We start from the raw sequence: 125,113 nt of genomic DNA, 5'->3' as shown, positions 1-125,113 counted from the left end.
CTCGGTTTATCCAAGTTTCAAATTCAATTCATCTCTCTCTCTCTCTCTCTCTCTCTCTCTCTCTCTCTCTCTCTCTCTCTCTCTCTCTCTCTCTCATTTCATTACCTACTCCTCGTTTATTTGTTTCCAAGTAGCGTTGTCCACTCTCTCTCTATATTGCCTCTCTCTCTCTCCTCCTCTCTCTCTCCTCTCTCTCTCTCTCTCCTCTCTCTCCTCTCTCTCTCTCCTCTCTCTCCTCTCTCTCTCTCTCTCTCACCACATGAATATCCAAGAGGGAAACTTTTGTTTCGTGCAATAAAAGGAAATGTCACCTCACCTTTCCGACCGAGTTCATTGTAGTTTTGACCGAACAGTTTAGCGAAGTTGATTTTAACGTATCTTCCTTTTTTCTCTTTTTATCAATGGATTAACTGATATTATTATTATTATTATTATTATTATTATTATTATTATTATTATTATATTGTTATTGTTATTGTTATTGTTTTTATTGTTATTGTTATTATCTATTATTAGTATTATTATTATTATTATTATTATTATTATTATTATTACTAATATTATTATTATTATTATTATTATTTGTCGTTGTTACTACTATTATTATCATTATCATTATTATCATTATTATTTTTGTTGTTACTACTAATATTATTATTATTGTTATTATTATTATTATTATTATTATTATTATTATTATATTATTATAATTATAATTATAATTATAGTTATTGTTGTCGTTGTCGTTGTTGTTGTTATTATTATTGTTATTACTATTGTTTTTATTATTTTTTTTTATCATTATTATTATTACCTTTATCATTAGCGCATTCGTTGTTGGCGTTGTCGTTGTTGTTGTGTTATTATTATATTATTATTATTATTATTATTATTATCATTATTATTATTATTACAAGCTAGGCCATAAGTGCCTATAACCCTAGTTGGAAAAGCAGGATGCTATAAACCCAAGGGCTCCAACAGGGAAAAATACATAGTACATTTCATCTTCACCGTAGAATTATATTGACGATTTGGAACTAATGATTTTCGTCTTCTTTCAGATTTTTCATTTCTAGTTTTTATGAGCAATAGATCAGACTGAGGATGATCTGTTTTCTTATATTTGATATCAAGGAATAAATTATTTCTTAATTGAAATATGATAATTATTGATTTATTTTAAAGTTCGTTCCTTTTCTGTTTCATATTTTGAATGCTACTACTACTACTACTACTACTACTACTACTACTACTACTACTACTACTACTACTACTGACAACAACAACAACGACAACAACAACAACACTAATAAAAATAATAACAATAATAATAATAATAAAAATAATAATAATGATAATAATAATAATTAATAAAAATAATAATAACAATAATAACAATAATAATTATAATTGTAATTATAATAATAATAATAATAATAATAATAATAATAATAATAATAATAATGTTCATGTAAACATTGTGTATGTTAACATTATGTTTATGTTGATGTTGAAAACCATTCAGCAATGAATTGTTTATCAATCAACATCAAAGAGTTAAAACCATAAAAGGAGACACTATTTGCCCTTTAACAAAATATTCTGGTACGTTTAAAGCAAGAAGTAAATATAATTAATTCATTTAGATTCAGCAAAAAGCACTTCTAACGTGTGAGAGTTCTAAAGTTAACTATCTGTTATGAATTATGAAATTCAGAATAATATCTTACTTTGACGGCCGCTTTTCCGGTCCCATACAGCAGGGGAACCCCCCACTCTCTACAGGACCTCCACTGTCGTTTTATCTTGTTCGTTCAGAGTATTTAACATTTCATATCACGTATTACTCATTTACTGGTAATCGTTAAGTTCAGTGTTTGCTATAAATTTTGAAATTCAGAATAATCTCTTACTTTGACGGCTGCTTTTTCGGTCCCATACAGCAGGGGAACCCCACTCTCTACAGGACCTCCACTGTCGTTTTACCTTGTTCATTCAGAGTATTTATCGTTTCAGATCACGTATTGTTCATTTACTGTCAATATGTCACTGTCAAACGACTTACGAAATAAGAAAGTCTTCAGTTTCCTCTTGAGAGCCTTAATGAATAAATTCATTCCAGAATATTTTTGTAAAGAAATCTTTCCATTTAACACTTTTCTTTTTTAAAATCTCCCTGTAATTTTTGCTTATGTATTCTTCTATCCACTGATACAGTTTCACAAGGAAGCTTTTAAATTCGCGAACTCAAGAAAACATTTGAAAGAGGTCAGATCGAGTTCAACAAGAGGTCAGCTAGCTAACAGGGGGTGACTTTGATCCCTAACCTTTCCGCCTTGCCCTTTGACATAAATCTCTCCATGAGGAGATAGTCTGTTTCCTATGTTTCAAGATTATTTACACAAAACTACGTATTTTTCTTTTGAGTTTATAACATATTCTGTGGAATTTAATAATGTAATGGTTTTATTAACCTTTTCTTCTTACACTAAAGGCAGAGAATAAAATCCTTTAGGTTTTTCCAAGTTTTGTTTTATATTTTTGAGCAAAGCCAATGAAACTAGCGTATTCAGATTGTATTTTATTACAAAAAAGGAAAGAAATAATAATAAAAGGAATCTTCATTCAGGAAAAGATTTTATTGATGTCAGATATAAGAAATACGGGAAGAAAAATCTTAAGTTTTATAGCAGATGGAAAGAAACGCCACTATGAAGAAAAACTTGTTCACAATATTATAATGTCATTATCATTAGTAAACTCATTTATTTTATGAATGTATTAATGGGGATTTTATATTTTTATGGCCAAATGGTTGGTTTAGATAAAGCGTTGACTTATCAAAATGTCAGGCCGCGAGTAGAGTCGTGGTATATCTGAAATGCAAATATTTTAACCATTCATTATCAGCTGTCCACTTTACCGTTACGTGAACAATGGAATGAAGCAATTAATTTTCCCCAGTTTTCCATGATAGCAAATTATTTTCCACTCTTAATATGGATTTTCTTTTACCATTTTAGTCAACGACTGGTAAAGTTACTTACTAGGGGCTATTTTCCTGCTCCTAACACATGGAAACCTTGTGTCCTACAGCACCTGCAAGATCTGTTTGCCGTACACATTCTTAGGTCTTTAGAGTATCACATAGCGTATTCCATCATTGTATCACTTTGAAAACAAGAAAGTCTTCAGTTTCTTCCTGAAAGGCTTAATATCTTCAGACTTTTGAATGTCTAGTGGGAGGTTGTTAAATATTTTTTTATTTACCATTCTAGGTTATATGGGTCATATTTAAAAGCTCTAGAACCTACAATAGAGATACATCTTGGCTTTAAGTATTCTTATGTTAACAAGTTTGACATCCTGTTAGCAAAATATTCTTGGAAAAATTGTGAATGACCTGAACTATGTATAAATTATTATTATTGATATTTTTATTATTATTATCATTATTATTATTATTATTATTATTATTATTATTATTATTATTATTATTATTATTATTATTACTTGCAAAGCGACAACCCCATCTGGAAAAGCAGGATGTTATAAGCCCAGGGGCTCCAACAGGGAAAAATAGCCCAATGAGGAAAGGAAGCAAGAAAAAAAAATAAAAATATTTTAAGACCAATAACATCAAAATAGATAGCTCCTATATGAACTATAAAAACTTTAACAAAACAAAAGGAAGAAAAATAAGATAGAATAGTACACCCGAGTGTACCCTCAAGCAAGAGAACTCTAACCCCAGACAGTGCGAGACCATGGCACAGAGGCTATAGCACTACCCAAGACTAGAGAACAATGGTTTGATTTTGGAGGGTCTTTCTCCTAGAAGAGCTGCTTGCCATAGCTTAAGAGTCTCTTCTACACTTACCTAGAGGAAAATGGCTACTGAACAATGACAGTGCAATGACCTTTCGGTTGAAGAAGAATGGTTGGGTAGTCTCATCCTTGTCAGGTGTATGATGACAGAGGAGAATATGTAAAGAATAGGCCAGACGATTCGGTGTATGTGTAGGCGAAGGGAAAATGAACCGTAACCAGAGAGAAGGCACCAATGGAGTACTGTCTGGCCAGTCAAAGGACCCCATAAAACTCTAGCGGTGGTATCAAAACGGGTGGCTGGTGTTTTGACCAACCTACTACCTGTAAGCAAACAAACCCGCAGAGGCGAGAGAGAGAGAGAGAGAGAGAGAGAGAGAGAGAGAGAGAGAGAGAGAGAGAGAGAGAGAGAGAGAGAGAGAGATGGTGGCAGGTGGCAGCGAGAGAGCCGTTACAGAGGCATTTAATTCACTCTCATGTCCATAGTACCAATTGCGGCCACTAGATGCCACTGGCGTCATGTAAACAAACTCCTCACCGCCATTAGTGTGTTGTTTGACAACTACCTCAGAACGTATTTTTCATATTTTTCAGTCTGAAATATGATTTTACTCTACATAAACCGTTGAATTTGTTTTTCGACACTGCGGTTTGTAAGGTGAGTGTTTTTTATGGTTTTTCTTCTATATTAAACGTACATTTTAGCCTGGGCGTATTAAGACAGGCCGGGTTAGTACAGTAGGTGTTTTGGCGTACCGAATACTCACGGTGGCAAAGTGTATTAGTATATATATGTATTTGACTCTTAAGATACTCAATTAAACCAGCCTGTTACGTGTGAGACTACCAAAGTTCTTGTTTGAAATATGCCTAGGCTGCTCAAGGTAAATGGAGAGTGAATATTATAAGTACTTCCGACGTTGGCCTATTTAGGCTACAAAATATACCAAGTACTACGAATGAATAATTACTGTAATACAATATTTCTAGTGGAAAAACTAAGGAGACTTTGTGTATCAGCGGCCAGTTCCTCACACGTTGATTAGAAATATACATCAAGTGACCTAAACTTTCCCCCCTAACCAAACCTACAAGCCGTGTCCTTACCTACTTACTTAACGGGGGGCTAATGCCCTCCTGTACCACCCGTTACATTACCGTATTCTAAGTTAGACATAATGATACATACAGGTGGTCGCTATCATACATACACCCCATAACTAATTAGTTTTTATGGTGTGTTTATAGGCACTTTGAACTTTTCTTATACAAATAGATTTGGGAAGCGAACATATTTAAAATTATAGCCCATTCCATGCTGCTTGCATAGAAAACGAGATCCCATCCCGTCCGTGTTCGTCGTCACCTATATTCAATTTGGGGTGTATGTACGATAGCGGCTACCGGTATGTAGGATGGCAGCTGACTTAGAATATGGCAGTGTAAGGGAGTTGCAGGGTTTCATTAGGCCCCCTCCCCCCGTTAGGTAAGTAGGTAAGGACATGGCTTGTAGGTTAGGTTATGGGGAAAGGTTAGGTTAGTTGATGCCCTTTTTCTCATACAAATAATTTGGGGAAGCCACCATTTTTTTTTAATTCTAGCCCATTCTATGCTGGTTGCATAGAAAACAAGATCCCATCCCGTCCGTGTTAATCGTCACATATTTTATTGTATCTACAAGTATGTTGGTTAATGAACTAAAGCTAACTATTCGCTGACTATTCATCGCTCTGCCGTGGCTCATTATGCTTGCAATAAAACTATTTGGGGTGTATGTATGATAGCGGCCACCTTTATATATGTTACAGCCGGCTAAGAATACGGCAGTACTGTACTGTATAAGGGGGGGGGGGGGGGGGTTGGCGGCTGTAATTTCCCGCGTTAAGTAAGTAGATAAGGTTTAGGCTAGTTTAGGTTAGTTGGTGTTTTTGTAAAGAACTCTGGCCGCCGATATACAAAGGCTCCCATTATTTTATTGCTCCTCTGTTTTGGCAAGTTGTACATGTTACACTACACGTTAGCCAAGTGGGCGAGTATTTTTGCAATAAAAAAAATCAGTGCCCCAACCACCTACATACTACCTAAAATTCTAATAGTTATGACTGAAAAACCACATTTTGAAAGTAGATTGTACACAAAAACTGTAAAATATCAGTAAGATTCCACTCAGCCATTTTGTTGAAATTATAGAGTATTTTATGGCGTTTTGAAGATTTTCATAATGTTTTCTGTCAGTAATCCATAGTTTTTAAGCTTTGGGTGTCAACTGCAATAACTGAAAAGCTATGGGTTTGCCCTAGGTATCTGTATCAATTACATTTGAAACACCTTATATACCATGTACCAGTCTAAATTTATGATATTTGAATTAACTTTTTTATACTTTTTGGTTTCTGCCAGTCATCATAAAAGAAAAAACAGTAATCGTTATTAGGAAAAGTTATCGTATTCAAAAGCTTTTATTTGCCAGGACTTCTGGACACATAGAAAACGTAATTTTTCAATTCCATTTTCCATGGAGTTGTTCATAGCCATGTTAAACATACTACGAATACTTCCTTAGGTAATTGACCATATTCAATAGTAATTATTTATTGGTTTTGGTTCCGCTGTAGCTTGTTCCACTCGCGGGTAAAAATTATCTAATTGTTCCCAAGCCTTGGTAAGTGGAACATGTTTCGCTGCGCACGTTAGGCCATGGGCTTGTGTTTTGGTGTTATTTTACTTCTCTAATTTATCACTCAATTGGTTTTTGCTCTGCCGAAGCTTGCTTCACTTGCGATTTAATGTTGTCTCTTTGTTCTTATATTCTGGCAAGAGGAACATGTTTTGCTATACATTTTATTCCTGTGGGCTAGTTTTTTTTTGCATTTTGTTCATCTAATTTGTCTCCTAGTTCAATTATGCAAATTTAATCAAAGAGCCAGTTGTAGCTTCCCGTTCTAGCCTCTTTTCAAATATGAATTTGGCTTTAATTTCCCATTATCTGACTAAATATATCACACACATATCTACCCTAACCTAACCTTTCATTATTGACATGATAAATAAAATATGAATAAAATAATTATAATATTGAAAGCAAATAAGCAAGTGGTTTAGAATATAAAACTTTGGGCCCTTTATTCTGTTCGAACAAGTGACTTACAACAGAAGCACCACCTTCTATTGTTTTCTGAACTACCGGATGGAGGAAGGCTCATGTGGTATGTGCTGAAATGACAAAAGGAGCAAAGCGTAAATTTTTTATTAAGATCTGCAACTTCGTTCATAGGGTTTTTGCCAGTAGTGTATGGTATTCAAAATAGTGTACTGTATTTGCAAAGATCTATTCAATTATGTGAGTTCTAATGTCCTAACTAATATTGCACTGTTCTATAATGAATCTGTTGTTTTTGCATATAAGCCCCATTTTTTTCTGTTAGTTTTCTTGTTTTATTGTTCTGATGTTAACCCTTTAACCCCCAGGCTATTTGGAAATTTCCAACCCTTAACTCCCAGGGGGTTATTTTTTTCCCAGCACATTTTGCAGTATATTTTTTTTTAAATTGCTCTAACAGCCTTAATTTTTGTCATAGAGAAGTCAGGTTGGTCTCATTCTCTTGGAAAATGCCCGAATTTTTAAAAAAGATTATCAAAAATATGGAAAAAAAAATTTTTTATAGCATTTTTTTTGCAAGGATGTACCGGTACGTCCATGGGGGTAAAGGGATGGCTTTTGTGAAACGTACCAGTACATCCTTTGGGGGTAAAAGGGTTATCCTCTACCAAAGTACCGTACTGTTTTCCAAATACCACCCCCCTATATAACCCCTAACAATAATGCGGGGAACCCCAGGTGAGAATCAGGGTTTTAGACTGCCATATCCTTACCTTACCCTAAGAATAAGTGTATAGTAAAGGACTCGGCTTTGTATAATTAGGAAAAATACAAATATCTTCAAGAATTTTTCATATTGATTTTGAAAATTGTTTAGTTTTGAGCATCAAATTTCTTCTATACTTACGGTTATGTTTGGGTGTTGCAGGTCTGAGTTTCTGTTAATGTTACAGATTAAAGTTGATGCTGTTACTTCATGGTATTACTTTTACTTTTATGTTTTCAGCATTAAGATATGGTTTATGAACTTTTAATATATAATAAAAATCTAACTTTTCCTCTTTCTTCCAGACTACATTATGGATAAATCACATCGCCTGAAGAATGTGCAGGAATGCGCAGATACAAGTGATTTCATTGAGCTTTCAAGAACTTCTGGTTTATATCTGAAACCAATTGCCAGGCTCAGCATTACTGTAACTCTACCTCAGTTAAAGTCTGGACAATCCATATCAAATTGGGAGGTAAAGTACTTTGTGCTTTGTGTTATCTTTAAAGTAATATAAGCACAGTATAGTGATATGTTATTGGGTATTAGAGGAAACTTAATTAAAATAGATTTCCTTTTCATATTACAGTACAAGAAAGTGTTTTTCATGAATTATTGATGTTATTTATATTTATGATTTGGTGTTTAGTTAGGTGTTAATAACCAAAATGCTATAGGTAAGGAACAGTAATTGACAATTAAAGTATCATCACGAGAATTCCACAGGATTGCCCATTCTCAAAAAACTGTGACCACTTTAGTCACTAGACTATCTTTTCCATGTTTTAACTTATGCTTTTACTATCTTATTAATCATACACTCTTAATTCTGAGTCTGTAACATATGTGCACCTTGCAAGATGGAATGGTGTCTTTTGTTGATACCTTTGATATCTCCTATGTCATTTGACATTTTGGCATAAGCGTCTTTTATTCCTACACGAATACAAAACCCAATTCTTTAAAAGGTGTATGGTTTTAGCAGAGCTGAAAACTTGGCTGTTAAACTTTATAACTTGGTGTCGGTAGTTTCTGGCCAGCCCACTGAGTACTCACTTTGACTTCAAATGCCGAGCAGTACGGACGTACTCTCAGTGTGACCAAACTTGGCTGTTTTCTTTCATTTTATTTCTTTTTCCAGTGTTGTTTGATTACATTATGGAGAACCTACATGCATGCATGCAGACCTGCCCTGGTGTATCGGTCCGCAAATGCGTCACTTTGAGCAGGATTAACGTGAATACCCCATTCTTTTTGCCCTTCTTGCAGAGGTCATGACTGCATGCAGTCATCCCCTTGTAAGGAGTGTGGGGATTAGCTGTCTTCACAGTTGCTGGAGTTAAGCAAAAGTTGGAAGAAGTCAAAGGGATATTCTTTGTCTTCGGGGTGTTCCTCAAAATTGAAGGAATCTGGTGAACCTCTCTTCTCTCCCTCTGGTACTTTAGCTTCTGAACCTTCTCAGTCTCCCTCCTCCTGCGGGATTACAAGAAGAAAGACGACTCCGACTACCTGTTTGGCATGCTATTGGTGAAGTGCCCCCAGAGAAGCAGGTAGTCCCCATCCCTCTCTTCATTGAGAACTTGATATTTTATTTTCAGGCGACAATGCTGCCAACAAAGTTTGGAGGAGGTTATATTTTTGCCCTGGTTTGTCTGTTTCTGTGTGAACAAGTTCCTGGCCACAATTTTGCTCATAGAGTATTGAAACTTTCAGGGATTAATTGATATCTTGAGACATGGAAGGGATTAACTTTTGAAAGTCTGAGGTAAACTGTCAAGGTTGAGAAATAAGCTGCTGTGACGGAAGTCACAATATTGCTTATAGAGTAGTGAAACTTTCATGGATTAATTGTTATGTTCAGACATGGAAGTGATTCAATTTTGAAACTCTGTGCTCTACTGACTTCCCTTCTATATAGCAATGTAATTTCATTTATATTATGATGAGAAACAGTGCAGTTGTTCCTTTAAGTGTCCTAAGAAATTAGTAGGTGTCAAATGTAACATCAGGTCAAGTTTGTTGTGTATACTTGTGTGATATTTCCCAAAATGTTTTCATTATAATGAATCACACCCATATTTTTTAAGGATATATTGAGATCAATGCCTTACTCCTGTCTTTTTAGATTAATCTGCCTACACATTCTGCAGTCTACTTTTAAACATTTAAAGTTAAGGCATGTTGATATTTTGATATTAAATCCCATTTATTATTAGAAGGAATTCTGTTTAGAAAGTCCACATAATGATTCTATTGAATATTGTGCATTTGAAGTGTTTTCAATAGTAAATACTGATATAATTTATTTTTAAATATTAAACTTAGCCGGTGAATATATAATAGCTGACGTCTCCAACGGCTCGACAGAATTAAAAAACTCGCGAGCGATCGCCATGAAGGTAGCGGGTGTGCCCACCAGCGCCGACTATCGGCCAGATACCGCATATACATGTAAACAGCTCCAGTTCTTCTCTGTCGGTTTCATCGACAAGTCGATTCCACACGCTATTATGACCTCGAGTTTTCTACCGAATTGGTGAAGTACTTGGTTTTGGTTTTATTGCTTTCGCCGTGTTGGATTATTCAATACTATCCTCAAAAGAAATGCTTTTGAAAGGAGAGTAAAAGTGTTTTGCCCTTGCTCTTTTATCTCTGGTTTTTTTCCATAGAGTAAAGATGGCCGACCCTTGCCTTAGTGTACGGAAGTGTGTTTTAGGCTTTTAGCAATTATCTTATCACGTTATAAATTGTTGTTGTTAATTATAGATTTTCCTCTATATATTTTATATCTCACCTGCCTTTATTAGGCCTCTTCGATTAGCTTTCCATTTATACTAAACATCAAGATAAATTTTATGTTTTGTTTATATGCGGCCTTACCTATTCCTCCCCTAGTCCGAGAGTAGGCGGTCCTAACTTGGAAACCGAAGTTAAACAACGTTGAGCCCATTCAACTTTTATTTTCGTTAAGTTTAAATCATTTGCTCTGTCAGAGTTATGAAATGAATATTTTTTAGTAGATATTTTATGAAAGATTTTCTTTGAATAGTCTTCGTGCTGTTTCAAAGATGAACTAACGTTTGGTTTATTTATGCTACGCAGTTTGCGCTCTATCGTTACAATAGAGGAAGAGAGAATCACGGTTTCACTTTGCAGAAAGAGTAAATCGATTTTGACGTTTTGTTCATTCTTCTTTCAAACTGAAGTGTTTTAAATACTAATTTAAAGGAACTTGTTAATTTTCAATTTCTTAGTCCTTTCAGTTTTTTCCTTTGGTCAAATAACCTGTTTATTGACGAAGGGTGAGTGGGTTTTTTCTCTTCTGTGTGAAATCAAGAGAGAGAGAGAGGAAGAGAGAACGTTCCGATCTTTATTCTCGTCCCAAGCGAGTAATGTTGTTCTCAATTCAGTTTTTTTTTTACTCTCGTCCCAAGTCTCTGTACGGGGAGAAAGGATAAAACGTTTTTAGTTTTTATTCTCGTCCCAAGGCACTGTACGGTGAGAGATTGAAAACGTAGTCTTTAATGAACTAGTGTTTAGTCTCCTCCCCAGTCACTGATCCTTTTAACTTTATATATTTCCGTTTTATTCGATATATATGTTTACTGATTTTTGCTTGTACTAATGTGCTTACATTATACGACTCATTTCGCAATTATAACCTTTTGATGTAAGGGAGAATTGCGTGCTTCAGGTAGAAATCAGTTTTATTCATGCCTAATGTGAAATTATTGAAAAATACGATATCAGTGAAGTAAGTGCAAAAACAGAAAATCGTAGTGATAAAGTGATAATTGCGCAAAGTGTTTTTTAGTGTTGCTACCGAGGGTTCGTCTGTTCGTGCTTGTCGTTCACCTAGTCCGAGACCTCTTTCAGGCTCCCATGCTACCAGGGAGAAGTAATGTCGTAGGACTTATGGGGACGAGAGGCTTTAACCAACGAACAAACGTTCCCTCTATGGTATCGGGCGTGTCTAGCAAGATCGCCCCTACCATAAGACGAGCGAGGCTGTTTTTCTCCTCGTCATCCGAAGGCTTCTCGCAAAAGAAACCTTGGAGCAAAGTTTCTAGACCCTTAAAGCGGAAGTCAGTCCCTTCAGGACAGGTCCAGCGTCCTGGCTGTAGCCATGGGGACAGCTCTGACCCTTTGCAGTCGTCGGAAGACGGTTCGCCTATTAAACGCAAGCGTAACACGGGGTCCGAGGGTCGCGGTAAAGGCAATGTTTTGCCAACACAGACGTTACCGTTGTCTCGGCCCGTTCCGACTCCCGTTGATCCTAAATGGGTTGTCCTGCAGGACATGCAGACTAAGCTTGCCTCCCTTATGGAGAAGTATGACGTTGAGCAGGTTCACGATGAACCTTCGCTTTCGAGTCGCCGTTACACTAAACGAGACTCTGGCCGTCAGCCGCCCAAATGAGCATTTACTCGTCCTTTTGACGTTATGAAACGTGATGTCGATAATTTGTCACGTCAGTCACGTGACTTGGATCCTCACTCGCTGCAGTCCCGTGTTGACTTTCAGCCGCTGCCGCAGCCTCGTGTTGACGTTCAGCTGCTGCCGCAGTCTCGTGTTGACGTTCAGGACGTTCGCCAACCAGCTCAGTTGCCTTGTTTTGACGTTGATCGTCAAGCACCGCAGTCAAGAGTTGTTTTAACTGCTCAATCTAGGCAGTCAAGGCAGTCTCGACTTGACGTCGAGCGTCCTCCCGCACCTGTTGTTGTTGCTGGTCAGTCCTTTAAGCAGTTACATGACGTAGCGTCCTTGACTGCTACTGATGCTCCTTTGCGTGTGGACTCTGCTTGTCAAGCATTGCCACCACGGCAGGTCTCTCCCTTGCTTGAGACTCGGCAATTGTCGGACTAGGTTCCTTCAGATGAGGAAGTTGCTAATCCCCCTCCTACTGATATTCCCTTGGGGACTTTGTCAGACGGAGAGGAGCCTAAAGCTGCTCAGCCCTCTATGGACTTTAAATAAATCATGCTGATTTTTAAGGATCTTTGTCCGGACCATTTTGTAACTGCTGCTCCTTGTTCGCCTAAACATCAGAGTTTACACTAGGCCTAGCTACTTCGAAGCCGTTGTTTTCTAAGCTAGTGCTCTCTCGTTCTTCTAAGAGAGCTTTACGTTTGCTAGGCGACTGGTTGATCACCAGGAGGAGTTTGGGGGAGACAGCCTTTGCTTTCCCTCCTTTTAAACTGGCTTATAGAGCGAGCGTCTGGTATGACACGGGAGAAGTTCTCGGCTTGGGAGTTCCTGCCTCTGCCCAGAGAGACTTCTCAAGCCTCATAGACTCTCCCCGGCGCCTGGCCATGAGACGCTCCAAGATTTTATGGTCGGCTTCAGAGCTAGACCATCTCCTGTTAGGAGTTTTTCGAGCGTTTGAAGTTTTGCTGTACAATTATGTCATGCATGAACAAGGCTATCAGGGATGGCTCCAATGATCTGACAACCACGTTCTCTGCAGGAACAAGACTATCAGGGATGGCTGCAATGATCTGGCAGCCACGTTCACTGCAGGAGTACTTAAGATGTAAGTGCGCTCAATGTGTTCATTGTCAAGACAAACTTCACGATGAAGACTACTAAGCTGTCTTGACAGCATTAAGGGAAGGCGACTGGATGGTCTCTCTCGACCTTCAGGATGCATACTTCCACATCCCGATTCATCCAAACTTTCAACTACATCTGAGGTTTGTGGACGGGAAAGTAATGTACCACTGTCGAGCACTGTACTCCGACCTCATTCCTGCTCCTCTTGTTTTTACAAGGCCCTTGCAAAATGTAGCAAGCTTTCTACATTTTTTGAGGATTCAGAGCCTCCCTTTATTTTGACGACTGGCTAATCAGGGCGTCGTCATTATATCGCTGTCTGGAGAGCCTCTAATGGACATTAGACCTAACCAAGGAGCTAGGTCTCATAGTGAACGTAGAGAAGTCGTAACTTGCAGTACCCCATCCCAGACTATTCTTTTTTTGGGAATGGAGATACAGTGTCTGATTTTTCGGCCCTTTTCGTCTCCCGCAAGAATGGAACAAGCTCTGTTAAAAGTCCTTCACTTGCAAGAGAAAAACAGTTGCTCTGTAAGAGTTTGAACTAGCCTCGTGGGAACTCTTTCATCGCTGGAGTAGTTTATCTCTCTGGGGAGACTCAACCTATGCCCTTTCCGATTTCACTTAAAACATTGGAACAAGGAGAAGGGCTTAGTGAGTATCTCTTTCCCAATCTCCAACTCAGTCTAGACATGTCTGACTTGGTGGGACAGCAACATCAGACTTCGAGAAGGTCTTTCTCTTGCAATCAAGAACCCAAACCATGTGTTGTTTTCAGATGCAGCGGATTTGGGTTAGGGAGCTCCACTGGACAGTCTGGAAGGCTCGGTTCTTTGATCCACGGATCAGAAGGAACTCCATTTAAGGCAGTAACATCTCTCCTTTGGCGAGATTTGTGCAGAAATGAATGTCTTGGCGGACGGCCTCAGCAGAAGAGGACAAGTCATCTCCATGGAGTGGACGTTGCATAAGACTGTGTGCGAGAAGCTATGGATGACATGGGGTCAACCCACCATAGATCTTTTTGCTACTCTCTCTGACAAAGAGGCTCTCGACTTACTGCTTTCCAGTTCCAGATCCAGAGGCAGCCCACATAGACGCTTTCCTGCTGGACTGGTCTCACCTGGACGTTTATGCCTTTCCACCTTTCAAGATCCTAGACAAGGTGCTGCAGAAGTTCACCTCTCACGAAGGGACCAGGTTGACATTGGTTGCTCCACGCTGGCCCGCGAGAGAGTGGTTCACAGAGGTACTTCAATGGCTGGTAGACGTTCCAAGGAGTCTACCTTTAAGGATGGATCTCTTACGGCAGCCCCACGTAAGGAGTCTTCATCAAAGCCTCCCCGCGCTTCGTCTGATTTCCTTCAGACTATCGAAAGACTCTCAAGAGCTCGAGGATTTTCGAAGGAGGCAGCCAGAGCGATTGCGAGAGCTAGGAGAGCATCTACCATCAAGGTCTATCAGTCGAAGTGGGAAGTCTTTAGAGACTGGTGCAAGTCATCATCCATTTCCTCTTCCAGTACCTCTGTAGCCCAAATTGCAGACTTTCTCCTACATCTGAGAAATGTTCGCTCCCTCTCAGCGCCCACTTTTAAGGGCTACAGGAGCATGTTGGCGTCTGTGTTCAGACATAGAGGCTTAGATCTGTCCAATAATAATGATCCCCAAGATCTCCTTAAGTCCTTCGAGACCTCTAAGGAGCGTCGTATGGCAACTCCTGGATGGAACTTAGACGTGGTCCTAAGGTTCCTAATGTCCGACAGGTTTGAGCCATTACATTCAGCCTCCCTGAAGGATCTCACCCTCAAGACGCTTTTCTTAGTGTGCTTGGCTTCGGCTAAAAGGGTCAGTAAGATCCATGCCTTCAGTAGGAACATCGGCTTTTCTACAGATAAAGCCACATGTTCACTTCAGCTTGGTTTTCTTGGCCAAAAATGAACTGCCTTCTCGTCCTTGGCCTAAGTCATTTGATATACCTTTCCTGTCAGAGATCGTAGGCAACGAGCTTGAAAGAGTGCTGTGTCCAGTTAGAGCTCTGAAGTTTTATTTAGCTCGGACTAAATCCTTACGAGGTGGATCTGAGGCCTTGTGGTGCTCAGTTAAGAAGCCTTCATTGCCTATGTCAAAGAATGCTTTGTCATATTTTATTAGATTTTTAATCCGAGAGGCTCATTCTCACTTGAGTGAAAAAGATCGTTGCTTGCTTAAGGTTAAGACGCACGAAGTAAGAGCTATAGCAACTTCCGTGGCCTTTAAGCAAAACAGATCTCTGCGAAGTATTATGGACGCGACCGTTTGGAGAAGCAAGTCGGTATTCGCGTCATTTTACTTAAAAGATGTCCAGACTCTTTATGAGGACTGCTACACACTGGGTCCATTCGTTGCAGCGAGTGCAGTAGTGGGTAAGGGTTCTACCACTACATTCCCTTAATTCCAATATCCTTTTAATCTTCTCTTGAAATGTTTTTAATTGGGTTGTACGGAAGGCTAAGAAGCCTTTCGCATCCTTTTTGATTTGGCGGGTGGTCAAATGTCATTTCTTGAGAGCGCCCAGATTAAGGGTTTTGATGAGGTCCTGTTGTATGGGTTGTCGCCCTGGATACTTCAGCTCCTGGGAGTCTTTCAGCATCCTAAGAGGATGGCTGGGCTTCGTGAGGAAAGCGGACTAACAAGGCAGAGTAATCGTTAGAGTCAGCTTCCTTACCAGGTAACTATATTTATTTGGGTTTTGTTATGATATAACTGTCAAAAACTCTATGCATATACGCCGTAAACTGTATTAATACTGGTCTCTACCCACCACCATGGGTGTGAATCAGCTATTATATATTCACTGGCTAAGTTTAATATTTAAAAATGATATTTTGATTATAAAATAAATTTTTGAATATACTTACCCGGTGAATATATAAATTAAAGGCTCCCCTTCCTCCCCGATAGAGACCCAGCGGGATGAGAAGAACTGAAGCTGTTTACATGTATATGCGGTATCTGGCCGATAGTCGGCGCTGGTGGGCACACCCGCTACCTTCATGGCGATCGCTCGCGAGTTTTTGAATTCTGTCGATCCGTCGGAGACGTCAGCTATTATATATTCACCGGGTAAGTATATTCAAAAATTTATTTTATAATCAAAATATCATGTTTGTTCCGTAACCGAAATACAAACCACGCTATTTACAAAGGGTTTACTTTTAGCGCAGCTGAAATGACGAGCCAATAGTTTTTAACGAGGGTTAATTACCCCCGCGCTAGTTAGCGGGGGGGTGGAGAAGGGTAGCTTGCTACCCCTCCCCCCTCCACACACCGGTGACTTGCTCCACTTCACTTTTGGCTCGGCGGTGATCAGACGTGTCTGCTCATCGCCTTCGTGACAGCCTTTAATTTTCTGCTTTTTCTTTTCAGCGTGTGTGTTGGTTGGAAGTTGACCTTCAGTTATTTTCTTTACTATGCGTACTTGCCCTGGAGTTGCCGGCCGTCCTTGTGGGACTTTCATGTCGGACGTTAATACGGATCCACACACCCTCTGCCCTCAATGTCGGGGCCGACGGTGTGACCAAGAGAACATGTGCCGTGAGTGCAGGGAGTGGTCTGCCTCCCAGTGGGAGAGGTTTGGCCGTCGGCGTAAGAAGAAGTCCAAGAGAGACCGTTCTCCTCCGGGGTTAGCCTTGAAGGAGGAAGGTTCTCGGGACTCTTCTTCCGCCGCCCAAACCTCCTCTGAAGCTCCCCCTCGTCCGCCTCCTAAGGAGAGTCGGCCGAGTGGGAGCGCAGGCCCTTGTTCTGTTTCCCGACCTTCGGTGGGGGGAGAGGGTGTCGCCTCCCATAGCGAGGCGGTTCCCCCTCCTCCTCCGGGGGAGGTTATTGATAATGCCTTATCCAGTGATGATCTTTTACAGATTTGGTCGTCCCTGGGGCTTAAGGGCTTGCCCTCCAGGGTCGCTCTTATTGACCTTGTCTCGTTGGGGGCCGCTGTTAAGCAGTCGCTGGTGGTAGCAGAGGTAGACCCTCTGTCTATTGTCGACGTCGTGGTGACAGAGGTCTCCGACGTGGCTGGGCCTTCCGCCGCAGGTGCTGTTGCTGGTGATGGTGCTAAAGGCTCTCCTCCTCCTTCCGTACATCCTTCGAAGGGGGAAGTGAGTCCTTCGGTCTCGACTGCTGCTCAGCTTCCTTCTGAGGGAAGTGTTTTGACGGAGACTCCCCTTCGGAGGACCGATGGTCCCGATGATCTCCCCCGAGGCCGCCTCCGCCGTAAGGCTCACCGTCCTCTACGCCACAAGGGCCTCCCTTCCCCTTACAGGGGGACTAAGAGGCGCCTTTTTGGGTCTTCGTCCTCCGGGGGGGACTTTCCTCGTCAGCCTCAACCTACTGCTCCGCCCTCCTTGAACCTCTCTGCAGACCGCTCACCATCTCCTGCCGGATCTTCGCCTTCTGGAGAACTCGTCACCCGACGGGCAACGGTCCCTTCGGGGCTAAGGGATTCTTCCCTTACGCGAGCAGTGCTAGCGCACAAGCGCTCTCCTGCTCGCCAGCGCTCTCCTGCTCGCCAGCGCTCTCCTGCTTGCCAGCGATCTCCTGCTCGCCAGCGCTCTCCTGCTCGTCGACGATCTCCTGCTCGCCGACGCTCACCTGCTCGTCGGCACTCTCCTGATGTTCGCCCCCCTCTCCAGCGCTCTCCTGCTCGTCAGCGCTCATTTGAGGACCCTCGCCCTGCGGTCTCTGACCACCCTTTAGTTCCTGCTGAACTCCCTGCTCACCATCTGCCTGGTCCTGTGGCTACGCAACATCGTGCTGCGCGTGTGTCAGAAACACATGTTCGCCAACGCGCCAGCGATCTTCCCGTTCCTGCTCGTGAACGCGCCGCGCCACCTGTCCTCTCACAGGACACGCGTCGACCTTCTGCTCGCCAGCGATCACCAGCTCGCCAGCGATCACCTACGCGCCAGCGATTACCTCCTCGCCAGCGTTCACTTGCTTGCCAGCGCGCACAGGCGATCTTAGTATCGCCTATTCAACAGCGACAACTAGCGCGCCGACGTTCGCCAACGCTCCTGAAGGAACATGGTTCGCCAGCTTCTAGCTCGCCATCGCGCGATCGCCCGCCTGCACATGCTGCTCGCCATCGCTCGCCATTGCACGATCGCCCTCCTGCGCATGCTGCTCGCCATCGCACGACCCTGCACGATCGCCCTCCTGCGGATGCTGATCACCATCGCACCCCATCACGCGATCGGCCACCTGCGCATGCTGCTCGCCATCGCTCGCCCCTGCACGATCGCCCGCTTACGCATGCTGCTCCTCATCGCACGACCCTGAACGATCGCCCTCCTGCGGATGCTGAGCACCATCGCACCCCATCACGCGATCATTCATCTGCGCACGCTGCTCGCCATCGCTTACCATTACGCGGTCATTCACCTGCGCATGCTGCTCAACATCGCACACCAGTGCGTCGACATACCACATCGCGCCATCGCCAACTTGAGCGACTGCACTCACCAGCTCGTCATCGATCGCCTGTGGATCTACATCGCCAGCGATCTTCCTCACCTACGCGGCAGCACGATCCCTCGCCGTCGCGCTAACGCTTGCGTTCGTCGCCTCGGACACGTGTTCATTTACCTGCCCACCCTCGCGCCCACTCGCCTGCGCGACCGCTCGCCTGTGCGCCCGCGCGATCATCCACCTGTGCGCCCGCGCGACCGTCGTTCGCGGCGAATTCCTTAGCCGTTGGTAGCAACAGGGACTCGTGCTCCTAGACGGCACTCGGGAACACCTCCATCTAAGCACAGGTTGGTAGTGCAGGACGAAGACAGGTCAGTACAGCATTCTTCCCCACCTTCTTTTCAGGCAGGTACCGTCGTGTCCACTCCAAAGGATCGCCCGATCCCTTTCCCTTTAGCGAGGATTTCGGACTCTGTGTCCTTGGAGCAGCAGACTTGGTTTGGTCCGCTGGCACGGGCGTTAGTGAGGGTTATGAAACCAGCACTCGCCGGCCAGGGTAACAAACCAGCGGCTGTCTCTCCTACGCTGAAGAGAAAGAGAGGAGTGGACTTCGTGGTGACTTCCCCCAGGGCGAAGTTGGTTCCCAAGAGGTCGGTCTCGAAGGTCCCTTCTCCTGCACGAGTACTCTCTCCTTCTCCCGTGGACGAGGCCTTTCCATCCTCAGGTGAGTCCAGTGGGGCGGTAGTCTTCCCCTCGGCACCAGGGGGGGAGACTTCGCTTCAGGCAGGAGAATCGTCTCGTGAGGAAGGGGCCCCTCGAACCTCGTTGTTGGGATCCTGTATCCCTCCCAGGAAGGAACCCAAGGATTCCAAGACCGTCCCTAAATCCTCTGCAAGGATTCATCAGGAACCCACGACTACCCAGGGGAATGTCCATGTATCACCCCAGGAAGAGATTCCTGGGGCAGGAGACTTAGCTGCCAGCCCGCAGGGAGGAGAACAGCAAGAGTCCGAACATGCCTTCTGGCAGGTCCTAAGCCTGATAAGGCAACTTAACAGACTTACGGATTCAGTCATCACCCCCCCGTGAAGGCAAAGACACGATTCTGGATGAAGTGTTTGACGTTCGGAAGGCCCCTAAGACCAGTGCAGCTCTGCCCTGGTCTCGGGGGCTGAAGAGTGCCAGGGCTAGGGCCAACGCTCAGCTCGCACTTCTTGCCTCCTCCAGTCGTTCCACTGCCGAGAAAAAGCTCATCCCTCCTCCTCGCCTTCAGCAGAGGAGGTATTTCGATATCCTGGGTGAGCACAACCTCGCTCTTCCTCTCCATCACTCTGTGGAGGAGCTGGCGAAGGGAGTTCCCCTTGAGAAACACTCTGCCCGGCAGGTGTCGTTCTCGGCGGCAGAGATCCTTAACCACGAGAAGGTCGCTAAGTGTGCCATGCAGGCCACTTCGTGGCTGGACTTCTGGCTAGGATCTCTGGGCATCCTATTGCGATCGGAGGACTTGTCCAAGGAGACCAATAGGAAGGCCCTAGAGACCTTCTTGCTCTCGGGCACCCGCTCCATCGAGTTTTTGGCGAACCAGGTTACCACCCTGTGGGCCAACTCGGTGTTGAAGCGTCGCGATGCTGTGTCCGAGAGATTCCATCCGAAGGTCCCAGTCGTAGATGTGTGTAGGCTCCGACATGCTTCCCTTCTGGGGGAGAGCCTGTTTGAGCCTCAAGACTTGGAGCGAACGGCTGAGAGGTGGAGGAAATCCAGCACGGACTCCCTCCTCCACAGGGCCCTTACAACTCGGCCCTATAAGCCTCCAGCCCTGCCACAACAGCAGCAACAGCCTCGTAAGGCTCCCAAACAGGCACCGGCAGCTAAGAAAGTGGTGTCTAAGCCCCAGCCCTTTCCAGCCAAGGTCAAGAGGGGCGGTAAGTCCTCCAGGGGAGGCAAGACTCCTAGGGGTGGCGGCCGCGGCCGCAAGCCCTAGGGGTGGCAGTCCCCCTGCGTGTCCACCTGTGGGGGGATGCCTTCAGCGTTGCGTCCGCAGGTGGCAGCAACACGGGGCCGATGCTTGGACGGTCTCAGTGATCGGCCAAGGTTATCGCGTCCAGTTCACGTCATCTCAACCTCCCCTGACAGCGAATCCAGTGTCGTTGAGCTCCTATGCCATGGGATCGGCAAAGGGGCTGGCCCTTCAGGCCGAAGTCGAGACCATGTTCGAGAAGGGTGCTCTCCAGGAGGTCGTGGACGGCTCCCCAGGCTTCTTCAGTCGACTCTTTCTTGTAAAGAAGGCTACTGGAGGCTGGAGACCCGTCATCGATCTCTCAGCTCTGAACAGGTTTGTCAAACAAACCCGGTTTAGCATGGAGACGGCAGACACGGTCAGACTTGCGGTGAGACCACAAGACCTCATGTGTACACTGGATCTAAAGGACGCGTACTTCCAGATCCCAATCCATCCGTCTTCCAGGAAGTACCTGAGATTCTGCCTAGACAACAAGATCTACCAGTTCAAGGTGCTGTGTTTCGGTCTCTCCACAGCTCCTCAGGTGTTCACCAGAGTGTTCACCCTGATTTCATCTTGGGCGCACAGGAACGGCATTCGTCTCCTTCCTTACCTGGACGATTGGCTGATCCTAGCAGACTCGGAGTCGACCCTTCTTCGGCACCGAGACAGGCTTCTGGATCTTTGCCAGGATCTGGGGATCGTGGTAAACCTCGAGAAGTCCTCTCTGCAGCCGTCCCAACGACTGGTTTATCTAGGCATGCTAATAGACACCAATCTCCACAAAGCCTTTCCATCAGACGACCGGATAGCAAGGCTGAGGAGGGTGGCGGAACCTTTCCTCAGGCGAAAAGAACTCCCCGCCCAATCGTGGTTGCGTCTCTTAGGCCACCTATCCTCCCTGGCCCGTCTGGTTCCAAACAGCCGCCTCAGGATGAGATCCCTTCAATGGCGGCTCAAGTCCCGGTGGAATCAAGGATCCGATTCCCCGGACATTCTGATCCCAATGGGGTCTCTGGAACAGACGGACTTGCGGTGGTGGCTGGCCGACGAGAACCTGCGGAAGGGAGTGAGTCTTCTCGTCCTCCCCCCGGAATTGACTCTGTTTTCAGACGCGTCAAAAGAAGGGTGGGGGGCGCACGTTCTGAACCAGAGGGCCTCAGGCCTTTGGTCAGAATCAGAAAAGTGCCTACACATCAACCTGCTAGAATTGAAGGCCGTCTTTCTGGCTCTTCAGCAGTTCTAACGGTCCCTGGCGGGTCACTCCGTGGTGGGGATGAGCGACAACACCACGGTAGTGGCTTATATCAACAAGCAGGGAGGCACTTTTTCGCAACAGCTATCCCATCTTGCAGTAGAGACTCTGAGGTGGACCGAAACCCACTCGATAACACTATCAGCTCGCTTCATTCCTGGCAAGAGGAATGTGCTCGCCGACAGTCTGAGCAGGGCTTCGCAGATAGTGAGTACCAAGTGGTCTTTGGATCCTCAGATAGCCAACAAAGTCCTGACTTTGTGGGGTTCCCCGACGGTGGACTTGTTCGCGACAGCCTTGAACTTCAAGCTGCCCCTGTACTGCTCACCAGTCCCGGACCCCAAGGCACTCTGGCAAGATGCTTTCCAGCAACGGTGGGACAACATCGACGTGTACGCCTTCCCACCATTCTGTCTGATGAGAAGGGTGCTCAACAGGACCAGACTATCGGTCAACTGTTCCATGACTCTAGTAGCTCCGCTATGGCATCACGCGGAATGTTTTCCGGACCTTCTGCAACTCCTGACGGAACTCCCAAGGGAGCTTCCTCCACGACACGAGCTTCTCAGACAACCCCACTCCGGTGTCCCTCACAGGGCCGTAGCCTCGCTTCGGCTTCACGCCTGGAGACTATACAGCGTCTCCTCGCGGAGAGAGGCTTTTCGCAACAGGTTGCGGAGAGAATGTCTCGGCACCTGCGAAGGTCCTCTGAGGGAGTCTACCAAGCGAAGTGGAGAGTCTTTTGTGGTTGGTGTCGTGGAAGGGGTATCTCTCCACTCGATGCCACTATTCCAGCAATAGCGGACTTCCTCGTGTATCTGCGAGAAGAAATGCGCCTTTCTGTCTCGGCAGTGAAAGGCTATCGCTCAGCCTTAAGCTTGGCCTTCAGATTGAAGGGCGTGGATATTTCTTCATCGCTAAAACTCTTTACTCATACGTAGCTATGAGCTTACCTGCCCCCAGTCGGAAGTGAGACCCCCTCCTTGGAACGTGGTTCGAGTCCTCAGGTCTCTCAAGAGACCTCCCTTCGAGCCATTACGCCAGGCCTCCGATCGCCACCTGTCTTGGAAGACGGCTTTCCTACTCGCCTTGGCCTCGGCCAAGCGTGTTAGTGAACTTCATGGTCTCTCGTACGACATCGCCCATTCAAGGGGATGGGGGGAGGTAACGTTCAGGTTCGTCCCTGAGTTTGTGGCCAAGACTCAAAATCCTGGAGTGCCGGATCCTCGGTTCGACTCTTTCAGGATCGCGAGTCTCCGTTCTGTAACAAACGACCCAGACCAGCTGCTACTATGCCCAGTGAGGTGTCTGAGGTACTACTTGAAGAGAACGGCTGCAGTCCGTCCTCATGTGCGAGCTTTGTTTGTGAGCACAGGCAGGACAAAGGAGGGTCACCAGGAACACCATCTCAGCTTGGATTCAAAGGGTTATCCACCATGCCCTGAATCCTGACCCTCCTCCGTCACGTCGCCCTCGGGCCCACGATGTCAGGGGTATTGCTACATCCCTGGCCTTCAAGAGAAACTTCTCTGTGACGCAGGTACTTCAAGCTGGGGTCTGGAAGCGTCAAACGACCTTCACAGCCCACTACCTGCAAGACGTGACCCACAGGAGCCTTGATACGTTTTCTATCGGCCCTGTGGTGGCTGCACAACAGCTGGTCTAACCTCAGGCTCCTTTTTGGACAAGTAGCAGTAGGTTGAGGGCGTTGTTACCCGGTCTTAGTCTGCGTGAATGAAAGAGTATGTCTGACCCTTACTTCTTTCTTCATTCTCCCCTCTCTTGGGGAAGCAGCATCCTGGTCCTCGCATAGCTGACCTCGGCCTCTGCAGGTAACCCATGCTTCTTTGTGCTCCTAGTATTAAGCTTAATACTGTTGCGTCTCCCATACCCTGACGAGGTGGTATGGGGAACGTCCTATCCTAGAATTCCTATCTGAAGGTCTCAAGGTCAACTTCATAGGACGAGTCACACTCTCCTCCTCTCACTGCTTATGTAGGCCACTCGTTCCTAGCGATGCTAGGAACCTGTGAGGTACAGGGGCTCCCTCTCTCTAGTGCTGCTCACTGAGGGATCGAGCCCCCGTTCAAGCCGAAGTCAGTAAGGCTGGGGACTTTCCACCCTTCCTAAGGGGTAAGTCACCCTTTGTAAATAGCGTGGTTTGTATTTTGGTTACGGAACAAATGACAAATTCGAAGATAATTTGTATTTTTCCTAACCATACAAACCTTAGCTATTTACACATATGTGCCCGCCATCCCTGACCCCCAAGTCAAGTCCTACCTCTAAGTGAAGTGAAGCAAGTCACCGGTGTGTGGAGGGGGGAGGGGTAGCAAGCTACCCTTCCCCACCCCCCGCTAACTAGCGCGGGGGTAATTAACCCTTGTTAAAAACTATTGGCTCGTCATTTCAGCTGCGCTAAAAGTAAACCCTTTGTAAATAGCTAAGGTTTGTATGGTTAGGAAAAATACAAATTATCTTCGAATTTGTCATTTTCAAGAGTGAATGTGATTGATACTAATTGCAGATAGTAAACAGTTTTCATATAACACAAGTTTCAACTCATTTAACTCCTTGCAGGTTATGGAGAAGTTACGAGCAGCAATACTTCCGGAGGTCTTCACGGTGATCCAGATAACAAAGAGCACGTTAGAGTTCCTGCGTTTCGATGCAGAAATTGAGAATAAGAAAAACATGGCGCAAGTCATTAGCAAAATTGATCAAAAGGTTTGAATGCTTGTTAGTTAATTTACTTTGTATTTACTGTATTTTGATATTGCTTAAAAATATGGTTAGTTCCATAACCGAAATACAAACCACGCTATTTACATAGGGTATTACTTTCGGCGTAGCTGAATGACGAGCCATTGGATTTTTAACGAGGGTTAACTACCCTCTCGCTAGTTAGCGAGGGGGTAGGGGAGGGGTAGCTAGCTACCCCTCCCCCCTCACACACCGGTGAACTCATTCACTTCACTTTTGGCTCGGGTGATGATCAGACCTGTCTGTCTCACCCTCGCATTTTTGACAGCCTTAATCTTTTTTTGCTTTTTCTTGCAGCTTGTGTGTTTGGAAGTTGGCCACTCTCTCTCTATCATGCGGAAGTGCCCTGGCTTTCCCGACCGCCCTTGTGGGACGTTCATGTCGGCGGTCGAGACGGACCCTCACACCTTGTGTCCGTACTGCAGGGGTCAACGGTGTGATAGGGATAAAACTTGTAGTGAGTGTAGGGAGTGGTCTACCTCCCAGTGGGAGAGGTTTTCCCGGCGACGTAAGAAGAAGTCTAGGCGTGACCTTTCTCCTTCAAGGGCTTCCTTGAAGAAGGAAGGTTCCAAAGACTCTTCTTCCATTGCCCGAACCTCCTCCGAAGCTCCCACTCGATCGGTCTCTCGTGAGAGGCCGGCAAGTGGTAGCGTAAGCCTTTCTTTTGTTGACCAATCTCGGGGTTCGGGAGAGGGAGTTGCCTCCCATAGCGAGGCAGCTCCTCCTCCGGGGAGGATATTGATAACTCTATTGCTAATGATCTTTTGCAGCTTTGGGCTTCCTTGGGGCTTAAGGGCTCACCCTCCAGGGAAGCCCTGTTTGACCTGATCCAGTTGGGTGCAGCTGTCAAGCAGTCGCCGGTAATAGCAGAGGTAGATCCTCTGTCTATTGTCGACGTTGTTGTGGCAGAGGCTTCCGACGGGTCGGGTCAAACCCCTGCTGTTGTTGCGGATGTTGCTGAAGGCAAGGAGCTGAGTCCAACGGTCTCTCCTGCTGGTAATTCTCCCCTTCGGAGGAGTTCACTGACAGAGACTCCTCTTCGGAGGACCGACAATGGTGTTGCTGCCCCTCGAGGTCGTCTTCGCCATAAGGCTCGCCCTCCTCTTCGCCGTAGAGGCCTTCCTTCTCCCTACAAGGGAGTTAGGAGGCGCCTCTTCGGTTCATCGCCTTCGACGACCCCCGCAGAGGATCCTCCTCGACGTGAGCAGACCGTTGCAGCTGCATCTCTAGACCTCTCAGCAGATCGTTCGTGATCTCCTACGCCTGCCAGACCTGGGAGTTTTCCTTCACCGTTCCTGGACGCAGATGCGCAGTGGGCGCCAACGCACCCTATTATCCAACGGGCACTGGTCCCTTTAGGGCAAAAGGGCTTATCTCACAATGTGAGTAAGTCCCTTAAGTGCCAGGTTTTACCTGCACGCCCGAGCGCGCAGTGGCGCGCAAGCGCTCTCCTGCTGTAGCTGTGGACCAGCCCTCTTCGGACTCAACGCGCCAGCAATCTCCTGTAGCTGAGTCATCTCGCCGTAGATCTCCTGCTCGCCAGTGCTCACCTGCGCGCCAGCGCTCGCCTGCGCGCCAGCGCTCTCCTGCTCGTCAGAGATCTCCTTTGCGCCAGCGCTCTCCTGCTCGCCAGCGCACGTCTGCGCGCCCTGTTCCTGCTGTGCGCCCACGATCACCTACTCGCCAGCGCACATCTGCGCGCCCTATTCCTGATGTGCGCCATGCGCCCCCACGATCTCCGGATCTGGGCGCAGGCAAGGAGATTCTTCCTTCGCTTCCTCGCCTACGATCACCTGCGCGCCATCACGCGCACTCACCTGTGCGCACTTCTAGATTGGAACTAGACACTGCGCGCCCACGAGCGTTCTCCCGCGCGCGCTACTACTCCTCCTGGTCCTGTGCCCCAGCTGTTTTCTCCTGACCGCGCACCTGCGCGCCCGTGCGATCCTTTCCCTGCGCGCAAGCGCTCTCCAACGTGCCCACGCGCCCACACTTCTGATCGCCGAAGGTCTCCTACGCGCCCACGCGCTATCTCTCCCGTGCGCAGTCGGTCTCCTTCTCGCCTGCCCGCTGCTGTTCTCCCGGCCGCCAGTGCTCGCCCTTAAAACCGCGCGCACCCTCACCTGCGCGCCCTCGCGCACTTTCGCCTTGCGCGCCAACGCGCACCCGCGCTTTCATCTCCGCGCGCAAACCTGCAATTTTACCATCGCGCGAGCGCCAGCGCGATCTCGACTGCGATTCCCGCCAAGTTTCGCAGCACGGGCAACCTTGCGAGTCTTCAGGAGCGCGTACATCCAGATCATCGTCTTCACGATCTCCCCCCCGTAAGCGCAGAACAGCGCACTTGCAGCAGGAGGAAAAATCTTCAGAGAGGTCTAGGCAACACTCTTCAGCTTCTTTTCAGGCAGGCCCTGTGGTGTCTACTCCAAAGGATCGCCCGATCCCCTTCCCTCCAGCGGGAGTCGCTGACACTGCGTCTGTCAGCTGTCAGCCTTGGTTTGGGTCCCTGATCAGAGCGGTCGTCCAGGCTTTTAAGCCGGCCCTTGCTGATCAGGCCTCAAACCAATGGCAGCCTCGTCTCCGCTGAAGAGGAAGAGAGGAGTAGACTTCGTGGTGACTTCTCCTAGGGTTAAATTGGCTCCTAAGAAGTCCGTCAGGAAGGCCCCTTCCCCCTCTCAGACGTTTTCTCCTTCTGTGGACGAAGCCTTTCCGTCCTCAGGAGAGTCTAGCGAGGTGAGACATTCTCCCACGGCACCAATGGGAGGAACCCCACCTCGGGAGAATTGTCCCGTGTGGGGGCAGAGAGGAGCCCTCAGACTTCTTTACTGGAGTCCTGTATCTCTCCTAGGAGGGAGCCCAAAGACTCGAAGACCGTCCCAAAGTCTTCTTCCCGGATTCGACCAGAGCCAGCAAGACCCCAGGAGAACGTCCACGTGTCCCCCCAAGTAGAGCAGTTGGGGAAAGGAGACTTTGCTGCCAGTCCACCAGGAGGAGAGCAGCATGAGTCGGAGCATGCCTTCTGACAGGTCCTGAATCTGATGAGGCAACTCAACAGGTTCAAGGACCCGGAGACCGCCCCTCGTGAAGGCAAGGATACGGTCCTGGACCAAGTCTACGGCACTCAAAAACCCTCGAAGGCCAGCGCGGCTCTGCCCTGGTCCCAGTGAGTAAAGAGCGCCAGAGACAAGGTTGAGGGCCAGCTCTCCGAACTCGCCTCCTCCAGCCGTTCCTCTGCCGGTAACAAACCCCTCCCACCTCCTCGTGTACAACAGAGGAGGTACTTCGAGATCAAGGGGGAGCCTTGTTTAGCTCTTCCTCTCCATCATTTTGTGGAAGAGCTTACCAGGGGAATTTCTCTTGAGAAACTCTCCACCCGGCAGGTGACATTCTCTGCTACAGAGATCTTGAGCCAGGAGAAAGTCGCAAAGTGTGCCATGCAGGCCACTTCGTGGCTGGATGTCTGGCTGGGGTCTCTGGGCATCCTGTTGTGATCCGAGGACTTGTCCAAGGAGAGCACCAGGAAGGCCATGGAGACTTTCCTCCTCTCGGGCACACGCACCATCGAGTTTCTGGCTCACCAAGTTTCGAACTTGTGGGCAAACTCGATCCTGAAGCGTCGTGATGTGGTGACCAAGAGGTTCCACTCGAAGGTCCCAGCCGTGGATGTCTGCAAGCTCAGACACTCTTCCATCCTTGTAAGGAGCCTGTTTGAGCCCAAGGATGTGGAACGGACAGCTGAGAGGTGGAGGAAATCGAATCACAATTCTCTCCTCCAAAGGGCTCTTACATCCAGACCCTACAAGCCTCCAGCACCTCAACAACAACAGCCTCATCAGTCTAGGACATCGAAACCGGCTCCAGCAGCAAAGGCAAAGGTGTCCAAACAGCAGCCCTTTCCTGTCAAAGACAAGAAGGGCGGAAAGTCCTCCAGGGGAGGCAGGAATCCTAGAGGGAGCGGCCGAGGCCGCAAACGCTAGGATTGGCAATCCCCCTGCATGTCCACCAGTGGGGGGATGCCTGCAAAGTTGCGCGTTCAGGTGGCAGCAACTCGGGGCCGATTCCTGGACGATCTCTGTGTTCAGCCAAGGATATCGCGTCCCGTTCATAACATCTCTCCCTCCCCTGACAGCGAATCCAGTGTCGTTGAGCTCCTATGCCATGGGACTGGCAAAGGGGCTAGCCCTTCGGGCAGAAGTCGAGACCATGCTCAAGAAGGATGCTCTCCAAGAGGTCCCCAGGCTTCTTCAGTCGATTCTTTCTTGTAAAGAAGGCGTCTGGAGGCTGGAGACCCGTCATTGACCTCTCAGCTTTGAACAAGTTTGTCAAACAAACTCCGTTCAGCATGGAGACAGCAGACACGGTCAGACTTGCCGTGAGACCGCAAGACTTCATGTGTACAGTGAACCCTCGCTACTTCGCGGTTCGACAATCGCGGATTCACCACTTCGCGGGGTTTTCCCATAACCCATATATATATACATATCGCGGATTTTCCGGAAAATTCGAAAATACCGCGAAATCTGAAGATAACCAAATACGATATTTTGTTACCTGTAATTCCATTAATACTGTAATTAGTAATATCTGCTCTTACTGATTGTTCATTGCATTACATATGATATATAATTCAGCACAGAAAGAAATAAAACACGAAAAGAGAATGTGATCATACGATAATTCAGTACGTAGTAAAATTAAATCGAACATGAAACGCAAATCAGATGCAGTCATACCATATTAGAATGGTGTGTACTGTAATGGATGTGCTTCTTTTCCATGAATCTTTTGTATGTATACGTACGTAGTACAGTACTGCATCCAATAATATTCTTTGTTGCAAAAATCACATTTCGAATAAGTACTGTAAGCGTACGAGAGAGAGAGAGAGAGAAAGAGAGAGAGAGAGAGAGAGAGAGAGAGAGGCGTAAAATAGCGTACGTACGTAAATTTTTATTATTATTGTTATTATTATTATTATTGTTGTTGTTGTTAATAAAATTATTATTGTTATTATTATTAATCATTATTATTATTATTATTACTGTACAGTATTATTATCATTATTTATTATTATTACGGTATTGTACTTAATCTACGTACGTTCAGTATGCGCGGGGCATCTTCTATGAGTAACCAACGCACCATGTACTGTAAGACGGGTTGTGATTGGTTCAAGCGCTGATAGATGACGAATCAAAACTCAAGTTTTGTTATCTAGCCTGTGATTGGTGTTTTGCCCGCATCTTCAACTTCCAGCATCACAGTTCTCGCGGGTCTGCATCGTTCACTTTCTCTTTCCGCGTATTGCTGAGTAGACGTTCTTAACTTTGTGAAGTTTAATCTGTGCTGTGTGCGACTGTTTTAAGTTGAACTTTCTGTTAAACCCTACTGTACAATGCCTCCCAAGCCTTCTGCTTCTACTAAGGCTGGTAGTGAGCCTAAACAGCACCGAAAGATGATGACGATTGCTGAGAAGGTGACGCTTCTCGATACTATGTTAAAAGACAGTAGAAGTTACGCGGCCGCAGACCTCGAAGACCTGACGAAATCGGGCAGTGAAGACAGTGAAACACAGGAAGAGTTCCAAGAAAATGTCGAAGAAACGGTCTTAAAATTAGAACGGCTTGCCAAGCTCTGCAAGCTTGCGAATGAGGTGAAAGAAATGTCGCAAGAGTGGGACGAGGATATGGTTCGTTCTGTACAATTCTGCACCAAGATCGATGAACACATGGCTCCCTACAGGATGCTCTTGCGAAAGAAGAAGCAGCGGCAGCAACTTCCGATCACAATGCCCTCAGAAGAAATTGAAGAAGTGTCTCAGGAAGAAGTTGAAGAGGTGTCCCAGGAAAAGACACCTCCGTCTGAAGAGACGTAAAATACTACAGTATTATTGGCTGCACAGTAGAAGACATCATCAGCTTCATCATCATCATTTCTACTGTGCAGCAAATTCATCGCCATCATCATTCAAGTTTTTCTTGAACTTCTTTCGTGGTGAGTACAGTAACAATCTTTATTTTTTACTTAAACATTTTAATATTTGTGTCTGTTTTATAGTTTAGTACTGTATGCATTAAGTTAAAGGGAAGGTTTTAAAAGCCTATCATATTTTTTTTGTTTAAAATTTACATTTACGTACGTAAAACAATCTCTCTCTCTCTCTCTCTCTCTCTCTCTCTCTCTCTCTCTCTCTCTCTCTCTCTCTCTCTCGTAAATTGTTTTCCTGCTTTGCTACGTACAGTATGTACTGTATGATTTTATATAGATACGGTAAATAATATTTGTAATAACATATTTTGTAAATGCTTTTACTGTAAATATCATTATTTATCACTTTCATCATGCGCGTTAAATGCCTTCTTTGTTCTGAGCGTGGTTGTTTACTGAGCGTACTTTATGACGCTGTCGTTTCAGGTGGCGTCATAAAGAAAAACATTTCATTTGGAAGTCCTAAGGAAAATTAAGTAAAACATTGGTAATAACAAAATCAACATACTGTATACATCAATACAGTATAATCGATGCAAAAACTAACCTATACATATATGTGTACAGTACACTAAATGAGTTTGTTTCTTCATTATGATCAGAGATAAACGTAAACAAAACATTGGTTGCCATTTTTTATCGTACTTTTTAGGTGTTTAGGAAACGCATGATATAAAATCGCCTTTAATATTTGTGCCTGTTTTAGTTTAGGGTACTGTAGTACATGCATTAAGTGTTCTGTACATTAAAGGGTAGTTTGTTAACAGTACTACGTACAAGGGAAGGTTTTAAAAGTCCAAATATACATGTTAAATAAATAGGTAAATATGGTGTCAATACTTCGCGGATTTTCACCTATCGCGCCCGCGTCTGGAACCTATCTACCGCGATAAACGAGGGTTCACTGTACACTGGATCTGAAGGACGCGTACTTCCAGATCCCAATCCATCCGTCTTCCAGGAAGTATTTGAGATTCAGCCTAGACAACAAGATCTACCAGTTCAAGGTGGTGTGTTTCGGTCTCTCCACAGCACCACTGGTGTTTACCAGAGTGTTCACCCTGATATCTTCGTGGGCACACAGGATCGGCATCCGTCTCCTTCGCTATCTGGACGACCGGCTGATCCTGGCAGACTCGAGTCGACCCTTCTTCGACACCGAGACAAGCTTCTGGGACTTTACCAAGATCTAGGGATCATGGTAAATCTCAAGAAGTCTTCTCTGCTTCCATCTCAACGACTGGTATATCTAGGCATGATATTGGACACCAATCTCCACAAAGCCTTTCCATCAGACGACAGGATAGCAAGGCTGAGGAGGGTTGCAGATCCTTTCCTCGGATGAGAAGAGCTTCCAGCCCAATCTTGGTTACGTCTCTTAGGTCACCTGTCTTCCTTGGCCCGTCTAGTTCCAAACGTCCGCCTCAGGATGAGATCCCTGCAATGGCAGCTCAAGTCCCGGTGGAATCAAGGCAACGATTCCCCGGACGTTCTGGTCCCTATGGGGCCTGCGGAACGGACGGACCTGCAGTGGTGGTTGACCGACGAAAACCTTTGAAAGGGAGTGGATCTTCTCGTCCTCCCACCGGATTTGATGCTGTTCTCGGACGCGTCAAAAGAAGGGTGGGGGGCCCACGTTCTGAACCAAAGGATCTCAGGCCTATGGTCAGAATCAGAAAAGTACCTCCACATCAATCTGCTGGAAATGAAGGCCGTATATCTGGCTCTTCAACAGTTCCAACAGATCCTGGCGGGTCACTCCGTGGTGGTGATGAGCGACAACACCACAGTAGTGGCTTATATCAACAAGCAGGGAGGTACCTTTTCACAACAGCTATCCCATCTTGCAGTAGAGATACTGAGATGGACCGAAGTCCACTCGATTCCACTATCAGCCCACTTCATTTCGGGCAAAAGGAATGTGCTCGCCGACAGTCTGAGCAGAGAATCGCAGACAGTGAGTACCGAGTGGTCTTTGGATTCTCTAGTAGCCAAAAAAGTCCTGACTTTGTGGGGTTCCCCGACAGTGGACCTGTTCGCGACAGCCTTGAACTTCAAGCTGCCGCTGTACTGCTCCCCAGTCCCGGACCCCAAGTCACTCTGGCAAGATGCCTTCCAACACCGGTGGGACAACATCGACATCTACGCCTTCCCACCATTCTGTCTGATGAGAAGGGTGCTCAACAAGACCAGACTATCGGTCAACCTGTCAATGACATTGATAGCTCCGCTATGGCATCATGCAGAGTGGTTCCCGGACCTTCTGCAGCTCCTGACGGAACTCCCGAGAGAACTTCCCCCACGACACGAGCTACTCAAGCAACCACACTGCAACATCTTCCACAAAGCCATAGCATCGCTTCGACTTCACGCCTGGAGACTATCCAGCATCTCCTCACAGAGAGAGGCTTTTCGCAACAAGTTGCGGAGAGTATGTCTCGACACCTGCGAAAGTCATCTGCAGGGGTCTACCAGGTGAAGTGGAGTCTTCTGTGGTTGGTTTCATGGGAGGGGTATCTCTCCCCTTGATGCCAATATTCCAGCAATAGCGGAGTTTCTTGTTTATTTGCGGGAGGAAATGCGCCTTTCGGTCTCGGCGGTAAAAGGCTATCGCTCACCCTTAAGCCTGGGCTTCAGGCTGAAATGAATAGACATTTCTTCCTCGCTGGAACTTTCTTTGCTCACACGAAGCTACGAACTTACCAGCCCTCAGTCGGAAGTGAGACCACCTCCACGGAACGTGGTTCGGGTTCTCGGGGCTCAGAGACCCCCGTTGTAACCATTACGCCAGGCTTCTGATCGTCACCTGACTTGGAAAACGGTGTTCCTGCTCGCCCTGGCTTCAGCCAAGCGTGTCAGTGAACTTCATGGTCTCTCGCACGACGTCGCCCATTCAAAGGGATGGGGGGAGGTAACGTTCAGGTTCTTCCCTGAGTTTGTAGCTAAGACTCAAAATCCTGGAGTTCCCGACCCACGGTTCGACTCCTTCAGGATTTCGAGTCTTCGTTCTGTAACAAATGACCCAGACCGTCTCCTACTATGCCCAGTAAAGAGTCTGAGGCGTTATCTTAAAAGAACAGCTGCAGTTCGTCCTCGCCTGCAAGCCCTGTTTGTGAGCACAGGAAGGACGAAGAGGAGGGTCACCAAGAATACCGTCTCAGCTTGGATTCGAAGGGTCATCCATCATGCCCTGAATCCAGACCCTCCTCCGTCACGTCGCCCTAGAGCACACGATGTCAGAGGCATCGCAACGTCCTTAGCATTCAAAAGGAACTTCTCTGTGACGCAGGTTCCACAAGCTTGGGTCTGGAAGCGTCAAACGACCTTCACAGCCCACTACCTGCAGGACTGACCCTCAGGAGTCTCGATACTTTCTCTATCGGCCCTGTGGTGGTTGCACAACAGCTGGTCTAACCTCAGGCTCCTTAATGGACAGGTAGCAGAAGGTTGAGGGCATTGTTACCCGGTTTTAGACTGCATGAATGAAAAAGTATGTCTGGCCCTTATTCTTTTCTTCATCCTCCCCTCTCTTGGGGAAAGCAGCATCCTGGGTTCTCTGCATAGCTGACCTCAAAACACTGCAGGTAAACCATGCTCCCCTGTGTTCCTAGTGTTAATATAATACTGTCGCGTCCCCCATACCCTGACAAGGTGGTATTGGGAACGTCCTAGCCTAGAATTCCATCTAAAGGATTTCAGGTCAACTTCCTAGGACGAGCCACACTTCATTCCTTCACACACAAGCTTATGTAGGCCGCACGTTCCTTGCGGAGCAAGGAATTTGCGAGGTGCAGGTACTCCTTTTCTCGAGTGCTACTCACTCGGATTCTGAGTCCCCGGGCAAAAGCCAAAGCCAGTAAGCCTGGGACTTTCCCCCCTACCTAAGGGTTAAGTCACCCTATGTAAATAGCGTGGTTTGTATTTCGGTTACGGAACAAATGAAAAATTCGGAGATAATTTATATTTCTCCTAACCATACAAACCTTAGCTATTTACACATATTTGCCCGCCAGCCCTGTCCCCCAAGTCAAGTCCTACCTCTAAGTGAAGTGAAGCAAATCACCGGTGTGTTGGCGGGGGGGTAGCAAGCTACCCCTTCCCCTACCCCCCGCTAACTAGCGTGGGGGTAGTTAACCCTCGTTAAAAACTATTGGCTCGTCATTTCAGCTACGCCGAAAGTAAACCCAACGGAAGCTAAGGTTTGTATGGTTAGGAAAAATACAAATTATCTCCGAATTTGTCATATTTTGATATTGCCTGAAAATAGGGTTAGAAACATTTGGAGATATAAATGCAAATCAAACTGATAATGACAAAGATAATATAAAGAAATACTGTAATAAAACAGTATTATATCATTTAATACAGTAATCAAATTGGTATTTGTAATAACCTGATATCTATTTCATATGAAACCCAACTATTTGTTGAGTTTTTTAGCTGGAAATCCTAGCCTTTGGGATTCAGGATAGGCTTACCCTAGGCCAAAATTTAAAAAAATTTGACTTGCAAAAATCTTTTTGGAACTTATTTAGTTTTTAAGTTTGGGATCTTCTGTACTTTGAGTATAGTGTATTTTGATATTACCTAATAATATTGTAAGATTTATGCAAGTATTTTCGTTTTCATGCATGGGATATTAGTATTCCAACATTATTACAACCATTATTCCCATAAGTTTATAAGTCTTGGTATCAGCTACTGCTTATGGCATGTACTTACTTGTAGCCTATTGGAAACGTCCTTTCCTGACAATCTGTTGGATGGGTATTCGAGACCCCGCTCAAGCTCGATAGTTTCTTGCAGTGTCTATAACCTCACCATCCTTCTGAGCTAGGAGTCCAGTTGTCTTCAACAATCGAGTACCGTGTTCACTTTTCTTGTCTTTGATATCAATTTCAGTTAATGATCTCATTTTGTTAGCGGTTACAGGAAGTTTCACTTATTGATTATTTATGGTTTGCTCATAAATTTTATTACTTTGATTCATCTTTTCATCATTTTTGGAAACAGAATCGCCTTTTTCCATAATTGAAATTTCTGTGTGTTGTATCAGCTTTAAGAACTAAAACCTATTTTAATAAGAAAATCTCCATTTGGCATTATCAAGACACAGAGTTTGGAGTGGTGAGCATGTTGCAGACTTTATTATCTGCTCTATATAGATCGTATTAATATTTCTTCATCCACATCACCTCAACTACGACTATCATCACCGCAGTCATGACCCACTGCTAATAATGATACCATTAATTTCAGGGAATTAAACTGAGCGGCTTTTCGGAGCTCTTGAAGATTAGGGCGACGGAAGCTAAGATTCCGTTTCCATCGAGGCACGATTGGGATTCGTTCTTCAGGGATGCCAAGCACATGAATGAAATGAAACCGGGTGAACGGCCAGATACCGTTCATTTTCAGGTACTGTATGATGACTTTCGTTGATGATGTGGTGGTCAGGTTAGTTTGTTTTAGATATATTTTGATATTATTATTACCCCTTTTACCCCCAAGGTAAGGTTAAATTTCGAGCACATTTTGCTATATATTATTTTTAAATTGCTCGAACAGCCTTACTTTTTGTCATAGAGAGGTCAGGTTGGTCTCATTCTTTTGGAAAATGCCTAAAGTTTCTCATAAAGTTATCAAAAATATGCAAAAACATGTAAATAACAGTGTTTTGTAAGAACGTACCGGTATGTCCTTTGGGAGTGAAAAGGTTACTAGGTAAGCTACAAAACTCTATTTGGAAAAGGAGGATACAATAAGCCCATGAGTTCCAACATGGAAAATCATTCCTGTGAAGAAAGGCAATAAAGAATTAAACTATAAGAGAAGTAATGAACAATTAAGATAAAATATTTCAAGAACAGTAACATCAGAATAGATCTTTCTTATATAAACTATAAAAAAGACTTATGTCAGCCTGTTGAACATGATAACATTCACTGCAAGTTTGAACTTTTATATTTGTTGTAACTCTGCCCCGCAGGATCTTCCCTGTCGATGGTTTACTCACGTAGGCGGTGACAATAGGAACGAACCAAGTAGCTACGTCCTGAGCAAAGTAATGGCATCGTTCGGGGAAGTACGCGTGGTCGACATACCAATATGCGATCCGTATCGCAAGAAGATGTCGTCTTCTATCAACGGAATCAAAACTTTCAGTTATGGCCAGGATTTAATTTTTGAAGCTTATGTACAATTCAAAGAGTACATAGGATTTGCAAAATGCATGCATGCATTACAAGGGAAAAAATTAGCATTTCTAGAAAATGATAAAGCTTATAGTGCTTCTATTAAGGTAAGTTTCTCAGGAATATTTAATTTTTCCATAATGTAACATCGGCTTGTGAGAAATTTTCAAATTTTTGTATTATTATTATTAGCTAAGCTACTGCTCTAGTTGGAAAAGCAGGAAGCCTAAGGGCTCCAACAGGGAAAATTTCCCTGTGAGGAAAGGAAATAGAGAATTAAATAAGCTATTAAAATCAGTAATAAAAACATTTAAAATATCCTATGGTCAGTAGCGAAGTTAAAATAAATCTGTCATGTAAAAACAATGATGAGAGAATCATTTCAACAGGAAGCCTAAGGGCTCCAACAGGGTTAAATTGGCATGTGAGGAAAGGAAATAGGGAATTAAATAAGCTATTAAAATCAGTAATAAAAACATTTAAAATATCTTATGGTCAGTAGCAAAGTTAAAATAAATCTGTCATGTAAAAACTATGAAGAGAGAATCATTTCAACATGTTCAACATACAGACATTCTCATAAAGAGAAGTTAGGAACCCATTAAAGATTTGTATAAAGAGGCAACAACTATTACCAAGTGATAGATAGTGTATCAGTTTTCGTCAGTGACTATTTGATATCTTTAAGATCATCATCTTCATAATGATTAACTAATGAACCATATAATCAAGGGTTGTTTTGATATGATTTACAAACTACATGTATGGCTATGGTAATGATTGTACTCACTGTCAGTGGTACGAGTTCCAGAGATAAAGTCTTTTTCGTAATAAAGTTTATTAGCATTTCAAGGTTTGTGGAGGCATTGTTGAGCAGGAATCGTGTTCAACCAGCTATCACACTTACTTGCTCATTTCGGCGCTTAGATTTTTTGCCATTTTTTTCTGGTGAATTATTCCCTAAGTTTTATTGGTGATAAATTATTTTGAAATTAATTCTTGTAGAGTTTGTTTTTAGTATACAGTGCAGCTGCTCATAAACTAGTTATTCTCTAATTAAGTAATAGTAATAACAAGAGACATGATCATATTTTTCCATAATTTTTCATACAGATATATGAATGAGTTTTTAATATTATTTTAAAAACAAGGGGCAAGCATTTTGGTCTTTCCTAATGTTGGCCAGCATAAGAAATTATTAAGAAAATTAAACCAAACTTTGAATGACCGTTTGTATAGCACCTGAAACTTGGAAGAGAAATTCTATACTCCCGGCTAAGCATTGGTAATGCTCGTTTAACTCGTGGATTCCTTGTGTTGCCGTGAAGAGCACTAATTTCTGTACTCGTGCTTTTCCTCTCACTGCAATATATCTTGGCAAAAGCTACAACTTTCTAACTAAAGTATTTGAGACCCAGTAGGTCCTTAAAGGAGTCCTACTGATGTCGTGGGTTACCTGCAAAGCATTCAGTTTTATGATATGATTTGAATGCATTGGCTATTTTAGTTTTCATTACTTATTACAGTATATTCTTACTATTTTCTAGTGAGTAATTTCACCTATATCTTCTATGGATTTGCTCTACTACTTAAGAATTATTAATCATTTTACTCTTTTTAATATTCTCCATTTTTCACACCAATTCATTACAAATTAACTTGAGTACTAAATGAGCCTTTGGGTTCCGGTACTTTGTGTAGAGACTTACTGGCCTCACCAGTCAAAGTGTCTGGATTTTGTCCTAAATTTTATAATCAAATCAAATCCCAAGTCCCATATTCCATTCCATGTCACCAAAGTTCAGCAGAACTAGTGGAAGTCATGGAAGTCGGCGTAAGCATGTTTCGAAGACGTCTACTCATAGAAAAATAGGACTCGTTTAATTCTGTTGAAGGGGTCTACTCACAAAGAATAGAACTCGCTTGATCCTTTCTGGCAAAAATTTTAAATTTTCCCAAATAGCTGAATGTTTTTATTGATGTGGATGAGAGTAAATTTTCACTGAGAAAAGGCTAGTCATAATTCCTTATTTTAAATGTGGTTAAAGGAGTAAATGATATAGAGGGATTGCTACTCTTTATTGATTCATCCAATAGCCTTTAATAGTAAAGGGAACTAAATTATTGAAATAACCTGTGATGTGAAACAGTTTCCTTATGGTATGATGTAAAATTTACGTAGAAAAGTAGCAGTAATCAGGATATTTGTAATTTCCAATTAACAATGCACTGTTTTGTATTTTGTTTTATATCCTAATATTCAACAGGTGGACTTTGACCGAACAAAACATCTGTCCGAGTATTCCATTAGAAAGCGTCAAGCAGAAAGGGAGAAATTGCAGGCAGCTGAGAGGGAACAGGAAGAGAAAATTCGTAAGAAATTGGAGCTTGAGGAAATGAAACGGGAGGCTGAAAGGTGAGTTTGAGAATGGTTCTTTGTTGCACAATTTTTTCTTAATTACTGATTTGGTGTAGAACATAAGCAATCTGAAAAACAGGCAGAGTTTGTTAGTTATACCTTGCAAAGTTCTTTGTAAGTTTTAGTAATGGTCTGTCTGTTGATGTTCTCTTTCTATACCTCTATGCTGCTCTATTTATGCAGTTAATATATAATGAACTGTCATATGCTTAACAATTAATTATGGGGAAAATCCCAGACTTTATTAGCAAAATTTGTCCAGCAAGACTTTGCTTACATACAAAAATGTCTGTGATGATTAACACGTAGATTGCTCGTGACATACTTGGATATGTTGTCTAATGGTCTATGTTTTGGCATTGTTTTTGGGAGTATACTTCAGGTAGTTGTGTATAACAGATTAATGGTATAGAACCCTCTTTCTGGGTCAGTTTCCTCAGCTCCCAAGTTTCCTAAATCTTGAAGGCAGAAAACATAAAGTGGCTAAGGACTGTCTATGCATGATAGACCCTCTCTCTTGTTTTGTGTGTTGCTTTACTATAAACCTCACCATAGCCATCATTATAAATGTTTCTACATCAGCTCATCACTTAATTGTTAAAATTTGATTGTTCTCTCCATTCTTTTCTGTCCTGTACTCAGTCTTTGTTAACTCATGTTAAATCTAAGCCCTTTATCTATGATTTCTTGGACTATCCCACAGATCTTTTTGCACCCAATTCCTTATTTTTTTCCTCCCTGATGAACTTTACCTCATATCTTTTCATCACACATTCAAACAACAAATCTTTTAACTTTCGGTCTTTTATCAAACTCTTAGTTAAGCACATTTCCATGAATTCATCACTTGTAATTTAGTCTTCCCACAGTACTCTAGTTAGAATCTAAGCATTCTAAAGTCACACCTCTTCAAAATCCCCTTCATATCCCTTGTCAGTGGCCATGTGTCTGATCCAGAGAGTAGTACAGGCCTTGTATCCTTCATACATCTTTACTCTATTATTGAAATATTTGTATATGAGTCATCTTGTTATATCTATCTGTTTTATCATTATTCCAGCAACACTCTTAGAGCCCTCTCAATTCCTGCTTCTTTGTCCAGTGTGTCTTTAAAGTAACCGAATTGCTTTGCATCTCTGAAGATCTCTTTTTGCATCATCTGTTACTTTTAGAGTGCAGTAGAGTTCACTTCAAACATTTCCCCACAACAACTACAAGATCATTTTCCTGATCGTACTGTACCATTTTGTTTGTAGTCTCCAAGAGCATTTTTTACCTCCACCAACAAAGTTGGAAGTAGGTTATATTTTACTCCCTGTTTGTTTGTGAACAGCTTCCTGACCACAATTTTAATCGCAGAGGAATGAAACTTGCAGGGATTAACTGTTATGTAAAAAGCTGGAAATGATTAAATTTTGAAAGGTCAAGGTCACGGTCAAGCAAAAGGTCGAGAAATAAGCTGCGCTCTATTGAGTGCCCCTCTAGCTTACTTGTGTTTTTTCAGTCCTCTGTTAACGTTTTTTCAATATTTAACTTAGCCGGTGATTATAATAGCTGCAACTCTGTTGCCCGACAGACAACTCTAAGGTAAAAACTCGCCAGCGATCGCTACACAGGTTGCGGGTGTGCCCAACAGCGCCATCTGTCGTCCAGATACCCAGTACTCAATGTAAACAAAGACTCAATTTTCTCTCTGTCGTGCTATCGACAAGACGTACTTACTCGCTGTTGCTAAACTGGAGTTTTTTCACAACTAATTGGTGAAGTACATTATTCTAGTTTTGAGCTTTCGCTGTGCAGGGTTTCTCTTCACACAAATCCTTGAACTCTTTTTGATAACGGATTCTTTGTTGATGACTTTTTGATAGTTTTTTGAATTCCCCTTTGACCAATTCAAAATGGCTGACCCTTCACAAGTCCCAAAATTTAGGAAGTGCAATGCTAGGGACTGTTCAAGGCGTCTTCCGAAGGCTTCTATCGACCCTCACACTGTTTGTTCCAATTGTCGGGATAAAACCTGTCAATTGGAAGATCGGTGTGAGGAGTGCGTTGGGCTTTCGGAATTCGATTTTATCAAATTCCAAAAGTATACACGTAGGCTAGAGAGAGATAGAGTTAGGAGAAGTTCCTCTCGTTCTATTGATATTTCCTCTCCTCATGCCCCACAACCTATTCCTTCCCCTGTAGTGGTTGCTCCTAATCCCCCTCCTGGCACTCAGGAACCTTCGATGGCTGATATGATGCGTGCCATCCAAGCTCTGGGTGAGAGAGTTGAGTCCCTTGCTAGTGACCGTAATCAGCTCATGGCGGATGTGAAGGAGCTGAAGTGCAAAAGTGCAGTGGGAAGTGATAAAGTGTCGAGTGATAGTGTTGTGGATAGTGTTGCGCTTGAGGGTTCGTCTGTTCGTGCCTGTCGTCCTCCTAGTCCGGGACCTCTTGCAAGCTCCCAAGTCCAAGGGAGAAGCAATGTCGTACGACAAATGGGTTCGAGAGGCTTTAATCAGCGAACAGACGTTCCCTCCGTGGTATCGGGCGTATCTACCCAAGATCGCCCCTGCCTAACTAAGACGAGAGAGCCCATTTATACCTCGTCTTCGGAAGGTGTTTCTCGCAAGAAACCCTGGACCAAGGTCTCACGACCGTTAAAGCGCAAGTCGGTCCCTTCCGCACAAGTCCAACGGCCCAGTTGTAGCCACTGGGTCAGTTCGGACTCTCTACCGTCATCCGATGACTGCTCACCGCCTAAAAGAGGCAAAGCGGTACCGCTTCAGACAGTTACACCGTCTGTCGCCGCACCTGCTCCTGTAGACCCTAAGTGGTCTCTACTGCAAGACATGCAGTCTAAACTAACGTCTCTTATGCAGGACTTTCGTGCGGAGAAGGTTGCTGCCGCACCAGCTAGTGCAGCTCCTTGCCTACAACCGCCCACACGATCGGTTGTGCGTCCTGTGGACGCTGAGGTAACCTTCTCACGCACACCAGTTGAGAGAGTTCCGCCACCCATGCGTTCCAGTGTGATCTGCCAGCCGCATGTTGACGTTCAGCGACGCACGGAGGTCTCCGTTGACGTTCGTGAGGTTCAACAACCGTCAGAGTTGTTTTGTTTTGACGCGGTGCTTCAACCTCCGCAACCCAGTGTGGTTGCCACTGCTCACCCACATCAGTCCAGACAGTCTGGAGTAGACGCTGTGCGTCCCCGCGCGGCTATGGTTGTTGCCAGCTCACAGACTGGGCAGCAGTTCCATGACGTTGCGTCCGGCTCAGTCACGCATGCACCCGTGCGACCGGACTCGGCTAACCAGCCGTTACCCACTCCGTTGCCGTTCCCTCATCAGTTATCGGATGAGGGACTTTCTGATGATGATGTTGCTGCACACGTAGATGAACCGCATTCAGAACTGGACGAGCCTAAGTCTACGCAACCCTCTTTGGACTTTAGGAAAGTTTTGGCCCTTTTCAAAGAGATGTTTCCGGACCAGTTTGTTTCTGTGGCTCCGCGTTCTCCTCCGTCAGAGTTTGTGTTCGGCATGCCGTCAACCACTCCTGCCTTTACTAGACTCGTCCTCGCACGCTCGTCCAAGAGAGCTTTGCGGGTGATAGGAGAATGGCTGCAGTCCAAGAAGAGTTTAGGGAAGACAGCTTTTACGTTTCCCCCTGCTAGACTCTCTTCTAGATCGAGCGTCTGGTATGCCACGGGAGAAGTTCTCGGCTTGGGAGTTCCTGCCTCTGCCCAGGGCGACTTCTCAAGTCTTGTAGACTCTCCCCGCCGCCTTGCCATGAGACGCTCAAAGATATGTTGGTCATCTTCGGACCTGGACCACCTTTTGAAAGGTATCTTTAGAGCCTTCGAAGTTTTTAACTTCTTAGACTGGTGTCTAGGAGCTCTAAGCAGAAAGATCTCTCTGACAGAGAAGGAGACTTCCTTGCTCATTATGTCCTGCATGGACAAGGCCGTACGTGATGGGTCTAATGAGCTTGCTGCATCATTTGTGTCCGGAGTCCTTAAGAAGCGTGAAAACCTATGCTCATTCCTTTCAGCTGGAGTTACACCATGCCAGAGATCCGAACTTCTGTTTGCTCCTCTTTCCAAGTGCCTTTTTCCAGAAGACCTGATTAAGGAAATTGCCGCTTCTTTGATACAGAAGGATACTCACGATCTTGTTGCGTCCTCAGCTCGCAAAGCCACCCCTTTGCCTACCTTGTCAGCTAGACCAAGGATGGACACTCCAGCGTCCCGTTTTATTCCGCCCTTTCGTGGCAGAGCCTCCAGCAGAGGAGGTGCTCGTGCCAAAGGGAAACGAGGAAAGAAGAAAGGAACCAAGTCCTTTAAGGGCAGAGTCTGACTGCCAGCTTCTTCAGACAGCAGTGGGAGCCAGACTCAAGAACTTCTGGCAGACCTGGGAAAAGAGAGGCGCAGATGCACAATCTGTGAAGTTGCTCAGAGAGGGGTACAAGATCCCGTTTGTACGGAAACCCCCTCTAGCAACGTCTCCCATCGATCTCTCTCCCAGGTACAGAGAGGAAGACAAGAGACAAGCCTTGAAACAGGAAGTGTCTCTTTTACTAGAGAAGGGAGCGGTGGTCAAAGTCTCGGACCATCAAACTCCGGGATTCTACAACCGCCTCTTCTTGGTGTCAAAGAAGACAGGAGGGTGGAGGCCGGTGCTAGACGTCAGTGCTCTGAATGTCTTTGTCACAAAGCAGACGTTCTCCATGGAGACCACAAAGTCGGTTCTAGCAGCGGTCAGAAGGGAAGACTGGATGGTCTCTTTAGACCTAAGGGACGCCTACTTCCACGTCCCCATCCACCCGGACTCCCAACCTTTTCTGAGATTCGTTTTCGAAAAGGTTGTCTACCAGTTTCAAGCCCTGTGCTTTGGCCTAAGCACAGCTCCTCTTGTGTTTACGAGGCTGATGAGGAATGTAGCCAAATTCCTTCATTTAGCGGACATCCGAGCCTCCCTCTATTTGGACGACTGGCTTCTCAGAGCTTCTTCCAGTCGTCGCTGTCTGAAGGATCTAAAGTGGACTCTAGATCTGACCAAGGAATTGGGTCTCCTTGTCAATATGGAAAAGTCACAAGTGGTCCCATCCCAAACTATTGTGTATTTAGGGATGGAGATTCACAGTCTAGCTTTTCAGGCTTTTCCGTCGGCCCCCAGAACAAGCCAAGCCCAGTTATGCATCCAGAACATGCTGAAGAAGGAACGATGTTCAGTCAGGAAGTGGATGAGTCTGATAGGGATGCTATCATCCCTGGAACAGTTTGTGTCATTAGGAAGACTACACCTCCGTCCTCTTCAATATCACCTAGCATTTCACTGGAAAAAGGACAAGACGCTAGAAGCGGTCTCGATCCCCATTTCCGAGAAGATGAAGTCTTGCCTGACGTGGTGGAAGGACAGTATCAGCCTCAGAGAGGGTCTGCCCCTGGCTGTTCAGACTCCCAACCACGTTCTCTTCTCGGACGCATCGGACGTAGGCTGGGGCGCGACATTAGACGGTCGGGAATGTTCGGGAATATGGAACTCGAGTCAAAGGACAATGCATATCAACTGCAAGGAGCTACTGGCAGTACATCTGGCCTTGAAAAGCTTCAGGTCTCTCCTTCAAGGCAAAGTGGTGGAGGTGAACTCGGACAACACCACTGCTTTGGCGTACATCTCCAACCAAGGAGGGACCCACTCACTCACGTTGTACGAGATTGCAAGGGACCTGCTCATCTGGTCAAAAGGTCAAAACATATCGCTTGTAACGAGGTTCATCCAAGGCAACTTGAATGTCATGGCAGATTGTCTCAGTCGGAAGGGGCAAGTAATTCCAACAGAATGGACCCTCCACAAGGATGTATGCAAGAGACTTTGGGCCACTTGGGGCCAACCAACCATAGATCTCTTTGCAACCTCGATGACCAAGAGGCTCCCAATATATTGCTCACCAATCCCGGACCCAGCAGCAATTCATATAGATGCCTTTCTCCTAGATTGGTCACATCTAGATCTATACGCATTCCCACCGTTCAAGATTGTCAACAAGGTACTGCAGAAGTTCGCCTCTCACGAAGGGACAAGGTTGACGCTAGTTGCTCCCCTCTGGCCCGCGAGAGAATGGTTCACCGAGGTACTTCGATGGCTAGTAGACGTTCCCAGAACTCTTCCTCTAAGGGTGGACCTTCTACGTCAGCCACACGTAAAGAAGGTGCACCAAAGCCTCCACGCTCTTCGTCTGACTGCCTTCAGACTATCGAAAGACTCTCGAGAGCTAGAGGCTTTTCGAAGGAGGCAGCCAGGGCGATTGCTAGAGCAAGGAGAACATCCACCCTTAGAGTCTACCAATCGAAGTGGGAAGTCTTCCGAAACTGGTGCAAGTCAGTATCTGTATCCTCGACCAGTACCTCTGTAACTCAAATAGCTGACTTCCTCTTATACCTGAGGAAAGAACGATCACTTTCAGCTCCCACTATCAAGGGTTACAGAAGCATGTTGGCATCAGTCTTCCGTCACAGAGGCTTAGATCTTTCCAACAATAAAGATCTACAGGACCTCCTTAAGTCTTTTGAGACCACGAAGGAGCGTCGTTTGGTTACGCCTGGTTGGAATTTAGACGTGGTACTAAGATTCCTCATGTCAGACAGGTTCGAGCCGCTACAATCAGCCTCCCTGAAAGATCTCACCTTAAAGACTCTTTTCCTGGTATGCTTAGCCACAGCTAAAAGAGTAAGTGAGATTCATGCCTTCAGCAAGAACATCGGATTTTCGTCAGAAAAGGCTACATGTTCACTACAACTTGGTTTTCTAGCCAAAAACGAGCTGCCTTCTCGACCTTGGCCGAAATCGTTCGATATTCCCAGCTTATCGAATATGGTAGGCAATGAACTAGAAAGAGTCTTATGCCCTGTGAGAGCTCTTAAGTTCTATTTAAAACGAACTAAACCTTTACGAGGCCTTTCTGAAGCTTTATGGTGTTCAGTTAAGAAACCATCTTTGCCTATGTCAAAGAATGCTTTATCCTATTTTATCAGACTGTTAATACGAGAAGCTCATTCCCATCTGAGTGAGGAAGACCAAGCATTGCTGAAGGTAAGGACACACGAAGTTAGAGCTGTCGCAACTTCCGTGGCCTTTAAACAAAATAGATCTCTGCGAAGTATAATGGACGCAACCTATTGGAGAAGCAAGTCAGTGTTCGCGTCTTTTTATCTTAAGGATGTCCAGTCTCTTTACGAGGACTGCTACACACTGGGACCATTCGTAGCAGCGAGTGCAGTAGTGGGTGAGGGCTCAACCACTACAATTCCCTAATTCCATAACCTTTTTAATCTTTCTCTTGAAATGTTTTTATTGTTGTTTTTTGGGTTGTCCGGAAGGCTAAGAAGCCTTTCGCATCCTGGTTGATTTGGCGGGTGGTCAAAGTCATTTCTTGAGAGCGCCTAGATTAGGGGTTTTGATGAGGTCCTGTTGTATGGGTTGCAACCCTTGATACTTCAGATCCTAGGGGTCGATCAGCATCCTAAGAGGATCGCGAGGCTCCGTAAGGAAGACGTACTTAAAAAGGCAGAGTAATTGTTCAAGTCGACTTCCTTACCAGGTACCTATTTATTTTGTTTTTGTTATTTTGATAACTTCTAAAATGAAATAAAAACTCTTAGCTCATAATAATGTAAACATATATTGCTGGTCTCTACCCACCCCCCTGGGTGTGAATCAGCTATTATAATCACCGGCTAAGTTAAATATTGAAAAATGTTATTTTGATAATAAAATAAATTTTTGAATATACTTACCCGGTGATTATAAATTAAAGGACCCTCCCTTCCTCCCCAATAGAGACGCAGTGGAACGAGGAGAAAATTGAGTCTTTGTTTACATTGAGTACTGGGTATCTGAACGACAGATGGCGCTGTTGGGCACACCCGCAACCTGTGTAGCGATCGCTGGCGAGTTTTTACCTTAGAGTTGTCTGTCGGGCAACAGAGTTGCAGCTATTATAATCACCGGGTAAGTATATTCAAAAATTTATTTTATTATCAAAATAACATTTTACTGAGTAACATCTCTTGTCCGTTAGCACCTGTAGTGTTTATATGTACTGTACATATTTTTAGCTTGATAAGCAGAATTTTCAATATCCAAGATAAGCTTAGAATTTTGGAATGCTTTTCAATATGCTATGTCCTCATAATAGTCTGTAAATCAGTCTGAAAATGAGGCAAATTACATACAAAATAAGATATGCAACCCTAGTTATACAACACCACTTCTAGAATGAAGCTTAAGCTTTCCACAATCCCATAAAGAACTGTTGAATGCATTAAACTTGTGTTTACACAACACTGAATATGTATTTGTAGTGAAGTTAGTATTTTTAAGTGTATTCTGTTGACGTCTCGCAGGATTATATACAGGAGAGGGGATTCCCAGCCCCCTCATCCCGTCCCTTTTAGTCGCCTCTTACAACACGCAGGGATAACGTTGGCGCTATTCTAATTGTTTTTATGGCCCCGCGGCCACAGGGGGGTGGGAGGAACGTAGAGAGTAGAGGTCCCCTTTTTGTTTTGTTTCATTTGTTGATGTCGGCTACCCCCCAAAATTGGGGAAAGTGCCTTGGTATATGTATGTATGTATGTATTCTGTAAATTTCTATGAATCTCACCTGGGGTTCATCTGGTTTCTTGTTGAAGCAAACCAGGTGTTAACGTTCATCCTAAATACTTAAAAATCTTTTTTTTTTTCACTGTGATAGCTGTTCCCCTCGTGTGTAGTATTTTGGTTTTATGGGGTGTATAGCAATATTAATGCTTGGGCAAGCCAGCTATCCTCTTTTTTTTTTTTTTTTTTTTTTCCTATTGTCTTAAATCTAAAATGAAAGAAATATCTCTTAGTAATAATGAAATTTATATCTTCAAGGTCAAGGCTATGAATGAAATCAGTTTTATCTAAAAAAATTAGGATAGATCTAAAATATTTTGTAAACACTGCACGCAACAGGTTAATCTTTTAACAAAAGTTCTAATGGCAACAGTATCAGTATTTATACTTACTTTAGTAATATTATCACAAAGTTACCATTTAAATTGGTACAAGTAGTGATAAATATTATGTTAACCACTGTACTGTAGATCAATTCCGTACTGCACTATCACATGATTTAGTATTATATTACATTAGTAAGGGCTAAATTGCTATATTACTTTAAACAGTTAGAAGCAATATAGCGAACATTCCCAGTTTGTCTAGTCGATCGAAAGAGCGACTTGTATTGGCATCCAGAAAACATCTCAAACAGATCAGAGTAATTATAAAAGTATAAAACAAAATTATTGATGTTTAGTTCAATAGCAGTCGCTCTCTCTCTCTCTCTCTCTCTCTCTCTCTCTCTCTCTCTCTCTCTCTCTCTCTCTCTCTCCTCTCTCTCTCTCTCTCTCTCTCTATTTTATTTTTTATTTTTGTATGCATACAAATGTTACCGCCGTCAATGACCTTAGATGTCAGGATACCTAAAAACTATAAATCAATCAATCAATCTCTCTCTCTCTCTCTCTCTCTCTATCTCTCTCTCTCTCTCTCTCTCTCTCTCTCTCTCTCTCTCTCTCTCTCTCTCTCTCTCTCTCTCTCTCTCTCTCTCTCTCTCTATTTTATTTTTTATTTTTGTATCCATACAAATGTTACTGCCGTCAATGACCTTAGATGTCAGGATGCCTGAAAACTATAAATCAATCAATCTCTCTCTCTCTCTCTCTCTCTCTCTCTCTCTCTCTCTCTCCTCTCTCTCTCTCTCTCTCTCTCTCTCTCTCTCTCTCTATTTTATTTTTGTATGCATACAAATGTTACCGCCGTCAATGACCTTAGATGTCAGGATGCCTGAAAACTATAAATCAATCAATCTCTCTCTCTCTCTCTCTCTCTCTCTCTCTCTCTCTCTCTCTCTCTCTCTCTCTCTCTCTCTCTCTCTCTCTCTCTCTCTCTCTCTCTCTCTCTATTTTATTTTTTATTTTTGTATCCATACAAATGTTACCGCCGTCAATGACCTTAGATGTCATGATGCCTGAAAACTATAAATCAATCAATCAATCTCTCTCTCTCTCTCTCTCTCTCTCTCTCTCTCTCTCTCTCTCTCTCTCTCTTTTATTTTTTATTTTTTATTTTTGTATCCATACAAATGTTACTGCCGTATAGGCTGAGGGGGTCTTCGTGGCGGGGTGATTTAGTACTCGTCGACATTTTTGGTTTTTATTTGTGACGTGTCACTGGAAAAATTACATACAATGAGAAATTCATATGGACAATTCTTCAATTAATAAAAACTAAACATATAAAAATAAGAAATTAAAAAAGAAATCAACAAAGGTAAAATCATAATGATTAATAAAAAACATATTTAAAGAAAACCCTATTTTCTACACATTTCAAACAACATTATTGGAAACCTCTATTGCTATATCTCGTTAATTCTGATTCCTTTGTATTCTATTTCTTGCATGTTACACATTTTTATTAATATTTCCAATAAAGGCCTCTAGTATAATGACTTGATCACAAAATTCGTAATACTAGGTGGGTGAATCCCTTGGTTCTGCTATATCAACTCTATAGAAATAAGCACTAAGCAATAATAGACATCATTAAGTCATGAGAGAATTTCACTAAATAATTATTCGATGTGTGGCATATTCTATCTAGCTTAATCCCTTACGAACTCTATTTTCCCTTCTTAAATTATAAAAGACCTCTTGATAACATCTCTTACTTACAATTTTGTTTGTGTCCACCGTAAAGACCGTCCACCTCTCTCCCCTAAATGGGCCCCGGGGTATGTTCCTGCCGAGGGTACGGGACCGTTAGGACAAACCCCTCACTTTGTCTCATGTTTCTATATTTCATTATTAACATCCCTTAAGCTATTGTTATTTAAACAGCAACCCTGACAACCCTTTTTTTTTTTTTTCTAACTCTAAGAACAATGTGCTTTCTTACCTTATATTATAATTCCATCTTAAAGTCGTCGATGTCAATTTTCACCAAAACACGTCTGCACTCTGTCACTACCCTGCGCTCAAGAACGACCTGTCGCTTTCCCAAGCGCTTGAGAATGGGCATGGCGGGAGATGGCTCAATGGTTCTTTTGTTTTTCTTTGTTACTAACATATAGAAGGTGTCCCCAAAATTATTGTTTCTGACTAAAACTTCCTCATTTTAATTTTCTTATTATTTTATAACGTGTTTGCCTCTATTTGTGACCGGAATTTAATTACAAATTTTGGATTTACCACGAATAGTCATTCAAAGTTGCGCGGGGAAAAGGTGAAATTTCCCTGAGTGAAATTTTCCCTGCATGAGACATCCCTGCGTTTACACCCGCCCCTTTGAAGCCTCTTGAGCACAAGGGGGTTCAACGCCTTATCGCTCTGTAACGCCCATTAGATCCGTCTCCTCCTCTAAAATCAAAATAAGTTTCGACAGCGGTCTGTCGTATTCCTTGCCCTCTCTCCTGACAGTCACCGTCCTCACCAAACCATCTTTCCCTACTTTGGTCTGCACTACTCTAGCCAATGGCCAATGGCAGCGTGCTTCATTCTCTTTGACCATAAGGACTACGTCTCCCACCCTGACGTTTCGTCGCTCTTTGAGCCATTTCTGTCTCTTCTGCAGACCCAGTAGGTACTCACGTTTCCAACGGGCCCAGAACTGTTCGGCCATATGCTGCACCTGCTTCCATCTTTGCTTAGAGTGACCACCTATTGCAACGTCGCAGCCTACAGGCGAATCTGCCATGTTTAAAAGCTTGTTCGGTGTGAGTGGAACCGGGTCTCTATTGTCTGAGGTGACGACAGTAAGGGGTCTGCTGTTAACCGTTGCCTCCACTTCACAAAAGAGCGTACACAGCCCTTCATAATCCAATTTCTGTGTCCCCAAGACTATATCTAAGACCCTCCTCACGGTACCTATCAACCGCTCCCATGCTCCTCCAAAATGTGAGGCGCCGGGCGGATTGAGAATAAATTCCACCCCACACCCGAGCAACTCATTGCGCACCTTGTTTCCTGCCAAGAACTCATAACTGGAGTCGAGAACTTTCCGCGATCCCACAATATTAGTGCCGCAGTCGCATCTAACTGTCTTGACCTGACCACGACGAGCCAAAAACCTCCTGAAGGCACTAATGAATGAATCTGATGTGAGATTCGAGGCCACCTCCAAGTGTATGGCCCTCATGTTCAAACAAGTGAATATAACTCCCCAATGCTTCATCTGTGCCCTTCCTCGTTTTACGAAGAATGGCCCAAAAAGGTCCACTCCGGTGCGATAAAATGGGGGTTTCCCCGACTGCACTCGATCGGGTGGTAGATCGGCCATTAGCTGCTCGATGGCTTTTCCGTGTGCCCTGCGACACCTGACACATCTACTCAGCACGCGTCGCACTGCTGCATGGCCCTTAATTACCCAAAATTTCTCCCTCACCTGGCTCAAAACATGCATTACACCCATATGGTTAGAATGCTCATGATAATACTGGATCACCATGTCTGTCAAGTGTCCCTTATACGGCAAAATAATTGGATGCCTTTCGCTTGGAGAGATATTTGCCAAAGATAACCTACCTCCAACGCACAGAAGCCCATTTCTCAGGATTGGTTTCAACCTTCTTAGGGAGCTAGAGGCCCTAATAGTTCCTCCCTTCTCGAGGCTCTCTATCTCTAACTCGTAATCAACACGCTGTGTTACCTGCACTACCACCGTTTCCGCCAAGCTAATAATTTCGGTGGACAGATGCACACCTAGCTCGCTGAGCAGCTGCCGATGTTTATAAATAATGTATCTAGCAAATAGCAACAACCAACCCAAAGCTCTAAGGAGCTTGATCCAACTAGAATAGTGGTGGATGATTTTATACATACCTGTTTGCCTTATGTCCATCCCAATCCTGAAACTAATTATTTTGTAGCCTCTAGTTCCTGTTGGTCGTATCTCACGCTTAACCTCCAATCCCTCCACACCATCTGACATTTGAGCTGGCTCAGTTGGCCAGAAACACTCCTCCTTCAACAGAAACTCCGGACCTTTTTTCCACCTTTCAGACTGCTTGGAACGTGTTGCATCGTCTGCTGGGTTCTCCCCAGAGTTAACGTACCTCCACTCTTTCTGATCACTGCCCTCCCTTATCATAGAGACACGGTTTGCCACAAATGTCTGGTATCTGGCCTGATCGTTCCTAATATAGCGCAAGACGGTCGTTGAGTCAGTCCAATAATAGACCCCATCTACCCTGAAATCTATCATGGTCAGAATGGTGTTTCCTAGTCTTACGGCCAGCACCGCTGCACTAAGTTCTAGGCGGGGCACCGAAACATGCTTCAGTGGTGCTACCCTTGCCTTTCCCATGATGAATCTGCAAGATACGTTTCCCCACAGATCCGAGACCCGCAAGTATGCCACTACTCCCAAAGCCATGACGCTTGCATCTGAGAACAAATGCAACTGTACTAGGGTAGCTGATTCCCATGGAATAACCTTCAGGCTTCTGGGCACACTGGTCCCGCTGGTCTGGCTCAGCCTCTTTGCCCACGCCTTGATACGGTCCGTAGTGTCAGGGTCCAACTCCATGTCCCAGGCTATCTTTAATCGGCAGAGGTCCTGCATGATGACCCTACCCTCGATTAAAACTGGCGCCAATATTCCGAGTGGATCGTAAATCGAGGCTATGGCTGACAACAGGTCCCGCTTAGTCCTTGGGACTGATATTAGCTCTGCGTGGACACCCAATTCATCAGTGGCCAAGTCCCACTGCACTCCCAAAGCCTTTGTCTTATGTGACTCTGATCCCTCTATAAGCTCTGAGGTGCTCCTACTGTACCACTCCCTCGGGATCGATGACATAACCTCCACGCAAGGGCTGCTGAACTTTGTCAATGTAAACCCCCCTTTCTTGCAGAGCTCTTTAACCTCCAACAAATTGGCTAACAGTGCATCTTTGCGATCCTCGGCTCTCAAGCAGTCATCTACATAAAAATTGTTGGCAACTGTGAACCGTGCTTCCTCTGAAAATTCATTCCCAAAGTCGCTTGCCGTCTGTTTCAGCACGAAGTTTGCAATGCTCGGAGAAGAGCAGGCCCCGAACAGGTGGACTGCCATTCTCCACTCTTTGGGTTCCTCGTCAAGACCATTTTCCCACCAAAAGAACCTAAGGTAATCCCGCTGATGCTCTGGTACCCGTACCTGATAGAACATAGTATTTATATCTCCTGTATAGGCAAATAGACCTCCCCTAAACTTTACCAACACACCCAACAGAGAGTTCATCATATCAGGTCCCTGCAAGAGTAGGTCATTTAAGGATATACCCTCCACCTTGCTTGCACAGTCAAATACAACACGGACCTTGTCTGGCTTGTCTGGATGTTGCACACCAAAATGAGGAATATACCACACATTTCCCTGGCTGGCTGCAGTCACTCGCTCAGCATAGCCTTTCTGTTGCATCTCTCTCATGAAGGCACTATACTGCTTAGCGTAGTTACCATCCTTCACTAGCTTCTTACGAAGGCTGTGCATACGGCGCAAGGCGATGTCCCTTGTTTCTGGCAATGGCCCATGATTGCCACGCAGAGGCAATGGTACCTCGTAAGTTCTTCCTTTCTTTCTAACCCCTTTCTCTATTATCTCTAGCCATTTCCTGTCCTCTGCAGACATTTCCCTTCTGTTAGATGCAACATCGTCATACTCGCGATTGTAACTCTCAACCAGTATGCGGTCTAACTCAAGGCGCTTGCTTGTCACTTGGATCTTATTGACATGCTCTTGTCTCCTTTTGTCCTTTGCTCCACATACCACCCAGCCCAATAATGTTCGTATGGCATGGGGTTCATGGAGGCGTGTTGAATTAATAACTTCCCTTGGCTCAAGTAGGTGAGGCACATTGTTCCCAATTAATAAACCTACCTCAGCTTCTACCTCTGGGATGTAAATCTCCCGCAAGTGTGGCCATCGTTCCAGATCTCTGGACCTGACTACATCACACTCGTCTATCGGTATGCGAGGGGCACTCAACACCGGGGGGAGTGTAATGCAAGTCTTGCCCTCATAGTCCAATACTGACAATCCCGAGACTAGACTGCATGCAACTTCCCCTACTCCGTTGATGGTTTCAACATTCACCTTAACGTCCTGCCTCTCAGTGCTGCCTAGGGTCTGCATTAAAGCTTCCGAGACAAAGCATGTGGAACTCCCATTGTCCAAGAAAGCCTTCGTGAAAACCTCCCTTCCTTCCCTTGACCTAATCCTTATCGGCACAACTGACATCCCTGTACCAATGCTACCTCCTCTAACCGCCCTGAACATAGCAATTTTGTCATGTGTTCCTTCCTCCTGAGCCACTAAGGCTCTATTTGAGTGCTCAGATCCTATCACTTCTACTTCTTGGACCACTTCTGCTCCTTGGACCACTTCTACTTCCTGGTGTCGATGCAACAGCGTTGGGTGATTCCCATTGCATATGTTGCAACTTTTCCTGTTTCTGCAATACTGAGACCTATGACCACTTCTCAGACACCCAAAACAGAGCCCCAACTCCCTTATGGCTCCCAGTTTTTCCTCAGGTCCCATTTGAGATATTTGGTGGCATTCATCCACTATATGGGGTCCTGTACAGTACCAACATGAAAGCGGGGCAGTTCTGTTACATGAAACTTTCCTAGCCTTAGTTGGACACTCAGCCTTGACTGGTGCTTTTCCTTCTCCTACCCGAGGGGTGTCTTCCCTTCTGCCCCTCTGGAATAGGTTCAAGACCCTAGCCTCTCCTTCAATGAAACTCACCAAATCATCAAACGACACAGGCCTCTTTTTTTTCTCATTAATCTTATCAGCAACTCTCCACCATCGAGCCTGCACCCCTAAGGAGAACTTGCCAATGATCAACCTCATTGTTTTTGGATTTTGTAATTCGGCAATGCCATAAGGGACGCACGAAATTGCATTCCTGCAAGTTTTGAGTGCCACCGAGTACTCGTCATACTCTTCCGCGTTGTTTTCCCTTATATCTTTCCATTTAATGATCTTTTCCACAAACGCGGTGGCTATCTGTTCTAGGTTTCCATATCGCTCCTCCAGCAACTTCCTTGCCTGCTTATAGCCCTCTGAAGCTTCTAAGTGGATGCAAGATGCCACAATATCGTTTGGCATGCCTGTCGTGTATAAATCCAGATACCTCAGCCTTTCCTTATCATTCGTCAACTGGCTACTAAAGACTTCATCGAAAGCGCGAATGAACTTAAAATACTTTGTACGATCCCCATCAAACTTAACTATATCCTGCTTGGGCATCAAGCTTTTAAGGTTGCAAGAGATTAGCGCCTGCATGACTTCCCTATTGCTCAAGTCCCTTTGGTCATTCTCGCCCGAGCAACGGCATCCACTTAACCCAATCTCGGGCGCTACCGTATTCAAATGCATGGGTCTCTCACTCCCGCTTACATCAGGGCTTGTGTGTTCTCTTACCCTAGGGAGGTGAGTTATTTCCTTTTCCCTTACTCTGGATTCTCTCAGGGCCTTCTCCTCTGCCTCCACTCCAGCTAACTCTGCCTCTAAACCGACCCTCTCCCTCCTAGCCTTTAGCGCTGCTTCCTCTCGCTCTATGGCGTCTATCTCCTTCATCGCCCGTAATTGTGCTGCCAACCTGGCTCTAGAAGCAGCTAATACTGCATGTCTGCTCCCAGTAGAACTCGCGCGCGACCGCTGAGATCTCCCGGAAGCAACAGATTGCATACCAATGACTGATGCGCTATCCCCCAAATTTAAATGTCCTTCCTCTTCCCTGGACTCTTCAGTGCACTCACCTACCTTATGGCCCTGATTAACCCCACTCTCCTGCCTAACCGCAAGTCCCCGCAAAAACTCCTGTACCTCTACGCCATCCTTCTCTAGGGCTTCACTTAGACGCTGACACAATTCAGACTTGTTCCCTCCTCTTGGGAGGCCTCTAACTTCCAACTCCTCTCTCAATTGCGCAACCTTTAGGGTCTCCATTTTTCTAGGCCCCGTTCCGGCACTCCCTATGAGCTAACAAAATTCCCTAGTTGAATCGTAGCTCTGTCCTAACCGATGAGTGGCCGAGAACCTGCACTACTCAATGAAGACCACCATCAGTACCTATGTTGCGACTGCCTAAATCCTCTAAGCCTAGAGACTGTCCGTAAATGTATCAATGTCTCGTGGCCCAGCCTCCTACCTGAAAGATCTTCTATTTGACATATCCCGGCCTTTACCTGAAAGAACTCCTACCTGAAATAACTTCTATTTGACATATCCCAGCCTTAACCTGAAATAACTTCTATTTGACATATCCCAGCCTTTACCTGAAAGAACTCCTACCTGAAATAACTTCTATTTGACATATCCCAGCCTTTACCTGAAAGAACTCCTACCTGAAATAACTTCTATTTGACATATCCCAACCTTTACCTGAAATAACTTCTACCTGAAATAACTTCTATTTGACATATCCCAGCCTTAACCTGAAATAACTTCTATTTGACATATCCCAGCCTTTACCTGAAAGAACTCCTACCTGAAATAACTTCTATTTGACATATCCCAGCCTTTACCTGAAAGAACTCCTACCTGAAATAACTTCTATTTGACATATCCCAGCCTTTACCTGAAATAACTTCTATCTGAAATAACTTCTATTTGACATATCCCAGCCTTAACCTGAAATAACTTCTATTAAATAACTAAACCCCTCCTTGTTATGCCTAAGTTCTACTACCATGCAGCATGCAGCAAACTAACAGCTGTCAAACTGAGAACTCTAGTGACCATTGGCTTAGGATTACAGCGCCCGTAACCGACGTTGGAAGTGGTTTCTTCATATGGATATTCCTCCAATTGGTAAAGTTAAATTGGGTAACCGTAACGTTACGTGCTAAGTTCTCATTTGAATGGGTTTTAAATTAGATCTTCCAAGAAATGTTTTCATGCCACACACAGAATAAACTTATGTATTAAATCAAACCCGTGATACCATTAACCTAAACCAGTTATGAGGAGGACCTATAGACGATTATACCTAAACCAATACAGAACCAAGGGACCACATTATAAAATTCCACAAGGTTTCCCTCGACGATCAGATATCACTCTTAACTCAAAATACATGAATAATGACCTGAGAACACAACATTCTGACCTTTTCCAAGTCTTAATGCACTACACATCTGTTCCTGCTCACCTTCGAGATATTTGCCTAACAAATAAACTACTCAAGTCCAAATGCAAAATTTCCATTTAATTAAACATCAACTCCTCTGTCGTAAAAAAAAACACAAAATAATTGTCACTCTAAATATTACACAACAGGACAGTTTCCTTAATGAACTTCGTCGATCATCTTGCTGAGGAATCAGCTAATCACGCCTTACAACTTAGGAACATTTAATACCCTCATAAATCTGGGTCCTGTGAATGAAATCTTTCACACGTGCTGACAGCAACACCTTAACGATGCAGACAATACCTAATTGCGCCCATTATAACTTCCTTCCACTTAGCTTGTTGCGCGATGTCGGCAGACGACTTGATCTTCTTCTCAGCTTTCCAGAGGGACCACGTGCTTCTTCAGAGTTCCACCCACGCTGTACCACAAAAGGGGGGACTAAAATTTGACTATAGGCTGAGGGGGTCTTCGTGGCGGGGTGATTTAGTACTCGTCGACATTTTTGGTTTTTATTTGTGACGTGTCACTGGAAAAATTACATACAATGAGAAATTCATATGGACAATTCTTCAATTAATAAAAACTAAACATATAAAAATAAGAAATTAAAAAAGAAATCAACAAAGGTAAAATCATAATGATTAATAAAAAACATATTTAAAGAAAACCCTATTTTCTACACATTTCAAACAACATTATTGGAAACCTCTATTGCTATATCTCGTTAATTCTGATTCCTTTGTATTCTATTTCTTGCATGTTACACATTTTTATTAATATTTCCAATAAAGGGCTCTAGTATAATGACTTGATCACAAAATTCGTAATACTAGGTGGGTGAATCCCTTGGTTCTGCTATATCAACTCTATAGAAATAAGCACTAAGCAATAATAGACATCATTAAGTCATGAGAGAATTTCACTAAATAATTATTCGATGTGTGGCATATTCTATCTAGCTTAATCCCTTACGAACTCTATTTTCCCTTCTTAAATTATAAAAGACCTCTTGATAACATCTCTTACTTACAATTTTGTTTGTGTCCACCGTAAAGACCGTCCACCTCTCTCCCCTAAATGGGCCCCGGGGTATGTTCCTGCCGAGGGTACGGGACCGTTAGGACAAACCCCTCACTTTGTCTCATGTTTCTATATTTCATTATTAACATCCCTTAAGCTATTGTTATTTAAACAGCAACCCTGACAACCCTTTTTTTTTTTTTTCTAACTCTAAGAACAATGTGCTTTCTTACCTTATATTATAATTCCATCTTAAAGTCGTCGATGTCAATTTTCACCAAAACACGTCTGCACTCTGTCACTACCCTGCGCTCAAGAACGACCTGTCGCTTTCCCAAGCGCTTGAGAATGGGCATGGCGGGAGATGGCTCAATGGTTCTTTTGTTTTTCTTTGTTACTAACATATAGAAGGTGTCCCCAAAATTATTGTTTCTGACTAAAACTTCCTCATTTTAATTTTCTTATTATTTTATAACGTGTTTGCCTCTATTTGTGACCGGAATTTAATTACAACTTTTGGATTTACCACGAATAGTCATTCAAAGTTGCGCGGGGAAAAGGTGAAATTTCCCTGAGTGAAATTTTCCCTGCATGAGACATCCCTGCGTTTACACCCGCCCCTTTGAAGCCTCTTGAGCACAAGGGGGTTCAACGCCTTATCGCTCTGTAACGCCCATTAGATCCGTCTCCTCCTCTAAAATCAAAATAAGTTTCGACAGCGGTCTGTCGTATTCCTTGCCCTCTCTCCTGACAGTCACCGTCCTCACCAAACCATCTTTCCCTACTTTGGTCTGCACTACTCTAGCCAATGGCCAATGGCAGCGTGCTTCATTCTCTTTGACCATAAGGACTACGTCTCCCACCCTGACGTTTCGTCGCTCTTTGAGCCATTTCTGTCTCTTCTGCAGACCCAGTAGGTACTCACGTTTCCAACGGGCCCAGAACTGTTCGGCCATATGCTGCACCTGCTTCCATCTTTGCTTAGAGTGACCACCTATTGCAACGTCGCAGCCTACAGGCGAATCTGCCATGTTTAAAAGCTTGTTCGGTGTGAGTGGAACCGGGTCTCTATTGTCTGAGGTGACGACAGTAAGGGGTCTGCTGTTAACCGTTGCCTCCACTTCACAAAAGAGCGTACACAGCCCTTCATAATCCAATTTCTGTGTCCCCAAGACTATATCTAAGACCCTCCTCACGGTACCTATCAACCGCTCCCATGCTCCTCCAAAATGTGAGGCGCCGGGCGGATTGAGAATAAATTCCACCCCACACCCGAGCAACTCATTGCGCACCTTGTTTCCTGCCAAGAACTCATAACTGGAGTCGAGAACTTTCCGCGATCCCACAATATTAGTGCCGCAGTCGCATCTAACTGTCTTGACCTGACCACGACGAGCCAAAAACCTCCTGAAGGCACTAATGAATGAATCTGATGTGAGATTCGAGGCCACCTCCAAGTGTATGGCCCTCATGTTCAAACAAGTGAATATAACTCCCCAATGCTTCATCTGTGCCCTTCCTCGTTTTACGAAGAATGGCCCAAAAAGGTCCACTCCGGTGCGATAAAATGGGGGTTTCCCCGACTGCACTCGATCGGGTGGTAGATCGGCCATTAGCTGCTCGATGGCTTTTCCGTGTGCCCTGCGACACCTGACACATCTACTCAGCACGCGTCGCACTGCTGCATGGCCCTTAATTACCCAAAATTTCTCCCTCACCTGGCTCAAAACATGCATTACACCCATATGGTTAGAATGCTCATGATAATACTGGATCACCATGTCTGTCAAGTGTCCCTTATACGGCAAAATAATTGGATGCCTTTCGCTTGGAGAGATATTTGCCAAAGATAACCTACCTCCAACGCACAGAAGCCCATTTCTCAGGATTGGTTTCAACCTTCTTAGGGAGCTAGAGGCCCTAATAGTTCCTCCCTTCTCGAGGCTCTCTATCTCTAACTCGTAATCAACACGCTGTGTTACCTGCACTACCACCGTTTCCGCCAAGCTAATAATTTCGGTGGACAGATGCACACCTAGCTCGCTGAGCAGCTGCCGATGTTTATAAATAATGTATCTAGCAAATAGCAACAACCAACCCAAAGCTCTAAGGAGCTTGATCCAACTAGAATAGTGGTGGATGATTTTATACATACCTGTTTGCCTTATGTCCATCCCAATCCTGAAACTAATTATTTTGTAGCCTTTAGTTCCTGTTGGTCGTATCTCACGCTTAACCTCCAATCCCTCCACACCATCTGACATTTGAGCTGGCTCAGTTGGCCAGAAACACTCCTCCTTCAACAGAAACTCCGGACCTTTTTTCCACCTTTCAGACTGCTTGGAACGTGTTGCATCGTCTGCTGGGTTCTCCCCAGAGTTAACGTACCTCCACTCTTTCTGATCACTGCCCTCCCTTATCATAGAGACACGGTTTGCCACAAATGTCTGGTATCTGGCCTGATCGTTCCTAATATAGCGCAAGACGGTCGTTGAGTCAGTCCAATAATAGACCCCATCTACCCTGAAATCTATCATGGTCAGAATGGTGTTTCCTAGTCTTACGGCCAGCACCGCTGCACTAAGTTCTAGGCGGGGCACCGAAACATGCTTCAGTGGTGCTACCCTTGCCTTTCCCATGATGAATCTGCAAGATACGTTTCCCCACAGATCCGAGACCCGCAAGTATGCCACTACTCCCAAAGCCATGACGCTTGCATCTGAGAACAAATGCAACTGTACTAGGGTAGCTGATTCCCATGGAATAACCTTCAGGCTTCTGGGCACACTGGTCCCGCTGGTCTGGCTCAGCCTCTTTGCCCACGCCTTGATACGGTCCGTAGTGTCAGGGTCCAACTCCATGTCCCAGGCTATCTTTAATCGGCAGAGGTCCTGCATGATGACCCTACCCTCGATTAAAACTGGCGCCAATATTCCGAGTGGATCGTAAATCGAGGCTATGGCTGACAACAGGTCCCGCTTAGTCCTTGGGACTGATATTAGCTCTGCGTGGACACCCAATTCATCAGTGGCCAAGTCCCACTGCACTCCCAAAGCCTTTGTCTTATGTGACTCTGATCCCTCTATAAGCTCTGAGGTGCTCCTACTGTACCACTCCCTCGGGATCGATGACATAACCTCCACGCAAGGGCTGCTGAACTTTGTCAATGTAAACCCCCCTTTCTTGCAGAGCTCTTTAACCTCCAACAAATTGGCTAACAGTGCATCTTTGCGATCCTCGGCTCTCAAGCAGTCATCTACATAAAAATTGTTGGCAACTGTGAACCGTGCTTCCTCTGAAAATTCATTCCCAAAGTCGCTTGCCGTCTGTTTCAGCACGAAGTTTGCAATGCTCGGAGAAGAGCAGGCCCCGAACAGGTGGACTGCCATTCTCCACTCTTTGGGTTCCTCGTCAAGACCATTTTCCCACCAAAAGAACCTAAGGTAATCCCGCTGATGCTCTGGTACCCGTACCTGATAGAACATAGTATTTATATCTCCTGTATAGGCAAATAGACCTCCCCTAAACTTTACCAACACACCCAACAGAGAGTTCATCATATCAGGTCCCTGCAAGAGTAGGTCATTTAAGGATATACCCTCCACCTTGCTTGCACAGTCAAATACAACACGGACCTTGTCTGGCTTGTCTGGATGTTGCACACCAAAATGAGGAATATACCACACATTTCCCTGGCTGGCTGCAGTCACTCGCTCAGCATAGCCTTTCTGTTGCATCTCTCTCATGAAGGCACTATACTGCTTAGCGTAGTTACCATCCTTCACTAGCTTCTTACGAAGGCTGTGCATACGGCGCAAGGCGATGTCCCTTGTTTCTGGCAATGGCCCATGATTGCCACGCAGAGGCAATGGTACCTCGTAAGTTCTTCCTTTCTTTCTAACCCCTTTCTCTATTATCTCTAGCCATTTCCTGTCCTCTGCAGACATTTCCCTTCTGTTAGATGCAACATCGTCATACTCGCGATTGTAACTCTCAACCAGTATGCGGTCTAACTCAAGGCGCTTGCTTGTCACTTGGATCTTATTGACATGCTCTTGTCTCCTTTTGTCCTTTGCTCCACATACCACCCAGCCCAATAATGTTCGTATGGCATGGGGTTCATGGAGGCGTGTTGAATTAATAACTTCCCTTGGCTCAAGTAGGTGAGGCACATTGTTCCCAATTAATAAACCTACCTCAGCTTCTACCTCTGGGATGTAAATCTCCCGCAAGTGTGGCCATCGTTCCAGATCTCTGGACCTGACTACATCACACTCGTCTATCGGTATGCGAGGGGCACTCAACACCGGGGGGAGTGTAATGCAAGTCTTGCCCTCATAGTCCAATACTGACAATCCCGAGACTAGACTGCATGCAACTTCCCCTACTCCGTTGATGGTTTCAACATTCACCTTAACGTCCTGCCTCTCAGTGCTGCCTAGGGTCTGCATTAAAGCTTCCGAGACAAAGCATGTGGAACTCCCATTGTCCAAGAAAGCCTTCGTGAAAACCTCCCTTCCTTCCCTTGACCTAATCCTTATCGGCACAACTGACATCCCTGTACCAATGCTACCTCCTCTAACCGCCCTGAACATAGCAATTTTGTCATGTGTTCCTTCCTCCTGAGCCACTAAGGCTCTATTTGAGTGCTCAGATCCTATCACTTCTACTTCTTGGACCACTTCTGCTCCTTGGACCACTTCTACTTCCTGGTGTCGATGCAACAGCGTTGGGTGATTCCCATTGCATATGTTGCAACTTTTCCTGTTTCTGCAATACTGAGACCTATGACCACTTCTCAGACACCCAAAACAGAGCCCCAACTCCCTTATGGCTCCCAGTTTTTCCTCAGGTCCCATTTGAGATATTTGGTGGCATTCATCCACTATATGGGGTCCTGTACAGTACCAACATGAAAGCGGGGCAGTTCTGTTACATGAAACTTTCCTAGCCTTAGTTGGACACTCAGCCTTGACTGGTGCTTTTCCTTCTCCTACCCGAGGGGTGTCTTCCCTTCTGCCCCTCTGGAATAGGTTCAAGACCCTAGCCTCTCCTTCAATGAAACTCACCAAATCATCAAACGACACAGGCCTCTTTTTTTTCTCATTAATCTTATCAGCAACTCTCCACCATCGAGCCTGCACCCCTAAGGAGAACTTGCCAATGATCAACCTCATTGTTTTTGGATTTTGTAATTCGGCAATGCCATAAGGGACGCACGAAATTGCATTCCTGCAAGTTTTGAGTGCCACCGAGTACTCGTCATACTCTTCCGCGTTGTTTTCCCTTATATCTTTCCATTTAATGATCTTTTCCACAAACGCGGTGGCTATCTGTTCTAGGTTTCCATATCGCTCCTCCAGCAACTTCCTTGCCTGCTTATAGCCCTCTGAAGCTTCTAAGTGGATGCAAGATGCCACAATATCGTTTGGCATGCCTGTCGTGTATAAATCCAGATACCTCAGCCTTTCCTTATCATTCGTCAACTGGCTACTAAAGACTTCATCGAAAGCGCGAATGAACTTAAAATACTTTGTACGATCCCCATCAAACTTAACTATATCCTGCTTGGGCATCAAGCTTTTAAGGTTGCAAGAGATTAGCGCCTGCATGACTTCCCTATTGCTCAAGTCCCTTTGGTCATTCTCGCCCGAGCAACGGCATCCACTTAACCCAATCTCGGGCGCTACCGTATTCAAATGCATGGGTCTCTCACTCCCGCTTACATCAGGGCTTGTGTGTTCTCTTACCCTAGGGAGGTGAGTTATTTCCTTTTCCCTTACTCTGGATTCTCTCAGGGCCTTCTCCTCTGCCTCCACTCCAGCTAACTCTGCCTCTAAACCGACCCTCTCCCTCCTAGCCTTTAGCGCTGCTTCCTCTCGCTCTATGGCGTCTATCTCCTTCATCGCCCGTAATTGTGCTGCCAACCTGGCTCTAGAAGCAGCTAATACTGCATGTCTGCTCCCAGTAGAACTCGCGCGCGACCGCTGAGATCTCCCGGAAGCAACAGATTGCATACCAATGACTGATGCGCTATCCCCCAAATTTAAATGTCCTTCCTCTTCCCTGGACTCTTCAGTGCACTCACCTACCTTATGGCCCTGATTAACCCCACTCTCCTGCCTAACCGCAAGTCCCCGCAAAAACTCCTGTACCTCTACGCCATCCTTCTCTAGGGCTTCACTTAGACGCTGACACAATTCAGACTTGTTCCCTCCTCTTGGGAGGCCTCTAACTTCCAACTCCTCTCTCAATTGCGCAACCTTTAGGGTCTCCATTTTTCTAGGCCCCGTTCCGGCACTCCCTATGAGCTAACAAAATTCCCTAGTTGAATCGTAGCTCTGTCCTAACCGATGAGTGGCCGAGAACCTGCACTACTCAATGAAGACCACCATCAGTACCTATGTTGCGACTGCCTAAATCCTCTAAGCCTAGAGACTGTCCGTAAATGTATCAATGTCTCGTGGCCCAGCCTCCTACCTGAAAGATCTTCTATTTGACATATCCCGGCCTTTACCTGAAAGAACTCCTACCTGAAATAACTTCTATTTGACATATCCCAGCCTTAACCTGAAATAACTTCTATTTGACATATCCCAGCCTTTACCTGAAAGAACTCCTACCTGAAATAACTTCTATTTGACATATCCCAGCCTTTACCTGAAAGAACTCCTACCTGAAATAACTTCTATTTGACATATCCCAACCTTTACCTGAAATAACTTCTACCTGAAATAACTTCTATTTGACATATCCCAGCCTTAACCTGAAATAACTTCTATTTGACATATCCCAGCCTTTACCTGAAAGAACTCCTACCTGAAATAACTTCTATTTGACATATCCCAGCCTTTACCTGAAAGAACTCCTACCTGAAATAACTTCTATTTGACATATCCCAGCCTTTACCTGAAATAACTTCTATCTGAAATAACTTCTATTTGACATATCCCAGCCTTAACCTGAAATAACTTCTATTAAATAACTAAACCCCTCCTTGTTATGCCTAAGTTCTACTACCATGCAGCATGCAGCAAACTAACAGCTGTCAAACTGAGAACTCTAGTGACCATTGGCTTAGGATTACAGCGCCCGTAACCGACGTTGGAAGTGGTTTCTTCATATGGATATTCCTCCAATTGGTAAAGTTAAATTGGGTAACCGTAACGTTACGTGCTAAGTTCTCATTTGAATGGGTTTTAAATTAGATCTTCCAAGAAATGTTTTCATGCCACACACAGAATAAACTTATGTATTAAATCAAACCCGTGATACCATTAACCTAAACCAGTTATGAGGAGGACCTATAGACGATTATACCTAAACCAATACAGAACCAAGGGACCACATTATAAAATTCCACAAGGTTTCCCTCGACGATCAGATATCACTCTTAACTCAAAATACATGAATAATGACCTGAGAACACAACATTCTGACCTTTTCCAAGTCTTAATGCACTACACATCTGTTCCTGCTCACCTTCGAGATATTTGCCTAACAAATAAACTACTCAAGTCCAAATGCAAAATTTCCATTTAATTAAACATCAACTCCTCTGTCGTAAAAAAAAACACAAAATAATTGTCACTCTAAATATTACACAACAGGACAGTTTCCTTAATGAACTTCGTCGATCATCTTGCTGAGGAATCAGCTAATCACGCCTTACAACTTAGGAACATTTAATACCCTCATAAATCTGGGTCCTGTGAATGAAATCTTTCACACGTGCTGACAGCAACACCTTAACGATGCAGACAATACCTAATTGCGCCCATTATAACTTCCTTCCACTTAGCTTGTTGCGCGATGTCGGCAGACGACTTGATCTTCTTCTCAGCTTTCCAGAGGGACCACGTGCTTCTTCAGAGTTCCACCCACGCTGTACCACAAAAGGGGGGACTAAAATTTGACTATAGGCTGAGGGGGTCTTCGTGGCGGGGTGATTTAGTACTCGTCGACATTTTTGGTTTTTATTTGTGACGTGTCACTGGAAAAATTACATACAATGAGAAATTCATATGGACAATTCTTCAATTAATAAAAACTAAACATATAAAAATAAGAAATTAAAAAAGAAATCAACAAAGGTAAAATCATAATGATTAATAAAAAACATATTTAAAGAAAACCCTATTTTCTACACATTTCAAACAACATTATTGGAAACCTCTATTGCTATATCTCGTTAATTCTGATTCCTTTGTATTCTATTTCTTGCATGTTACACATTTTTATTAATATTTCCAATAAAGGCCTCTAGTATAATGACTTGATCACAAAATTCGTAATACTAGGTGGGTGAATCCCTTGGTTCTGCTATATCAACTCTATAGAAATAAGCACTAAGCAATAATAGACATCATTAAGTCATGAGAGAATTTCACTAAATAATTATTCGATGTGTGGCATATTCTATCTAGCTTAATCCCTTACGAACTCTATTTTCCCTTCTTAAATTATAAAAGACCTCTTGATAACATCTCTTACTTACAATTTTGTTTGTGTCCACCGTAAAGACCGTCCACCTCTCTCCCCTAAATGGGCCCCGGGGTATGTTCCTGCCGAGGGTACGGGACCGTTAGGACAAACCCCTCACTTTGTCTCATGTTTCTATATTTCATTATTAACATCCCTTAAGCTATTGTTATTTAAACAGCAACCCTGACAACCCTTTTTTTTTTTTTTCTAACTCTAAGAACAATGTGCTTTCTTACCTTATATTATAATTCCATCTTAAAGTCGTCGATGTCAATTTTCACCAAAACACGTCTGCACTCTGTCACTACCCTGCGCTCAAGAACGACCTGTCGCTTTCCCAAGCGCTTGAGAATGGGCATGGCGGGAGATGGCTCAATGGTTCTTTTGTTTTTCTTTGTTACTAACATATAGAAGGTGTCCCCAAAATTATTGTTTCTGACTAAAACTTCCTCATTTTAATTTTCTTATTATTTTATAACGTGTTTGCCTCTATTTGTGACCGGAATTTAATTACAAATTTTGGATTTACCACGAATAGTCATTCAAAGTTGCGCGGGGAAAAGGTGAAATTTCCCTGAGTGAAATTTTCCCTGCATGAGACATCCCTGCGTTTACAGCCGTCAATGACCTTAGATGTCAGGATGCCTGAAAACTCTAAATCAATCAATCAATCTCTCTCTCTCTCTCTCTCTCTCTCTCTCTCTCTCTCTATTTTATTTTTGTATGCATACAAATGTTACCGCCGTCAATGACCTTAGATGTCAGGATGCCTGAAAACTATAAATCAATCAATCAATCTCTCTCTCTCTCTCTCTCTCTCTCTCTCTCTCTATTTTATTTTTTATTTTTGTATGCATACAAATGTTACCGCTGTCAATGACCTTAGATGTCAGGATGCCTGAAAACTATAAATCAATCAATCAATCTCTCTCTCTCTCTCTCTCTCTCTCTCTCTCTCTCTCTCTCTCTCTCTATTTTATTTTTTATTTTTGTATCCATACAAATGTTACTGCCGTCAATGACCTTAGATGTCAGGATGCCTGAAAACTATAAATCAATCAATCAATCTCTCTCTCTCTCTCTCCTCTCTCTCTCTCTCTATTTTATTTTTTATTTTTGTATGCATACAAATGTTACCCGCCGTCAATGACCTTAGATGTCAGGATGCCTGAAAACTATAAATCAATCAATCAATCTCTCTCTCTCTCTCTCTCTCTCTCTCTCTCTCTCTCTCTCTCTCTCTCTATTTTATTTTTTATTTTTGTATCCATACAAATGTTACTGCCGTCAATGACCTTAGATGTCAGGATGCCTGAAAACTATAAATCAATCAATCTCTCTCTCTCTCTCTCTCTCTCTCTCTCTCTCTCTATTTTATTTTTTATTTTTGTATCCATACAAATGTTACCCCCGTCAATGACCTTAGATGTCAGGATGCCTGAAAACTATAAATCAATCAATCAATCAATCTCTCTCTCTCTCTCTCTCTCTCTCTCTCTCTCTCTATTTTATTTTTTATTTTTGTATCCATACAAATGTTACTGCCGTCAATGACCTTAGATGTCAGGATGCCTGAAAACTATAAATCAATCAATCAATCTCTCTCTCTCTCTCTCTCTCTCTCTCTCTCTCTCTATTTTATTTTTATTTTTGTATCCATACAAATGTTACTGCCGTCAATGACCTTAGATGTCAGGATGCCTGAAAACTATAAATCAATCAATCTCTCTCTCCTCTCTCTCTCTCTCTCTCTCTCTCTCTCTCTCTCTATTTTATTTTTTATTTTTGTATCCATACAAATGTTACTGCCGTCAATGACCTTAGATGTCAGGATGCCTGAAAACTATAAATCAATCAATCAATCTCTCTCTCTCTCTCTCTCTCTCTCTCTCTCTCTCTCTCTCTCTCTATTTTATTTTTTATTTTTGTATCCATACAAATGTTACTGCCGTCAATGACCTTAGATGTCAGGATGCCTGAAAACTATAAATCAATCAATCTCTCTCTCTCTCTCTCTCTCTCTCTCTCTCTCTCTTTATTTTATTTTTTATTTTTGTATCCATACAAATGTTACCGCCATCAATGACCTTAGATGTCAGGATGCCTGAAAACTATAAATCAATCAATCTCTCTCTCTCTCTCTCTCTCTCTCTCTCTCTCTCTCTCTCTTTTATTTTTTATTTTTGTATCCATACAAATGTTACTGCCGTCAATGACCTTAGATGTCAGGATGCCTGAAAACTATAAATCAATCAATCTCTCTCTCTCTCTCTCTCTCTCTCTCTCTCTCTCTCTCTCTTTTATTTTTTATTTTTGTATCCATACAAATGTTACTGCCGTCAATGACCTTAGATGTCAGGATGCCTGAAAACTATAAATCAATCAATCAATCTCTCTCTCTCTCTCTCTCTCTCTCTCTCTCTCTCTCTCTCTCCCTAGCCTTATTTTATTGTACTTAAGTTAATAACTATTTGATTTAAACAAAATCATGTTATATTATTGTTATTATATCCTTCAATTGAGCAAAAAAATATATTTCTTCCGCTCTCCTCTACATCTTAAAGAATATGTATTGTCTAGGAAATGTTCTTTATTCAAATAGAACTTGTTCTAATGTATATTCTGTGTCAAATATGTCTTATTGGGGGAGGTATCCAGTGGGTTTGTATAGAAATATCATAACTGTTTTAATTGGTATATATGTAGCAAAGATATTTTTTACAAATTTATTTTGGTATTTATAATTTTTTCTGATTTCATTTATATTTTGTGCATATATGGCTTGTAACATGATCTTGTATATTAATTCTTATGATAAAATTATGGATACATCTGTGTTTTGTACAGGCTTCGCATAGAAGAAGAGCAACGTTTGAAGGAAGAGCGCAAAGAAGCAAAAAGAAGAGAAAAAGAAGCTAGAAGGAAAAGCAGGGAAGAGAAAAGACGTGCTCTTCGGATGGAGAAAGAGGAAGAGAAACTCAAAAGAGAGCAAGAGGAGGAGGAAGCGAGGATTGCAAAAAAGATTGCACTGGAAGAACGCAAACTCCTCATTGCTCAGCGTAAATTAGAAAGTATTCGGCTTCTAGATGAGCTTTTTGAGCGAATCAAGGTACTGTATATTTTCAGATATTTCTTTCATATTCTCCAGGTGTTGAACTTTAAGTAAAAGCTATTCTAGTTAAAAGGGCCATTTATTAACTCTGACCATATTTATAGTTGGTTTCGTTACATTCTTGTAGTGATAGGTGTAAATAACTTCATCAAAAAGTAAGATGTTTTTCTCGTGTTACTGTGTTCTGGAGATAATACAATTTAGTTGTTTTTATAAATATCTGCAGTCTATATTATTTACTTAGTCATGAACCTCTGTATAAGTAAAATGTTTAGATTGAGAAACCCAATATTTAAAGGATAATGCAGTTCTGGATAATTGATGATTTAAAAATTGTTTATACTGTTACAGTCGGTGAAGATTTTCATGATTTTATGCTGTGGAATGTAATATTTTTTTAAGGAGGCAGAATTACCATTTGTTTATACACATTTTTTAGGAATGCAAAATTGCCATTTGTTTAACACATTTTTTAGGGATGCATAATTGCCATTGAACACATTTTTTAGGGATGCAAAATTGCCATTTGTTTAACACGTTTTTTAGGGATGCATAGTTGCCATTGAACACATTTTTTAGGGATGCATAATTGCCATTTGTTTAACACATTTTTTAAAGGATGCAAAATTGCCATTTGTTTAATACATTATTTAAAGGATGCAGAATTGCCATGTGTTTGTATACATTTTTTAAAGGATGCAAAATTGCCATTTGTTTAACACATTTTTTAAGGGATGCAAAATTAGCATTTGTTTAACACATTTTTTAAAAGATGTATAATTACCATTTGTTTAACACATTTTGTAAAGGATGCAAAATTGCCCTTTGTTTAACACATTTTTTAAAGGATGCATAATTGCCATTTACCTAACACATTTTTTAAAGGATGTATTATTGCCATTTGTTTATATACATTTTTTAAAGGTTGCATAACTGGCATTTGTTTAACACGTTTTTTTAAAGGATGTATAATTGCCATTTGTTTATACACATTTTTTAAAGGATGCATAATTGCCATTTGTTTAGACACATTTTTAAAGGATGCATAATTGCCATTTGTTTAACACATTTTTTAAAGGATGCAAAATTGTCATGTGTTTAATACATTTTTTAGGGATGCAAAATTGCCATTTGTTTAACACATTTTTTAAAGGATGCAAAATTTCCATTTGTTCAACACATAGGATGCATAATTGCTAAAGGATGCAAAATTGCCATTTGTTTAACACATTTTTTGAAGGATGCAAAATTTCCATTTGTTCAACACACAGGATGCATAATTGCTAAAGGATGCAAAATTGCCATTTGTTTAACATGTTATTTTTATTAATAAAATAAATTTTTGAATATACTTACCCGATAATCATGTAGCTGTCAACTCCGTTGCCCGACAGAATTCTATGGAGGGATACGCCAGCTATCACAATACTAGAAGGGGGTGTATTTACCAGCGCCACCTGTGGCCAGGTACTCAAGTACTTCTTGTTGACACCTCCTCAATTATTCCTCGGTCCACTGGTTCTCTATGGGGAGGAAGGGAGGGTCGATTAAATCATGATTATCGGGTAAGTATATTCAAAAATTTATTTTATTAATAAAAATAACATTTTTCAATATTAAACTTACCCGATAATCATGTAGCTGATTCACACCCAGGGGGGTGGGTGAAAACCAGTGTACAAGATTAAAGGATAGCTAAGTATCCCATATTTCATATAATCAGTTATCCACAATAACAATGAAATAATAAGTACCTGGTAAGGAAGTCGACTTGAACCGTTACTCTGCCTTTAATAAGATCGTCTTCCTTACTGAGCGCAGCGTTCCTCTTGGGAGGCTGAATCAACTCAAAGGTGCTAAAGTATACAGGGCTGCAACCCATACTAAAGGACCTCATCACAACCTTTAACCTTGGCGCTTCTCAAGAAAGAATTGACCACCCGCCAAATCAACAAGGATGTGGAAGGCTTCTTAGCCGACCGTACAACCCATAAAAAGTATTCAAGAGAAAGGTTAAAAAGTTATGGGATTATGGGAATGTAGTGGCTGAGCCCTCGCCTACTACTGCATTCGTTGCTACGAATGGACCCAGGGTGTAGCAGTACTCGTAAAGAGACTGGACATCTTTGAGATAGAATGATGCGAACACTGACTTGTTTCTCCAATAGGTTGCATCCATAACACTCTGCAGAGAACGGTTCTGTTTGAAGGCCACTGAAGTAGCCACAGCTCTCACTTCATGTGTCCTTACCTTCAGCAAAGCAAGGTCTTCTTCCTTCAGATGAGAATTTGCTTCTCTAATCAGAAGCCTGATGTAGTAAGAAACTGAGTTCTTAGACATTGGTAGAGAAGGCTTCTTGATAGCACACCATAAGGCTTCTGATTGTCCTCGTAATGGTTTTGACCTTCTTAGATAGTACTTAAGAGCTCTAACTGGGCAAAGTACTCTCTCCAGTTCGTTCCCCACCATGTTGGACAGGCTTGGGATCTCGAACGACTTAGGCCAAGGACGGGAAGGAAGCTCGTTTTTAGCCAAAAAACCGAGCTGCAAGGAACATGTAGCCGTTTCAGATGTGAAACCTATGTTCCTGCTGAAGGCGTGGATCTCACTTACTCTTTTACCTGTTGCTAAGCACACGAGGAAAAGAGTTTTTAATGTGAGGTCCTTAAAAGAGGCTGATTGGAGCGGTTCAAATCCTGATGACATTAGGAACCTTAGGACCACGTCTAGATTCCAGCCTGGAGTGGACAACCGACGTTCCTTTGAGGTCTCAAAAGACCTAAGGAGGTCCTGTAGATCTTTGTTGGAGGAAAGATCCAAGCCTCTGTGGCGGAAAACCGCTGCCAACAAACTTCTGTAACCCTTGATCGTAGGAGCTGATAGGGATCTTACGTTCCTTAGATGTAACAGGAAGTCAGCAATCTGGGTTACATTGGTACTGGTTGAGGAAAACTGCATTGGCCTTGCACCAGCTTCGGAAGACTTCCCATTAAGACTGATAGACTCTGAGAGTGGATGTCGTCCTTGCTCTGGCAATCGCTCTGGCTGCCTCCTTCGAAAAGCCTCTAGCTCTTGAGAGTCTTTCGATAGTCTGAAGGCAGTCAGACGAAGAGCGTGGAGGTTGGGTGTACCTTCTTTACGTGAGGTTGACGCAGAAGGTCCACTCTAGGAGGAAGAGTCCTGGGAACGTCGACCAGCCATTGCAGTACCTCAGTGAACCATTCTCTCGCGGGCCAGAGGGGAGCAACCAACGTTAGCCGTGTCCCTTTGTGAGAGGCGAACTTCTGAAGTACTCTGTTGACAATCTTGAACGGCGGGAATGCATACAGGTTGAGATGGGACCAATCCAGCAGAAAGGCATCCACGCGAACTGCTGCTGGGTCTGGAATCGGAGAACAATACAAGAGGAGCCTCTTGGTCATCGAGGTAGCGAATAGATCTATGGTTGGCTGACCCCACAGGGCCCAAAGTCTGCTGCAAACATTCTTGTGAAGGGTCCACTCTGTGGGGAAGACCTGACCCTTCCGGCTGAGGCGATCTGCCATGACATTCATATTGCCCTGAATGAGCCTCGTTACCAGCGTGAGCTTTCGATCTTTTGACCAAATGAGGAGGTCCCTTGCGATCTCGAACAACTTCCTCGAATGAGTCCCTCCCTGCTTGGAGATGTAAGCCAAGGCTGTGGTGTAGTCGGAGTTCACCTCCACCACCTTGTTAAGCTGGAGGGACTTGAAGTTTATCAAGGCCAAATGAACTGCCAACAACTCCTTGCAATAGATGTGAAGTGTCCTTTGCTCCTGATTCCATGTTCCCGAGCATTCCTGTCCGTCCAGTGTCGCACCCCAGCCCGTGTCCGATGCGTCCGAGAAGAGACGGTGGTCGGAGGTCTGAACAGCCAAAGGTAGACCTTCCTTGAGAAGAATGCTGTTCTTCCACCACGTTAGAGTAGACCTCATCTCTTCGGAAACAGGAACTGAGCCCGTCTCTAGCGTCATGTCCTTTATCCAGTGAGCAGCTAGATGATACTGAAGGGGGCGGAGGTGGAGTCTCCCTAACTCGATGAACAGGGCCAGCGATGAAAGTGTCCCTGTTAGACTCATCCACTGCCTGACTAAGCATCGGTTCCTTCTCAGCATGCTCTGGATGCATTCTAGGGCTTGGAAGATCCTTGGGGCCGACGGACAAGTCCGAAAAGCTCGACTCTGAAGATCCATACCCAAGGAGACAATGGTCTGGGATGGAACGAGCTGAGACTCCTCAAAATTGACCAGGAGGCCCAGTTCCTTGGTCAGATCCATAGTCCATTTGAAAATCTCCAGACAGCGACGACTTGAGGGAGCTCTTAAAAGCCAGTCGTCTGACGGAGCCGGACACAAGATCATGATACTGCTGCACAGTCTGTAAACTGTCAATCATGGGCAAGCGAGGAAGTACAGTGACAACCCGAATCTGTCTAGACTGTCTGGGTCGTACAGACAACTCCTTAACGGGTTGCTGAGGTTGCCGCACTGCGTCACAACAAGTCCCTTCTGTTGGTTGTTGAACGTCTTCCCCGTGACACATTGACTCCGTAAACAAAAAATCCTCTAACAAGGACTAAGCTTGGACTGCATGTCATGCAACACAGCTCAAGGTCTATGGGAGCAGGTGTGGTAACAGACGGGATTAGCGGCTGAAGTGTAACCATTACCTTCCCTGTAAGCATGTTATGCTTAAATAAAAGTCCATAAGAGGTTATGCAGCTAAAGGCTCCCTCCAAATGACAGAGTCCTCAAGGGAATATCAGAAGGAGGGAGAAAAGAACTTTCTCATCTACAGGGACCTTATCCTAGAAAAGCTAAGTTCTCTGAGTGAGAGTTCACTGGTGCAAAGCAGCAGACTAGAAGGCAACGTTATGAAACTGCTTGACAGTCTAGTGAGTTGGCAACAACCCAAGATGTGTTGAGAAGCATGCGGTAAGGTATGCAGAGCATGATGTATGCAGAGTATGCTGTATGCAGAGCATGCTGTATGTAGAGCATGTTGTATGCAGAGCATGCTGAATGCAGAGCATGCTGTATGCAGAGCATGTTGTATGCAGAGCATGCTGAATGCAGAGCATGCTGAATGCTGAGCATGTAGTAAGCAGAGCCTGCTGTAAGCAGAGCCTGCTGAAAGGAAAGCAGAGCGTGTGCATGGCGTTTAACATTTCTCAGAAATTCCATGACCAGTGCTAGAGTGCTTTATGCATGCTTGCATGGGGTTTAAACCATGGTATGCTGAACAGCAGAGTCAGAACGAGCTGGAACAACAATAGTGTGGTTTCCTCTTCAAGACTCCGATGAGGGAACACCTGAGGCTCAGTCTGCAAAGGCTGAATAAAAGACAAGCAGAAGGAAGGCGCATGGGTGGAGGAGGCTGACTCCTAGCATGAGTGGTTGAACCCAAGGGTTGCGCTTGCTGAGCGGTTGGCGGAAGCGGAGTAGCAAGTTCCAGTTCCTGTGGTGTGAGCGGAGCGCGATGAGGAAGAGGCTGCGCAGAACAAGGTAAATGTCTCGCAAGCTGAGGCTCCTGAGGCGCAAGTCTAAGGTGTTGTGGTGCTTGCCTTATGGAGGGTTGAGCTCGCTGCAGCAAGAGCTGAGGAAACTGACTCATGGACGGGAGAGGTTGTTGTACCTCAACCGAGTGTTGCATCACTGGTGGAGCAGCAAGTGGAGGCGGAGGAAGAGAGGTATAATCCTCCTGATCCCAATGTAAAGGTTGCCTTAAGAAAGGCGGAGGCTGAACACCACAGGGAACAGCAAACTCAGCACGTGTCTCAACATCGTACGCCTGGCAGGTGGTACTGCGATCAGGCGGAGCGAGTGTAGGTGGAGGGAGTGTAGGCGGAGGCAGAGGAGCAACACTCTCAGCCCGACACTCACGCATCAAGTCCGAAAGCTGTGCTTGCATGGACTGTAGTAGAGTCCACAACATCATACGCCTGGCAGATGGTACTGTGATCAGGCGGAGCGAGTGTAGGAGGAGGGAGTGTAGGCGGAGGCGGAGGAGCAACACTCTCAGCCCGACACTCACTCATCAAGTCCGAAAGCTGTGCTTGCATGGACTGTAGTAGAGTCCACAACATCGTACGCCTGGCAGATGGTACTGTGATCAGGCGGAGCGAGTGTAGGAGGAGGGAGTGTAGGCGGAGGCGGAGGAGCAACACTCTCAGCCCGACACTCACTCATCAAGTCCGAAAGCTGTGCTTGCATGGACTGTAGTAGAGTTCACAACATCGTACGCCTGGCAGATGGTGCTGCGACCAGGCGGAGCAGGTGCAGGCTGGGCGAGCACAGGCGGAGCAGGTGCAGGCTGGGCGAGCACAGGCGGAGCGAGAACAGGTGGAGGGAGTGTAGGCGGAGGAGGAGGTGCAACACTCTCAGCCCGACACTCACGCATCAAGACCGAAAGTTGTGACTGTATGGACTGCAGTAGAGTTAACTTGGGGTCGGCAGACACTAAGTTCTGCTGAGGTAAAGCCTTAACAGCAGAGATCTGTTGTGGCAGAACCTTACTCCTCTTAGGCGGAGTGTAATCAACTGATGACTGAGGAGAGTCAGAGCTAACCCAATGACTGCATTCGGGTTGTGAACTTTAACTTCGTACGTCTGGCATAGGTCTGGACTTAACGTTTAAGAAGTCTTGAGACCTGAGACCAGCGTTACTCTGCCTTTATTTTCTCCCCTAATCTCTTCTGCAGACGAGCAAAATAAGGGCTCAATCGTCTGCGGGTGGGAGTGACGGTCTCGGAAAGACACGCCCACAACCACCGAGAATACTTCTGTGCGCCGATCAAGGCCTGCTGAACCCTTATGCCCTTCGACATTGCTTCTCCCCTGGGCTTGGGAGCTTGCAAGAGGTCCCGGACTGGGAGGACGACTGGCGCGCACAAAAGTACCCTCACGCACTAATCACTTATCACTTTGATTTCTGTTTGCACTTATTTCACTGAACTCGAAACTTTAAGTGGTTTGTACCTGAAATACGCAATTCTATCCTTTCTCAAAGTTAGTAATTGCGAAAACAGAATTACAATGTAACAGAAAAATCTAATGAAAGATAATTCAGTGGTTGGAAAGAGACTAAACACTAGATCACTCTAGAAACGTTTAGTTTCTTCCCCTAAAGAGACTAGGGAGAAGAGCAAAAAACGATAACGACGTTACTCGTACGCCTGGCAGGCTTGAATGAAACGTTTATCCTCTTTCTCCCTCCGTCTCTATCTCTCTCTCTCTCTCTCTCTCTCTTGACTTAGAACCTGAGAGAAGAGCCCAATCATATATATCGTTAAAACATATTATTGTTAAAGGAAAAAAACTGAAAAGTTCCTTTATTAGGATCAAAACCATTAAGTTAAGAAAGAATGAACAAAACGCTAGACACGGTTACTCTTACTGCAACGTGAAACCGTGAACATTCTTTCTCTATCGTAACGATAGAGTGCAAGTTGAACGTTCTGAACGTCAACAACTGCAGAGACAAAACAAAACGTTAGTTCAGCTTTGAAAACAGTACGAGACTGTCAAAGAAAATCTTTCAAACTCTGTGGCGGAAATAGCATAATATGTTAACAGGTAAAACCGAAATGACGGGCTCAAAGTTTATTAACTTCGGTAAAAGACCGCCTACTATTAGGAAGGTCGAATATAAACAAATATAAAAATTAATTTTAATGAGTTTATAAAAAAAGGAAGTTAATCGAAGAGGCCTATAAGAGGCGGAGAGATATAAAATAAATCTATAACTTTTGTTAAGCAAAATTAAGAGAGTCTATACTCTCTTAGACACCAACACTTCCGTCTAAGGGAAGGGTCGGCCATTGAAAAGTGAACGAGAGTTCATACTCTCTCGTCACCAAAATTAATCAAATTAATTCCAAAAGCTAACTAAGCTAATATAGAAGTTTCCAGTAAAGCGACAGCCGAAATCAAAGAGAAATACTTCACCAAAGTCGTGAAAATACTCCAAGAACATAAGCGTATCCCAGAACGTCTTGCCGGAAGCACGACAGAGGAATAATTGAGGAGGTGTCAACAAGAAGTACTTGAGTACCTGGCCACAGGTGGCGCTGGTAAATACACCCCCTTCTAGTATTGTGATAGCTGGCGTATCCCTCCATAGAATTCTGTCGGGCAACGGAGTTGACAGCTACATGATTATCGGGTAAGTTTAATATTGAAAAACATTTTTTAAAGGATGCAAAATTTCCATTTGTTCAACACATAGGATGCATAATTGCTAAAGGATGCAAAATTGCCATTTGTTTAACACATTTTTTAAAGGATGCAAAATTTCCATTTGTTCAACACATAGGATGCATAATTGCTAAAGGATGCAAAATTGCCATTTGTTTATACATATTTTTTAAAGGATGCAAAATTGCCATTTGTTTAACAAATTTTTTAGGGATGCATAATTGCCCTTGAACACATTTTTTAAAGGATGCATGATTGCAATTTGTTTATACACATTTTTAAAGGATGCGAAATTGCCATTTGTTTATACACATTTTTTAAAGGATGCATAATTTCAATTTGTTTATACACATTTTTTAAAGGATGCATAATTGCAATTTGTTTAACACATTTTTTAAAGGATGCATAATTGCCATTTGTTTAACACATTTTTTAAAGGATGCAAAATTGTCATGTGTTTGACACATTTTTGAAAGGATGCTAAATTGCCATTTGTTTAACACAAATTTTAAAGGATGGGTAATTGCCATTTGTTTAACACATTTTTTAAAGGATGCATAATTGCCATTTGTTTAACACAAATTTTAAAGGATGCATAATTGCCATTTGTTTAACAAATTTTAAAGGATGCGTAATTGCCATTTGTTTAACACAATTTTTAAAGGATGCATAATTGCCATTTGTTTAACACATTTTTTAAAGGATGCATAATTGCCATTTGTTTAACACATTTTTTAAAGGATGGGTAATTGCCATTTGTTTAACACATTTTTTAAAGGATGCATAATTGCCATTTGTTTAACACATTTTTTAAAGGATGCATAATTGCCATTTGTTTAACACAAATTTTAAAGGATGGGTAATTGCCATTTGTTTAACACATTTTTTAAAGGATGCATAATTGCCATTTGTTTAACACAAATTTTAAAGGATGGGTAATTGCCATTTGTTTAACACATTTTTTAAAGGATGCATAATTGCCATTTGTTTAACACAAATTTTAAAGGATGCATAATTGCCATTTGTTTAACAAATTTTAAAGGATGCGTAATTGCCATTTGTTTAACACAATTTTTAAAGGATGCATAATTGCCACTTGTTTAACACATTTTTTAAAGGATGCATAATTGCCATTTGTTTAACACATTTTTTAAAGGATGCATAATTGCCACTTGTTTAACACAATTTTTAAAGGATGCATAATTGCCATTTGTTTAACACATTTTTTAAAGGATGCATAATTGCAATTTGTTTAACACATTTTTTAAAGGATGCATAATTGCCATTTGTTTAACACATTTTTGAAAGGATGCATAATTGCCATTTGTTTAACACATTTTTGAAAGGATGCATAATTGCCATTTGTTTAACACAATTTTTAAAGGATGCATAATTGCCATTTGTTTAACACATTTTTTAAAGGATGCTTAATTGCCATTTGTTTAACACAATTTTTAAAGGATGCATAATTGCCATTTGTTTAACACATTTTTTAAAGGATGCATAATTGCCATTTGTTTAACACATTTTTTAAAGGATGCATAATTGCCATTTGTTTAACACATTTTTTAAAGGATGCATAATTGCCATTTGTTTAACACATTTTTTAAAGGATGCATAATTGCCATTTGTTTAACACAAATTTTAAAGGATGCGTAATTGCCATTTGTTTAACACATTTTTTTAAGGATGCAAAATTGCCATATGTTTAACACAATTTTAAAGGATGCATAATTGCCATTTGTTTAACACATTTTTTAGGGATGCAAGATTGCCATTTGTTTAACACATTTTTTTAAGGATGCAAAATTGCCATATGTTTAATACAATTTTTAAAGGATGCATAATTGCCATTTGTTTATACATATTTTTTAAAGGATGCAAAATTGCCATTTGTTTAACACAATTTTTAAAGGATGCATAATTGCCATTTGTTTAACACAATTTTTAAAGGATGCATAATTGCCATTTGTTTATACATATTTTTTAAAGGATGCAAAATTGCCATTTGTTTAACACAATTTTTAAAGGATGCATAATTGCCATTTGTTTAACACAATTTTTAAAGGATGCATAATTGCCATTTGTTTAACACAATTTTTAAAGGATGCATAATTGCCATTTAACACATTTTTCAGGGATACATAATTGTTATTTGTTTAACAGTTTTTAATGGATGCATAATTGCAATTGGTTTATACACAGTTTTTAAAGGATGTATAATTGCCATTTGCTTATACATATTTTTCAAAGGATGCAAAATTGCCATTTGTTTAACACATTTTTTAAAGGATGTATAATTACTATTTGTTTATACACATTCATTGTATTGTATTTTCTCAGGTTGAAAGACAGAAAAAAGTTGCTCATCAACGGGAAGCTGAACTGTTTGAACATGTGGACAAAGAAAACACCAAAAAGATCAAAGAGTTAAAAAAGAAAGAGGTAAGATCGTCTTCTCTTGTAATCGAGGTTGTTATAAAAGGAACTGGAATAGAGATATGGTTGTCCTTTATCACTATTATTGTATTTTATAAATTCTTTTACAAATATAGCATGATACTACGCATCTTAAGACGTAAGTATTTCGATGCCAAAAAGATCCTATTAAATTTCACAGTAATTTCCATGTAATTGAGGTAGTTATAAAAGGAATTGAAATAGAGATATAGTTGTCTTTCATCACTATTATTTTATTTTATAAATTCTTTTAGAAATATAGCATAATACTACGCATATAAGACGTAAGTATTCCAAGGCTTAAAAGATCCTTTTTCAATATTAAACTTACCCGATAATCATGTAGCTGTCAACTCCGTTGCCCGACAGAATTCTATGGAGGGATACGCCAGCTATCACAATACTAGAAGGGGGTGTACTTACCAGCGCCACCTGTGGCCAGGTACTATAGTACTTCTTGTTGACACCTCCTCAATTTTTCCTCTGTCGTGCTTCCGGCAAGACGTTCTGGGATACGCTTATGATCTTGGAGTATTTTCACGGCTTTTGGTGAAGTATTTCTCTCAGATTTCGGCTGTCGCTTTACTGGAAAACTTCTATATTAGCTTAGATAGCTATTATTTAGTCCTGATTAACGGTTAACGATCTTTTGCTTGATTTTGAAACCCCACTTGGCTAACTCTTTTGATTCAAGATGTCTGACATTTCACAAGCCCCCACCCATAGACGATGTAGGTCTTGTAATAGGCGTATTCCGAAGGCCTCGGTAGATCCTCACACCGCTTGTTCTGACTGTAGGGAAAGGCCCTGTCAGTTAGAAGATCGATGTGAGGAATGCGCCGGACTTTCGGAACTTGATTTTGTCCGTCTTCTTAAGTATTCAACCAAGTTAGAGAGAGAGAGAGTTAGGAGGAGTTCTTCTCACTCTTCACTTTTTTCCTCACCTCATGATCCCCTACCTTTTCCTACCCCTGTAGTGGCTACCCCCGAACCTACTATTTGCCCTCAGCCTGATATGTCTGTTGTTTTGCGTGCCATTCAGGCCTTAGGTGACAAAGTAGAGTCAGTGGTTAGTGATCATAAGTCTCTTATGGCCGAAGTCAAGGAGCTTAAGGTCAAGAGTGCAGTGGGTGGTATTAGTGCCAGTGCTGTGACGAGTGCTAGTGTCAGTGCAGTGCCAAGTGCTAGTGTCAGTGTCAGTGTGGTGCGTGAGGATACTTCTGTGCGTGCCAGTCGTCCTCCCAGTCCGGGACCTCTTGCAAGCTCCCAAGCCCAGGGGAGAAGCAATGTCGAAGGGCAAAAGGGTTCGGCAGGCCTTGATCGGTGCACAGAAGTATCCTCGGTGGTTGCGGGCGTGTCTTCCAGAGACCGTCACTCCCACCTGCAGACGATTGAGCCCGTCTTTTACTCGTCTGCTGATCAATTGTCAGGGAAGAAACGCTGGACTCAGGTCTCAAGACCACTCAAACGCAGAGTCCAGACCTCAAGAACTCAACCGGGCTGCAGTCATTGGATCAGCTCTGACTCGCCGCAGTCATCAGTTGAATGCACTCCTCCTAAGAGGAGTAAGGTTCTGCCGCAACAGATCTCTGCTGTTAAGGCTTTACCTCAGCAGACCTTAGTGTCTGCCGACCCCAAGTTGACTCTACTGCAGTCCATGCAGTCACAACTTGCGGTCTTGATGCGTGAGTGTCAGGCTGAGAAGGTTACACCTCCTCCTGCGATCGCTCCGCCTGACCGCAGTACTGCCTGCCAGGCGTACGATGTTGAGGCTCCTCAGGATACCTTACCACGTTCTGAGTTTACTGTTTCCAGTGGTGTGCAGCTCCCTCCGCCTTCCTTAAGGCAACCTCAGCAATGGGAACAGGAAGCTTATACCTTACTTCCTCCGCTTCCACTTGCAGTTCCACCAGTGAGGCAACACTCTCTTGAGGTACAACAACCTCTCCCATCCATGAGTCAGTCTCCTCAGCTCTCGCTGCAGCGAGCTCAACCCTCCTCAAGGCAAGCACCTCAACACCTTAGCCTTGCGCCTCAGGAACCTCAACTCGCGAGACAATTACTGCGTTCTGCGCAGCCACTACCTCATCGCTCACAGCTCACACCTCAGGAACCTCAACTCGTTCCTCAGGAACTTGCTACTGCGCATCCGCCAACCACTCAGCAAGCGCAACCCTTGAGTTCAGACACTCATGCCAGGAGTCAGCCTCCTCCACCCATGCGCCTACCTTCTGCTACTTCTTTTGATCAGCCTTTGCAGACTGAGCCTCAGGTGTTCCCTCAACAGAGTCTTGAGGAGGAAACCACAAATATTGTTGTTCCAGCTCGTGCTGACTCTGCTGTTCAGCATACCTTACCGATCTCTTCGCTACACTCTGGTGATGAGGTGTCTGATGATGAGGCTGCACACCTGGATCCCTCATCAGACGTGGATGAATCCAAGTCTTCTCCACCTTCTATTGACTTTCGTAAGGTCTTGGCTCTTTTTAGGGAGGTATACCCAGACCACTTTGTCTCTGCTATCCCCCGCTCTCCGCCATCTGAGTTTTCGCTGGGCATGCAGCCAGCTAAGTCTACTTATACTAAGCTCGTCTTAGCAAGGTCCTCTAAGAGAGCGTTAAGGATTTTAGGGGAGTGGTTGCAGTCTAAGCAACAACCTGCCTCTGCCCAGGCTGACTTCTCAAGTCTGGTAGACTCTCCTCGTAGAACAGCAATGAGGCGCTCTAAGGTTTGCTGGACCTTCTCAGACCTTGATCACTTCCTGAAGGGTGTTTTTAGAGCATTTGAGATGTTCAACTTCCTAGACTGGTGCCTGGGGGCCCTCAGCAAGAAGACCTCCCCTGCGGACAAGGATTCTGCCATGCTCTTAATGTCCTGCATGGATAAGGCCATTAGAGATGGATCTGGCGAGCTTGCTTCGATGTTTGTGTCAGGGGTTCTTAAGAAAAGGGAGCAGCTTTGTACCTTCCTTTCCTCCAGCATCACACCTTGTCAAAGGTCTCAACTCCTTTTCGCTCCGCTCTCGAAGTTCCTTTTTCCCGAAGAGCTTGTTAAGGACTTGTCTGCTGCCCTGATACAAAAGGACACACATGATCTTGTGGCCTCATCGGCTCGTAAGACTAAGGTTGCTACCTCAGTCCCCAGGACTTATCGCACCCCAGTGGCTGATACTCCTGCTACGAGGTTCATACCGCCCTTTCGTGGTAGAGCCCCCAGCCGAGGAAGCTCCCGTCCAGACTCTTCCAGGAGCAAGTCTAGGAAAAGTTCCAAGGCTTCTAAAGGAAAAAACTGACTCTCCGCATCTCCAGACAGCAGTAGGAGCCAGACTCAAGATCTTCTGGCAAGCCTGGGAAAAGAGAGGTGCAGACGCCCAGTCTGTCACTTGGCTGAGGGAGGGTTACAGGATACCATTCTGCCGCAAACCCCCTCTGACCACATCTCCCATCAACCTCTCTCCCAACTACAAAGAAGAGGACAAGAGGCTAGCGTTGCACCAGGAGGTGTCGCTCCTTGTACAGAAGAAGGCAGTGGTTATAGTCCGGGACCATCAATCCCCGGGCTTCTACAACCGTCTCTTTCTGGTGGCCAAGAAGACAGGAGGTTGGAGACCGGTGCTGGACGTCAGCGCGCTCAATGCGTATGTCACCAAGCAGACGTTCACGATGGAGACGACGAAGTCGGTCCTAGCAGCGGTCAGGCAGGAGGACTGGATGGTCTCGTTGGACCTGAAAGATGCCTACTTTCACGTTCCTATTCATCCAGACTCCCAACCTTTCCTGAGATTCGTTTTTGGAAAGGTTGTCTACCAATTCCAAGCCCTGTGTTTTGGCCTAAGCACAGCTCCTATGGTGTTTACGCATCTGATGAGGAATATAGCAAAATTCCTCCACTTATCGGACATCAGAGCCTCCCTTTACTTAGACGACTGGCTGTTGAGAGCCTCCACGAGTCGTCGCTGTCTGGAGAGTCTCAACTGGACTTTGGACTTAATCAAAGAACTGGGTCTGTTAGTCAACATAGAAAAGTCTCAGCTCATTCCCTCCCAATCCATTGTGTACCTGGGAATGGAGATTCGGAGTCAGGATTTTCGGGCTTTTCCATCGGCCCCAAGGATAAGCCAAGCCCTAGATTGCATCATGAGCATGCTGAAGAGGAGCAGTTGCTCGGTGAGACAGTGGATGAGTCTCACAGGGACCCTTTCATCGCTGGCCCTGTTCGTCGAGCTAGGGAGACTCCACCTCCGCCCTCTTCAATTCCATCTTGCAGCTCATTGGGACAAGGGTTTGACTCTCGAAGCAGTCTCTATCCCAGTCACCAAAGAGATGAAGACCACTCTCTTGTGGTGGAAGACCAATCTCCTTCTCAGGGAGGGCCTATCGTTGGCTATTCAGACCCCCAATCTTCATCTCTTCTCAGATGCATCGGACTCGGGCTGGGGTGTGACCTTGAACGGACAGGAATGCTCGGGAACGTGGAACGAGGAACAGGGAACGCTCCACATCAACTGCAAGGAGCTACTAGCAGTTCATTTAGCCCTGCTGAACTTCAAGTCCCTCCTGCTAGGCAAGGTGGTGGAGGTGAACTCAGACAACACCACAGCCTTGGCTTACATCTCCAAGCAAGGAGGGACCCATTCGAGGAGCCTATACGAGATCGCAAGGGACCTCCTCATTTGGTCAAGAAGTCAAAACCTCACTTTAGTCACGAGGTTCATTCAGGGCAACATGAACGTCTCAGCAGATCGCCTAAGCAGAAGGGATCAGGTCATTCCCACGGAATGGACCCTCCACAAGAGTGTGTGCAACAGACTTTGGACCTTGTGGGGTCAGCCTACCATAGATCTGTTTGCCACCTCCATGACCAAGAGACTTCCGCTGTACTGTTCCCCAGTTCCAGACCCAGCAGCAGTTCATGTGGATGCTTTTCTGCTGAACTGGTCCCATCTCGACCTTTACGCATTTCCACCGTTCAAGATAATAAACAAAGTCCTTCAGAAGTTCATCTCGCACGAAGGGACACGGCTGACGCTGGTTGCTCCCCTTTGGCCTGCAAGAGAATGGTTCACAGAGGTACTTCAATGGCTAGTCGACGTCCCCAGGACTCTCCCTCTAAGAGTGGACCTTCTACGTCAACCTCACGTAGACAGGTTGCATCCAAACCTCCACGCTCTTCGGCTGACTGCCTTCAGACTGTCGAAAGATTCGCTAGAGCTAGAGGCTTTTCGAAGGAGGCAGCCAGCGCGATTGCCAGAGCAAGAAGGGTTTCCACTCGTAGAGTCTACCAATCTAAGTGGGAAGTCTTCCGTAGCTGGTGTAGAGCCAATGCAGTATCCTCTACCAATACCTCTGTGACCCAAATAGCTGACTTCCTATTACATCTTAGGAATGAGAGATCCCTTTCAGCCCCTACGATTAAAGGGTACAGGAGTATGTTGGCTTCAGTTCTCCGCCACAGAGGTTTGGACCTTTCTTCCAACAAGGACCTTCAAGACATCCTTAAGTCTTTTGAGACTTCTAAAGAGCGTCGTCTACCCACTCCAGGCTGGAACCTAAACGTAGTCTTAAGGTTCCTTATGTCACCTAGGTTCGAACCTCTCCAGTCAGCTTCCTTCAAGGACCTTACCCTCAAGACTCTTTTTCTCGTCTGCCTTGCAACAGCTAAGAGAGTCAGTGAGGTTCATGCCTTCAGCAAGAACATTGGTTTCACGACCGAATCTGCAACATGTTCTTTTCAGCTCGGATTCTTAGCTAAGAATGAACTTCCTTCGCGTCCTTGGCCTAGATCGTTTGAAATACCTAGCCTCTCCAACATGGTAGGTAACGAGCTAGAGAGAGTTCTTTGCCCTGTCAGAGCTCTCAAGTATTATCTTAATAGGTCTAAACCTATTCGAGGACAGTCAGAAGCCTTATGGTGTGCCATCAAGAAACCTTCGAGGCCCATGTCCAAGAACGGGGTTTCGTATTATATAAGGCTTCTGATTAGAGAAGCCCATTCTCACTTAAAGGAGGAAGACCTTGCGTTGCTGAAGGTAAGGACCCACGAAGTAAGAGCCGTAGCTACTTCGATGGCCTTTAATAAAAACCGTTCTCTGCAGAGCATAATGGATGCAACCTATTGGAGGAGCAAGTCAGTGTTTGCATCATTTTATCTTAAAGATGTCCAGTCTCTTTACGAGAACTGCTACACCCTGGGACCATTCGTAGCAGCGAGTGCAGTAGTAGGTGAGGGCTCAGCCACTACATTCCCTTAATCCCATAACCTTTTTTAACCTTTCTCTTGAATGCTTTTATTGTTGTTTTTATGGTTGTTACGGTAGGCTAAGAAGCCTTCCGCATCCTTTTGATTTGGCGGGTGGTCAATTCATTCTTGAGAAGCGCCTGGGTTAGAGGTTGTGTAGAGGTCCTTTAGTAGGGGTTGCAGCCCTATATACTTTAGCACCTTTGAGTTGATTCAGCCTCCAAGAGGAACGTTGCGCTCAGTAAGGAAGACGAACTTAAAAAAGAGGCAGAGTAACGGTTCAAGTCGACTTCCTTACCAGGTACTTATTATTTCATTGTTATTTGAGATAACTGTTATATGAAATATGGGATACTTAGCTATCCTTTAATCTTGTACACTGGTTTTCACCCACCCCCCTGGGTGTGAATCAGCTACATGATTATCGGGTAAGTTTAATATTGAAAAATGTTATTTTTATTAGTAAAATAAATTTTTGAATATACTTACCCGATAATCATGATTTAATTGACCCTCCCTTCCTCCCCATAGAGAACCAGTGGACCGAGGAAAAATTGAGGAGGTGTCAACAAGAAGTACTATAGTACCTGGCCACAGGTGGCGCTGGTAAGTACACCCCCTTCTAGTATTGTGATAGCTGGCGTATCCCTCCATAGAATTCTGTCGGGCAACGGAGTTGACAGCTACATGATTATCGGGTAAGTATATTCAAAAATTTATTTTACTAATAAAAATAACATATTTAATTTCACAGTAATTTCCATGTAATTGAGGTAGTTATAAAAGGAACTGGAATAGAGATATAGTTGTCCTTCATCACTATTATTGTATTTTATAAATTCTTTTCGAAATATAGCATGATACTACGCATCTAAGATGTAAGTATTCCTAGGCCAAAAAGATTCTATCAAATTTCACGGTAATTTTTATTTGTATTTGTGAACAGATAAAAGAAAAGAAGATGCAAGAAAAACTAGCGTTGAAAGAACGCCAATTAAGAAACAAGCTGGTCAAGTCCTACAAATCAAAGGAAGAGGAGCGCATGGAACAGCAGCGTGAGAAAGTCCGCAAGGCTGTTCAGGGACAGGTGAGCCTAACTACTTTTCATGAGTTAAAAAAATCATTTGGCACAAGCAAAACTTCATTTGTATCTTCCTAGTTTCTTTAGAAATACATTTTATTGCTTTAAGTTGATGCGAGTTAACAGAATGATTTGGCACAAGCAAAACTTCATTTGTATCTTCCTTGATTCTTTAGAAATACATTTTATTGTTTTAAGTTGATGCGAGTTAACAGAATGATTTGGTTCAAGCAAAACTTCATTTGTATCTTCCTTGATTCTTTAGAAATACATTTTATTGTTTTAAGTTGATGTGAGTTAACAGAATGATTTGGCACAAGCAAAACTTCATTTGTATCTTCCTAGTTTCTTTAGAAATACATTTTATTGTTTTAAGTTGATGTGAGTTAACAGAATGATTTGGCACAAGCAAAACTTCATTTGTATCTTCCTTGATTCTTTAGAAATACATTTTATTGTTTTAAGTTGATGCGAGTTAACAGAATGATTTGGTTCAAGCAAAACTTCATTTGTATCTTCCTTGATTCTTTAGAAATACATTTTATTGTTTTAAGTTGATGCAAGTTAACAGAATGATTTGGCACAAGCAAAACTTCATTTGTATCTTCCTAGTTTCTTTAGAAATACATTTTATTGTTTTAAGTTGATGCAAGTTAACAGAATGATTTGGTTCAAGCAAAACTTCATTTGTATCTTCCTTGATTCTTTAGAAATACATTTTATTGTTTTAAGTTGATGCAAGTTAACAGAATGATTTGGCACAAGCAAAACTTCATTTGTATCTTCCTTGATTCTTTAGAAATACATTTTATTGTTTTAAGTTGATGCGAGTTAACAGAATGATTTGGTTCAAGCAAAACTTCATTTGTATCTTCCTTGATTCTTTAGAAATACATTTTATTGTTTTAAGTTGATGCGAGTTAACAGAATGATTTGGTTCAAGCAAAACTTCATTTGTATCTTCCTAGTTTCTTTAGAAATACATTTTATTGTTTTAAGTTGATGCGAGTTAACAGAATGATTTGGTTCATGCAAAACTTCATTCTGAATCTTCGTGGTTTCTTTAGAAATACATTTTATTAATTGTTTTAGGTTGATGCGAGTTAACAGAATCATTTGGCATAAGCAAAACTTCATTTGTATCTTCCTGGTGTCTTTTGAAATAAATTTTATTTATCTAAGTTTTTAGAGAAAATTTTTTCATTTTTGAAGTTATAGATATAGTACTATAGAATTGTATTTACAGTACTGGTTAATGGTAATATTGGTAATATCTATAGCAATATCTGCAGCTGCCTTTTATTTTTAAGTTTTTTAGTCTATTTTCAATTCAGGCTTTGTTGTTTTGAATATGGAACCCAACATTGTTCCCAAGTAAATTATTCAGCTTATAACCTTAATGACCCTTATTAGGGAATCAGTTTGTGAACTTAGTTCGTTGGTAGGTCTGTGAAAACTAGAACATAAGTATATTTCTAATCCAATGGCTGTTCATCATAGCTAATAAAATTATGTTTAGAGCCGTGTTATTAAAAACCAAGCCTTTTTTAAATCGGGTAGCTTAACAATAATTCAAATTTGTTAGTGATGATTTTGGTCTCTAATTATTTCACTTCACCTGTGGTCACAAATTATTCTTGACACTTTTGGTTTCATGTATTGAAATATTCAGATGATCTCTGAAAGATAATTGAATGTAATTCTTTACTCTATCCAGGTCCGCATGCAGAGCGGGATTTCTATAAGATCTCTCTCCTCCATATCAAGTGCTACGTCTGCCAGTGGTTCAGACCTGAGTTCAGATTCGGACTCGGATTCTTCTTCATCTGTGACCCAGACGCCGGATGCAAAATTAACTTTAGGTTTGTTATAATATTAATGTTGTTGTTTTTATTGTTGTCCTGTTGATTTGAGTTCTGGTATAAATTATACTGGGTAGATTTTTTTTTTAAAGTGGAAATGTTTATGATGATGATGATATAGATTTTTCCAAAAACAGTAAATCCATTTAACCGGTATCCTATACATTGGCAACCCTGATTAAATATTATCTAGAACTTCTCGGCAAATGGTGTAAGATTCGTGAGTGTGTACTCTTTATCGGGGATACTGTTATTGTAAGGCCCAAACTCCACGAGAGTTTCCTACTAGACCTTGCATTTCTCCTGAATCTTATAGGCTCCATGCAAGTATGGTTGATGTAGAAACAAAGTTGTTAACCCTTTTACCCCCAGGCTATTTGGAAATTTCCAACCCTTAACCCCCAGGGGTTATTTTTTTCAAGCACATTTTGCAGTATATTTTTTTTAAATTGCTCTAACAGCCTTGATTTTTGTCATAGAGAGGTCAGGTTGGTCTCATTCTTTTGGAAAATGCCTGAAGTTTCTCAAAAAATTATCAAAAATATGCAAAAAAAAATTTAAATAGCAGTTTTTTGCAAGGACGTACCGGTACGTCCATGGGGTAAAGGGATGAGTTTTGTGAAACGTACCAGTACGTCCTTTGGGGGTAAAAGGGTTAACAGGATGATTATGACTGGTTATGGCAATTCTCATTTACAGTTAATGTGAGAGCTTTGGTCTCTTCTCAGAATATTTTGCAATATGGATACTGTTACCAGTGGTTGCAATGTTTGCGTCCCCAATTTTATGGAAACTAGCCAAAGCATCTTATGAATTTGGACTTTGCAACATGGCGAAGATAGGTAAACTGGTCAGCAGAGAACAGAATTCTCCCAGAATATCCTAAAGTTGAGGACTAAAAGTGGGTACTTTTCACTTGGTTAGGGCAGACCTTAGCTATGGTAAGCAGCTTTTCTGGGAGAATACACTCAAATGCAACTATTGTTCTTTAGTTTTGGTCAGTGCCATAGACTCTGTACCATGGACTTCTACTGTCTTGTGTTAAGAGTTTTCATGCTTGAAGGTACACTCAGACACACTATTCTATGTTTCCTTATGTCCTACCCTCATGACTATTTTCCCTATTGGAGCCCCTATGTTCATAGCATCCTTCTTTTCCAACTATGGTTGTAGCTTAGCTAGTAATATTAATAACAATGAAGCTCTATATGGCAGGCTAGGTGCTGCACCCTTCTTGCTATGAAATAGAAGGTTGGCCAAAGATCCTTTGCCAATGGTCATTTATTTGAGAAAATGCTGGATTAGAATAGTCATTACATGTTTGAAATCCAGACAGTAACTGGATCGCTTCTATTTCAGTGTTCAAGGAAGATTATATTGGTATTTAGTAGCGTAACAAACAAAGGAATATGGTTGGAAAGAAACTGAATATCTCATAAGAAAGCGTAATAATTATTCTATATAACATTTATGGTTACATGGAAGAATGATGCAACAGTGCATCATCGGATCCTCAGAGAATTAATATATTGTATTTTGCTTATTCAATTTACAATATTTGCCTGGAATTAATATTATAAACCTTTCTGGTATTTGAATAATTTTCCTATTTCTTTGCACTTTACTCTTTCCTGTATTTGCTAGTATTTGTCGAATTTCTGTTTCTTTGCAGTTCACTCTTTCCTATATTTGCTAGTATTTATCTAATTTTTGTTTCTTTGCAGTTCACTCTTTCCTATATTTGCTAGTATTTGTTGAATTTCTGTTTCTTTGCAGTTCACTCTTTCCTATATTTGCTAGTATTTGTCTAATTTCTGTTTCTTTGCAGTTCACTCTTTCCTGTATTTGCTAGTATTTGTCTAATTTCTATTTCTTTGCAGTTCACTCTTTCCTATATTTGCTAGTATTAGTCTAATTTCTGTTTCTTTGCAGTTCACTCTTTCCTGTATTTGCTAGTATTTGTCTAATTTCTATTTCTTTGCAGTTCACTCTCTCCTATATTTGCTAGTATTAGTCTAATTTGTTTCTTTGCAGGTCACTTTTTCCTATATTTGCTAGCATTTGTCTATTTTCTGTTTCTTTGCAGTTCACTCTTTCCTATATTTGCCAGTATTTGTCTAATTTCTGTTTCTTTGCAGTTCATTCTTTCCTATATTTGCTAGTATTTGTCTAATTTCTGTTTCTTTGCAGTTCACTCTTTCCTATATTTGCTAGTATTTGTCTAATTTCTGTTTCTTTGCAGTTCATTCTTTCCTATATTTGCTAGTATTTGTCTAATTTCTGTTTCTTTGCAGTTCACTCTTTCCTACATTTGCTAGTATTTGTCTAATTTCTGTTTTTTTGCAGTTCACTCTTTCCTATATTTACTAGTATTTGTCGAATTTCTGTTTCTTTGCAGTTCACTCTTACCTATATTTGTTAGTATTTGTCTAATTTCTGTTTCTTTACAGGTCACATGCGTATGGATCACATGGATAAAGAAGAATTGAATAATCCCAATCTTCAGGGTCTTCATCCTGAGGGAGTTAAACCTTTTATGCCTTACTATGATAAATATAACTATCAAGATGGTCATAATTACCCAGAAGAATGGGGTTACAATGAAGGTTACGATCGAGGTCGAGGAAGAGGCCGAGGAAGATGGAGGTTCCCCAGAGGGCCTTGGAGAGGCCGGGGATTTAGAGATCGAGGCAGAGGATTCAGGGATAGAGGCAGAGGGTTCCGTGGTTCGTGGCAAGGCGGTGGCTATGGCTACGACGAAAATAAGAAACCGCTGGAAACTCACAAACCTAAAGAGACTTGGTTCAAAAGAGGGGAAGTGTTAGATGACGATTCAAGGTCAAGGTCTTACTCGCGGTCGAGGTCCCGGTCCCGCTCAAGGTCCAGGCGATATCGTTCAAGATCAAGATCTAGGAGATCGGGTTCCAGGCGTAGGTCAAGGTCCAGATCAAAGAGAACAAGGTCGAGGTCAAGGTCAAGATCCAGATCCAGATCCAAGTCTAAAAGATCAAGAACACGTTCTCGTTCTAGGTCAAAGCGTTCGCGATCGGGGTCGAAATCAAGGTCGAATCGATCGAGATCGAGATCTAGAAAGACTCGTTCTAGATCTAAATCCAGTCGTGCTAGATCTCGTTCAAAGTCGAGATCCAATTCCCAGAAGCGTACCAGAAGTAGGTCCCGAAAACGCTCCAAGTCTCGTTCTCGTTCAAGGTCTCGGTCCAGAAGCCACGGAAGAACCAAAAGACGAAGACATTCCAGCAGCGAGGAACATTCCAGCCACTCAGGCAGTAAGCGTCGGTACAAGCACAGGAGTGAACGCCACAAAGATAAGAATGACGATAAGAAGAGTGCCAACGACATAAACTACGACGATTTACGCGAGAGTGACCTTGAGCTCTCGAGTGATCCGGAGGAGCAGTACTTTCATGATTATTATCCGGATGAAGCACAGGAAGACACTTATTCCTACGATTATTATTCAAGAGGTGGCGGTTGGAGGGGACACATGAATTACGCGAGAGGCTCTCGTGGACGCTGGGGTCGCAACTGGCGTGGACGAGGACGGGGTTGGAACTACCCTGGTTATTCTGAGTATCACGAACATGATAATTGGAGGCACAAAGAGTTGACCGCTGGAGATCATTATCGTGACATGTACCAGAGGTATTTTGAAAGTCTTGCAGACAGAGAAGTAACAGATAAACAAAATACTGAGCAAAATCCTTTAGAAGAAGAGAGAGCTCAACCTGGTCATCAAGATATGAGGGAAAAAGAAAGATACCGATCGAGAGAGAGGGAATCGAGCCACAGAGCTCTATCAGAGGAGAGAAATTTTCCACCAGAGAAGCCTATACGGGATCGCAGCTTAGGCGTTGATGGGAGGCTATATTTTGCAAGGAAATCAGCAGACAAGTTTTCGGGCGATAGTCGTAGGGAGGAATTAAGCTCCAAGAAGCTTGACTTCGGCAAAACTTTCCCAGAGGAAAACATAGTGAAAGAGGAAAGTGAAATAAGAAAGGATTATGGAGATAAGGATCTCAGTCCAAGAGAGTTTTCCCCAGAAAACATTAAACAGGAACCCGGTCGATTCAGAAATCGTGAAAACGTCGGTCCTTTGAAAGGGAGAGAGCGAGGGGATGGTTATAGAAGTAGAGACATTAAGGACAGTGGATTTGAGGCTAATGATGACAAAGCATCGGGATACAATGCGAATAAACTTTCAATTGATGGCAGATGGAAAACGCAGGTCATGAGAGCCGATTTGGAAAGAGAGAAAGGCGCGAGAAAAGAAGGGTCCGTAAAAGACAGATTAAGTTTTGTGAAGCGGGAACCAAACGTCGCACATTCGAAATATAACCCTGGATACGATCATGGTAGAAAACCAGCTCGGAAAAGTCAGAGTGATGCTCGGTTCAATATCGAAAATAGGGGACGTGGCGAGCAGTTGAAATTAAAAGACAGGTTAGATTTTGATCGTGGCAGGGAAAGACCGAGTGGAAGAGGCGTAGAAATCCAGCCCAGACGAAGCGGTCACGGTAGGGAATACCCCGAGAGGCGTGACGTCAAAGTGTTTGACAGGGACGGTCGTGAAGAAAGAAGTGAAAGGAAAGGCAGACTAAATTTTGATAAACAGGACTCCAGAATCAGTTCAGAAAGTGATGGCGAGTCGATGAATGGAAAAGACGCTCGTAAAAAGAGAGAATACAGTGAAAGCAGTGGAAGGAAAGGGAAGGACAGTTATGAAAGTGAGAGAGATTCTGGTGATGATTCTGATGATGATGATGGTGATACCCAGCATAAGAGCCATCATAGAAAGCAAAGAAAGAATGGCAAGAAAAAGAGAGATGAAAGAAGTAGTGATAGAAAGCGTAAACATAAGAAAAAGAAAAAGAAGAAGGAAAGCAGAAGAGACTGAGCAGTGTTTTAAATTTTTCTTTTCAGGTTAATTAGATGAATAAAGACAAAGGGATCATGAACAAAGTGTAAATAAAGTTGTACTGATCCTCGCAAATAGTGTTTTTGAACTTGAGTGTGAATGTTTCTTTTTCAGAGAACTTTTTTCTGAAAGACAGTTTAAAATATAGCCATTCATATCAAAGTGGATATGGCTTAGTGTTTATTACATTTATTTAATGCTGTGAATATTCTATGTCAGTTTATACATTCTTAAAAATATTCTACTTTCATTTACTAACAAGAGAAAGATTGACCAATCAATAAAAACTTGTGCTCTTTTTCAGGTTATTTTACACTGGTAAAATATTAGTGGTCTTTTAGGAATCTTCAGGTGTAAGGACAGAAGAGATAGTTGTGGTGTAGATTGACATTTTAACTATCTGTGGAAAGTGTGGCATCTTTCACACGAAAGATCGTACAGTATAGTGGAAAGATCACTAAACTATATATGATTTATATAGAAAAACATAGACTGGATCAAAAGTGCGTGTTTATGATAAAGTGAAGTAATATAAGAACACGAGTATTCGCTCATTTCATCAATTCGAGTGTACATCATCATATATTTATAGTTACAGTATTATGTTCCTGGTAATCTTAAACCTGTTACCCTTTACTGATGCCATTTCAATGGTCATGTCAGAGAGGGAAAGTGTGCAATTTCTAGATAGAAATTTCTCAAAGCAGTAGTTTAGTGTTACATAAAATCTCCTGAATCGAGAATGCCTGCTGAGCATTTTACTTTTACACTGGCAGAAATATTTTTTAGTAATCAGTGTTTCTGCCCGTTTAACTATAGTCCATTTCTTTTAGCGAGACAGATTTGCACTGACTTGCAGCGATGCCCTTTTAGCTCGGAAAAGTTTCCTGATCGCTGATTGGTTAGAATTATCTTGTCGAACCAATCAGCGATCAGGAAACTTTTCCGAGCAAAAAGGGCACCGCCGCGAGTCGGTGCAAATCTGCCTCGCTAAAAGAAATGGACTATAGTGTTTAGTTATGTATAACCTTGTTGGTTATTTCAGCATGAAATGTGAGATTGAATGTTTATTCAGGCAAGTGATGACTTTGGTTTGTTAAAGGATGTTTTCTTTTTTAAAAATTCTTTAAAATCTCAACCAATTATTTTCTGTTGTGCATACTATACTGGGTACTTTTAGGTGAGTGGTAAACTTTATTATTTCAATACATCATGGGTCAATGCAACATTTTATTGAACTGCTTTATAAAAGAAACTGGAAACTTCTTTTCAAAAGGGTACTTGCATCCCAACATATGCAAGGAAAGTTATAAAACCAGAATTAAAGAAATTAAAGTATTATTCAAAGGAATGTTTTTCCAGTGCAGATTGAACAGTGAAGTATTACCTACCTTGAAAGGAGATATTTTTTAGCATTGTTATTCACGCTCTGATTCTTGAACCTGTGATTTTATTGTATAGTATTCTATTTGATTTCATTAAGTATCGACCTTATAGCAGTAAGCAAGCAACTTTTGAGACTATTGGGAATATTTTATACAGTATAGGTTTTTACTGTAAGAATTGATAAACATCTTGGTTAATTGTCCCGTCTGGTCAACACAGAAACTTAAAAAAAAGACATTGGTGCACTTTTCACCAGCATGAATAGCTGTGCTTTACCTATGTTTAATCATGTGTGAAAGCTATTAGACTAAGTTATCAAATTTAGTTTCTAACCTCTTTCATATTTCCTTGTTTGATTTTGCCTTCATTTGAAAAAAATCTTTAATTATATTTCACACATTTTTTATCTTGATCATACTAAGGATGAATAAAATGATTGACGGCACCATTGTGATCTTAGTAGGAACAGCGTATGGATCTCCTCTACCTAATGTTTGACTATATATTTTGACCAAGGTTCTAGAGTACAGTATATTAGTTTTATTTAAACGTATTTCCCATAAACCTCCAAACGCCCAATTGTGAAAGCAATTCTAGAAAGGTAAGTAGATTTCCTGACCATTCATCTAAAACTACCCATACGAAGGAATGGCCTTCAGCGGGACTTTTTTGTGATCTATACTTCACAGCTGAAGTAAAATCCCCTTTTAGAAACGTTGGACTGCGCATATGTTTTAGTAAAGTTAAAAAAAAGATTATTCATGATATCATGAACTTCTTTGCTCTCCTATGTTACATACTTAACTAAAGATTAGTTTTCTTTTGATATATGTCATATTTTCCTGCTGCTTCTGCACCACGTTTATGTGTATTAGGTGGAACAAGCAATTGTGACCAAGAGGTCTTATTGTTCTGTTTTTTTACGGACATTCCCACAGCTATAACTATGGTTTTGTACCCTTCTATTTGTCAGGTCATTTGAATTGACTGTGACAAGCTAGTTATAAATATATGACTAAGAATTGGAATAGGAAATTGGCTAGAATTCATAAGATATGTATGTATCATTTCTTTCTTAAGTACTTGAAACACATTAATTTCAACCCATAGCTCGCTGTGCTCTCTCCATCCTAGTATTGAGAAATATATGATTAGTAGAAGATTGAAAAGTATGTGTTTCCAGTCACGCATATAGGTTAACTACTGTTTTGTTAATTTTATCTGGCACTGTCGTTCTCTGTTCTTTGTCTGATAGCTTGACCAAATGGTGTCAGTAAAATCAGGTTGTCTATAGACTTAAAATCTGTTTAAATTTGATAAGTAATTGTTCATGTTTGTTATACAATTACTATAAGTGTAATGCCATTTTTATTTTGCTTGTATATTTAAGGTGTGAAAACTACTGTCTTTTGTATAACAATAACAGAAGGTTTATAATTCCAAAATACTTATGTTTATTTTGTAAATGGCCATCTCTTTACAGAATGTGAAAATGGAACATTAAGGATGAAAATAGTTCATGAGCAAATTTAATGTACGCATCGTGTAGTGGTACAGTATATGTAAATACAGCATTCTAATTTCAGGAGCGTTGAACTATTTTGCAGTGGACATTTTCTCTACTAAAAGTGGTAGACGTCGTATAGTAAGTGCGTAGAAAACGCTCGAAAACAATTCCTAGAAATTTCTAAAATGTGAATAATTTTATTTGTGAGAGTTGGTGCTTTAGATGACAAATCTAGTACATTTTATTTTATTTTTGAACATGAAGCATGACTTAAGTAATACGTAGAGAAAAGAAGGAATCTTAACTAATTTGCGTACCTAAATATTAGGTGATTAAAGAAAGACATTGTAATTTGAAGATAATTCTTGTGAAATTAATTTCTTGAAGTTACACCTTTTGGTGAAGTACAGAACTGTCATGTGATGAAAATGGTGAAGAGTGATTAGACAATATCAAACAAAAACTATGACTTCATACTGTTCAAGAATGTTTCAACATTGAGTGTGAAATCAAGTGGTTATTTATTTCTGTGATGACATTATATTTAGTCATCTTCGACAGTTTATTTGCTTTGTCTATATTACTAAGTTGATTGATGTCCAAGTTTTATGTGAGAGGAAGTGTTAAGACTCAATTTATTTCAATTGTATCATACCATATGAATTACACTTTGTGTTTAGCAAGAAAATTATTAGTTGTGAATGTGCAACGCTTCATATGTATTTGGAAAAAAAATATGAATTATTTATGTTGTATTGATGTATATTCTGGTCAGATTATTCTGTTAGATTATAATAATTTATGGTTATTTTTACAGGAAAAAAGTTAATTCAGTAATACTATTTCAGATGACTGAAGAATACTTTGACATAAGGACAGATCATGTGCCTTTTTATTACAGAGAGTTTGAGTGTACACTGTTTAGAAAGTCCCAGAGGTCGACCGTATTTACATATGACGAGTGCCTAGTCCCCTCTCCACCCAAGCTGGGACAAAGGAGGGTCAGGCAATGGCTGCTGATGACTCAGCAGGTCGGACCATAGCCTCGTCAAAATCCCAGTCCCTAGCTTGCAAGGACGGTTAAGTTACAAGTACTTCTGGATCCTTTCAGCCTTGAGAGATGGGAACAGTTCCAATAGGCTACCGGTATTAATACAGTCACTGTGAGGTTTGCCCTCATTGTCTGGGCAGTTTTGATTCTTTGGTACTAAAGTGACATTGATATTGTAAAGGCAGACTTCTATGGTGAGATCGATGGTAAGTATAGAAGAATTGTGTATGTCCTCCAAATTTTATAAAACCAGTATGCATAATGTGTTGCATAACTGCTGATTTACGGTCAACAAAAACTTAAATATACTATAGTCTGGTCTTAAGCGTTTTACTTTACACAGTATGATATTGAAGAAGAAATGTTTGTTCCACTTTTTCAGAAAAAAGTGATAAAAAAAACATACTAAGTCAACTAGTATTCATGTTTATTTGGATGAATGATATTGAAGAAAAAATGTTCGTTCCACTTTTTCAGAAAAATTATAAAAAACATATTAATAAAACTAGGTGAACCCTCGTTTATCGCGGTAGATAGGTTCCAGACGCGGGCGCGATAGGTGAAAATCCGCGAAGTAGTGACATCATATTTACCTATTTATTTAACATGTATATTCGGACTTTTAAAACCTTCCCTTGTACGTAGTACTGTTAACAAACCACCCTTTAATGTACAGAACACTTAATGCACCCTAAACTAAAACAGGCACAAATATTAAAGGCGATTTTATATCATGCATTTCCTAAACACCTAAAAAGCACGATAAAAAATGGCAACCAATGTTTTGTTTACGTTCATCTCTGATCATAATGAAGAAACAAACTCATTTAGTGTACACATATATGTATAGGTTAGTTTTTGCATCGATTATATTGATTATACAGTACTGTATGTTGATTTTTTTATTACCAATGTTTTAGTTTACGTATTTTTCTTAGGACTTCCAAATGAAATCTTTTTCTTTATGACGCCGCCTGAAACGACGGCGTGTACGCTCAGTAAACAACCACGCTCAGAACAAACAAGGCATTTAACGCGCATGATGATAGTGATAAATAATGATACAGTACATACAGTATTTACAGTAAAAGCATTTACAAAATATGTTACCTTACAAATATAAATTATACAGTATTGTACGTAGCAAAGCAGGAAAACAATTTACGAGAGAGAGAGAGAGAGAGAGAGAGAGAGATTGTTTTACGTACGTAAATGTAAATTTTAAACAAAAAAAATATGATAGGTTACAACATGTAGACTTTTAAAACCTTCCCTTTAACTTAATGCATACAGTACGTACATTACTAAACTATAAAACAGGCAGTAAGAATATTAAAGTAAAAAATAAAGATTGTTACTGTACTCACCACGAAAGAAGTTGAAGAAAAACTTGAATGGTGATGGCGATGAATTTGCTGCACAGTAGAAATGATGATGATGAAGCTGATGATGTGTTCTACTGTGCAGTCAATGATAGTATTTTACGTCTCTTCAGACGGAGGTGTCTTTTCCTGGGACACCTCTTCAACTTCTTCCTGGGAAACTTCTTCAATTTCTTCCGAAGGCGTACTAGCAGGAGGAACTGGCTCTTTTTTGCGAGGCTGGAAGAACATTGTGATCGGAAGTTGTTGCCGCTGCTTCTTTTTTCGATCCAAGAGCATCCTGTAGGGAGTCATGATGTCATCGACCTTGTTGGAGAATTGCATCGAGCGACCCATATCCTCGTCCCACTCTTGTAACATTTCTTTTGCCTCCTTGATATGGTTGCAGAACTTGGCAAGCCGTTCTAATGTTAAGCCCGTTTCTTCGACATTTTCTTGGGTCTCTTCCTGGGTATCACTCTCTTCCTCACTTGCCGATTTCGTCAGGTCTTCGAGGTCTGCGTCAGTTAGGGGCTGGGAATGGCAGTCCAACAACTCGTCGACGTCTTCAGTCGTCATGTCGCCAAACCCGTCACCTCCAATTATGGCAGCCAACTGCACAGATTTCCGTATTGCAGAGTGTTGGATTTCCGACGGAGTAAATCCCTTGTCGTCGTAAACAATATCGGGCCACAACTTCTTCCAGCTCGCATTCACGGTTGCAGGTTTCATCTCTTGAAGTGCCTTCTGAATATTCTGCAGGCACGTGGCTATGGTGTACTGCCGCCAGTACGCCTTCAAGTTGAAATCTTCATCCTCGTCATCTTGGGCAGCATCCACACACGCAACGAGGTCCGCCAAGGTATTCTTCGTGTAGAGGGCCTTGAACGCCCTGATAACCCCCTGGTCCATCGGTTGAATTAATGACGTGGTGTTGGGTGGCAGGAACTCAACCTGAATGCCCTCATGCGACAGGTCAGTTGCGTGTCCACCAGCGTTATCCATAAGGAGAAGGATCTTGAATGGCAAGCCCTTCTCTACGAGATATTTGCTGACTTGCGAGATAAAACACTGGTGGAACCAGTTGGAGGTCAGCATCTTCGTAATCCATGCTTTTTGATTATGCATCCAGTACACGGGAAGGAGATTCTTATTTTTATTTTTCAAAGCGCGAGGATTTTTCGACTTATAAATAAGCCCCGGCTTTAACAAAAATCCAGCAGCATTGCCACACATCACGAGGGTAACGCGATCCTTGAATGCCTTAAAGCCAGAGGCTTTGGCTTCCTCTTTGAACAGGAAAGTTCGCGACGGCATTCTCTTCCAAAACAAGCCAGTCTCATCCATATTAAAGACTTGTTCCGGCTTGTATCCACCTTCGGCGATAATATTCTTGAACGTCTGGTTCACGTAAGTTTCAGCAGCGGCAGTGTCAGCGGAAGCAGACTCCCCATGCAGGGAAACGCTTTTCAGGGCGAAGCGTTTCTGAAACTTCGCGAACCATCCTTTGCTTGCGGAAAAACGTTTCTGAGGCTGGGAATCAGTGGATGTCCCTGGTTGAGGATCATCTGCATCATCATCATCTTCAGCATGGTTGCCGTCGTCGTCTTTAGGTTCCTTTGCAGCAAAATTCTCATATAAACTCAAAGCCTTTGTTTGGATGGTGTTCGTATCCAACGCTATGTTCTTCTTCCGGCAGTCGGCAATCCACACAGCTAAAGCACCTTCCATGCGTACGATCGTTTTATTACGCGTTGTAACGACTCGCTTCGCTGATCTGCTAAAGGTGATTGCAGCCGTCTTTCTAATGTTCGCCTCGTCCTTTTTGATATAGCGAACGGTGGATTCGTTGATGCCAAAATGGCGGCCGGCGGCCGCGTAACTTCTACCATCTTTTAACATGTCGAGAAGCATAACCTTCTCAGCTATCGTCATCATCCTTCGGTGGCGTTTAGGCTCACTACCAGCCTTAAGAGAAGCAGAACGCTTGGGAGCCATTACAGTAGGATTTACGTACAGTACTGTAACAAAAAGTTCAACTTAAAAAAGGTCGCACACAGCACAGATTAAACTTCACAAACTTAAGAACGTCTACTCAGCGATACGCGGTAAGAGAAAGTGAACGATCCAGCCCCGCGAGAACTTTGATGCTGCGGGTAGAAGATGCGGGCAAAACACCAATCACAGGCTAGATAACAAAACTTGAGTTCTGATTCGTCATCTATCAGCGCTTGAACCAATCACAACCCGTCTTACAGTACTATGATGCATTGGTTACTCATAGAAGATGCCCCGCGCATACTGAACGTACGTAGATTAAGTACAATACCTTAATAATAATAAATAATGATAATAATACTGTACAGTAATAATAATAATGATAATAATAATAACAATAATAATTTTATTAACAACAACAACAATAATAATAATAAAAATTTACGTACGCTATTTTTCAATATTAATCTTACCCGATAATCATGTAGCTGTCAACTCTGTTGCCGACAGAAATCTACGGTCGGGATACGCCAGCGATCGCTATACAGGTGGGGGTGTACACAACAGCGCCATCTGTGGTCAGGTACTCCAGTACTTCTTGTCAACACCACCTCAATTTTTCCTCTGTCGTGCCTCCGGCTAGACCTACATGGATACGCTGTTGATTCTTGAGTTATTGTTCACGATTTGGTGATGTATTTGCTCTAGAGTTTAGCCTTCGCTATTCAGGAAGCTTTATCATTAGCTTAGCAAGTTTTTTGGAATTAATTTGATTTAATTTTGGTGACGAAGAGAGTATGAACTCTCTTTCACTTTTAAATGGCCGACCCTTCCCTTAGTCGGAAGTGTTGGTGTTGAAGAGAGTATAGACTCTCTTTCTTAATTTTGCTTAACAAAGTTATAGATTTATTTTATATCTCTCCGCCTTTTATAGGCCTCTTCGATTAACAAAATGCGACCTTTCCTAATAGTAGGCGGTCTTTTCTTGGAACCGAAGTTAATTAATATTGAGCCCGTCATTTCGTTTTTACCTGTTAACATTTTATGCTATTTTAATGTTTTTGAAAGAATTTCTTTGATAGTCTCGTACTGTTTTCAAAGTTGAACTAACGTTTTGTTTTGTCTCTGCAGTTGTTGACGTTCAGAACGTTCAACTTGCGCTCTATCGTTACGATAGAGAGAGAGATTCACGGTTTCACGTTGCAGTAAGAGTAAACCGATTCTAGCGTTTTGTTCATTCTTTCTTAGCTTAAATGGTTTTTATTCTAATAAAGGAACTTTTTATTTGGGAAATCTTTCAGTTTTTTTTTTTTTTTTTTTTTCCTTTAACAATAATATGTTTTAACGATATATATAATTGGGCTCATCTCTCAGGTTCTAAGTCAAAGAGAGAGAGAGAGAGATAGAGACGGAGGGAGAGAGAGGAGGGTAAACGTTTCGTTCAAGCGGGTAACGTTGTTATCGTTTTTGCTCTTCTCCCTAGTCTCTTTAGGGGAAGAAGGTAAACGTTTCTAGAGTTTTATTCTTGTTCCCAGGCTTTTTGCGGTGAGAGATTTTAAACGTAGTTTATTTGATCTAGTGTTTAGTCTCTTTTCCAGCCACTGAATTATTTATCTTTCATTATGTTTTTCTGTTACATTGTAATACTGTTTTCGCGATTACTAACTTTTAATGAAGGATAGAATTGCGTGTTTCAGGTACAAACCACTTAAAGTTTCGAGTTCAGTGAAATAAGTGCAAACAGAAAATCAAAAGTGATAAAGTGATAAGCGCAAAGTGTTACAGTGTTGCGTTCGAGGGTTCGTCTGTTCGTGCCAGTTGTTCGCCTAGTCTGGGACCTCTTACAAGCTCCCAAGCAGGGGAGAAGTAACGTCGAAGGACTTATGGGTTCATCAGGCCTTGATCGACGAACAGACGTTTCCCTCCGTGGTTTCGGGTGTAACCAACTCACGTAGCCGACGTGATCACCCCACCCACACAAAGACGAGAGAGCCCATTTATTCCTCGTCTGCGGAAGAGGTTTCTCGCAGAAACCATGGACCAAATCTTGCAGCTTTTAGTGCAAGTCGGTCCCTTCCGCGCAAGTCCAACTCCTAGGTGTAGCCATTAACACTGGGTCAGTTCGGACTTGCTGCAGTACGACAACTGCACACCTCCCAGAGAGGCAAGGTGGTACCGCAACAGGCAGTAACTCCGTCTGTTGCCGCACCAGCTGTTTTAGACCCTCAGTCTCACGGACAGTAGCTCCGTTTGTTGTTGTCTTTCATAGACCCTAGTGGTCTATGCTGCAGACAATGCAGTCTCAGCTTGCGGTTTTGATGCAGGAGTTTCAGGCAGAGAAGGTTAGCACACCTCCTCCTGCGAGCGCTCCTCCACCTCTGCGCAGTCCACCCTGCCAGACGTATGATGTTGAGGCTCCTCCTGCCTCCATGCGTGAGCTGCCGCATTGGGAGTTGCCAGGTACCAGCGCTATGCAGCAACCTCCACTTTCCTTGAGGCAGGAGCCTCTTGCTATGCGGCAACCTCCTCAACCCTTGAGGCAGGAGCCTCATGCTTCGCAGCAACCTCCTCTACCCATGAGGCAGGAGCCTCATGCGTTGCGGCAACCTCCTCCATCCTTGAGGCAGCAGCCTCATGCGTTGCGGCAACCTCCACCATCCTTGAGGCAGCAGCCTCATGCTATGCGGCAACCGCCTCAACTCTTGAGGCAAGAGCCTCTCTCTGCGCAGCTACCTCCTCAACCCTTGAGGCAGACGCAACTCTTGAGGCAGGAACCTCATGCTATGAGGCAGCCGCCTCAACCCATGAGGCAGGAGCCTCATGCTATGAGGAGCCTCATGCTATGAGGAGCCTCATGCTATGCGGCATCCTCCTCAACCCATGAGGCAGGGACCTCATGCTATGAGGAGCCTCATGCTATGCGGCATCCTCCTCAACCCATGAGGCAGGAGCCTCATGCTATGCGGCAACCTCCTCTACCCATGAGGCAGGAGCCTCATGCTATGCGGCATCCTCCTCAACCCATGAGGCAGGAGCCTCATGCTATGCGGCATCCTCCTCAACCCATGAGGCAGGAGCCTCATGCTATGCGGCATCCTCCTCAAACCATGAGGCAGGAGCCTCATGCTATGCGGCAACCGCCTCAACCCATGAGGCAGGAGCCTCATACTATGCGGCATCCTCCTCAACGCATGCGGCATGAGCCTCATCCCTTGCAGCATGAGCCTCATCCCATGCAGCATGAGCCTCATACCATGCAGCATGAGCCTCATCCCATGCAGCATGAGCCTCATCCCATGCAGCATAAGCCGCACGCCATGCAACATGCTCTGCTTTCCTTACAGCATGCTCTACATACAGCATGCTCTGCATACAGCATGCTCTGCATACCTTACCGCATGCTCCTCAGTCACACATCTTTGGTTGTTGCCAACTCACAAGATTGTCAAGCAGTTTCATAACGTTGCCTTCTGGTCTGCTGCTTTGCACCAGTGAAACCCTCACTGAGAGAACTTAGCTTTTCTCGGATATGGTTCCTGTAGATGAGAAAGTGCTATTCTCCCTCCTTCTGATATTCCCTTGAGGACTCTGTCATTTGGAGAGGAGCCTTTAGCTGCTTAGCCTCCTATGGACTTTTATTTAAGCATAACATGCTTCCAGGGAGGGTAATGGTTCCACTTCAGTCGCTAACCCCGTCTGTTACCACACCTGCTCCCATAGACCTTGAGCTTTGTTGCAAGACATGCAGTCCAAGCTTAGTCCTTGTTAGAGGATTTTTTGTTTACGGAGTCAGTGTGTCACTGGGAAGACGTTCAACAACCAGCAGAAGTGACTTGTTGTGACGCAGTGCGGCAACCTCAGCAACCCGATAAGGAGTTGTCTGTACGACCCAGACAGTCTAGACAGCTTCGGGTTGTCGCTGTACTTCCTCGCTTCCCCATGGTTGACAGTTCACAGACTGTGCAGCAGTACCATGATCTTGTGTCCGGCTCCGTCAGACGACTGGCTTTTAAGAGCTCCCACAAGTCGTCGCTGTCTGGAGATTCTCAGATGGACTATGGATCTGACCAAGGAACTGGGCCTCCTGGTCAATTTTGAGGAGTCCCAGCTCGTCCCATCCCAGACCATTGTCTACCTGGGTATGGATCTTCAGAGTCGAGCTTTTCGGGCTTTTCCGTCGGCCCCAAGGATCTACCAAGCCCTAGAATGCATCCAGAGCATGCTGAGAAGTAACCGATGCTCAGTCAGGTAGTGGATGAGTCTAACAGGGACACTTTCATCGCTGGCCCTGTTCATCGAGTTAGGGAGACGCCACCTCCGCCCCCTTCAGTATCATCTAGCTGCTCACTGGATAAAGGACATGACGCTAGAGACGGTCTCAGTTCCTGTTTCCGAAGAGAGGAGGTCTACTCTCACGTGGTGAAAGAACAGCTTTCTTCTCAAGGAAGTCTACCTTTGGCTGTTCAGAAGCCCGACCGCCGTCTCTTCTCTGACGCATCAGACACGGGCTGGGGTGCGACTTTGGACGGACAGGAATGCTCGGGAACATGGAATCAGGAGCAAAGGACACTTCACATCAATTGCAAGGAGCTGTTGGCGGTTCATCTGGCCTTGATAAACTTCAAGTCCCTCCAGCTTAACAAGGTGGTGGAGGTGGACTCTGACAACACCACAGCCTTGGCTTACATCTCCAAGCAGGGAGGGACTCATTCGTGGAAGTTGTTCTAGATCGCAAGGGTCCTCCTCATCTGGTCAAAAGATCGAAAGCTCACGCTGGTAACGAGGTTCATTCAGGGCGATATGAATGTCATGGCAGATCGCCTTAGCCGGAAGGGTCAGGTCATCCCCACAGAGTGGACCCTTCACAAGAATGTTTGCAGCAGACTTTGGGCCCTGTGGGGTCAGCCAACCATAGATCTGTTCGCTACCTCGATAACCTAGAGGCTCCCGTTGTATTGTTCTCCGATTCCAGACCCAGCAGCAGTTCACGTGGATGCTTTTCTGCTGGATTGGTCCCATCTCGACCTGTATGCATTCCCGCCGTTCAAGATTGTCAACAGGGTACTTCAGAAGTTCGCCTCTCGCAAAGGGACACGGCTGACGTTGGTTGGCTCCGCTCTGGCCCGCGAGAGAATGGTTCATAGAGGTACTGCAATGGCTGGTCGACATTCCCAGGACTCTTCCTCTAGGAGTGGACCTTCTACGTCTACCTCACGTAAAGAAGGTACACCCAAACCTCCACGCTCTTCGTCTGACTGCCTTCAGACTTTCGAAAGACTCTCAAGAGCTAGGGGCTTTTCGAAGGAGGCAGCCAGAGCGATTGCCAGAGCAAGGAGGACATCCACTCTCAGAGTCTATCAGTCTAAAGGGGAAGTCTTCCGAAGCTGGTACAAGGCCAATGCAGTTTCCTCAACCAGTACCACTGTAACCCAGATTGCTGACTTCCTGTTACATCTAAGGAACGTAAGATCCCTTTCAGCTCCTACGATCAAGGGTTACAGAAGTATGTTGGCAGCGGTTTTCCGCCACAGAGGCTTGGATCTTTCCACCAACAAAGATCTACAGGACCTCCTTAGGTCTTTTGAGACCTCAAAGGAACGTCGGTTGTCCACTCCAGGCTGGAATCTAGACGTGGTCCTAAGGTTCCTTATGTCATCAAGATTTGAACCTCTCCAATCAGCCTCTTTTAAGGACCTCACATTAAAACTCTTTCCTCGTGTGCTTGACAACAGCTAAAAGAGTAAGTGAGATCCACGCCTTCAGCAGGAACATATTTTCACATCTGAAACGGCTACATGTTCCTTGCAGCTCGGTTTTTTGCTAAATCGAGCTTCCTTCACGTCCTTGGCCTAAGTCGTTCGAGATCCCAAGCCTGTCCAACTTGGTGGGGAACGAACTGGAGAGAGTACTTTGTCCAGTTAGAGCTCTTAGGTACTATCTAAAAAGGTCATAACCTTTACGAGGACAATCGGAAGCCTTCTCTTCCAAGGTCTAAAACTCAGTTTATTACTAATTCAGGCTCCTGATTAGGGAAGCACATTCTCATCTGAAGGAAGAAGACCTTGCTTTGCTGAAGGTAAGGACACATGAAGTGAGAGCTGTGGCTACTTCAGTGGCCTTCAAACAGAACCGTTCTCTGCAGAGTGTTATGGATGCAACCTATTGGAGAAGCATGTCAGTGTTCGCATCATTCTATCTCAAAGATGTCCAGTCTCTTTACGAGAACTTACACCCTGGGACCATTCGTAGCAACGAATGCAGTAGTAGGCGGGGGCTCAGCCACTACATTCCCATAATCCCATAACCTTTTTAACCTCTCTCTTGAATACTTTTTATGGGTTGTACGGTCAGCTAAGAAGCCTTCCACATTCTTGTTGATTTGGCGGGTGGTCAATTCTTTCTTGAGAAGCGCCGAGGTTAAAGGTTGTGATGAGGTCCTTTAGTATGGGTTGCAGCCCTTTATACTTCAGCACCTAAGAGTCGTTCAGCATCCTAAGAGGACCGCTACGCTCAGTAAGGAAGACGTACTTAATAAAGGCAGAGTAATGGTTCAAGTCGTCTTCCTTACCAGGTACTTATTTATTTTATGTTATTTTTGAATAACTAATAAAATAAAATACGGGATACTTAGCTTCTTTGTTAACATGTATGCTGGTCTCCACCCACCACCCTGGGTGTGAATCAGCTACATGATTATCGGGTAAGATTAATATTGAAAAATGTTATTTTCATTAGTAAAATAAATTTTTGAATATACTTACCCGATAATCATGATTTAATTGACCCACCCTTCCTCCCCATAGAGAACCAGTGGACCGAGGAAAAAATTGAGGTGGTGTTGACAAGAAGTACTGAAGTACCTGACCACAGATGGCGCTGTTGTGTACACCCCCACCTGTATAGCGATCGCTGGCGTATCCCGACCGTAGATTTCTGTCGGCAACAGAGTTGACAGCTACATGATTATCGGGTAAGTATATTCAAAAATTTATTTTACTAATGAAAATAACATTTTACGCCTCTCTCTCTCTCTCTCTCTCTCTCTCTCTCTCTCTCTCTCTCTCTCTCTCTCTCTCTCTCTCTCTCTCTCTCTCGTACGCTTATTCGAAATGTGATTTTTGCAACAAAGAATATTATTGGATGCAGTACTGTACTACGTACGTATACATACAAAAGATTCATGGAAAAGAAGCACATCCATTACAGTACACACCATTCTAATATGGTATGACTGCATCTGATTTGCGTTTCATGTTCGATTTAATTTTACTACGTACTGAATTATCGTATGATCACATTCTCTTTTCGTGTTTTATTTCTTTCTGTGCTGAATTATATATCATATGTAATGCAATGAACAATCAGTAAGAGCAGATATTACTAATTACAGTATTAATGGAATTACAGGTAACAAAATATCGTATTTGGGGGTCTTCAGATTTCGCGGTATTTTCGAATTTTCCGGAAAATCCGCGATATGTATATATATATGGGTTATGGAAAAACCCCGCGAAGTGGTGAATCCGCGATTGTCGAACCGCGAAGTAGCGAGGGTTCACTGTATTCATGTTTATTTGGATGAATGATATTGAAGAAAAAATGTTCGTTCCACTTTCTCAGAAAAAGTGGTAAAAGAATACACAAAGTGAACTACAGTCCATTTCTTTTAGTGATGCAGATTTGCACCGACTCGCAGCGGTGCCCTTTTAGCTCGGAAAAGTTTCCTGATCGCTGATTGGTTGGACGAGATAATTCTAACCAATCAGCGATCAGGAAACTTTTCCCAGCTAAAAGGGCACCGCTGCGAGTCGGTGCAAATCTGCATCGCTAAAAGAAATGGACATTAGTATTCATGTTTATTTTGATTAATTTGTTTCTCTTGTCATGCAGTATATGTTTGCTCAATGTAGATTATAACATTATCCGGGTAATTTTAATTTGCTAAAATGTACGGTAAGTATTGCTTGCTCTGAAATATGGCTGGAGTGATTTATTGCTTTGCATGTTGGTGATGGAACAAATCTGAAATTATTTAATCAAAACATTGCTATCAATTTGAATTTGGAGTTCATGTAGCATCAAATTATTTGTTTGATATAATTCCATTTTCTTTTTACAAAAATTAGCCTTTGTTGTACATTTTCATAACCTCCAGTCAAAGTTATTCACATTATTGTTGCAGTTACATTTTCTTTGCAAGCTATAAGTGTTTTTTTTTATTCATTACTTATCTATAGTTTTTTTTAGAGGTAATGTGCTGTGTTCTCTCCATGGTTTTCCTTTGTTAAAACTCCTTTATTTCCTATTCCCTTTCCTCACTGGTATAATTTCACTGTTGGCACCACTAGTCTTGTAGCAGTCTGCTTTTCCAAGCGGGGCTGTAGTTTGGCTATCAATAATGATGATAAACCCAATTATTTTGGGGTCAATACCCTCCACCAGGTATCTTCAATAAAAAAAAGGTGTGCGCGTGGTCTATTATCTCGGTGTGCCTTGATTTCAGGAATCGGATTTGGCTAAGACCTATTCTTTGTTTCCTATACAAGACGTAGTTTGTATATTTAGGAAAATCCAATTTAATTTAGAAATATTTCCTGTAGTTATATGTCATCATATCTGCTAAATAAAATAACCCAATTTATGAAAAATTAAATTTATTTAGCTTTCGAAGGGACTATTTCCCTTCCTCTTCAGAAAACAGTGTTTTCTGAAGAGAAAGGGAGATGGTCCCTTCAAAAGCTAAACAAATTTAATTTTTCATACATTGTAGGTTATTTTATATATCAAATTCACGGAAAATTGTGTATCTTAATGTCTGCCTCTAAAAGTTCAAAAGTCACTGTTTGGCTGAAGTAATCGATAAGATGTTGGTCTATTGCTCAATGTCTTAAAGAACGTTCACGGGTGCTAACAAGGAATGTTGGTAGTGGTGGTGGTGGGGGGCCAGTAGACACTTTGTAGTAACGGGGGATTTTGAGGAGGGAGATGTCTAATTGGGAAGGAGCCTCTGGTAGTGGTATCACTCGCCCCAGTTTTAATGCCAACACCATTTACGGGTGAGCGAGCTGGGTATATTCCTGGCATTCCACGCAACTTTTTTCTCTGGTATATTTAGCAGTATTTATACCTTTGAAATGGTGCTATAAGGAGCATTTCACTGGGTGACACAGGTCCCTTGCCCAGAAATAGATTTTTCCTTCGTCAAAATCCCTTTTTTACCCTTGAAATTAAGCGAGGTAGACATTCACTAATATACCCTTGTTAATAATCTTATAACTAACCATATTTCAATACTGTACTAATTATTTATAACATCAATGTGTGTACAGTATACTGTACCGAGAACATCATTTCATAACAGTATTCATCAGTAGGCCTACCAGTTGTCTAGCTTAACCTATGACAGACACTATAAACTAAACCATGAAATGTCGACACAATCTTATCAGTCTTTTTAATCTGTTGGTTTCGTAACCTCAAAATATTCTTCCCAGTTAACTAGTTTTATAGCCAATAAAGAGGATTTTTCAATATTAATCTTACCCGATAATCATGTAGCTGTCAACTCTGTTGCCGACAGAAATCTACGGTCGGGATACGCCAGCGATCGCTATACAGGTGGGGGTGTACACAACAGCGCCATCTGTGGTCAGGTACTCCAGTACTTCTTGTCAACACCACCTCAATTTTTCCTCTGTCGTGCCTCCGGCTAGACCTACATGGATACGCTGTTGATTCTGGAGTTATTGTTCACGATTTGGTGATGTATTTGCTCTAGAGTTTAGCCTTCGCTATTCAGGAAGCTTTATCATTAGCTTAGCAAGTTTTTTGGAATTAATTTGATTTAATTTTGGTGACGAAGAGAGTATGAACTCTCTTTCACTTTTAAATGGCCGACCCTTCCCTTAGTCGGAAGTGTTGGTGTCGAAGAGAGTATAGACTCTCTTTCTTAATTTTGCTTAACAAAGTTATAGATTTATTTTATATCTCTCCGCCTTTTATAGGCCTCTTCGATTAACTTCCTTTTATTATAACTTATTAAAATATGCGACCTTTCCTAATAGTAGGCGGTCTTTTCTTGGAACCGAAGTTAATTAACATTGAGCCCGTCATTTCGTTTTTACCTGTTAACATTTTATGCTATTTTAATGTTTTTGAAAGAATTTCTTTGATAGTCTCGTACTGTTTTCAAAGTTGAACTAACGTTTTGTTTTGTCTCTGCAGTTGTTGACGTTCAGAACGTTCAACTTGCGCTCTATCGTTACGATAGAGAGAGAGATTCACGGTTTCACGTTGCAGTAAGAGTAAACCGATTCTAGCGTTTTGTTCATTCTTTCTTAGCTTAAATGGTTTTAATTCTAATAAAGGAACTTTTTATTTGGGAAATCTTTCAGTTTTTTTCCTTTAACAATAATATGTTTTAACGATATATATAATTGGGCTCATCTCTCAGGTTCTAAGTCAAGAGAGAGAGAGAGAGATAGAGACGGAGGGAGAGAGAGGAGGGTAAACGTTTCGTTCAAGCGGGTAACGTTGTTATCGTTTTTGCTCTTCTCCCTAGTCTCTTTAGGGGAAGAAGGTAAACGTTTCTAGAGTTTTATTCTTGTTCCCAGGCTTTTTGCGGTGAGAGATTTTAAACGTAGTTTATTTGATCTAGTGTTTAGTCTCTTTTCCAGCCACTGAATTATTTATCTTTCATTATGTTTTTCTGTTACATTGTAATACTGTTTTCGCGATTACTAACTTTTAATGAAGGATAGAATTGCGTGTTTCAGGTACAAACCACTTAAAGTTTCGAGTTCAGTGAAATAAGTGCAAACAGAAAATCAAAAGTGATAAAGTGATAAGCGCAAAGTGTTACAGTGTTGCATTCGAGGGTTCGTCTGTTCGTGCCAGTTGTTTGCCTAGTCTGGGACCTCTTACAAGCTCCCAAGCCCAGGGGAGAAGTAACGTCGAAGGACTTATGGGTTCATCAGGCCTTGATCGACGAACAGACGTTTCCCTCCGTGGTTTCGGGTGTAACCAACTCACGTAGCCGACGTGATCACCCCACCCACACAAAGACGAGAGAGCCCATTTATTCCTCGTCTGCGGAAGAGGTTTCTCGCAGAAACCATGGACCAAATCTTGCAGCTTTTAAGTGCAAGTCGGTCCCTTCCGCGCAAGTCCAACTCCTAGGTGTAGCCATTAGCACTGGGTCAGTTCGGACTTGCTGCAGTACGACAACTGCACACCTCCCAGAGAGGCAAGGTGGTACCGCAACAGGCAGTAACTCCGTCTGTTGCCGCACCAGCTGTTTTAGACCCTCAGTCTCAACGGACAGTAGCTCCGTTTGTTGTTGTCTTTCATAGACCCTAGTGGTCTATGCTGCAGACAATGCAGTCTCAGCTTGCGGTTTTGATGCAGGAGTTTCAGGCAGAGAAGGTTAGCACACCTCCTCCTGCGAGCGCTCCTCCACCTCTGCGCAGTCCACCCTGCCAGACGTATGATGTTGAGGCTCCTCCTGCCTCCATGCGTGAGCTGCCGCATTGGGAGTTGCCAGGTACCAGCGCTATGCAGCAACCTCCTCTTACCTTGAGGCAGGAGCCTCTTGCTATGCGGCAACCTCCTCAACCCTTGAGGCAGGAGCCTCATGCGTTGAGGCAACCTCCTCCACCCATGAGGCAGGAGCCTCATGCGTTGCGGCAACCTCCTCCACCCATGAGGCAGCAGCCTCATGCTATGCGGCAACCTCCTCTACCCATGAGGCGGGAGCCTCATGCTATGAGGAGCCTCATGCTATGCGGCATCCTCCTCAACCCATGAGGCAGGAGCCTCATGCTATGCGGCAACCTCCTCTACCCATGAGGCAGGAGCCTCATGCTATGCGGCATCCTCCTCAAACCATGAGGCAGGAGCCTCATGCTATGCGGCATCCTCCTCAACCCATGAGGCAGGAGCCTCATGCTATGAGGAGCCTCATGCTATGCGGCATCCTCCTCAACCCATGAGGCAGGAACCTCATGCTATGAGGAGCCTCATGCTATGCGGCATCCTCCTCAACCTATGAGGCAGGAGCCTCATGCTATGCGGCAACCTCCTCTACCCATGAGGCAGGAGCCTCATGCTATGCGGCATCCTCCTCAACCCATGAGGCAGGAGCCTCATGCTATGCGGCATCCTCCTCAACCCATGAGGCAGGAGCCTCATGCTATGCGGCATCCTCCTCAACCCATGAGGCAGGAGCCTTATGCTATGAGGAGCCTCATGCTATGCGGCATCCTCCTCAAACCATGAGGCAGGAGCCTCATGCTATGCGGCAACCGCCTCAACCCATGAGGCAGGAGCCTCATACTATGCGGCATCCTCCTCAACGCATGCGGCATGAGCCTCATCCCTTGCAGCATGAGCCTCATCCCATGCAGCATGAGCCTCATACCATGCAGCATGAGCCTCATCCCATGCAGCATGAGCCTCATCCCATGCAGCATAAGCCGCACGCCATGCAAGCATGCTCTACATACAGCATGCTCTGCATACAGCATGCTCTGCATACCTTACCGCATGCTCCTCAGTCACACATCTTTGGTTGTTGCCAACTCACAAGACTGTCAAGCAGTTTCATAACGTTGCCTTCTGGTCTGCTGCTTTTGCACCAGTGAAACCCTCACTGAGAGAACTTAGCTTTTCTCGGATATGGTTCCTGTAGGTGAGAAAGTGCTATTCTCCCTCCTTCTGATATTCCCTTGAGGACTCTGTCATTTGGAGAGGAGCCTTTAGCTGCTTAGCCTCCTATGGACTTTTATTTAAGCATAACATGCTTCCAGGGAGGGTAATGGTTCTACTTCAGTCGCTAACCCCGTCTGTTACCACACCTGCTCCCATAGACCTTGAGCTTTGTTGCAAGACATGCAGTCCAAGCTTAGTCCTTGTTAGAGGATTTTTTGTTTACGGAGTCAGTGTGTCACTGGGAAGACGTTCAACAACCAGCAGAAGTGACTTGTTGTGACGCAGTGCGGCAACCTCAGCAACCCGATAAGGAGTAGTCTGTACGACCCAGACAGTCTAGACAGCTTCGGGTTGTCGCTGTACTTCCTCGCTTCCCCATGGTTGACAGTTCACAGACTGTGCAGCAGTACCATGATCTTGTGTCCGGCTCCGTCAGACGACTGGCTTTTAAGAGCTCCCACAAGTCGTCGCTGTCTGGAGATTCTCAGATGGACTATGGATCTGACCAAGGAACTGGGCCTCCTGGTCAATTTTGAGGAGTCCCAGCTCGTCCCATCCCAGACATTGTCTACCTGGGTATGGATCTTCAGAGTCGAGCTTTTCGGGCTTTTCCGTCGGCCCCAAGGATCTACCAAGCCCTAGAATGCATCCAGAGCATGCTGAGAAGGAACCGATGCTCAGTCAGGTAGTGGATGAGTCTAACAGGGACACTTTCATCGCTGGCCCTGTTCATTGAGTTAGGGAGACGCCACCTCCACCCCCTTCAGTATCATCTAGCTGCTCACTGGATAAAGGACATGACGCTAGAGACGGTCTCAGTTCCTGTTTCCGAAGAGAGGAGGTCTACTCTCACGTGGTGAAAGAACAGCTTTCTTCTCAAGGAAGTCTACCTTTGGCTGTTCAGAAACCCGACCGCCGTCTCTTCTCTGACGCATCAGACACGGGCTGGGGTGCGACTTTGGACGGACAGGAATGCTCGGGAACATGGAATCAGGAGCAAAGGACACTTCACATCAATTGCAAGGAGCTGTTGGCGGTTCATCTGGCCTTGATAAACTTCAAGTCCCTCCAGCTTAACAAGGTGGTGGAGGTGGACTCTGACAACACCACAGCCTTGGCTTACATCTCCAAGCAGGGAGGGACTCATTCGTGGAAGTTGTTCTAGATCGCAAGGGACCTCCTCATCTGGTCAAAAGATCGAAAGCTCACGCTGGTAACGAGGTTCATTCAGGGCGATATGAATGTCATGGCAGATCGCCTTAGCCGGAAGGGTCAGGTCATCCCCACAGAGTGGACCCTTCACAAGAATGTTTGCAGCAGACTTTGGGCCCTGTGGGGTCAGCCAACCATAGATCTGTTCGCTACCTCGATAACCTAGAGGCTCCCGTTGTATTGTTCTCCGATTCCAGACCCAGCAGCAGTTCACGTGGATGCTTTTCTGCTGGATTGGTCCCATCTCGACCTGTATGCATTCCCGCCGTTCAAGATTGTCAACAGGGTACTTCAGAAGTTCACCTCTCGCAAAGGGACACGGCTGACGTTGGTTGGCTCCGCTCTGGCCCGCGAGAGAATGGTTCATAGAGGTACTGCAATGGCTGGTCGACATTCCCAGGACTCTTCCTCTAGGAGTGGACCTTCTACGTCTACCTCACGTAAAGAAGGTACACCCAAACCTCCACGCTCTTCGTCTGACTGCCTTCAGACTTTCGAAAGACTCTCAAGAGCTAGGGGCTTTTCGAAGGAGGCAGCCAGAGCGATTGCCAGAGCAAGGAGGACATCCACTCTCAGAGTCTATCAGTCTAAAGGGGAAGTCTTCCGAAGCTGGTACAAGGCCAATGCAGTTTCCTCAACCAGTACCACTGTAACCCAGATTGCTGACTTCCTGTTACATCTAAGGAACGTAAGATCCCTTTCAGCTCCTACGATCAAGGGTTACAGAAGTATGTTGGCAGCGGTTTTCCGCCACAGAGGCTTGGATCTTTCCACCAACAAAGATCTACAGGACCTCCTTAGGTCTTTTGAGACCTCAAAGGAACGTCGGTTGTCCACTCCAGGCTGGAATCTAGACGTGGTCCTAAGGTTCCTTATGTCATCAAGATTTGAACCTCTCCAATCAGCCTCTTTTAAGGACCTCACATTAAAACTCTTTTCCTCGTGTGCTTGACAACAGCTAAAAGAGTAAGTGAGATCCACGCCTTCAGCAGGAACATAGTTTTCACATCTGAAACGGCTACATGTTCCTTGCAGCTCGGTTTTTTGCTAAATCGAGCTTCCTTCACGTCCTTGGCCTAAGTCGTTCGAGATCCCAAGCCTGTCCAACTTGGTGGGGAACGAACTGGAGAGAGTACTTTGCCCAGTTAGAGCTCTTAGGTACTATCTAAAAAGGTCATAACCTTTACGAGGACAATCAGAAGCCTTATGGTGTGCTATCAAGAAGCCTTCTCTTCCAAGGTCTAAGAACTCAGTTTCTTACTAATTCAGGCTCCTGATTAGGGAAGCACATTCTCATCTGAAGGAAGAAGACCTTGCTTTGCTGAAGGTAAGGACACATGAAGTGAGAGCTGTGGCTACTTCAGTGGCCTTCAAACAGAACCGTTCTCTGCAGAGTGTTATGGATGCAACCTATTGGAGAAGCAAGTCAGTGTTCGCATCATTCTATCTCAAAGATGTCCAGTCTCTTTACGAGAACTGCTACACCCTGGGACCATTCGTAGCAACGAATGCAGTAGTAGGCGGGGGCTCAGCCACTACATTCCCATAATCCCATAACCTTTTTAACCTTTCTCTTGAATACTTTTTATGGGTTGTACGGTCGGCTAAGAAGCCTTCCACATCCTTGTTGATTTGGCGGGTGGGTCATTCTTTCTTGAGAAGCGCCGAGGTTAAAGGTTGTGATGAGGTCCTTTAGTATGGGTTGCAGCCCTTTATACTTCAGCACCTAAGAGTCGTTCAGCCTCCTAAGAGGACCGCTACGCTCAGTAAGGAAGACGTACTTAATAAAGGCAGAGTAATGGTTCAAGTCGTCTTCCTTACCAGGTACTTATTTATTTTATGTTATTTTTGAATAACTAATAAAATAAAATACGGGATACTTAGCTTCTTTGTTAACATGTATGCTGGTCTCCACCCACCACCCTGGGTGTGAATCAGCTACATGATTATCGGGTAAGATTAATATTGAAAAATGTTATTTTCATTAGTAAAATAAATTTTTGAATATACTTACCCGATAATCATGATTTAATTGACCCACCCTTCCTCCCCATAGAGAACCAGTGGACCGAGGAAAAAATTGAGGTGGTGTTGACAAGAAGTACTGGAGTACCTGACCACAGATGGCGCTGTTGTGTACACCCCCACCTGTATAGCGATCGCTGGCGTATCCCGACCGTAGATTTCTGTCGGCAACAGAGTTGACAGCTACATGATTATCGGGTAAGTATATTCAAAAATTTATTTTACTAATGAAAATAACATTTTGTTTCATTTTTAAAACTTTATAGGGTAAATACTACTGTAAGTAGGTAAAAAACTGTGGTTACTTAACATCTACATATTTTCATTGACAATGTCTCCTGAGGTATCTACAATTCATTCAGAATTTTAGGCGAGACTATTGCATATTACTGTCTTTTCTTCAGTTGCAAAAGTTGTTATTTTGAGAAAGATTTTTATGAATCAATCTATCATGAGGAAATATTTATGTTTTTTGGAGGGGAATTATCAATTTATACTCATTTCTTATAGGTCTTAATTTCTCCTTTAAATAACATTACAAACGTTTAGAAATAAGCGTACTGTATGAGTAATCGTGAACGTGGAATGCATCAAGTGAATTCCCTTTACAGTATTTATGGGGAGAATAATTTGTGTTGCTCGCATGAACCTTAAACAGATCAAACTCACCTACCTAGGTGCCTCTTCTTTTACGTTATATAATCCTGCGGCTTAATGTTAGTGGTAATCCCCAAGTTTATAAATGAAAAAAAAAAACTTTGTATAGAACTGTATGCTTTGCAGTTCCAGGGACACGGAGTTTAGCTGTTATATGCTTGCTCACGTGTCCTGGATAGGATCCTGCATGCTAGGGAGAGAGTGCACTGTAGTTCACGCAATGCTAACCTTGGTGTTGGTGGAAATTAGTGTTTCTTTCTGACAGTATATGTTGTTTGAAAATAGGTTGATAATCTTGAATGTGATAGTGTCAAACTAGATTATTATCCTGCTTCCAGCAACAGTGTTGGAGCTAAGCTTTGAAAAATAGGGGCTTTTCCCAGATTTTCTGATTTAGGGAAGATTTTTGAAAAACTAGTGGGAAATCGTAGCGCTTTTCACTGAACAAATTAAACAAAAAGAATGGATTTAGTTTTTAATTGAATGGATAAAGGTTTAATTTCTGTGATTTATGCTATTATTAAGTAAAAAAAAAATTTATGTTCTATTTAGGATTTGATCAAGTTAATGTATAATTTTTTTTTTTTTTTCCTCTTACACAATACTGTATTAAAGCAACGGCTAAATACTTTCTGAATACGTACCTCCACAAATTTTAGCTACGAACCGCCACTGTTGTTTGTTCTGAAAAGAATGCAATCTTAAAGTAATGGTATTCATGTAAAGTGTACGTGAGTGACAGTTCAGTTTTTGTAATTTGTTAAAAAGGTTAAGTTTTTTTTCCTGTGAGAAAGAGAACCCTGCCTAAGTGAGCGATTGAAATGTCAATTTCTCTGTGCTTGACATAGTGAAGATATATCAGTTACTGGAATTTTGTTGTGGAACTTTAGCTTATAATGTGTTCTTTTGTGTTTCAGGAATAATAGAAAAAATATTTTGGGTGCTGCAATGGCTTCTATATTAGTTTTAATTTATGTGAAGCTTTAGGATTGTTTTAAAATGGTTAATGTTTTTGTATATATAAGTTTCATTGTTATCAGTATATATAATGTTCATTGTTCCAGGTATGAAGACTCCCAGTCTGTATGTCCAAGTAAGAAAGATTTCAAGGAAGTATAATTTTTTCATACGTTTCCTTTTAAAGGGTATTAACTCCTTTGGTAGGAGCATGCCAGCATACATTATTATTTGATTGCATTATCAATGGGAAAGTCTTTCCCCTTTATCCAGCACTGTTTTCCCCTTTTCACCTGTCCAGGTAGTGTTTTGCCAACTCGAGGGCTTTTTTTCCCTGAGGTCTTTCTCATTAGGACAAAATCTCCTGCACTTCCTGGGATGCTGCTATGGCAATGAACCCTTCTCTGGCATATGCTCGAGATCCATGGATCATCTATGAGATGTGAATAACAGTGGAGAGGGATAATTCGGTTCTTGTTTATCCATTCTTCTTTTCATACAGAGGAGAGGAATAATTTGTCTTGTTTATCCTCCCTCCTTTTCATCTTCACCTTCTCCTTCTCAAGTCTGTCTTTCTGTCTTTGCCAAAATTTAAAGGTTTAAAGGCTGCTCATAAATGACAGAGGCAAGGTACAGTAACATTGTCCTCTCAAGCTGAACAATGGCCTAGAAACTGACCATATATTTATATGATCAGCATCCAATCCCAGTCTCTGCCCAAGCTAGGGCCAGGCAATAGCTGCTGCTACCTCAGCAGGTAGACCTATAGGCTTCCCCAAACCTGCCCCTTCCTTGGCTTACAAGGAGGGAGAGGTTGCGGTCACTAAAGGAACAAACAAGTTTGACCGGTACTCGAACCCCAGCCTGGTGATCACCAGGCAGAAACGTTACCAATCGGCCACACCAATCCTAGACATGAGAACGGTTGGGAGTCTTTTCCTCCAAGTTATCCTATGAGATTTGCCCTCCATGGGACACAAATTATCAGGTGAAAGTTAATTTGTTCTCATCACAAGCACTTGTTATCTATTCTTAATGGACCCCACCAAGAAAAATCAGCTCTTTCTTCCTCATTGTATTTCGAGAAGGATAAGCCTCATTTGTGACCTTACTTTCCAGGTTCTTCGGTTATGGCCCTACTCTTCTCATTGTCAGTTCTCATTTGATCTGCTTGATTTGTTACTGGATAACAAGGTTAAGGTTATGTTACCATATCGTTCTAGATTTAGCATTGGTCCTTAGCATTAGGGTTCTAGGTTAGGTCACAGCAACTGGTGATGTTCCTACAGTTTGCACATGTCCTCAAGACTTATCAGCAATAGGTCTAAGTGAGTGTTGCTTGTTCATTTAAAATATGTCTTGCATAAGAAACGTATGTTGTGATCGACTCGGTAGGCGATAGAGAATGTACAAAAGCCATTTAGTTTTGAAGAACTTGAAATAATAGCAAATAAAAATTGGCATTGGATAATGGTGTTGATATCTTAGATATACTGTACAGGACATCTTGTATAGCTGCGTTGTGTGGCTTTTTGCAACCGGTAGTGAAGTATCTTTGCAGTCTCTTGGCTTTTATCAAAAGGATAATTTAAATCAAATTACCCTTAGGCCAGCACAGGTCTTTGCCAAAATATTGTGAGCTGTTTATGGGGATAGTGGAAATACTGTGAGCTTCGGAGCCCCCGTCATGTCCCCTTTCATCCTTTGCATTTTCGGCTTGAATTTCCATTAGGTTCAGATCCATACCTGTATGCTTTTTTCACGATATGATCCCTCCTGCATGTTAGTGGCTCTACTTTTATAATTACCAATTCTTCCACTGACTACCTCTTTCCCCTTTCCATGTGTAATTAAATTAGTCTACAAAAACTATTTTGTTACTAGTCTTTGAACAGGAAATTGACAGCTGCTACATCATTTATGATATAATTATCTCAATATACATCATCTAATACATAGCAGTTTTTAAACATACATACTTACATATACCAAGGCACCTCCCCCTATTTTGGGGGTTAGCCGACATCAAACAAAAAAGGGGACCTCTCCTCTCTACATTCCTCCCAGCCTGACAAGCGACTCAACCAAGTTCGGCTGGTACTGCTAGGGTGCCACAGCCCATGCTCCCCCGTTATCCACCAGAGATGAAGCTTCATAACGCTGAATCCCCTACTACTGCTACCTCCGCGGTCATCTAAGGCACCGGAGGAATCAGCAGGGCCTACCGGAACTGCGTCACAATCGCTCGCCATTCATTCCTATTTCTAGCACGCTCTCTTGCCTCTCTCACATCTATCCTCCTATCATCCAGAGCTTTCTTCACTCCATTCATCCACCCAAACCTTGGCCTTCCTCTTGTACTTCTCCCATCAACTCTTGCATTCATCACCTAATTTAGCAGACAGCCATTTTCCATTCTCTCAACATGGCCAAACCACCTCAACACATTCATATCTACTCTAGCTGCTAACTCATTTCTTACACCCGTTCTCATCTTCACCACTTCGTTCCTAATCCTATCTACTGGAGATACACCAGCCATACTCCTTAGACACTTCATCTCAAACACATTCAATTTCTGTCTCTCCGTCACTTTTATTCCCCACAACTCCGATCCATTCATCACAGTTGGTACAATCACTTTCTCATATAGAGCTCTCTTTACATTCATGCCCAACCCTCTATTTTTTACTACTCCCTTAACTTCCCCCAACACTTTGCATCCTTCATTCACTCTCTGACGTACATCTGCTTCCGCTCCACCATTTGCTGCAACAACAGACCCCAAGTACTTAAACTGATCCACCTCCTCAAGTAACTGTCCACTTCATCCATATTATTGCTACTCTTTGTCTTATTGTTTCCTATTCTATTAGTTCTCTAAGGTAATAGAAAATATTTTACCTCTGCTAAGGTTTGTCCTCTTACTGGACCATATTGCTCAAATTCCATCTAAAGAACGGCAAAAGTATTGCGTAGTATTTTCTTTTTCTTCCAATTGTGTAACTAGCTGCTGGATATTCTTGGTGGCTTTAAAATCCTTCAATTGTTTTAAGAGATCCTAACCTAAAATTATCAGATATTGCAATCTGTTTTATCATTGTCTCATCCTCATCTAACTTACGTTCATTTGTTATATGAACTAGAATTTCAAGGTACCTCGTACAGTATTCCATTATCTTTTCAAACTGAAATCATTTTCATATCCAAAATTATTCACCTCATATATTTTTTTGTCTTCGAAAAATATTTCTTTAACCTCTGCTGTGTATTAATTCGTATTTTATTGCACTCATACTTAGAGGTTCACTTTCCCACAATGGCTGGCCACGTTCCTAGAATCCAATCCTTCATTTTCATATAGAACTTTTATCCATTTTGTGTGTCTTTCTCGAGGTATCCTACTTCACTCATTTGGTTTCTACCTTCCTCTTTTGTAGAGTTTTATTTTGATGGTTTTCATTTGAACTGTTATTTTTATCTTCAGTGTTCATGCCCATTTTTTCTATCCACTGTATTCCGATAATATATATTTTACCCTAATCAGTATTACTGTACATTGCATATGTTTACAAGTAACTTTGAATACGAGCAAATTGTTTGTGTGACCATATAAATTCAAATTGGTTTACCGATATTTCATCAGTCTGCGAGTAATAAACATTTTGGGTCCTACGAGTATTTGCAATGTTCACGCTGTGTTCATACAAGTTTTACCTAATTTTCGCACTGTCTTGAATAGATAGGGCTGAAGCAGTCATCTTTAGATAGATTCCTTGTCTAAAAGGAAATAAAACCTTGCCCATAAAGCGTAAATTAAGTGAAGTGAATGTAGAGAAAGAGAGAGAGTGTGTGCGTGTTTTTGTTTGCCTTCCAAGGAGTAACCCACCTCCCATGTGTGGGTGGGATGTTGAGCCTTTAGTGAAAGTAAGCGTACAAACTGGTTGATCCTGCCAGTAGTCATATGCTTGTGTATATATATATATATATATATATATATATATATATATATATATATATATATATATACATATATATATATATATATATATATATATATATATATATATATATATATATATATATATATATATATATATATACATATACATATACATATACATATACATATACATATACATATACATATACCAAGGCACTTCCCCCAATTTTGGGGGGTAGCCGACATCAACAAATGAAACAAAAACAAAAAAGGGGACCTCTACTCTACGTTCCTCCCAGCCTAACAAGGGACTCAACCGAGTTCACCTGGTACTGCTAGGGTGCCACAGCCCACCCTCCCCTGTTATGCACCACAGATGAAGCTTCATAATGCTAAATCCCCTACTGCTGCTACCTCCGCGGTCATTTAAGGCATTGGAGGAAGCAGCAGGGCCTACCGGAACTGCGTCACAATCGCTCGCCATTCATTCCTATTTCTAGCACGCTCTCTTGCCTCTCTCACATCTATCCTCCTATCACCCAGAGCTTCCTTCACTCCATCCATCCACCCAAACCTTGGCCTTCCTCTTGTACTTCTCCCATCAACTCTTGCATTCATCACCTAATTTAGCAGACAGCCATTTTCCATTCTCTCAACATGGCCAAACCACCTCAACACATTCATATCCACTCTAGCTGCTAACTCATTTCTTACACCCGTTCTCACTCTCACCACTTCGTTCCTAACCCTATCTACTCGAGATACACCAGCCATACTCCTTAGACACTTTATCTCAAACACATTCAATTTCTGTCTCTCCGTCACTTTCATTCCCCACAACTCCGATCCATACATCACAGTTGGTACAATCACTTTCTCATATAGAACTCTTTTTACATTCATGCCCAACCCTCTATTTTTTACTACTCCCTTAACTGCCCCCAACACTTTGCAACCTTCATTCACTCTCTGATGTACATCTGCTTCCACTCCACCATTTGCTGCAACAACAGACCCCAAGTACTTAAACTGATCCACCTCCTCAAGTAACTCTCCATTCAACATGACATTCAACCTTGCACCTTCCCCTCTCGTACATCTCATAACCTTACTCTTACCCACATTAACTCTCAACTTCCTTCTCTCACACACACTTCCAAATTCTCTCACTAATCGGCCAAGCTTCTCTTTTGTGTCTGCAACCAGTACAGTATCATCCGCAAACAACAACTGATTTACCTCCCATTCATCGTCATTTTCGTCTACCAGTTTTAATCCTGGTCCAAGCACTCGAGCATTCACCTCTCTCACCACTCCATCAACATACAAGTTAAACAACCACGGCGACATCACACATCCCTGTCTCAGCCCCACTCTCA

At 43.2% G+C, this 125,113-nt stretch overlaps 1 protein-coding gene across 1 annotated transcript; it reads left to right on the top strand.

Annotated features, from left to right (window-relative positions):
- Positions 1 to 4,358: 4,358 nt before the first annotated feature.
- On the top strand, positions 4,359 to 95,693 carry LOC137631518 (trichohyalin-like). The gene is made up of 11 exons (XM_068363268.1): positions 4,359 to 4,489; positions 8,003 to 8,175; positions 24,530 to 24,676; positions 35,960 to 36,118; positions 36,690 to 37,001; positions 39,162 to 39,310; positions 69,872 to 70,133; positions 80,697 to 80,798; positions 87,997 to 88,137; positions 89,849 to 89,993; positions 92,444 to 95,693. The coding sequence occupies exons 2-11, from the start codon at positions 8,011 to 8,013 to the stop codon at positions 94,906 to 94,908; spliced, it is 4,047 nt and encodes a 1,348-aa protein (XP_068219369.1). The 5' UTR covers positions 4,359 to 4,489; positions 8,003 to 8,010; the 3' UTR covers positions 94,909 to 95,693.
- The last annotated feature ends 29,420 nt before the right edge of the window (positions 95,694 to 125,113 follow it).

The sequence above is a fragment of the Palaemon carinicauda genome, chromosome 40, assembly GCF_036898095.1.
Source record: "Palaemon carinicauda isolate YSFRI2023 chromosome 40, ASM3689809v2, whole genome shotgun sequence".
Classification (NCBI taxonomy): Eukaryota; Metazoa; Arthropoda; class Malacostraca; order Decapoda; family Palaemonidae; genus Palaemon; species Palaemon carinicauda.
This window is presented reverse-complemented; position numbering and strand designations above follow the sequence as displayed.

Bases quoted from the DNA above. Each gene is read 5' to 3' on its own strand.
- LOC137631518 (XM_068363268.1), top strand. From the start codon at position 8,011: ATGGATAAATCACATCGCCTGAAGAATGTGCAGGAATGCGCAGATACA. The intron at 39,311-69,871 runs GTGAGTTTGAGA...TGTTTTGTACAG, and splicing joins ATGAAACGGGAGGCTGAAAG to GCTTCGCATAGAAGAAGAGC. The intron at 80,799-87,996 runs GTAAGATCGTCT...ATTTGTGAACAG, and splicing joins AAGAGTTAAAAAAGAAAGAG to ATAAAAGAAAAGAAGATGCA.